This window comes from Amia ocellicauda, chromosome 19, assembly GCF_036373705.1.
Source record: "Amia ocellicauda isolate fAmiCal2 chromosome 19, fAmiCal2.hap1, whole genome shotgun sequence".
NCBI lineage: Eukaryota > Metazoa > Chordata > Actinopteri > Amiiformes > Amiidae > Amia > Amia ocellicauda.
This window is the reverse complement of record NC_089868.1, coordinates 11,590,869-11,708,938: the sequence shown is the minus strand read 5'-3', so window position 1 is coordinate 11,708,938 and position 118,070 is coordinate 11,590,869. Positions and strand designations below refer to the sequence as shown.

Here is a 118,070-nt window from a genome sequence, read left to right as displayed (position 1 = left end):
TGCACAGCGCATTACCTCAATTTAACTTCCCCAGCAGACGTGTGCCAGACCTGCGGGGGTTTAATTACCGTGGGTAATTACATTTCCCAACATGTGATTACCTACTCTAACAAATGCAAATCAAATGACTAACACTCATGACCGTGATGAAGAGTTTCCTTCATACATAACGCATGCACACACGTTCAATAATGCAATGTCCCACTGGCTAGAAGCAGTCTAGGAGAAACTGGACGCAGGTCTGACTCTCGCAACTCTCCAGTCCGCAGACACGCAGCACAACTGCGCAACCCTCTCATTTGCATTGCGGCTCCACAGCGCACAGTGCAGCGCCGCGCAAAGTGAGCGACACCCTAATCATCCGTCTGTGTGACTTGTGCGTAAACGGGGCGGCTTTCCCTTGGAAATAGAAACACTTCCAAACTTTGTTTTCTGATCCCGACGCGGATGTAGTCCAGGAGCACGCCGGAAAAAGGGTGCTAGGAAGCAGAGCGTGCGCAATACGGCTGTGACCTTTCACCCCCCCCCCCCTCGGAGGAAATATTCCAACTATGTGAACTGCAGAGAGAGAGAGAGAGAGAGAGAGAGAGAGAGAGAGAGAGAGACACACACACACAGCTCCAGAGAGCGCACACAGTGGAGAATGGAGAGCTGTGCGGAGCCGAGGGGACTTTTGACGGCGAGAAAGGTCATCCGAGTGGCGTTCAACCCGCCGGAGAGCAGCCGCTGACACCGGAGCAGCACCGGGCGAAGAGGAATGGCTGATCCTCTGCGGCGGACATTACTAGCAAAACTTCGGGGCAAGAGATCCAAGAAAGGGACGACCGTCGGCGTTGCGGCTAATGGGGGGAACCGTGAAGGTAAAGAGCAAGCCGTGCAGACGCGGCAGCCTGGGATGAGCGCTAGAGGGTTGAGTGTGCTGACAGACACCGTGCGGGGGGAGGAAAGTTGCCTGAACGGGGGGTTTGACCGGGGAGGGAGAAGTTCAGGACCGGGGGATGCAGGGGCTGGACGGGCATTGCCTCCGCGCCAGAGCTCGCACGGGAACAGACGGCTTAGGGCTCGAGTTCATGAGGAGCTCTTGGGGGTCTCGGTTCAAAGAGAAGCGCAGGCGAGGGGGGGCGACGGAGACGAGTCGAGCAGCTGTTATGAAGCCGATCTCCACGTCAGGAGACCCCGGGAACAGACGCGCCAGCCCGGCCCCGTCCCCCGACAGTACTCCGGAGACTCGATCGGGTTTGGGATGTGGGAGCACCGTGGTTTGGACCCAAGCAGGGCAGGTGCAGATGCAGGGGTGGTAGTGCGCTTGACAGATGGCCAGTATCTCGTTTCGGAGAATAACCGGGGAAGCGGCTGGTCCCCGCAGTGTGAGTATCTTCTTAAGGACAGGAGAGACGCCGCTCCGCCGCCGGATCCCAATCGAACCGCGGCGAACGGGAACGCGAACGGGACGCAGATGTATCGGTTTGCGGCCCCTGCGCAGTTCCCGCAGTTCCCGCAGTTCGATCACTTAGAGAGGAGCATTTTTTTAGCAGCTTCTGAAAACGACGGGACTTGTCTAGACTATACAGCAGGGTACAAAATGAGCAGTCTGCCCAACACTGCGTTTTTCCCCACGGATTTGGAGATCTGCAACGAGAGCTTAGAGTCCCGTAGCATTAGAGAAGGGCTGCAGCGCCACAATTCACTGGACAGCGAAGACGAGGATTACTATGATAACGACAACCTCCCGTTTTATGCATCCGACTCCCTGCGTTTTAAAACTAATGTCTCAACGGGGGTCGACAACCTTGCGCACCCTGAAACTGGAGATCATCTGAAGACGGGTTTAACTGATAGTGCACAGGAAACCGATAGGCTGCGGACCCAGTTGAAGGAAGCCTATTATCTGCTCATAAATGCAATGCATGACATCAGCTTTGACAGCCAGGTTGGGGTCAACGGGTTGGCCGACCAGGCGAGCACTTCCAGTTGCCACTCTGAGGACAGCGTCTGCTCCGCCAAGGTCGGGGACAGCGATGCCTGGTCCACTGAAGACCCCAGCCCTCAACAGGTGTCCGACACAGATTCATGGCTGGTGAATCAGCCGTGTCCCCAGAGCTTTCTAATTAGCAAGAGCTTTGAAAACCTGCCAGCCGTGAAAAGCAGGTCACCACTCCAGAGGTCTGCCAGTGATGGAGCCATCAAATACCCCCAAGTGCTTTGTGTTAAAAGCCATGCATCCCATACCTATACAGGGGGAAATGGCGGCCAAAGTGAGATGCACCATATGGTTGGACAGGACAGGTTCGCCCAGCGGCTGTCTTCTTATGATGGCTTGAGTAGTGATGATTTGCTGCAGGAATGCGGAGACATGGGGCTCCTGAATGAGAGCAGTGGCTCAGTCAATAGTCTCACAGGGTCATCTGATAGTGCTGAAGCTCGGAGCCACAAACAAGATCTCACCGGGGACCAGGGGGTCTGTGCCAAGCCGCATGGGGTCACGGTCAACAAGATGCAGGAATGGATGCAGAAAGGGCGGATGCTGTCTTCTGAAATGAAGCAGCGCATCACCTGGTCCTCTCTCCGGGTCCGTGATGCCTCTGGTCCGGTGGCTGGCCACGCAGTCCGGACAGGCACCCGACCAACGGCGCAGACGACCAGATCTCAAGGCAGTAAAAGCATTGGGAACATGCCTCCCTGCCAGGGAGCCCAACAGACAGGTAGGCACTTCGCCTTGGCACCTGGATCCGCTCTTGCTCGGACCCTCGGTGGTTGACATCTCCCATTAAAGAGCCAGCTGGCGACTCTCTTCTGGACGCAAAGCAAAGGGATGGAATGATGAAACTCTTTGCTCTCTTCGTGGGTTCTTCTAACACTGGTGGAGGGATCTGTCTTTACACTAATATAGCTAGGATCAATTAACGTGGTGTGGCTAGTGTCCTGGTGGAGGTGATACTGTAGCAAATTAGTTACTAACATCATTTTGATTTGATTGATTGACTGGTGGTTGTACTCACATTTTCTTTTGAACACATTTTATACAATCATGTAGAAATCGAAAGCTGCACAAGCATTTGTATCATGAAACAAAGCCTAGTAAAAGAATATGTATGGAAATGATCGATTATAATTCCATCAATTACTTATTTATTAACATGGTTTAATCTTGAACCATTTCAGCCTCTTATTCACTGGATCGATTATCAACCAATATTGTATTGAACTTTTAATCAATGTAGATTTAAAAAGAGTAGCATTTTTCATAAAGTTGTCTTGCATGTAGTCATTTCAGTTAGTTTACAATGTGAATTAGTTTTGTTTGTTTTGGTGTTTGGTGTTTCTCCAATGCAATGTGTTGTCAATTAAGTTGGTTATCTTTATAAACCCAACTACAAATTTGTATTTTAATGTTGTGTTGCTCTTCCAGATAAACCACTTTATTTTTTAATCTTAAGTGCATTCCCACTTAATAGCTTAAGCTCTTACGGATGTTCTTATCGGAGTAAATAAAAAGCTAAAATCATTAAGCTGGTTTGCTCCTGAAAAGCAAAATAAGTGGTCTGTGCACATGACTCCTTTGCACAAATGATCAGGTTTACATTCATATCTGTTGCTATTTTATACTCTGCAGAGTGAATTAGAACATATTGTTTATTTATGGTCGAGAAGGTGCTTATGACATTATTAAACATTCACACTCCAACCTGTTGTTTCCAAAATAGCGGAATATAAATTAATCCTTTTTGTGAAGCAGTTTCACAGTAGTTGATGGATGCTGAGTGTCAGTTGAAGAATCCGGGCAGCGTTGAGAATTGACTTTTGCATTCAATATTTCCTGTGTGCAGCACTTGTTTACTTTTTCTGTAGTGATACTGCAAACAGAGCTTGACCTGGGGAGCAATGCAGAGGCAGTATTTATTTGTTCAGGGGGACAACTGCTGACCTGACTCTAACTGCTGGAGATCTCCATTTCATTTAGTTGGCACCTCGGTCCCGTTTCCACACAGCCTATATAAATAGTTTCACTGACAATGTCTGTTGGGTGATAGGAGGCTACTGTCTGGTGGAAGCACCGTTTTAACTACAGAGTTAGTTTATTAAAGATTATCATAGCATGGGGTTGCTGGAGGACTTTGAAGTGAAAGGATTGGTATGTTCCCTGTAAGAAAAACAGATCATCAACAACCACTGCTAAGCTTGTCCTAGTTTTCTGGGAGTACTGGAGTACTGTGTCCCCAGTGAATGTTTTGAATACCGCACCTACTGCTTAACTTGTTTGTGCGCCGGTTCTGAATTCTTCGCCATGAATGGAGGAAGTAGAAAGTGCTCAAGTATGTATTCAGGTCACTTTACAGATTATCACACCCCAGCCACCATGCTCCTACTACAAAGGCCCATTTTCCCCAATTGCAAGACACGGGTATAATCAAATAACTCTAGTGTTGCATTTTTTAATAATATATAAATATTTTTACTTTAAAAGTACAGTCTATATGTAATATTAATTAACCAAAATGGTAGTACTTGGGTGGGAAATAAAAAAATCCCTAATATTGGTTTTATTGTCATGTTTTTTTCTTTTTTTAAAGAGTTTTCTATATGGTGCCAGTACTGGGATTTAATAGACTCTTAAATACCTGATGTTTCTGGGGAAAAATCTCTACCCCTAAAACTGATTTGCAACCTGTGCTTTATTTGCAGTTTATTTGATAGGATATTTTGAATGGTTGTGCATATATTATACATAATGTATATTTGTAGTGCTGTTTTTAACAGTTTAATTAAAATTGTCTCCGGTTTGCATTATTTTTTTGGTAATAATACAATGTTTGGAAGGTTTAAAACAGATTCAGATATTGTTTGAATTAAACGCCAGACTTCCTACAAATGGTTTGGATTAACAAGGAATTTGAAGAAAAGCTTGGCTTTAAGTAATTATTAAACTGTCTGTCTGTTGATTTGTGCCCATTGCATGTTGGAAATATAAAGCCACACTGTAGAAGGTCCATGACAACCCTCATTGATGTGTTTTTCAGGTAAGCGAGACTGTTGTAGCTTCTTGAAGCCGCTTAGAGATGAAGGTAAATAAAATGGTGCTCTGACAAGCTATCAAATTAACTTTGCTGTCAGGGGTGTATTAAGGGGGGTGGGGGTGGGGGATGATAGACAGCCCAAGGCACAAGAATTCCAGACGTACAAAAAAAAAAAAGTCTCTTAAGTGTTTGGCATGCAGGTCATTTTGGAGCCAAGCATTTTGTTTGCTGTACCTAGGGGTCACTAAACCTAACAGAGGAATGGGGCTTAAATTAAATATCCAGCAGTCAACAGTGGGGTTGCATCCCTGTGGGGGTTAAACCACGTTTGTTTGAAAACTTCTCTTTCTTTCTGCCTTTTTCCCCTTCTTTAATATCTTTTTAAACTTTGTTCCTGGCAGGTGGAAGTAAAACCCCCGGTAGAGATCTGTTTCTGACGTATTTTGTCTGAGTAATTAATTGAAAAATGTAGTATTTTATTAGTATAAATAATGTGTACTTCAATTTCTACATTTTGTGTTATGTCAATTAGTAATTACACTGAAGACAACTTGTGAGGCCTTAATATTTTTCATGCGAAATCAAGCTTAATTAAACAATGTCATAAGCTTACTTTGACGGTTTATCAAAACCAATTGATATAAGCGTGCTCCTTTATATGTTTAAGTGAAGTTGAATGTTTCAGAGTTGGCAATACTTTTTAAGGAGCCATAGGCGATATGTCGATTTATAGGTGGCCGGAAATTAATAATTGAGATGCCTGCCATTCATAGTATACTTCACTGCTTGAGTCGTGTAAAGGCAAGTATGGCTGGGTGTTTATGAAATGCCAAGTCTTGCAACTGAGCTGCATGATTTTTTCACGTAAACTGGCTGCATTTAAAAATGGTACAATGCCACCTCTTGTTTAGTTCCCCCCCTTCTCTGGGATGGGTTTATAGATGCTGGTATGGCTTTAGAAGTGTCAAATGATAAATGTGCTTACCAACAATGCAGTGCTTGAGACTGTCCAAGGGGTATGACTTATGGCACGGTTTATAGGGGTTATGTCCTAGGCTGAGAGAGACAGACTATTAGTATCGCATCATAAAATAGAACCTTTTTTTCTTGACCTTGTTGGTTTTGCTTACAGACAAGCCAAAAAAGAGACTCAAACAATTTTAATGTGTCGGTTATAGGGTTTTGGAAGTATAACAGTTTCTCCCCGTATACTTGCTCTAATGTACAGTGTGAGTGTTGTGGAAAGGAGCTTGGCATTGGCTTACACTTCAAAGTGTACGCTGGCGAGTTATTTACTCAGCCCGTATGTCACACGCCAGCTCTGCAGTTTGGGTATTAAAGACCCATTTTCTCTGTACTATGGAACATTTCCAAGGCTGTCACATAAAACAGTTCTGCATCTGTCTTTAACCAAGGCAGCTACTTTATTTAGTTTTAAAAGAAATACAGTATTTTGTTTGTGAGGGAAGTTTAGTTTCTCAGATTTCTGTATGTAGTGTAGTGGGTTCATGGTGGGGGTTAGTGGAAGTTCATGTCAAAGGAATGTTTTATGTATTTTTTCCCTTTAAGAAGAAGCTCTTGAGCCAGTGTTAACCTTACCTAACCTAACCTAAACTTTAGCAGCAGTTTTCGGCGTGTATTGTAAGGATGGTAGGCAAAGAAAGTGAACGAGGATTGTATGATGACCAATATCTTTTCTTTAAGGCTTTATAATCTTTCATATGAAGCAGCCTAAAGATTATTGTATACTTGTTTTTGGTAAAAGCTGTCATGTGATGAATAGTTTCTACAAGGGTCAGAGTGCAAAGAGAAAAAAACAACCTTGTAACAGAAAATAATCAAGCTGTTTAAAATGCCTGAATTTCTTTTCACATACGTTTGTTGTGGTAATGACAGTTAACAGACAGTATTGATTCATTATTTCAGAATGAGAATAAAAATACTTGGTACGTACATTTGCGTCAATCTGTGCCATCAGATTTGAAGCCTTTTGGTTTCTTCACAATGCAGTAAAATGACACCCTTGGGATATCCAATTGACAAGAGATGGATGCAGTATTCTTGACCTCTTCCAGTGCATTCAGGGAGAAAAGTTGAGTTGCACATTGTACAGTACCTTCATTATGTTTTGGGCTGCATTAGTATGATCTGAATTAATTGTATAGTGTTTTTACACAGCCTTTTCGCAGGTCACAGCTTTCAAACACTTTTTGAAATGTCATGCTTTAATCTTGTTAGGATACGTCCGCTTAATCTTCATCTACAGTAAATGTGTCGTAGGGTTATACATGTTTGCTGCTATTACTTGGCTAAATATTTCATTGTTCTGCATGGAAGTAAATCTATAGCGTAGTATTTCTGGCTTGTGAAAAGTTGTTAGACAATTGTGCAGTTGTGTTGAATTTAATCGTTCACATACTGAGCAGTATTTGGAAAAATTTTAAATGCTGTTTTCTGCTGGCGTGACTGTTTGGTTTTGCACAGTTTGTAGGTTTATGGAACATTGGTGCTTTTTTCATTGAGATAATGATTTCCAAGGTGGATTAGGCAAAAAAAAAAGAAAAAAGATTTTGATGAAAAGTTAGTTTTAGGTTTTATAACCTGCATCCCAATGCATCAAAACCCTTTTACATACCTGCTTAGCTTTCTGTTTTCAGGAGCCATTTTAAAGTGGCTAGTTCAGATGTGATGTGTTTGTTAATGTCAATCATGAACTATACATTCTGAAGAGTGATCGGTCCTGCTTACAGGGGCCTCGAACGCTTCGTGATGAGACGGCTTGGCAGCCTCACAATGTGAAAATGGAGAACAGTAGTATATCTTTTGCTACAGTCTGGAATGCAGTGCGTGTGAGAGCATGCTCCTACTTCATTATGAAAGACCCCCTTGAAGGTATGCACTTCCTGTTGAGAGATAGAAGTTAATGACAAACAGATTATCATGCAAAAGACCTCTTAAATGTAAAAGACGAGAAGCTGAAAATCTTTTCTTTTCTTTATCATGGTCAGAGTTGTTGTTATGGTCGTAGTTGTTGCCTGACTTATGATTTTTGAGCTTTAAGGAAAAGCCATAACCGATTCCTAATTATGCAGAATTGCACTGAAGTAAATGGTTAAAGGACTTCTGTCTTAATTCAAGCAACCATGTAAGTAGATTTGGAATCAAAAAATAACTTCTGCTCAGTTCGGTGAGCTCCAGAGAGAGAGGGAAGCAGTGAGGGTCAATAGTGAAGGCTGGTTAGAGGAAAAAAAGGAAAACTTGGGGAATTTGGGTGAAGGTGCAGGATGACCTCATTACGTTTTATTGCTTTTAAAATACAAAACAAATGGACACTTTGAAATTTGTATTTAATCTTAGCATTTGTCCAGAATGAATAATTATGTATTCTGGTATACTACATTAATTTTATTATCATTATTTATAAAAATCGTATATTTCTTTATAATTTGTTATGCCCTATTATTTATCTCAAAGGGTCTAACATCTTCTGTTTGATGTTGAAGCTTATAACCCCTTTTTTCAGATACGATGGGTCAGGCACTGTATATTTTGGTTGAAGACGTGTAAATGTGCTTTCCAGTCAGTAATTAGGGGATTGGAAATGTGATTGTCACAGCTGTATTGCCTGAAAACAGCCTTTTACTTTGACCACCATAAACATACACATTTTTCAAAGTTTAATACTTTCATGATATAGGCTAGATTCAATTTAAAGTCCTATTATATGTTTTCACATACTCCCTCACCTTAATTTATATTTAAGCGTGTTCATGCGTCATATAAAGGGATGCCTAAGATAGAATTAAAAATATCTGTATTAATATTTATTTGTATTTGCTCAGACCTGCTGCTGTTTCAATTGATAGCTGTTCAAATCAAAACATAACAGTTGCTTTCCTTTTATTATTTAAAACATGTAATTCATCCCTTAAAACAAATCTGTTTTACTAGTAGAAATGGAAAGATAGCAAGTGTAAACTAATACTTAACTTTAAAAGCTTTCTTATCTTTAGGTAAAATGAAGGTATCAAGTATCCACTCCCATTACTGCCTTGAAAACATTCCTGGCTTAATACATAGAACATTATATAAAAGGATGGAAGTTATTTTATACATTTGCATTGGAGACCCATATAGGTTTTCTAGTTCATAAGTTCATACATTTTCAACTTCACCGCTGTGAAACCCATGCCAATGTTTCTTTATGGTTAATTCTAAAAGTCCTGCTTAATCATTTGGAGATATTTATCTTTGGTGCACAGGAAAAAAAAAGATTGACATAGAGATGGTACATAAGCTGTGGCTCATCTGTTCTCTTTACTTATCATGTACTCAGTCTCCTGTTGCTTCATTTTAATAGAGATGCATTGCATGGGATGTAAATCAGTGATTTTGAAGTTTGTGTGTAGTGTTTTGGTCCTGAATTACAGCACTATCAAGATGCATGTTATGGGGTTATTTGGGAAGTGATCTGGGCTAGATTTGCCATTACTATCTATTGCGGATCTCGATCATTTTAAAAATGTGTGTTCTTCTTGACCTACAACAAGCATACTGGTTCAGATCCACAGTATTGTACTCTTTGTCTGCATCTGATCTCTTTTTTTTTCTGCTTTCACACATTCTCTTATAGCCTGAAGTCAGCCATGCATAATGTGCTCGAGAACAGTGCCAATGGATTACAGCTAGTAATTAAAAGATTGTGTTTGGTCAAGATGGGGGGGCGAGAAAAATAAAAGGCTGGAACATTTCAGACAGACATGAGTAAGTTGCATATTTGGTGAGGTCCTAATTGCATAGTAACTGATGGGCTGCATTGTCCAGCCATAGTGTTCGGTGCAAGCATGTGGCTCGTGGTAGGGAAATCCACGAAGTAATCAAAACAGAAATTACACTTTTCTCGACTCTACTCTGCTTTAATTTCAGGCACTGAAAAACCACTTCAGTATGTTTTCAGGCTATAGGAATGTGTGTGCGTGTGTGAAACAAACAGTGCACAGATATATTCTATGGGTTGGGGACTAACATACTGTATGTGTAATCAAACATATGCCTTTACATTGTTTCTTAGAAGTACCAGGTGGAAAGATTTGTTCTGTATGATCTATTTTATGTGGCTTAGTTTTACTTATACTAATCATTGTTGATGTCTCAGCAGGGTAAATTACAATACTTTTATTACTGTAGTTTGCTTTTGAAAATCTTACATGATTTCAAACTGTACAGATTGGAAAGACAGTTTGACAACAGTGGGCTTAAACCTTTACGTTCTTTTCAACGGCGTTTCATGATACAAGTGCAGTGTCTCAAGGCAACAAAAGCACAAAGCAATGTTTTTTGCTGCAGGGAATGTATGATTTGTTTGCTTTGGTTGATGTATCCATATTTAGAAGACGGGGGTGCTAACAAGGTTAACTCATTGAGGATTCTTGCAAATTGGTGGGTGGTTATGGGAAGTTCCATCATTTTGAAAAGGGGCCCTTGATATTTCTCCATTAGATTTGCTTTAGACGTACTGCTTGAACATTTCTTTGTGTGCTTGTGTGCCAAAATCAGGAAGGGGACTATTAGGCGAATCAATCAGTGTGGTGCACCAGAGTTTGCGAGAACTTGAGGTGTTCCTGTGATGTTTGGAAAACTCAGCCTCCTGTTTTCTTTTGCAGCCCTGATTGAGAATGTGCACAGCTCCAGTGTGGGCAGGAGGGAGGTGAGGGTGAGCAAGTTTAACGAGGCTAACGAGGCCAGAGGCCCAGTCAACAGCATCACCGTGTCCAAAAAACGCAACTGGCTCCAGCAGAGTTCCAGTAAAGGCCAGGTGGCTGAGGACATATTGGTTACTGTGACTGCAGAGGAGGACCCATGTAATGTCTCCAATCCCCCATGCCCTTCCTCTGAAGAGCACAGGCAGCCCCCAGTCGTGCCATCAGTGGGGCACCGGAAACCCCTAAGGCCCCAGCCGGCTCATGTCACTGTGACCCAGGCTGGGACTGCGAGCCACAGGCTAGCCCGTCCCTCCCTCCCCCAGCCTCGGGCCGTCGACCCCGCCGAGGAGAATGACGCTGATGACGAAGGAGAGATCTGGTACAACCCCATCCCGGAAGATGAGGAGCCCGAGCTGTCCCGGGGGACGATGGCAGAATGGAGGCCCTCTGCTCAAATGGAGCCCCAGGCCCCCGCGGCAGGGCAGAGGAAGCTGAGCGTTGGGGATGGCGTCAGGGGCTCGGGGTGCACTCCCAGCAGCTCTGACAGCCTGGTGGACTGTAAGGGTGCTCCAGCTGCTGAGGTGAACCACACAAGTAGCACACATTCCATGGAACGCACACAGCTGCACAGACAGAAGTTTGTGTGCAAAGCGGGAGATGAGAACACCGGGCCCCGGCCCCTGGTTGCAGGTAAGCTATTTCCAACCTGCGCCTTTTTTTATATATAAATATTATTGTCGTTATAAACGGCACTGTTTGTCTTCATGAATACAATTTGAAACTTGATTTTTCTTGGTTGGTTTTCTTTCTGCTTATATTCTTTGAGCATTAGCCTATAAAAGATATTAAGAATGGTGGCTAGTGTTAAGATTTTTCAATGATGTTATAGAAACAGATTGAAGTTTCTATCTATTGTGTCTAAACTTTACTGTCTGTGGTCCCCCGATGGGGAAAAACAAACTAACTTTGTGACGCATTCAGATGTTCTCTGTCCAACAACGGCCTTGCATTACTAGAAATCTCCAGGTTAGCTCTGATTTACTATTTTTAGTAGCGCTACATTTAGCACGAAGAGGACCTTGGTGTTGAGAAACCTTGAGGTATTTGCATCACATGAAGGACAGTCAGTTGACGGGGTGGATTGATGGGCTCAATATTGAATGCAGTGGTCTGGGTAGTTGGGAAAGTAAATCACTGAAGTTTAAATACAGAAAACTGGACGTTGAAAATAAAAGCCCATTTTCAGACCATCAACTTATCTGATTTTGTATTAGATCATGAATAGGCCCTATACAACAAACAAGATAATGGAAGAAGGGGTAAAATGGACATTAAAGAGACAATGAAAAGATCTGTGTAAAATGGGTGGTAGGGAAGAGACTTATCCACAGATAATCATCACTACATATTGAGACCCTTGCTTTTCAGGAATGCAATTTTGTGAAACATATAATTTTTAAAAAGCTCATCCTTGAATACTTGCTAAACATGCTGGTTAAACATCCTGTCTGTCTGTGTTTGATATGCTTCAACTGGTTGGGGGGGATTTTCCTCTTCTCTGTCGTGTAGGTACAAGCAAATGTATTCAATTTTATGGCTTTTTAGTAGCTCACGGCTGATGGAGGCCTTGCCTGAAGAATACGCTATATTTTTATCTGTGCAGGAAGAAGATTGTCCAGGTGAAAATGTAATTTCAAGTGACACAGTAAGCGCAGCCAGTATGTGGGGAATGAAGAATGCAGAAGTCAGAAAGCGATTGTTTTGTTTGCTGAATTGAGGCACATAACTCTTAAAGTGTAGGTGATTTTAAGTATACTTCTTAAAGTCAGGCAGCTGCAAAGAACTCATAGTGACCAGACTTATTTTAAAGTGTAGGAGAGAGATGTCTAATCCATTAATTCCTGTATATTATTCTTCTTTAGTGTTTATTTTGAACAAAGGTACATACACACATGTAGTTTATGTAAATTATTGTTTGGACTTTCCTATTTCCCCCTCGATCTGCTGGGATAGGAGTGTGGTGCCACTTATCTGTGACCGCCTGTGGTTGTTGTTGGCTTAGTGGTTATTCCCGGGCTTTCTCCCGTGTTATCAAGTACATCCGTGCTCCTCCGTGTCATCGCAGATAGTTGCCAGGAAGAGACTGAAGTGAGTTGTGCTCTTAAGTGATTATTTTTGGTCTCGCACTGATGAACCTTGATTGACATTTCCAAGCCCCTGTAAACTAGTTAAGATGTCCACAGTCCCTTTGGATGTAATTTGACCTGACATTTTATCTAAATGAGACCATAGCATATAAGGGTAATTAGTCAGTTTCGCTTTCACTTGATTGGAGGATAAGGGCTGGCTTCCGCTGGTATAACTTAAGCTACTGAATATCGCTCTCAATGTCTAAATTCAGGAGAGCCATCACACTTGATGATTGACAAAAGCCTCTGAAAGGATCACTATTGAAGTGTAATATAGGAGAAAATAAGTTTGTGACAGGATTTGGAATGGATTTTTTAAAATAATTTGTCAATCAAGTTGGCTACTTTTAGATTTTTACACTCAATTCAGATTCTTTCATGATACAGTTGGAGTTGTTTGAAATAATTTAAAAATCAAGCAAAATTATTATTTGCTATATTTTAGATAATGAAGTGTAAGAGAGCTATTCCATATAAAATCTGCAGCAGGCACATTGAGTAAAACCCCATGATCGGTGCTTCGTTCCAAGCGTATCCATGTGACGCCTGGCTTGGAAGCAGGATCCAAAGGGAATCCCATGTGTAGTATAGCGTCTGTATGTGTGCCCATTCTCGAATGAGTCGCAAGGTTCTCTGTTGTAAACCACGGCCCTGTGAATGAGAACACAGGTGGGTAACTTGAAACACGGCCTTTTGGGCACCATCCTAATTGAAAACTTCCCTGGGTATGCAAATATGTTTGTATTTTAAGACAGGATGCCAAAACGAAAGGAGCTCCTGATCTGTGCTTTAGTGTTGAGCAGACAGATTTGGAAAACCTGGGGGATGTTGGGTGTCACTCGAATCACTGGGAGCAATGGAAGACGTGTGTGGTTACCTGTACCTATTAAATAAATGTATTCGCTACGCCGGTATAATCCTCTAAAGCAGTGTTTTTCCACACAAAGTCCATAAGGATAAAAGCCCTTGATTTTGTGGTTCACAAAATTGAAAGTATGGATAATATTTATTTTCCAACTACAATGTCTATAGGAAATCTATAATGTAAAAGTGTGCACTAAACTAAAGGAATCAAAAGGTTATGCAGTGCCTTTTAGCTAATGTAGTTATTGACGTCCTGCAGCAATACCATTTGCTACAATATCGTTCACCACGATATTTTCAAGCATTTAAGCCTTGGTGAGATCAATGAGCATAACAAATGGCCAAACATGAGTGAATACTTTAGAAATGCTGTGAAATGTGCAGTGCAATACTCCTTTCCTTTGCTTGTGCATTTGAGATTCATACTGTAAGATGCATCAGAGTGCTTTGAAAATACAGCAGGAGCCTCCGTACGACTTCAGGCCATGACAGTTGGCTCCTTTTTTCTTTGAAGACCGTAAAACAATCAAGACTGCTCCTTAATCACGCGATTTACTTTGACAGCAAGCCGCATGTCATCAGCACCTGTCCGTGGGCTGCCTTATTAGGAGCAATCAGGAGCTGTAAATGGCAGCCGGTGTATTGTCAGTAGTGTCATGGGCCGGGTGCCGGGGGGAGGGTCGAGAGTGGCTAGTCTTCTCCAGTTCCAGTGTGTGGAATTTAGGAGCCAACCTTCTGACACAGGCAAGTTTCTCCCTGGGGATACGGTTTCAAGCTGCAGGTAAGGGCAGTCGTAAGTCCCCTCTTATTGCCTCAGTAGTAGACGGACACATTCAGCCCAGGAGGAATGTGGCAGCTTGTTATCAGTGCATAGACCTTTCCTAAAGTCAAATAAATAGCACCATAATACAGGTAACAGTTTGGATTAGTGATGCTATATATTTTACTTATAAATAAATACAGTTTTTGGTAAATATGAATTAGAACATAAGAAAGTTTACAAACAAAAGGAGGCCATTCGACCCATCGTGCTCGTATGGTGTCCATTAATAACTAAGTGATCCAAGGATCCTATCCAGTCTATTTTTAAATGTTCCCAAATTTTCAGGTTCAACCACATCGCTGGGGAGTTTGTTCCAGATTGTGACGACTCTCTGTGTGAAGAAGTGTCTCCTGTTTTCCACTTTGAATGCCTTGTAGCCCAATTGATCGAGTGAATGTCATATTCTTCTCTTGCTCTCATTAGAGACCGCTAACTAATAGCAGTTCATTATAATATTACACATTTCATGGAATGACCTCATTCCTCTTGCAAAGGAGCCAACTTTTTTCAGAGAATTTTGTCAGGTTTCCAAGTGGGATGTTATCTTTGGGCTTTGGAAATGTTCTTCCCCCATTATCATTTTAAACCCAAGGTCTGCTGACCTAAGCAAAACATGGGACTGTTATGGCCCGTATTGATTACTTCATCACTTTATCGCTGCCGTGTAAATGGAGCCCAATGGAGTTATTGGAGACTTGGGGATCTATAATGCAAAGAAATACAGTAAAACTCCACCAAGCTCTACTAAAAGAGTCTGTCTCTGGTGTTCGTTGTCCCTTTAACTTTACAGTTAACTACTTATTGGCCTGCGTTTATTCACACATAAAGGTCATTGAAAATAAACAATTTAAGCAACAATAGCTTATGAAAAGTTTTGAGGTCAAACGTATAAATAAAAATAGTAAATTGTCCAACTTTGGTCCCTGGCTAAGCCCACTCAAAGCATTGACATTGCTTTCAGCAAGTGACGTGTTGCTTACATTCTTTCAGTCTGAAAAACATCCGTCTAAGCTGGCGAGATTCCTGCTCCAGTCCCAAACTGTACCTCACACTGTGTGAAGCCCCTGGACTCCTGCATATATATTGGAAACCTCCAAGAGAGCTTCCTCAGTAGTATTTTGGTCATAGTTATTGGCAGGAATAAAGAAAGGGTTGAAAAAGGAAAGATTTAATGAAAGAGGGGTCTAAACATGGCTCTGATTATTATGGAATGTCGCAGGACGGCCCACTAGCAGGACTGTGTTGTGATTTGCCGCACAAGGGGAGTCTTTGTCCCTGTCTGTCAAGGCCCGCTTCTCCTGCTCCTTTCCTGCCAGAAGAGCACAGCAGGCTTTCTGAAAATAGTGCTGCCCCTGTTAAGAGTTTGTGCCGCTGCCTTGGCTGAACGTAGTAAATAGAATCGCTCTTTGTCTTAGTGGAGCCGAATAATCACGGTTAGAAAAAAAAGAGAGAGCGAGAGAGAAAACAAAAACTCCGTGCCGGTGAAAATGACGAAAAGGAATACGTAGAAATCCGTGATTGTATCATTTGTATGTATGGAATTACCCAAGGCCAATACCAGGAATTGCTTTTAGTTTCCCAGTCATACTTTTTATACATTTAGCTTTGAGCATTTTTTTCTTGAAGGGCGGTGGGACCCCCCCATTGCCCTTCAAGAAAAAAAAGGCTCAAAGCTAAACGTATAAAAAGTGTGACTGGGAAACTAAAAGGCTACACAAGATTCAGTTGGTTTATTTTTTAATTGAAAATAAAAGCTTTACGCTCGCTATTCAGGTGAGAGGTAAAAAAGAATCCATTAGAATACATACAATAATTAGACCAATGTGCTTGGTACGAACAGCTTCCTAAACCTTTTATTATAACAACATGCCAGAAGTTCAATGTGTCCGTTAGCGTATTTCCTACGTAAGATTTTCCATGCGTTTGGTTTAATCATGTTTTTAGAATACTGAAAATGTAAATGCTTAAAGTTCTATTATTAGCTTGTACATTCCCTCCTCTTTAATTTAATCAGTTTAAATACTTGGCAAATGTTTTCAAGCTTCACACAGATAAGCCTTAATACCTTGCCTTGGACATTGCATGCGATCAGTGTATTCAGTCTGCTGCACATTTAACACTGTGTACAACTCTTTTTAGCTAATTAGTGCCGAGAAGAATAAAAAAAAATGACCAAGAGCATCTTGTCTGACTTTCAAAGTTATGCCTTTTTCTTAAATGTGCAGCTCTCGATTTCTCTTCACCCAAAAGCATGCTTTCTATAGGTAGCCGCCCTTGGTTTTGTTGTAGGTTCCTGCTAATGTGCTAAAGAGGGAGAGTGAAATCAAGGAGGAAATCCTATTAAGACTGTTGCTGAAAAGCTCCCCTTTTACAGTAGTTTTAGATTGATAGAGACTTGCTGAGTAGCAGCAGGAGTCCCTGTCCTACAAATGTGCTTTAATTATCTTAACTGTTACTGTGCAGTGTCTGTGCCCAACTGGCAGTTCTGTGTACATGCATTATTTTAGTCTATTGAATATCAGTCGGAACAAAGGAATGATTTGTCTGGTTCAGAGGTGAGGCGGGGAAAAAACAAACAACTCTCCCCCCCCCCCCCCAAACACACACACACACACACACACACATACATCTACAATTATATTCATTTGTTTAATGTTTTGGGCTAAAATATGTTTTCTATTTCCTTACGTAAATCCAGTATACGTTTACTTAATTTATTTTAGTTTCCCCCAATTTCCCTGGAATATCAGTTCTGCATTTTAAAGCTGACAGTGTCCCTCAATGCACCAGTCGTACACGGATGCACATTTCGAGTCATAGTGAGTGGTTTTCTGAAATAATCCAAAGGGAGGCATGTTCGGTTTGAGGTCTCCTAATTTGCCTCCAGTACAGAACAGAGACTCTTGCATTCACATTGGTTCAATTAACAATGATTTGATTACTTTCCTCAGTTTATTACTTATTAAAGTAAACCATGAGATTGTAGTATCCGGATTGCAGGGCAGTCGACTCTCTGAATGCTCCGTTTTGTCACTGTTTGAGAGAAACAAATGTATTTCAATGTTTAGGTTAATAAATGGAATGTGGATGTGTGCAAATACTCAATAAACCCTTTGAACTGGTTTAGTCCTGTGCAGGGTCAAGACAGTTTTAACAGAAATGGAGTCTTGGTTATAATGAATTTAATCTGTAGATAATAGCAAAAGAAGAGTGGAAAGTGGCTTATATCAGTTCAAATTTAGCAATCTGGATCCTGGATTTTGCTTTGTGAGTGTACCCTGTATGGACAGTACTTCTTTCACTCTCTCGCATTCAGCCTTCACTTGGCCCAACAGTTGACATGAACATGTAGCCCTAATCTGTGATTGCTCTGATGCATTCGTATGCCTTTGTGTTTCCTCCAGATGCCACCTGCACATCTAACACGGGCTTCTCGCCCCCCCCCAGCCCCAACCCCTCCAAAAAGGGAAGCTCTATCAACTGGTCCTTTCCAGACAAGATCAAATCTCCCCGCACTGTGAGGAAACTGTCCATGAAAATGAAGAAGCTGCCGGAGCTCAGCCGCAAGTTGAGTGTGAAAGGGACCTCCAGCAGCAGCCAGCCGGAGCACAGGCCCTCCTCCCCAAAAAGCAACGGCAGCAGCAGTGGCACAGAATCCAGCCAAGGCCACAATCCTCTGCTCTCCCCCACGGGCGGCAGCACGACCACGGCAACGACCACGACGGCCGCCAGCCGTAATGTCATCTCCCGCTACCATCTGGACAGCAGCGTGTCCACCCAGCAGAGCTACAACAAGAAGAAGAGCAGCGGGGCCTCCAAATCGGCCAGTAAAGGGGGCTACCTCAGCGATGGCGACTCCCCCGAGCTGGTCGCTAAATCGGGCAAACACGGCTCCGACAGTAAGGCTGGGAAGTGCAAGGAGCCTCCAAACGGTGTCGCGCCCAAGCTCCACGGCACTGAAATCGACATTGACGCTTTCCGGCACTATAGCTTCTCAGAGCAGCCCAAGTGCTCGCAGTACATCTCGGGGCTGATGAGCGTGCACTTCTACGGGGCCGAGGACCTCAAGCCACCCCGCCTCGACTCCCGCGACGTCTACTGCGCCATCCAGGTGGACTCGGTCAACAAGGCCCGCACTGCCCTGCTCACCTGCAGGACCAGCTTCCTGGACATGGACCACACTTTCAACATCGAACTGGAGAATGCCCAGCACCTGAAGCTGGTGGTGTTCAGCTGGGAGCCCACGCCCCGTCGAAACCGGGTCTGCTGCCATGGCACGGTGGTGCTCCCCACGCTCTTCCGCGTCACCAGGACCCACCAGTTGGCCGTGAAGCTGGAGCCCCGAGGGATGATCTACGTGAAGCTGACGCTGATGGAGCAGTGGCAGAACTCGCTGGACAGCCCTGACGGGGAGCGCGAGCCTGCGGTGTTCGGGGTGGAGGCCTGGCGGGTGGTGGAGAGGGAGAATGCCGGGCTCGTGGTGCCACTCCTGATCGAGAAGTGCATCACCGAGATCGAAAAGCGAGGCTGCCAGGTAAGCAGTATGTTAAAAATATTACCATGGACCTCCCTACTTTGTTCCCTTATCTACTCGTACTGATATGACTTGACGGTACTCTGAGAAGCTTTAGTGTTGGGTTTTTGTCTTCCTCAAGGCCAATCAGCCCAGAGAGCTTGTTTCACCTTGATCTTTCATGGAAGGGTTGCTTGTGTCTCTCTGAGAACAAGGGCAGTTTGTCTACAACCACAGTTTGTCTGCTGCTTTCCTCTCGTCACCAACCAAACACCCTGAATCTGCAATATGTTTTCCCTTCATATGCCGATCACATTCCTTGCCAGCTGTGGAATCTATGGGCTCAAAATATACAGCATTTAAATTTGAACTGTGTTTAGACCTCCAAACAAAACAAGCCTCGTTTGTCTTTGGTTGACTTTTGATATTGTTTGTTTAATTAACAAACTGAATAATCCACAATAGATAGGTTATGAATAATATTGACCCTTTTTCTACTATGTCTCACTAGCTAACTTCCAGTTCCGACTAAATCCCCCATGCTTTTAGCTTTAGTCTTGTCTGTGTATTGTGTAATCTGGAGCTGGGTTGATGCTCTTAGGAAAATGTCGAGAGGATTACTCGGTTTAATTGAAATTTACGTAGAATTATTGAAGCTTGCTTTCCCTAGCCTTTAATAGCTTTTGGATGCTGAGATGGCAACAGGCAATAAAAGTGATTGCTCCTATAATTGATTTCTGAGAAACCCACATAATGTTAATGCGGTTGTAAAATGTCAGTTATATTTAGGCGCGCACCGCAAACTGATTAACTGTCAGCCTGTTCATGTATTGGGAGTACTTAATCTAATTGTTTCATGTAAATAGGGCCCCCTTAATTATGCTATTGTTAGAGTTTCAGCTTATGGAGGATCCTGAAGGGATAAACCGTTGGGCCATGTTATAAGACTTGGCTTCAGTCCCTCCTTTTGCATCATGAAATGCCTGCTGATATCGGCAGAAGCATGACTCTCCCCCTCCCCCAGTTTAGGATTGGAGTGCAGTGGTCAGTCCTAGACGGTGCCAAATCACCTTTTTTTCCTTTGAATACCACTGCCATTAGTGAGATGTGAGTTCTCGCTTATCCTAATTAGAGCCAGGATGCCAGCAATAAAACTGTCTGGCCAGTGTTCATGTGCTATCCTTCACTGCTTTGCCACGGGCTGCTTTTAGTCTATAAAGTAAATTTATCAGCTGTGAGGCGAGGGCCTATCCTTTAATCCTGAAAGCTCTTAGCATTTATTAGGAGTGCATGGAGCCCAAAGCCAAAGACAAAGTGGAGAAGGACAGACGCAGGATATTATTAAACCAGTGGGAGCCCCTAGATTCCTCATACCAGTGTCTGAGCTGGGAGGGAGTTTTTAGGACCGATTACGAGGAATTTATAGGATGTGTCACAAAGGCATGCAAGCTGTACGTGTGGTATATATTTAAAGCTAATGTGAATCAGGACTGTTAGCTTAACTTAAATCCCCCCAAAAAACAAAAACAAAAATTAAACACGCCTCCTCCATTTGCTGAAAACCCTGTCGCTGTCAAAACACTCGATATGCCTCGGGCCACTCTAACTTTAGTGGTTTTAAAGACTCCTCAGACAAATTTGTGTCTCTATGGTATGCAAGGTACCAGAGTGTATATATTTACAGATCATGCTGCATGAGTTCATTACTTATTTTAAGACTGCTTAAAATGAAATGCACATTTTCTATCTGAACTAGTCTCCATGGGCCAGCATTACTGTCAAAACATAAAGGACGCCTCTGGGCATTTTTGCTTCGTGGCGTTTTAAAAACTCCCTAGATAATTTTGTCATGCTATTTACCTTTAACTTGCTGAGGATTGCCAGTTACAGTTAATTTACTAGTACAATACTTTCCATTTTATTTACCAAGTGTGTTTTCCTCAAATTGTGCAATTATTATAAGCTTGAACAATAGTCACTAGTGGCTAATTAGTTGAACAAGCTGTAAATGCGTATTTCACTGTTCCGTGGAAATCTACAAAATATGAAGGAAATAAATCTATTGAAACTTTTTACAGCTATAACAGTCTAAACAAGTGGCCGTTCAGTCAGATGTTGGATTATACTTCTGACTGTTGTGTTACTGAGAGAGGTCAAGACTTGAAGGAGTCTGTCAGAGTTAACCGCGCAGGTTGGACTGTATTTCAGTGCTGCGTTGAGTCTCTCTATATCCACAGTGGGATCGCTGTTCATCAATCCTTGGATCCTGGAAGACTTGTTTAAATACAAAACAATATAAAGTCCCTCTTGAGTCCTGATATCCTGGCAGCCATGCTACTCCAGGATGTGGGATTTCAGCCTAGGAAATGTTTCTTTGTTTTTAAATAACACTGGGATTGATGATAATTTCCTATGGATGGTAGAGACCACCTTTCCATAATCTGTCGGCACTATGCAAGCAAATTCAACCCCAGCTGTGTGTAGACTAGTAACTGAAATGCCTTCTACAGCAAGAAAGCATAATTTATCCATTCTGTGTAGAGAACTGCTCTGTATAAATACATTGTACCTATTTTCCGTACTTATGCATTACGTGGCTCATTTCTCCTTACATGCGTGTTCATTTTGTTGTACAGGAGTATTGTTCTCCCCAAAAAAATCCAACTCCAGAAAATGAGAAATTAACTATCACATAGGACTAAAGCTTTAATTTAATAAACATAATAATTAAAAAAGATTCCTAGAACTTTACATCAGAAGGGACGATTATTGACATAAAGGCCACAACCAAAGCAATAATTGGACACCTGAAGAGAAAGCTTTTATTAAATTAAATTTAAATTACCTTTTATTATAATCCATATTGGCTTTTAGTGACATGGCCTGGCCGTGGCAACTCATGGTTTACAAATTTAAGTTAAACCCCTACTTATTCCCCCCTCAGGGGAAAATCACTAAATGAGGTAGTGTTAAAATACCACAAGATAACCATCTGCTGGCCCTAATAAATACAATAAATAGTCTTTTGGCCTCTAAACATGGCAAAACAAAGCTGCTTGTCATGAGATGCATCTCAGAATGAAAGCAGATAAGAATCCCAAGATAAACGCAGCTTCTGCTTGATTGCAGGGGTTGCCGTTGATAAACTAAGTGTTTTGCACCCGGAGAATTAGCGTGACTAGTACGATGCCCCGCTGTAAACAAAGTGCCATTGTTTTCCGTTAATGTGCTGTTAAATTGGGTGCCCTCCTAAAGTCAAGGACTAGCTAACATAGAATCAGCCTTGGAGTGGAAGATATTTCTAAAAGGAAAGCTGGCTTCGTTTTGTCATTGTCTTAAAGGAGTTGAAGGGTAGACCACACGGGTTGACTTGTTTCAAACCACAGTGCTCTATATATTTTTATCTAGGCAGGATGTGCCTATGGGTGATGCGGATGTGCCTATTTAAACACACACATACCAGTAATTTGAATACGTAATCTCTTCTTATGGCCTTGTACTCTGTTTGCACTTTATTTATTTCAGTGCAGTATGATAATGCTTAACACATCCCAGACTGCATTTGAATTGGGTGGCCTTCCATAGTAAAAAATAGTAATGAGTTTATCAAGTGTTTGTAGTTAGGACCGCACAGTAGTACAAGAGGTTATGCTTTAAGTTTTCACAGCAGCGATGAGGATGACAGAACTGTGGTAGCATGGACCTCTCTGAGATTTGGGCTCATAATCAGATATCGAGCTGATAATGGGCGTATTTAGCACAGCAAACTGAGAGAAGTGGGTCAGTCGCCTGGCGGCCTCCACACACTGACCCATTCAGAGCGGGAAAACCCTTTCATCGGCTGTGCCACCTCCGGGTGCCCTGACGTGACTTGAGCGGTGTGCCCATGCGTGTGCTTGGTTGTGTTGGCAGGTGGTGGGCCTGTATCGCCTGTGTGGCTCGGCGGCCGTGAAGAAGGAGCTGCGCGAGGCCTTCGAGAGGGACAGCAAGGCGGTGGAGATCTCGGAGAACCAGTACCCGGACATCAATGTCATCACAGGTACTACCCACAGCAGGTTTCTTTGAATGCGTAAATGTAACTACTGCTGAATAAAAACATGAGTGAAAGCAATCGAAATGCACCCTCTCCACAATACCTTTTTTGCACATTCAGGTCTGTCAGATATATCCCTCATTCCACATGTGGAATACCCAGCAATTTGATTGGGAATGTCTTACTCGCTCCGTTCTACTTTTAAATCCGTTAGACCATGGGGATTTATGTGTGTGTGTGTTTGTAAAACATGATTGAATAGACTTATCCAGAGATTTTGAAAGGTCAGGCATTTAACAGAGCAGAGCGCCTCATTTTATACGTTTTTTGGGTGTATTTATTTCTTTATTTTAGCGTTTGCCACAGGCTCTTCTTTTTCCCTCCAAGAGAGCAGGACTGTGGTGGCCCCCAGTTTGCTGGCACTTGTTGGTTTTGGGAAGAGGCCCACAGTGACGATCTTGCATCGTGTCCGCTTTGATCCACATGAATTCGCATGTTTTACGGTTTAAAGCACACCGTTAACAGTTGAGCGGGCCAGAAAAAAAGAGCGAGCACCGATGAGGATTGTTGATTTTTGCTTGCTGTCTAAATTTGTTCTGTGGGGAGTGGGAGTCGCGGATAGCTAGGGAAGGGGGTAGACGGTCTGGAGGGGGGTTGGGTTTTTGCATAGAGAGATAGCAGTTAACAAGCTGTTGAAGTTGAAGAGCCAAGTGGGGGGGTGGGGGATGGAATAACTGCAGTGTGTGATTTTAAAAAGCAGAGGGAGCAAAAGGGATTAATCAAAGTGTCAAAGTGCAATCCAGAGCTGGCAAAACATGTCCGCCGCTGTGCTTTTGAGATCATCCTTATCTCTTTGCAAACTGTAGAACTTGACTTATTAATCAAGGGATTTAAACCACTATTTCTGGGCATTTTCTACCAAGGCAAATCACAAATTTGCTCTTAGTATCTGCAGGTCGGGTTTTTCTTGTTTTGTTTTTTTAATTAGCGTCAACGTCAACTGTTATCTGTACTCGGCCCCTGTTAATCGAATCACTGCGATGAGGCGGGCTTGATTTAAACATCCCGATTGGGGGTGTTCTCTTTCCTGTAATTGGCTTTCAGACGTTCTAAAGACCATGGCCGCTGGGGTCATGCCCAGTCCTGGGCGACACTGACTTCTGAAGACCCCCGGCCCCTGCATACAGACTGCTGATCTCTGAGGTTCAAAGGTGCTGATTTGACATGGAGAGGTCTTCTGCTAGCAATGTCCTATTCACATGATCAGTTGGACCTTGTATTATATAGAGATTAAGATCTACAAATAGTATATCATGTTTTTTTATAGGTTAAGTCATGCTAATATTTCTGTGGCATTTCTTGTTTACAATTCCCTGGTAGTCACAATGCTGATAACGTTATGAGGAACTGATATTGAAGTGTATTCGCTTTAAATCTGTGTTTGTCTGTAGCTTGTGTAATATTATGTTAATTAGATGGTTGTAAAACAAATAATACTCTAATACAGATGCACTAGTGACCATAAAACATCAAACCACTGGGAGTTTCAGGAGGAACAATATATTAAGCTTAATAATCATTTGCAGTAAGCAATTCATTTTTTTCAGTCTAAGGATTAGAGCGCTCTACAGGTAAAGATCAGATGAATCTGTGTTTAACATGTCTTATCCCATAAGGTGCTATTTCATGCAGCATAAAACCAGCTGTTCTTTTCTTCACAGCTTTTTTTTGCTTGCCCAGTACCATAGATGCAAGCTTCAGGTCTCTGAACACTTTTTAGACAATGATGTCATTGATGTTCTGTAAGTCTGTACAGTGCAAACATATACTTTTGCTGTGTGAACAGATGTTGTTGCTACACCTGGTAGTAATTGCACTGGCGTTAGATACAGGGCCTTATCGGGGGGTTTTGGATATATGCCAACACTAAAAGAAACGCAAGTGATAACTTCTAAGAAGTACTGAGAAACTGCTGACGTGAATGCTGTGGAAGTTGTTTTTACTTTTTCTTTCAATTTTTTTAAATGTGGCAGAAGATGCAAGCAAAACACTTCCATCAGTGGTTTTATTACCAAATTTTGAGGGAGAAAAGTTAGTCTGGGATGGGGACTGATCGTGGCTGCTCTTTAGGGCCTACCCCCACCTCTCAGACATTAAAAGTCATTAACAACCACCCTCTTTGTTGCCGAACAAACAAAGATGGTATTTTGCTTATGCAGTGGGGATTAGCAAAACCTTCAGTAGGCACTCTGGGTACAAAGAGGTACAATTTGTTGTTGTTGTCACAATCGCATGCAAGGCGGCTTGCTAGGCTGCATTTTTCCACTCGGGGATTGTGCCTCTCTTGGTCACCGCGTTAAGCTAGTACAAGTCTCCGTTTGTTTTCCAGGCTAGAGCTGTAAGCATGTGACCGAGGGTCTGTGTGAACATGCGTTAAACAGCAGCTTAGATCGAGAGAGTACATAATGTAGGTCTTTACATATGCAAGAATCTTCCAGCCGGGACAGAGACTGCATGAGCCAGTGCGCTTGTGTTTCAAAGTTGTTTTTACTTTACGCTGTTCACGTATTCAGTGTTCAGTGATCCCAGTGTCTTTGTTAGTTTGAAAATCTTTTGAACCAAGGTCACTGATTTTAATTTGGCCTTATTTGAGTTGGTTATTTATTCTTAAGGCTTTACTGTATTTGTTATTGGACCATATCAAGGTATATCACATTATGGTAGGCTCTGACACGTCAACACAGTTTTACAGATCAATTTGTGTGTATCTGAATCTACATAAAAGTACCACATGGTTTTGCTTTTGTTTTTAAAAGGATTACACCCAACTGAGCTGTGTTACCCATCATTCCCCGAGTTGTCGGAGAGAATCCGTTGATCTTGCATACGTTGGCCTTGAGAGCTGCCTTGAATCTAATTATATCTTGCTCAAGTTCAGCTTCCTCGCTCTCTGATCTCATTTCTCACAGGAAAGTTTGAAGCCTGTATCTTGCTCTGCGTTTCTCTAGCAGCCTTATGAATTTTCAAGTCTCTTTTCTGCGTTTCGGACATGTTTGAACAGCTGTGCCGTCTTAAGTAATCAGGCCCAGTATTGTTCAAAAGCTGGGGCACAGTTTTGGATTCATAATAAGCAACTTCATTTTAGGCCCCTCATCCCTGTCAACACACTGCTGTTTTTTTTTTTTTTTTTTTTTTATGCTCTTATTTTCCCTCTGAAGAAATATAAATTGATATCTGCAACGGATCCCTTGAAATGTATTCACAAATGAGATCAAAGCATTTTATGCAGTGATAAGCCTGAAACGGAGGATTTTGTTTTTTCAAAGGACTGAATAATCTCTGGTAGTTAATGATCTTCCATTGTATTTGTTTAATTCTGTTCCTCTTATGGCGGGTAGGGATTGAGATGGGAGATAATGGCAAGGAGTTTAAAATGGATAAGGCACCGTGTTTTTTATATTTGAAGAGCTCTTGACTTCCGGTGCCCTTAACACGTTTAAAGCCATTTTTTGCAGCTTCCTTTACTCCTAGAACACATATTAGCAAAAGATCACTGTTTTCTAGCTAGAACTGAAGAAGATATACAGATCTGGAAGAAAATAAGAGACCACTCCAGGTTCAGAAATCAATGTTAAGTGGTCTCTTAATTTTTCCAGAGCTGTATATTGGCTCCTGCTGGATGTTTGAGAAGCCAGACAGAAGATTGATAAGTAGAAAAATGCTCTCCGATGTGTTTAAAAAGCAATGTATTTCCCAGCAGTCAGAACATGTTTAAAATCTTTTTTTTCTTCTCCATTTTATGGGCTGATAATTTAACACTATTAGGTCTCCATTGTGAGTTGCATCACTTGATTATTGCTTTCTTTCCAATTCTAGACCACAGAACTTGTCAGGTGGAAAAATCAATGGGCATGCCGAAATTTGAGATCTGTTTACACACAAAAAGAATTGGCTGCCAACAAAGACGACGACAAATCTTGGCAGTGGCTTAACTTTTTATTTTTTTGGGCTGACATGCCCATCATTTTTGCTTGGATTAAGGGAGGCCGTATTGGTTTCATGTCTTGCCTCCTTATTGTCTAGGGTTGGGAATGTGAGTCGCAGGTGTAAATGCCACCGCCACCGAACAGGCCTGGCATTCAGCGCCTGACAAGTTGCACGTTCTCCCGCTCGGATATCTGATGAGACCTTATGCATTCCCAGAATAATAATGAAAGACAAACCTCTTGGCTGCAAAATCAGAATATCAATCCATACAGTGCCTTTAACAATAGAATTGAGAATCCACTGTTAGTCTTGCAAACTTTCTGAGAGATATTATTACCTTGGTTTTATTTTATTTATTTATTTATTTATTATTTTTATTGTACCGAAGGTGTAAATTATGCAATTATTGACCTGAAATGCGGGCTACTTAAACTAAATCATGTTCCTGGAGTCCTTACCTCTGCTAGCATCATTGAATAGCTTAATGCTTGTACTCCTGCCTATTTGAATGACTTTTTTGACCAATGCTTACTTGTCTTCAGTGAAACTAGTTTCTAATGATAAAGGACTTATTTTTACTTTTCATGATGACTAGTAAAAGATACTCAAAAGATTGTTACAACCACCTATTTGGAGTTGCCAAGGTGTTGCCTAGCAGAACTTGAATGCAACATATTAGCATCCAAATGGCTCTAAAATTAGTAGTAGTAGTAGTAGGAAGAAATCCCGTTTCTGTAATTTTGCGTGTTCAGAACAGCTGATCCAGAATGTATATTGGAGGTTGTGGGGGAACAAGCTTTATTGGATTTCACTCTGCAAAAAAAAAAAAAAAAACCCAAAAAAAACCCTTAAATTAAGTACAAGAATCGACAATTCTGACTGATTGCCTGACCTTGATGTTCAATCAATTATGTGGATCTGTGAATTAAGCTCCAGAAAAATGGATACCGGGTTGGTAAAATAGGCTCCATTGGGGGGAAAAAGTCTACCCTGCTTCTGTGGATGATTTTATTGTGGTAGAGGGGATATGAAGTCTTTATTTATACATTTTTTTGAACTCCTTAACTTATTCATTTGTTAATTCATTGAAGTCTTTTGAAATGTTAATGGTCGGTTTCGGGTTTGTTTTCCAGGCGTTCTTAAGGACTACCTGAGGGAACTGCCATATCCTCTCATAACCAAGCAGTTGTATGAAGCCGTGCTGGAACACATGGCTAAGCGGCCGCTGAGGATCGGGGCCGGTGGCTGTGAGAACGATCCCAGCGACACCGAACACACGGTCAGCCTTCTGGACCACTTGCCAGAGGTGGAAAAGGTACAAAAAAAAAAAAAAAAAAAAAAAAAAAAAAATATATATATATGTCAAGCGCTGCTGCACTGGTCACCCTTCCTCTCGGCTGAGCTGTCTTGCTTGGAGTTTCGCTCCAGCAGCTTATCGTTGTTTTCTGCTCCTTGACATTCCCGACATACCAGCAGTTCTGCCAGATGACTTTGATTGAGGGGATGCAGCTGCTGACAGACATAAACACACATTCATCTCGGGCCTGCCTGCAGAACCCCTAGAGGACAACACGTATGAGCAAGTAGAGAGGCTGGGGTTTGTGCTCGACAAGCCTCTCCCACTTGCTTTAGGAGCTGGAATGAAAGCTTTTTGTTTTTTTATGCAAAAGCTCTCTTACCTGCTGAGCCCTTCTCATCCAGCAAGACACGCACGTCCGTTTTATAGGTCTGGTTACACAAAAGAATGCAGAGCTGCGTTTGTTTTGCTGCTCGTACAGAAAAGGGCTTTAAAAAGTAAATTGAAAAATCCAATGGCAATAAATCTACTTGGGTATGACACGGTTTCCTAAGGAATTTGTGTTGATTGTGTAGGAAATGCGTCTGACCTATATTCCACAACTGATTCCTCGCTCACGTGAACCAAACAAGAACCACTTTTTTAGTATAGAATGAGGCCTAAAGATCTCTGTAAACTTAACCTCAAAGTTCTTCCGTTGTAAATTGTAGACTGCATGTGAAATGCTTTATGAATTTCCCTCACTCACGTTACTACTAGAGTGGAATCCTAAGTAGTATCTGTGAAATTAACCTCCAGGTCTCTCCTGTCGTGACTTGTAGGCCACTCTGAAGATGCTGCTCGACCACCTGAAGCTGGTGGCATCCTACCACGAGGTGAACAAGATGACGTGTCAGAACCTGGCGGTGTGTTTCGGGCCGGTCCTTCTCAGCCAGCGACAGGACGCCTCCAACCACAGCAACCGCGTCTTCATCGATTCCGAGGAGCTGGCTAGCGCGCTCGACTTCAAAAAGCACATCGAGGTGCTGCACTACCTGCTCCAGCTCTGGCCAGGTACACACACACACACATGCTAACGTCACGCATGTACAACTCAAGAAACCCTGAATTATAATATTGCACAGCTGAGGGGGCGGGATGGTGACCATCCAAGCTTATTTCAGTGCACTTCCAAAACAGAGCCACAGTATTCCTGATTTGATTTGTCTTGATTTATGCTTTAGTCTTTTGCGGGTTGAGCGTGCATTACGGTCTGTGCAATAAAGAATAAAGCTATAAATCTAGAGAATTATGACTTGGCAGTATCAGTTCAGCCAACCTGAGCAGCAAGTTACTGTAAAGGTATGCATTTCTGGTATTTCCTGTATACTATACTATATTCGGCTCAACACGCTTCCACCCTCATATATAGTAGGACTATTGCCCTTCTAAACAAAGCTCAGTGTGCAATCCATGCCTGTCACTAAGTACGCTTACCTTCTAGTCTGAATAGTGTTTTACAGGAGGTTTTATATGCCACGTTTATTTATTCCAATTCAATAAACACTGGCATTATTTGATTGCGTTGTAAGTTCTATTTACTTGTTTTCTTGAACCATTCTGAAGCGGAAATATCTCTTGCTGCCCTTTAGAAAGAGCCCCACGTCTCTGGTAGCCCCCTTGTCACGGGGTTATTTGGTTGTGTGTGAAAATTGTAAGAACAACATTCCTGTGAATCCCATCGGGCTTGTGTTTGGGGAGCCAGTGAAGTTATTTTAGCATTCTTCGTGCAGAAATAAATGATGTTGCCAGTGTGAAAGCAGTTGTGTACTTCTCTCTCTCTGGTTTTGAAATGTGCTGCCAGGACATGGTTTTGTGTGCGGTATTTTAAACTTCGAGGATGAAAATGCGGAGAAGCCAAAGACTAAGCCAGATCCCCAGACTAGTTACAGGATATGTGCTTCAGGAATATAAAGATTATTAAAAAATAAACATTGAAATGATCTATTTTGTTTATCAAACCTACTTTAGTGACAAAGCCTAGAAACATTATATTGGCTGACACGCAGTCTGGAGGTCATTACAAACCCTCAACTGAAGTGGAAAAATATGAAATTTCCTTTTTTGAAATGCACCATTTCTAAACCTGTTGTCTTAGGGGTTGTGTAACTTTTCACCTGCAAGCACTCAACAGTAATGATTGTGCCATTACCCTTTCTAATTGCTCCCGAGCGAGGGCATTGATCTTGAACATCAAAGCAGGTCTCTTAAGGCCACGAAATCAAAATGTTTTGAAACCTGAAGATTGCTGGTTGGCATCGCACAAGGGGGTTTGTTGTCGTATGTCTTATGAAATTGGAGTTAATCTTCACAGATCAAAACAGTTCATCCTTATTAGGGTGTAAATGAGTGTAAAACAGCTGAACACTATGGAAATCAGTGTTTTGCAATGTGTCATCTGTTTACATTTTAGTTTTTGTGATCATAGGTATACATCCTACGATCTGACGTACCTTCCTGGTAAATACAGTGGAACTCATTAAGGGCAGTAAAGCTGTGTTTGCAATAAAAGTAATATTCCAGTGAATGCAGTTTACAAAAACATGTTCTGACTGCAGGTTATAAGAAGTCACGTTTTTTTTGTTACTTATTTGCATAAATAGTTTACAAAGGCATTAACGATTGGTCTCTCACATGAAGGAAGTGATAGTGTAAAGCAATTATTTACCTTTGGTGCTGAAGCCAGGACTGTGATTGCACGGGTCTGAAAGCCAACCAGAGCCCTGGTCTCAGTATCTCTGGACCGCAGAGCCCTCGTGCACCTCCGAGCTCAGTGGGGTGCTGACGTGAGCAGGGGAGTATTTTTAGCCTGCCAGGGACGCAGGCGCTTACCGCTAAAGTGTAAAGCTGCTGTGATCATTATCCTCGGGCCCAGGGTTAGCAACCACAGGGGAGAATATACTGCCGTTCATTACATGTGGCAAACACTGCGGCCAGTCAGTCATTATCCTGTACATGGGGACAACCTCGTCGGGCTTTGAAGATTTCTCTGCTCCGTGACGACTGGAAATAGAGCTGTTATTCTCAGTGGCTCGCCAAGCTCTCTCTCGGTATACTCTATTTTCTTCAGCGTTTGGTACTGTGATTTGATTTTTCTTTGTTTAAAGTCCTCTCTGCTTTGAACTCTATTCAAAACACTTATGCATTCTTCATCTTCAAATAAGTGAGTGTCTTCAGTGTAAAGCGGGGTGCATTTCAGAATAACTGATTTGATACGGCTTACAAGTGCAACAATACTGTTCAGTTTTTTTTTTTTTTTTTAAATGTTGCTTTTAGTGCTTTCGTTTTCTCTCTCTCTCTCTCTCTCTCTCTCTCTCTCTCTCTCTCTCTCTCTCTCTCAAGGTCAGGAACCATGAAAATACACTGGTGTGTTTTAAACCTTTTAAACCTATCCCTATACTTCAGGGGGTTTGAAAAAAGGCAAGCAGGATATACCAGGAAACTAGATTAAGTGTTCCTCGGTAAGGTTGGGCATTCTCTGTAGCTCAATCCTGTTTGATAATGCAATATAGCACAACACAACAGTAACAGAACTGCCTTTTGGTGTTTTTATTTCACATCAGGTTCTGCACAGTTTAAATCAATACACTTTTTGTACCATTCACCGTAGGTAGCTGCTAAAGATGGTGGGAAAATGTAGTTACTCCCGGGGTGTAAAGAGAAGTTCAGGTAACTGGGACATGGCTGTGTCTGAGTGCTTAAACCGAGTTCAAACTCGGTAATGTATTGCAGCACAGTAGCAAAGAAAGCACCGAGTGTTTTTTTGTGATGTTTTGGGTTTGACGCTTTACTTTCTTAGCAGTGCTGATTTATTTATTTTTAATTTTATTTTAATATGGTCTGCAGTGCAATCTCTTTCATATATAACAAAGATACAAGTCATCTAGTGCCCCTTTCTAAAAATAAATAAATTAAAATGGTTGGTCTTGAGAGGCATGATTTGGATGCATGGCATGTGCTTTTGTTTGTATTCACAGGCACTCTGAAACTGTTTAGTATCCTGTAGTGAACATCTTTTTCTCAATCCCTCTCTCTCTTTGTTCATCTTAGTGATTGATCCACATGCCAAGACAGCTGCTGGTCCCGGTGTGGGCTGCGATCGCTCCTCCAGAAGCCAGTATGTGCGCCGGAGGAGGGAGCGGCCGCAGGTGCTCAACCTGAGCGAGGTGGACATGGCTGGGGTGCTGAGGCCCAGGCCGGGGAGACTGGACAGCCCCAGTAACCGCTATGCCGGCGACTGGAGCCGCTGCGGGGAGAGCTACTTCCAGCCCCCGAGCGACAACACAGAGGGGGAGGCGGATTACGACGACGTACCTTCGGAAGACGCCGGGAGCACCGAGGAGGTGGTGGAGGACGACGAGAGGGAAGAGGAGGAAGAGGGACGGGGCGGTGAGCAGGGCGAGGAAGGCCCCAAGCCCGAGGAACCCATCAACCACATTCTGAGTCAGTCTCCGGACCCCCCAGCCAAAGAACACACTTACCAGGCCTACATGAAAATCCAGGAGATCAGTCCTGGGCTGAGCCACCGCGTGAACCTCAAAGACCTGCAGGAGAGCATCGACACTTTGATAGGCAACCTGGAGAGGGAGCTGAACAAGAACAAGCTCAATGTGGGCTACTGATGGACTGGCAAACGGGCATGAGAGAGGAAGGCGAAGGCTCGATCTGCGATGGCACAGGGCCTGCCTTTGTGACTCTGCATGGACGTGTGTGCGTGTGTGTGTGTGTGTGCGATTGATTGGGCGTGTGTGTGCGTGTGTATGCATTCATGTGTGCAGGTGTTTCAGATGTTCGTGAAACCGTTGGTCCTCATTTGTCCTCCTCTGTCGGGTTGTCTGACCTGTGGTAGGCATTCCGTGATGTTTTTGTGACTATTTTTCGTTTTTGTTTTTTTCTTCTTATTAGAAGAATCCATTGACCCTTAGGGGTGAAAAAGGTGCCTTAATTGTGTCAAGGTGGTAATTTAGACATTGTGGAGAGCTTTCTATTGAGGTACATTTTGAAATGTAAACCAATGCACTTATGAAGCAGACTTCGGGAGGGGAGGGGGCGTTCAGAGATGGTACAGCCATATTTCTCAGCTCTGATGACTGGCAAAGACCAGCCTCCTTGAGTTTGGGTTGAACCCTCCTCTTCAGAGATGCTTAAATTGCTGCTGGGCCACGGGGGGTACGTTGTGGGTGGCAGGAGGAGACTGGGGTAGGCCTGCTTCAGTTTGTATTTATATTTATGTTTTTAAACTAAAATAATAATAATTAATAATATTAATACTGAAAGAGAGGCTTGGTCACCAACAATAAGCATTCACAAGGTGCTGCAATGGTCGGCTCCGTCTGAAGCTTTTAATTGGAACGTGTTCTGTTATATGGAAAAAAAATATATAAAATATATAAATTGTTTGTTCCTCCATAACTGTATGTAAATGCAAAGATTCCAAATGTTCTATTTTTCTAACCCTGTATATTTTTGATAACGTGTGGCACAAGCAATCCTTAGTGACACACCTAGCGGCAAACGCCAAAAAACTAGAGCAGAAATGGCCTGTGACGGGGTGGGGGGGTTGTTTGATACAAATATCTGCTGTGAGGAAGACTTGAGTTATTGTGATTGATTGATTATTATTAAACACAGACCGGACGATTTCACTTTCCAGGGAAATAGCATTGTCAGTATTGAACAGATGTCTGGATGCGATTGGCAGTAATTCTGTAAGCTGGTCATTTCACGTGTGTGCGTCTAACATTGTATGACACGGTATGCTTAAAGTTCTCAATAATCTGTAGTTTATATATTAAACCTAATGTATCGCCGCCTTCAGTTTTCTCCAGACCTGTACACGTCTTTCTTGGGGGAAAAAAATGTATGTTATGCTTTGAAGTCGTCTGTGAGGTCTGTGTAAATATAAAATGTTTAATTGCAGAGATGCTTTGTTATGTTGGTTCTGTTTGTATACGTCCATGTATATTATCCTTGTCTCTATTTAGTCACTAGCAATGTTTGTGTTCGAATTCAGAAATGGACATGGTCAAAAGCTTTATTCCTAAATTAACCATTTTATTTCATGTTATTGAATTTTTCCACCTTTTTATTTAATTTTTTAAAGCATGAATAAGTGAACATTTGTCTCCCAGGTACTTTCTTTGGCAGCTGACCATGTACATTGTAAATGGTAAAATACAAAATAAATACCTAAAAATAAATAAATGTAGGGACATTTTATTATATATACTTTCATATTTTGAGAGGGGACAGAGAACTGTCTTTTGTTCTTCATTTTGCCACATTGGTTCAAAATGTATATAAAGCATTGTAACAGTATAGCCCTTGGGGGCATTATTAAAGGCATTGCAGCACTTGATTATCAGCATTAACATATATTTATTCCTGTGTATATACAAGAATATACTGTTGTATTGGGTTCTTATTTCATTTCTGAAACGGCTCCACGAGGCTCTCTCATCTCTTATTATGTTAAGAGGGAAATGGACACTCTGGCCCACTTCAAATTCGGTTTAATTTCCTTTTTCAGTGTTTACAGTGTGTACTGTGTGCCGGTTCTGTTATCCTAGTATTGATGTACGAGTATTCCTCACAGCTTTCATCAAAAATAAATAACACAAATTGTAATGTTATAGAGACGCATAGTCACAGGCAAAAGCACTGGGACCCTTTATTTCCGATGTGATTCGTTAATTGATTTACTCAATCATTCTTAAACTCCTCTTGTGTATTTGTGATGTTTATGAATGTTGATTGATTGGAGCAAGTACTTGTTGAACTAATTTTATCTGGAATCTTTCATTCAACTCACTAGGAAGTTTAGTGATCTTCAAACATGTATATTAAAGTACAGATTTAACTACATGCTTTCATGTATATCATGGTTTCGAAAGAAGGGTGCCAATACTTTTGCCTGCTTATATATATGTCTCAAGACGGTTTAATTCTGGTATAGTATAATTGTTTTGTTTTCTTTTTGCTGTATCTGTTACAAAAAAGTGATACGCTATCACTAAACATGAAACTATTACTTTGTACTGATCTGAATACATGAGTATTGTCACATTAAAGTATATATTTTACAAGTGAACCGTTTGGCTTCAGAGGAGTTTTTGATAAATTGAGTTTGAGTTTTTATAAATTGTGTGTATATATTTATATATATATATATATCTGTTTATGTATAGATCTATAATGTTATATAAAGAGATAATTACAAAGTTTTCAGGATAAAAATAAGACGTTCATTAGAATTTATTTTTGCTTACTCTTTTAGTTTTTTTTGTCGGTTTTATACTTCATCTTCACACCTGTGATATGGATGAGTCTGAGGTTACAAAGCTTGGCTAGCTTTCAAACGAGCACTTTTCAAAAACAAAACAAAAAAGGCGATGTGAAAGTATATCTTTTTATTGATGAATTACTTTTTTTCTTCTTAAGCTCTTAAGTGGAACAGTCTCATTCTTGTGGTGTTTTAGACCGCAGTGTTTGAGTTTTTCAATCTTTTTTTTTAGTTTGATCACAGAATAAGAATATCCTAAAAGGCAGGCATCTCTTTGAATATGCAGATGTTGGGTACTTTGGGGTGTTTTTTTTGTCCGAGAGACCTTTTGTAAGGTTAAATATTTCTTAAAGTATTGGTTTATGTGGTCTGGTCTTAAATGTCCTGTTCCCATTAATGCTGTTATCTATTATTGGGTTTATTTGTGGTCTATCAATCTGGTTACCTTCTGGGGAGACCTGATCCCAAGCAAACATGTAAGTGCTATAGGCCTACTGTTGGGTTTTACTTTATAGCAAAGACTGTATTCATACTTTACTAAATCAAAAAACAAACAAACGTGTGAACGCAAGTGATTGAATTTATTGAAGCTGTAGTTCAGTGGGATCAGACAACCCCCAGTGCAAACTACTTTAGAGTATTTAACCTTTCTGGGAATTCCCCCTGTAGGATGAACCACCTACCTGAAGGGGCATTCCCAGCATAATCACAGATTCATGTAACCCAGGTGATTTACCCAGTGCAATAAAACACCCTAATAAAATCTGCAGCTGGGCATGCATTAATCACATCTACCCCGGAGGTAATGCACCATCTTCACTTCAACATTCAGCCTAAAGAAAAAGTTATTTTTAACTCGTAACGGCTGAGTAAAGGTTTGCTGGAATTCGTTGTGGTTCTGCTGACTCGTCTGTGATGAAATTTAAGTAACAGGATGGATGTATGGGCTTTCAGCTTGTTTCTCCAGGATATAAAGCCAATTGAAGGAGTCTGAATTGGATTCAGAGATGCGGTGTTCTGAAGCATGCAATTCTCCACTTTTCTGTTAAAAAATAATAATTGTTGAGGTGTGGCTTGTTTTTGTTTTCCCACTAATTTATTTATTGCCAGATGTTGGGGTTGCTTAGTGATTTATAAAATACAAACACGGCAATGTAGGCATACCACTACACAAGTCGCTAATTTAAGAGTTTAACTTCCCCATATGTTGGAACATGTTTAAGCATCCTTGTAGTTATTTCTGTAGTTCCCAACCTGACTTTTTTTTTTTTTTTTTTTTTTTTTTCCTTTTCTTTTCTTTCTCCCAGTGTGAAGGGCATCGTTCCCAGTTCTTTGGTACTAATAATGAGTCAGATGTGTTTTCAAATCTTTAACTTGTCAAAGGACCAATCAGGGAGCCCTCCACACCTTGACAGATAACACGGTTTGAAAGCAGTAAGATGACCCTTAACAAATTAAGTAAAAATAAGGGTGTAAACATGGACAGGTAAGTTATAACTATATCAGGAACCCTGCTACTTTTTCTGTTTTTGTTTTTTTACTGCACATAAAAGACAGTTTGTTTCCTCGGGGCTATTGCTCTTCTCAGTCATGTTCAAGTTGACTAAGTGTTGCTTCTTCTGTTGCTGTGCCAAATACACTTAGATTTTGTGCCAACGTTGTTATGAAATTGTAATTATTTGCTTACTTTTATCTTTATTTTTTTAATCTAAATCTCTCAATGGTGATTGGGGTTTTAATCTGCTGGAGAAAGCCCAGTGAATGCTGTCAGGTGGTTTGTTTTCTGTGGGTGAAAAGGTCATGAAGCACGAAAAAATGCCGGGAAAAGTGCCCCAAATTGAGGCACACTTTTCTTTTTTCCCCTTTCTACACTGTAGCCATAGTACAAATCAGATGCTCGGCTAACCCGCTGTTTTGTTGAATTGTATTATTGTAAACCCAGTAAGTCACTGTGGATACAGACATCTGTCAAATGAATACATATGAAGAATTAATAATAAAGTATCATGCAAAAAGTTCCAGGATGTTGCCTGTGAATGTGCCCTTAAAAAAATTTAAGGAAAGGAATGAAGTGAGTTTAATAACAGTCGGGCAAATCCAAAAGTAGGGTTACATCGAATTCGAAACATGTCTCTTCAGTTCCCCATTACTGGGATAGTACAGAACTTCCATCCTTGTATTTTTAAGCTGAACAAAGAAAACCAAAAACGTCCAGAATATTAATGAGACCTTTCCACGTCTTGTCCATTTTGACTGATATTTTATCTCTCGCATTCTTCGCCAATGAAAGAAAACAAACTTTTGTTCCAGTTTAATTCCAGAAAGATTTTGGCGCTTTTCTAAACATCCTTGACAGACACCTGTGCGTGTGAAACTGGACTCCCTTCACCCAGCAAGCCCGGCTGAGGAGACCTTGCATTTGTGTCTGGCATAAGTAGATTTCTCCTACAGAAATTCGAACCACTTTCTGCTCCAGCTGAAAACACCTGGAAGACTTTCCACTCGGGGTGATAAGTAAGTAAAGATTTTTAGGCTTTAGGAGAGTTAAGAGGTATGCAGATTTAATAATAACCTTGAATCTCACTGAAGCAAGTTCAGGCTTTGCCATCTTGGTTGCACAGAGAAAACGAGTCAATAAGTTAGTTATGAACTGGACTGGAAAGGGGGGGCAAAGTTCTAAGCTATGGTATTATTAGAGAAAAACTACAAGCTATTCAGAGCTGGCATTCCAAGCGTACAAAGTTCTTAAGAAGGAATATTAAAAAAGGGGGAAGAAAGGCTATTAGCGTTTGAAGTCGTCCCCCCTCCCCTCCGATTCTCTCTCTTCTTGGACTTGGGCTGCACTTGGCAACTCATCTGAGAATTGGGCAGCCGAACTCTGACAAAACACTGACAGACACTCTTGGTGACATTTTCCAGGAGGCCTGGTGGAAAAGTAATGCTCAGATGCTTATCAAAACCCTTATGCACTGCAAGCTACCATCCCTCACGCCAGCCTCCCTGCGCCACCCTTTGAGGTAACGCTATTTCACTAGAACTGGTTTCGACTACTCCATGCTTGGTAAAGTTAATCTGATATGAAAATCCAAATCTCCAAGTGAAGGACTCATTCAAAATTTCTACATGGGTCCAAAAGATGTACAGTTTTGGATGATATCTGGTCTACAGTGCTGATTTATACAAATATATAGATTTAACTATAGGGCCTGGACATATGCTGGAGAAATGACACAAACTTGGTGACCAGTATATTAGGCTCTCTTTGATTTAAAATCACTGCTAGACCCAGAGTGCTTTTGTTTAGACCTTGAATACATCCATTGAGCCATAAGGACAATAACCATCATATATTGATGTGTTCAACTTAAAAAAATGGTACGTCTTTATTCTTTTAGCTCCGAAAACCACCACCGTTGTGCTGCGATTCATCTAGTCACTGTGTGTCAAGCTATAATAACCCGAAAGCAGGTGTAAGCAGGACTGCCCCTGTATGGCACCACTGGAAGAAACTGTGCTGTTTGCGGATGCTGATGTGTATAAAGTGCTGCTTGGAACTCGTGAAACTAGGCCAAGTGTGCTTTGAAGTGCATCTAAAAATAAAACGCTTGTTTGTGATCATTTCAAGTAATAAATCAACTCCTCTCCAGAGCCAGACATTTGCTAAAGCTGGCTATAGGAATCGAACTTCAAAAGACTTTCTTCCACAAGCCACCGAATCAGGCATTTGTTAGTTCCAATTCAAAGTGCATTGAGTGCAGGAAAAAAATACATGTTTTTTGTGGTGACATTAATAGGTTACTGACAAGATGCGTCCTTCCTTGTGGTCTCTTAAGTGTGTGATGGGTTTAACACCTTAAATCAGGAATAAAACCCTTCTAAGCAAATTCACTTCTGTTTGACTTCAACAATTGGTTTGAAATAGTGCCTGATTAACGTGTATTTAGAAATACTTTTGTTCCAGTAACAAGATTAGGGTTAATTAGTCAATGTAGCCAGGTCAAATTTATATTCGTCAACATGAAGAAGAAAAAAAAGTGATTGCAGTTCTTCACATGCCTAAGTAAGCTTTAATTGTGTTAATTACCTAACTAGTTGGTTCAATTGTTTATTTTTAGGCAGGGATTAAGGTTGGAAACTGAATGGCAAGTCCTTACACAATAGTTTAACACTCAAAGCAGTTAGAGAAGCTGTTGCTTTTAGTCCTGTGAATAAACTGGTCCATTTGGGTTGTATTCCGTGTTATATCCATATACAATGTCTTGCAAAAGTATTCACCACAAGTTTCTATAATTTGTATGATGTTTGTTTGTAATCATGAAACTGTCATAATCTACTCCAAAGTGATAAAGCGAAAAAATGCTGATATTATGTAAGTAAGTTCAATTTTCAGATAAAATTTGAAGATTCTCAATTCCATACGTATTCAACACCAAGATTTGCTTGAAAAGGTTTCAAAATTTGTGACATTGGCGCTGTCTCTGTTTAATGAAAGCGAATTAACTTGACTTCAGAGTAAATTTACTCAAGTTTCCTCAGTTACATAGTGAATTTCAAGCCACAGCTTACATAGTGGTATGTCAAACCAACCATGAAGACCGGGGTGTTTTTATAAGTCACCGAATGCAGTGAAGACCATCATTGAGAAGTGGAATGAGCTTCCTAAAACCTAATCTGTACCCAGATGAAGCAGGAAAGCAGTCAGAGATGCCACTGTGAAGCCAACGACAAAGCAAGTAACTGATACAGCAGACATGTGGAAGAAGGTTTTGGGGTGAGACGGTTGTCCAAATCTCTCAAGATTTGGACAATCACCTGTATTAAGCTACTTCCAGATTCTGGGGAAGAAGTGTATCATGGCATTATCAAGTACCAATACAACAAAGTATACAAAGTGCATACATATTTTGGCCAGCCTCACAAATACTCTTTTTGACAGGGTGTGATCTTGAGCTGTTCAACACCGTTAGAAACTACAAGTTGCCTGCTTGGTGCTGCTCATCTGGACGACCCCCTTCTTCAAAAACTTGGTAAGATCAACCCATTTCTTAACTCCACCAGCTCTTTGAAATGATTTGTTCGCACCGAATTTGGTTTCTGTTTCTAACTTTGAGCCACCGAATTTACCAGGTGGACCAGGCTTGTGTACAATAGTGTCATTGGCCAAATGAGGTTCATCTGTGTGTGTTAGATAATATATCTGAAGAACTGTCATAAACAACAGATTGGATATCCACAACACGATTACAAGAAGTAGTGCATAGTATTTGTCCACCTTTTGCGTTTCCCACTTTCACTTGAAGTCGGTTGTCCTGCGGCACACAACGCCAGCTGTGGTCTGTAAAGGCCGTCGTGTTTGGGAGAACTCGGCAGCAGCACATTTCTTTGCAGCTGAGCTGGAGAGAGAGAACATGTGCGAAGTGTAGAAATCTGCAGAGATTTACACATGTGCCGAAAGCCTATTGAATTTCTTTAGTCTCCCCTCTCCCACTGAGCACTGCGAGCCAGCACAATAGCCATGTAATAGATGAATTAGACAAGCTGATTTACACCCCCTCTGCACAGCACCTGCTTTCATTGTATACCCAAGACAGGGGAACCTCCAGGGAGTGTTATAAAATAAGAATGCTTTTTTTTTTTTTATTTGGACGAGGGGGAGGAGGTGTCCATTTTCTTTGGAAATAGATTGGGGCTTAAATTAAGCAATCAGCTGAAGTTAAGACGACAAAATAAATGTCTTCGCTTGAAAACGCAAGATCGCTCATTTGCCAGAATCTTGTTGTGATGCTTCCTTTGGTCGTGTAGTGGAATGGAATAAGATGTTTCCAGGATGTCCAGGATGGATTTTAACTAAATAGCATCTTTATTTCAGAGACCTGTCTAAGAAGTTAAATTTGAGTTTATTATGTAATTTGTAAAATGAGGGCGTTGTTGGGGTTCAACTGGGCATATTCATTCTAATAAGACAGAGAACCAAATAATTCCTCTATAAATTAAGATGGATACATTCTTTGATCTGAGGAGTGTGAGGAGACACCCGAACAGTGATAATAGATTTTCTGGGCGCATCTTTGCAGAAATCCCATGCGTGTCTTTTGTTTCTGTCGCCGGCGTTGCCTCAGCTATATGGACGTCTGCCTCAGCACAATCTACGACCCCTTGGACGGTTCTGTGAGTCATGGAAAGAGTGAAGTCACCCGTATAGTGTTTAATCTGCCCAGCTCTGGTGCATTTCATTTCCGCTCGACAGCCTGCGCTCAGTTACGTGGCATCTAACCCAGTCGGGGGAAACCTGGCAACAGGCAGCAGCACGCTGCATAATGCATGAGCTCACAGTGCAAAGGGGTACGCAGGCAGAACATGCAAGCCCACTGTAATATTAACCGCATGCTCGTTGGTGCTCATTAAAGACTATGACCGGAGCTCCTGCAAATACCGTGACTAAAGGGCGGTGTTGTTTACTGTTTAGCCTTAAACAGACCGGGCTAAACTGTTCCCAAACAGACGTTGTTTCTGGAGAAGAGATCATGCACAGACACAGGCCTGATTAAAAGTATGAAATGTCTGATTTCTTTCTAGAGGGAAAACATACTGATGTTGGTTAGGTGTTTAACAATACAAAATAAAGATATAGATATACATGGTCTCCATTATTGATGGGTGCAAACTGTTTTTCTATCTCTTCAGTGGATCTAATTTTGAATGCAGTAGAATATATTTGCAATATGCAGTAGAATATATTTTAAGAATATCTAGCCAAAAAAGCTCAATCTGCATATTTATACATGTTGAGTTTTGCTTCTTGTTTCTGAATGTATGTCGTAGTTTTAAACAAACGAAATAATAATAATAAGAAAAGTTTCAAAACACTTTTCGAAAAGCTCAGTAAGTTTGTGTTTTTGCCAGATCTTAAGTGGGGACGTTAAAGAGCATTATCTGATCAATTTAAGCTGTAGTCGGATCATATGATGGAGCATGTACTCCTTCCTGAGTTAGATACTTCCTGCATATTTAGAACTATAACTGCACAAAGTGTTCATTCATCCATTATTATTTGCTGTTGGGATTTTGGGTGCAGGCTTTAGCTGTCCCTGACGTGGAAAAGGACAACTCCAGGCAAGGATTGTTTCTGTGACAAGAGGAGTCCAGTTTAAGGATTCCCCTAAACCAGTACTGAAAACTCTTCAACTACTATGTTCAGCCACAGCTGTCTTCCCTTCTGCTCCACCCCCCCTGCTCTGCTTCCAGGATCTTGTGAGATGAGCATTGAAGACACGCCCAGTATTCCAGGTGGCCAGGACACCAATGCAATATCCATTAAAGTGGATTAATTGAGAAGCCAAGGTAAGCATCAGTTTAACTCAGACAATGCTGCTATTGAGTGTTAATGGGTAGCAGATGAAGGGAATCACAGTGGAATCTATTTAGGGAATCTTCAGGGCCAAACCCCCCTCGATCCTGTTTCTAAGCAGAGGTCTCAGTTCTAAAGCTGTAGCCTCCCTTAGCGACCAAATGTTGGAAATTATTCTCAAACAGAAGTGAGCACACAAAGTCACCTGGGAAATGTCACGAACCAATGCCTCCAGGTGAGCTCATAGCAAACAGAAAATTAAAAAAAAAAAACGCTCCAATTTGACTTGTTTAATAATGTCATCTACAAAGGGACAAAGTCCACTTATATTCTGTACAAGTGGAAAATAAAAAATATGAACAGTGGTATATCACATGAAAATAATCTATGCGCACTTAAAGTAACTGATCCTAAGGAAGTATTATAACTGTCATACCAATAAAGCAATTTCCAATTTAAAATTATGTAACTGGCCTTCAATGAGAGTTAATTTCAGGTAATTTCTCTTTCTCCTCCTCCTCAGGAAGAAGCCCCATCTCTTTAAGGATCCTTTTCTCCAGCTCCAGATACTGCTCATACTCTTTCAGCACTTCCTCTTCCAGTTGCTTGGCTGTTTTCTCAGGGATGATGGGTTCCTGTGTGAAAAACAGATCGAAACAAACAGATGAAGAGAAAAGAAGTTCAAGAAAAAATGCTCTCCTAGATTCTCAAGGCATAAATACAGAGAAGCCTTCAAGATTATTATTTATAGTCATGTTATCGCTGTGATGATGATGGTGATTATTATTTGTACTGTTAGTGTGATTATTAAGCAGTAAGTGCTGACAGCTGAATCTAACAACTTTATGAACTGACACTGTGTTTTCTCTAGGTTTTAATAACAACAACAAGCGTGCAATTCCAAGTACAAACCTAAACAATACCTTGTAGCACCTTCTGTTTGTTGGTCATGTCTTCTGAGTGATATAAACCTAAACCACACAGGACAGCTCTTTAATCTTTCATCTCAAAGGTAAAACGCTCGGATAGTTATGAGCGTCACTAGAGGAAGAGTTCGGCGTTGAGGGGAGGGGGCATAAGGGCACATTGTCTTTATCTGATCGGGTTTGTTTTTGAGTGGTACCAGCCAGCCTGTTGTAACACAAATACGCAGATCGGTTGACAGCAATAATAACCCGGGTCTGTTTTTGAAATGCTTGAGGTATCTTGTGCTATTTGATTAGGAATTCATTGTATGCGTGTGTGCAGGGTGGGGGGGTTCACAATAACGAGCATGACTATAAATTGTCTTGGTGCCTCAGTTGTTTTCTTTTCTGTTAAAATAATATCAAGATAGAATTGTTACATCTCTAAAGCCTAATTTCAGGAGCAGTGTGATAGCAGCTGTTCTTGCCTCTGAAAGCAAACAATACTGATGTTTACCAGCAGAAAGAAATGTGTTTTGCAAGAGTAGAGGGATCCGTCGTATACAGAAGCACGGCCCCCCCTTTAAGTGCGATGCTGTGTTGACCGATAAGGAAGCACAATTGAAAGGCTTTTCGTTGAGCCCCAGTGGATGTATATTTACCGTTTTTCTCCTCTGTTCCTCAGCCTCCATGTCGTTCTTCTCTTTCGCTCTGAACGCATGCCGTTCCTCAAAGTACTCCAGGTGGCTGACTTCTCTCTCAAAGTACTTGCTCGTGCTGAAGCACTGCTCGGTGAACAGAGTTTTTATAAGAGATCCATAATACCCGAATCCATCACAATTGCACCTGGCAGTTAATGTAGACACTTCTGTTCAATTGGTTCCTTATTCTATATGGGGGAACTTAAAAGTAGGGTGAACTACAAGTGTCCTCTTTCTGAAACAGGTATGCATACATGTATTACAGACCCCTGACTTAGAAGATTGACGTGAAAAATATTTTGCCGGACACGGCCTTTCTGCACTCACACATCATCTGTGTATTAAATTGCAATCTGATCCCTCTGCAATCTCTTCTTGTCATGGTCACTTGGCAAAAATACAGAGAGTCTATGTTAAAAGACACAGGGCTTTTGCTAACTTGGAATCGAGGTATGTGCGTTTTAAGATTTTAGTTTTTTTCTTGCAAGACCCGTAAATTGAGTACAGGAATAGGTCTGCTGAAACTCCCAGCTTTTTACCTCATTGACGGAGGGGCTGTGCAGAGTCCATGGGATCTCCAGAATGTGCAGGGTCCCGAGCTCATCAGACACAGCCAGGAGGTGCTGCTTCGCTAATAAAAATAAAAACCACATATCGAAAAGAAGGGCATGACAAGATCCGAGAAGATCTGTAAGGTTACGTGTAACGCCAAGGCCTTTTCACCCCTCCTCTTGAAAGCCTGGCATATAAAATGAAATTACTTGCAGCTTTAAGATGGTGATGATTGGAAATTCAATCATATTTATCCAGTTTTAAGGCAGAAAAAATGGGAAGGGAAGAGAGAATGAATTGGTTTTGCACACATCCTGTCCTGGTCTGATTGGACGAATTATTGGCATGGCTGAGAGGCCTCACCACACTTCCTGCTGTAGTCTACAGTATGAGAAGGCAACCTCGGCTGGACCTGTTCCACAAAACCACACTGCCCCTCACAGAAAAGAAGAGATCCCACTGCTGTCCTATGCTGGGTACTCACAAGAGACAATCCAGGGTTTGATGCAGGTGATAGAGGCAGTGGTTATGTTCTGGATTTGGGAAGGCTCGTGGCTTTTCTCCATTAGATCCCACACTTCAATACTTCCATCCTCCTTCCCGATGAAGAACACCCCGGGTCGGGAGAGGGACCAGTTTCCCACGGTGCACTTCTTCTGAGAACATGCCGAGTGCATGAGCGGCCCAATCTGCAACACAAGCGTCAGGCCCAGGCAAGAGGTATCATCAGTGCACTTCACATGAAGAGGACTTGACATTGAATACTGGGAAGACTGTATCAAGCTGTATATTTGTTTTCCTAAGTGCACTAATTGAAAAAAAAAACCACAAGACTGGTGCTCGCAGTAAGTCTCAATAGCAGTAGCGTAAACCACAAGTATAAACTAACTAATACACGGAAAAGCTCATGCTGAAAACTAATGTGTTTTTTATTATTTCATAATTTAAAATTCATATACCAATGCATCTGTAATATGAGGAAGGCATTAAAAAACACAAATTTCTGCTCAGTTTCAGTGCTACTGCACACTAATTTAATGCATAAAAATAAGGAAGCAGACCTAAACAAAATATTGCTTATACAGAAAGGAGAGTATAATGAAAACTCAATGGTTCAGTATAAAGGCCTGTTTATGACAAGGCTTCTCAACCGAATTTGAATTTTAGAAGTTCACTTGGGTGAACCTGGTCTCTCGTTGTGACATGAGATAGCATGCTATAGAAAGTGCAGATTTTTTGCTTAATGTAAACAAAACTGTCCTAAATGAGCAGATGTTTGAAAAACCTAGCTCTCAGACCGCTTGTTTAGTGAACACAAACGATTTATCTTGTAGCAATTTGATACTCTTTCTGTTTAATATAAACAATGATTAAAAATCGCTGGACCATTTCCAGTGCAATTTCTTAAACAAGAGCTTCACATAACTCCGGATCAGTGGGAGTTTAGATTTTTTTCTTTCTTTTTTGTTTTGTTTAAAATCTTCACAGTCATCTGCCACTCATGTTACACATACAGTCTTTAATTTGTGTGAAGCGATTGTCAATTTTCAATTTATTTAATGCCTACAGACATTTTGTTTCAATGCACCTAGGATTAAGTATATGTTGTTATGGAAGACAGAGGTGATTTCTTTTTTCCAAGATAATAACTTGGGAGATAATGGCCCTTGGGGGTAGGTGGTGACCATAAGGCTGACAGATTTGAAACAAAACAAGCCGTGCTTTTCTGTTGTTTGAGAAGGGACAGTAACCATAAGAATAGTGTTCGCTGTTGTTAAACTCTTGCTGAATGATGCAAATCCCTGTACTGCTTTATGTTGGTTACTAAGGCCTTGATTTGATCAACCCAAACCGTTTCTAACAACCATTGCGAACACACTGGACTGTGTAAAAATAAGTTTAATAATTTTGACATATGGTTATCTTATTTAAAGTATGTTCATTGCGGTAAAATTATAACTACATGAGGTAGATTTTTGTGAGGAATCCATATAGATTTTTTTTACACTTTCTACCTCCTAGTATTGTCAGTGAAGACCTTCAAGGAATGCCTCAATAAAGTAAACTTGGCCTACTTGTACACGGTTGGCCATTTCGGACTACATTTACCATGACTCCTTCCTTCCAGATGGCGAAGGTCCAGCCTCCCACCGTCAGAATGATGTCTTTGAAAAATGGAGACCTCTGCACTGTGTTGACTGGGCCGTCGTGAATGTTAAAGCGATGGGAAGGCTTTGAACCTGAGAGAGGTACAAACAATGTTGTAATTTCCTCAGGGAAACTTTGGAACAAGGTACCACTTGGAAAGTACTGCAAAGAGAGGATTTTCACTTTCATTCACTTTGTGGAAAGTGCCAAGATGTCAAATGCAACAACTGATTCAAACTGATGCAAATTTTATGCCTTAAGTAAAATATGTCATTCCAAACAACGACCGGCCTTAAACTGTACCTTACATTAACCAGCCACTCCATAACACATGACCTCTGAAACAATCCCCTTACACTTAAGGGAGGCTTGTCCTATTAGTTTTGGTAACACACTGCATAGGTTAAACCATGGAATATAATGTCTAAAACAGAACTATATTTTCTAGTTCTCAGTGTACTATCTGTATAAGCATGGGATTCACTACTAAAATTGCTCATTCCTTTGTTCCTTTTTAACTGTGCCAAACCACGATTCACCAAATTTTAATTGCACAAAATTGCATCTAAAACAAAATAGCAAAAGAGATTTTGTATATATATATATATATAGCTTGGTTAATGTGCTTTATTTCCCATACATTTGCAGATCAGTTACTGAAATAATGTAATTGTGTGGGTAACCTCAAGCTTTATTGCTTGAGAAAGGCACCATTGTTAAATGGGAAAAAGCAGGTATTGTTTCAGGGATTAAATGAGACTATGCTCTTAGGTTATTTAAATATTGTATATGTAGGCTTTATGAAAATATATTTCTTTGGCACCATTTCATTTAAGCCATCTCACACAGTATGTGCACAATATGTGGAACACTTTATATACACTTTATTTACAGAAATTATGACACAAAGTTTAATTTATTTACTTTTTGTGATTGGCTGGAAAAATTAATCCACTAAGAAATGTTCTGCATGCAAACAACTTTTTATATCACTATACAATTAAATTGATTGATATAATTTAAAAAACAATGTTAGCTTTACTTTTCTAAGATAGGCAATCAAAAGAAAATACAGCAGATGAAAGCATCTATAGGGAGTCTAGGGATGAGCAAGAGGACGACTTACTAATCATTTTTCCAGAGTCATTGTCCTTTTCCATCTTCCAGTCCAAGTACACAAGTTCTCCATCCTAAAACAAAAAGATCAATAAGAAACCTTCATCTGTACTATTTGTAGATTGAGGTCCTTAACTAGAATATTTGTACACTAGAATAACTTACTTCTGTTCCCACAAAGAACTTGGTGCTGATATCTTCCAGAGTTTTGAGGTGCTTAGCTGAGGGGACTCTTAACACCCTGTATTCAATTCCTCCATCTGTGTTTTCCAGATTCTGAGCTTTATCTTTATAAGACAATTAAAAGAAGCATTTTAATATGTATGCCATTCTATTATGTGTCTTCATGGAATTAGGTCAAAATGTTCTCATGTATTGACTTAAATATTTATGAATTGGTAAGCTTACATATTGCTCTTTCCACAGATTTCAAAGCCTTTGTACAAATATATGTGTGTGTGAAAACCCAGCTACTCATTATTTAATTTATCTCATTGTATATATAAAGTATTTATCATTGCCTTCCAGGATTGCGTTGTTATCTGGGCCATGGGCAAAAACTGTGAATGCTGCTGAACTTTCATATGACCTCAGGGCCACAAGAGATGCTTTTTTTTTTTTTTTTCTTCAATAAATAATTCCCCACTTTGAGTAAGTAGCACTCTCCGCAAATTGTATTAACCTTGTATGTGTTGCATTCTGGGACCTGGGAAAACAATTCAAAACCATACACTTAGGAATGTTTCTGTGCTTTTGGCACCTGCGGACATTTAACACCATCAATTTGGAGTCTGGGGCTGAGTTTGCACAGGCAATCACACTAATAGAAGAGGGATTTCAGGGGTTTCCAGTTCACTCATGAGAAATGGAGGAGAATTGATTACAGAACTGGAATTATGCAGGACAAGGATTGTGATTTCGCAGCTGGCTTGAATACAAAGGCCTAAACCAATACCTCAAATTTCAATACATGCAGTTAGATTTTGTTTATATATATATATATATATATATATATATATATATATATATATATATATATATATAATTGTACTATGGTTCTTGTGAACCCTGTTAGTCCGCCTGGACAAAGGCATTAGACATACAAATAAATAGTACATACCAAATAACATTCTCATCCTGTTTAGTTAAGTATAGGATCTGATTTTGTTTAAATATATATATTTAAACTAATTTGGCTATTGGAAAGAAACCCGTTTCTGGGTCTACAAGCTCTTGTAAGCCTATGCAATACAGTAATTCCTTATCTACAACTACCCTGTTGTTGAACATTAGCCGAATACAAGAGACGACATTTGAGCAGCTCGTGCACTGCCGATCAAGGTGTTCGTTGATCCAAGGCGAACGGACAGTCGGCTATAGGCAGACGAAGAGACCCCAGCTGCTGGCGCCCTCGTGTCTTTGGTCTCTGAAGGCAGAGGTGTTGAGCCTGCACAGCCAGAGGTCAGGGCACTCAGGAGATCACACACATGTAGGGCTAAGTGCCCCCAACTCCAAATTCACTGTGTCTTCTTGTGTGGCTTCCAGATTGCACGTTACTGCATATGCTTTCACTTAGGCCTTCGGAGACAAAGTCTTACCAGCGTTTGTGAGCATTGGGTTTTCAGCAACACTGTCCCTCAGACTGAATTTCAGCGGGCTGTACTCTCCACTGGTATTGATCTTTGGAAGAGACACCTGATAATGGGATTGTTATTAATATCTTTGAGTGAACCTGGTGATATTGTATCTGCTGAAGAGAATGGCGACATGACATTGTGATCTCATTAAATATCAGTTACAGTTAACTGACATCAACAAGTAACATTTACTTAATCAAATTTAGCATCCAAAAATAAGAATCATGGCTGATCTGAAAGTTTACTGGATGCCTAAACTGTGAACTTTTAAAGGACGTCTGTGGGTGTAAATGAGATACCCTAATGATAGGTTTCCAGGTGAGGTCGAGGTGTTTGAAGGTGCTAGGAACTCCATGGGGATTTTCCAGCGGTTTCTCCTCTGGTTTCTTTCTGTCTGCCATTGATTGGGTGGCAACTCTAGGGGCTCGGATATCCCAAAACAACACACAGCTGAAAAAATCAAGTTGTCATGGAAATAATTTGTCAATAATAATAATAATCACCATCATCATTTAAAAATAAAAATTAAAAATTTTGGAGCTACACAAGTTAAGGGCTAGACCAAATTAGGACTTTGGTAGACCTACCCTAAGTAATGTAACTACAGCTTCGAATCATACATACATACAGAAATCAGGTGATATTTCAGTGTGGGTCAACTTTTGTGTCTCCTGGATTTTTTTCCAGCTCAGCACAGTAATATATGCTTTCAGTAAGAATATGCATAACCTTTTCAATGACAGTACATTCAGCTAATTTGTTGGGACAAAACCTTGCATTTGAATGCAGCCAAAAAACAGGGGCTGCATCATACATTTCTGTCTTGGAAAGCCTTTGCTATGATCAGCAAGTCCAGCAGAAGAACATCTGTCCGAATGAGTTCATAATGCAGCAGAGCATCAGGATTCATTACAGCTGTAACCATGATCAAAGTGTGGGCAGTGTTTTACTCAGAGTGCTTGTGTACCTCTTGTTAGGCCAGGGAGGAGATGGGTAATATTAGGAAACAGCCTTACCAGTCTGGAGCACATGTGGCAAGCTGGACACAAATCCCATTTTTGTTTTCCAGTGGTACCCCAGTCCTGGAGACCTAATGAGGAAGGAAAATATGTAAAATGGGATTTACATATTATGTGTAACAGTTTCTCTTTGTCAATTTCAAACCATGTCAATTTTAAAAGTAACGTTTGTCATATATATATATATATATATATATATATATATATATATATATATTATCATGATCAGTATTAAGATTAATATTAGTATCAATATTAGTATTAGTATTATTGTTGTTGTGCTTTTGTATTATAATTGAAGTGATATCAAATATAAGATATAAACCCGGCTATTCTTTTCAGAGCTCCACTGTAGGGGGTCTGTAATTCAATTACTCTGCCACCTGAAAGCCTTTGCCAAATTCCCAGATGTCGTCACAATATCTTAAAGGGCTGTTATAGATTTCACCTTTGCTCCCCACAACACCTCATTGCACTGCTTTCCTGTGACCCACTGCCGGCCTGATGGTTATCTTGCCATCTGAAACAAGGTGACTCACCCTTCTTTCAGCATCCCAAGTGATTTTAAACTAATTAGATCATAAAATGAAACCATACTTGAGTTCAGCTGCAGAGAAAAACATTGCAATTTATTCAAAAGAAATGAAAACAATTCCTTAGAAACAAGGCTGGCAAGTGTGGTATTTTTGATTGTTCCGTTTTGTTGTGCTCTCCTTGTGTTTTTTTTTTTTTTTAACTCAAACATGACACGAAGATCCAGCGCTCTCACAAGGCAGTGGGGAATTCTGTATAATACTTAAAGTTTCAGAGCACATGGCTTGCCAAGCACGGATCTATTCAAATAGGACTTTTAATATTTCTGATGCATAACAGACACCCAGCATGTGGTTTCAGTCTGGTGTCGGAGGCATTTTCTGTGCTCAGTCCAATGATTTGATTACTGGGACAGAGGAACTTGAACACTGTTAATTGAGAGCAGCTGCCGAACTCTGTGGCAGGTTTCTTTCTGGACAATTAAATATACCAGTCCTTAATTTTTACATATGAAATGTCAAAAGTTACGATTTAACTTTTGTGGGGGTGGGGTTAAACTCTTTCTTAAATCTGAGGACTGGAGTTTAGAAACCCATTATACAGTATACAGCCAATAATGAATTAAATATCTGAAAATGCCGGTAAATACTACTTTTCATTTCCTGAAACCATTTGTTTTGTACAAACTGCTCAAGTTAAATGCAGTAGCTTAATAAAATCTTTTAATAAAATAATATTTATTGTATTGTGCTGACAATTAAAAAACAAAACCAACATCATACAGATATAATTAGTTATTAGAATTATTGAAAAACTGATGGAAACAGCATCTGACTGGTCATTAATGCAGTAGAGCAAACTTTAGAGATACCAGCTCTCCAGAAAACATACTGGAAAGTTACCAGAGTTGTGTGCGGGCTATGGCCCATTTAAGTTGGGCTGATTGTATGTAACTATCAGTGTGATGTGCATTTATGGATCTTTAGTTACAGTAGCACACAAACAATCGTAAGCATTTCAGTATGTTCTTGCAACTGAAACCCATTAACTGAGCATGACATTTCTGCGAATCTTGATGTGAAAAGGGAAAAGGAAAGTTCTACGTCCTCACTTACCTCATAGTAGTCTGGCAACCATTGCACATCTGTAACGGGTGCTTGGTGTCCAGTTTCTATAGCTGCAATGGCACAGTAGCGCACAATGGGAGCTTCACTCTCAGGCCTATGTTCAAAGCCAGACTGGGAAGAGATAACAGGGAATGTTAGCGGGGGTTGGCAATGATTTGACAAGCCATGCTTTGATTTCCTTTATTCCACAAACGAAATAGCAGAATAACAGAATCCACCTGCTGCCAAACGGGGCCCATGTGTAAAAGCCTTGATCGCGATGCATTTCCAAAGCCAGCAATATCAAGAATACCAGGTGCACTCGCATGCCTGTGGTATTGCATCAGCCAACCCTCTCACCAACACAACAAGGAAAGCGCATGGAGTTGAGAGGCTGGTTGCCAGTTTCCATGGTTATAAACTCAGGGAAAACAGTTTGGAGTGGGCAGTAACAGCTGCAAGTGATCAGATGAACTTTCACTGCTCTGAACCACTGGGAACAAAGAGAATATTCTGGAACAGTCAAGAGATGTAAAATAATGGTCAAGCAAATATGCAGGATGCATTGCCAAAGGTGGAAACAAGTTTCAGGGTTTCCTTCACAATTTATACTGGTTCCCACCTTGCATTTTTGTAACTCTTAGATTTTTTTTGTTTCAAGAACCTGTATCTCAGATATTGATCTTGATATTTTCACACTAATGCACTTTTACCAAATATTCTGTGAGACAAGCTTGTAGGTGGAGTCCTTTGGGATTCCTCAGACATAATATTTCAAACAGTGTTGTGTTTTCCAGTATCAGCAAACTTTGGACCAGTTATTTTTGCATGGTGTGCTTTCTTCTTTTATTTAAATTTCTTCAGACAGGATCAATAAGGATCAAAGTTTTGAACAACCTCAAAAGATTGGAATATGCCAGTTCAGTTGGGAGCCATCTCATTCAAATCACAAAGTATGCAAACACTCTAGGAAAACACTGGGGAAGAAAAATAAAAAAAATTGGCAATGTCCTTCAAATATAAACGATCCCATTCTTCACGCCTTTATTCCAGACGGTGCACATGGCTTCGGTTTTCAGGAATATTTTTCTGTCTTTAAGGGCATTCGTGTCATTTGTCTGTTTCTAATTAGCATCCAGATCTTTGGATTATGTCACCATTTGCACATTCATAACTTATTAATATTTCAATGCTGTGCTACTAGATATCTCTGGGTTTCGTATTACTACCTAGTTAACACTTCCTTCCCATCGGGACTTCAAAGAGCATGTTGAAAATAGGGAACAGAGAGGGAGCAATGGATACCCCTTCTGATACCCCAGTCATGAGATCGTAATGAAAGTCTAGAGGCTAATTTTAGTAAGACTTGCCGTTTAAAAAAAAGCAAGCTGGGTGGGCCTGTACATTTTAAAACCAGGGCCATGCAACCATGCATGACATTGAAGACTTAAATACGGCTTTATTAGCATGACATTAATTTGATCATATGACCATCTAACGAAGTGTGTTTGTTTTTTGTCTATGTTTCCCAACACCTTCTCGTTAGTAATTATTTTAGTTTTATTACAATTAGGACTAAATATTGATATGGTTTCTTTTCATGCTTAAGGAATTATGTTTTTTGAACTAAAGCACCCTGGGTACATTAAAACAAATAAAAAATAAGTACTATTTTGATATAGAATTCAACTTTAGAGTGGGACACTGAATATTTCGGAGGAATGGCTCTGGTTGTATTAATGCCTAACTGTGTTCTGTAGTATTCTCTGCAAGGTTTAGCAAGTCAATACTAAAAGGAGGCTCTCTCAAAGCAGCTGTCAGGCTTTGAATTTGTCTGACTAAAAGGATAAACAGTCTTCTTTAAATACTGACAACCAGAGAATGACAAATAACCCACAGGGTAGCAGGGTAGTGATTCTCCTATATAAATAAGCCTGTGAATTGCCACAATTTGTCTGAGGTAAATTAGTGTTTGCTATACACACATCATTTTCTGGCAGAACAAATGTATAAAATATGGTAGTGCTCAGAAAAGCAAATACAACACATAAGTATTCATTGACAATCCTCCCTGAGCCTACCTGAGATTTTCTGCTGAAAAATAAGGACACCAAGTCTAATTCCATAAGGATTCTACATTTGTGTTTTGTAATTGTGTATTTTTAACTGGCTTTGTTTGATAGACTTCTGAAACATGCTGAATAAATGGTTAACTAAAAAATTATGGTATAGCCAAGCTCCTTAGAAATGTAGTCTTAGTGTTTCACTGTTCATTATTTATCAAGGTTATATTTTGTTAAAGAAATACACAGCATCCTAAAAATACACATCTGAGCTGCTATTTTTGTGTTAATTCCTTATCTTATATATGATTTTTAAATTGAATCAGTCTGGACAGCACATGCAAGGAATTGTCAGGTTGAAAATATAGGTTAAGCAAGTAAATCCCCAGAATTCAAGCTCTTCTCTCTGTCTTGTTACAAGTCCTTTACAGAAGCAACATGCGGTTTTCTCAAAGAAAAAGATGGCCTTGGGCTAATGCTTTCCAGTGTCTGAGAATAGATACTGTGTGGCTTTGAAACATATACCTTTTATGAAATAGAGTTATGCTCAGTTCTTTATTTCACTAAATATATTTTTTTCCCAAAAGAAGTCAACCTTTAAAAAACTGCATGTATGTGTATATGTATGTATTTATTTATTTTTGCTCTATTGCTCTGTGCCTTATTGTTTTGCTGAGCATCACTTTGGCTTAAACACAAATCACAGTCAATACCTCAGCCCAGCATGGGGAATTAGAACAGTGGAGAGTCGTGTTGGACAATCTGCAGTGTTTATCCAAGGCCAGGTGATTGGTGTAAACACTGTACATAAAACGCATCCCCCTCTCATTGTATGTTCAGTTGTCATCCCGTATGCTACAGATGTTGCCCATGTGTGCTTAGCTGCAGATAAAGCTTGGCTCCTATTGCTGGGCCCTTGCAAACGTTTACACTGTTAAATTGAGCGGCCTTATCGGGTACTCACTAATGACTTTGTGTTGGTGGGGGCGTGCTTCCCTCCTCCGGTGCGCGAGTTCTGTAACCGCTCAGTATACATCGAGATATCCCATAACACCACCTGAGATCCACAATGGACAGGAAAGAGGACACGTTATTAACACATTTTGCATTTGAATGCATCTGGATGGCCTACTTAATATCTCTCAGAGTTGCAGCTGTTGAGAGGAGAATCCAAACATAGCCTGCGGAATCACTGGACTAAGTATTTGAACGCAGACTTTAAAAGCTCTTTACCATTCTTGGTAATAAACACAAATAAAAAGTTTCCACCTCACATTATGGTCTGTGATCAGTTTCCTTTGTTTTGGCAGTATTGGGGAGTATAAAAGCAGTCTTGGTGGATTCTTTAAAATTAAAATTGCACATCACAAAATCAGGATTGTTTGATAGACAACTTGCAGAAATGCACCTTCATTTATCCTGTCCTAAGAGCATCTACAGACAAACTCTAGGTATAGAAGTTTGGACGCAGGCATTAATTTAGCAGCTTCTAGGAACACTGATCAGATACCATTTTTATTAAGGATGCATGTAGTATTCCATAGCACTAAGTGTAGCAAAGAAAAGCTGAGAGGCACGGTACAGCATGATAACAACCATAGAAAACCAATGGCAAGTCCATGAATGGTATAACCATGGGAAAACTATGGGAAAAGTTGTCAAGATACTGCACTAAACATGGGGACATAATCCTGCACCTATGAGTTGAAGCGGGTGTTTATTAGTATAATAAATTGTCAGGATATGAACAATGAAGACAAAGACAAGAGGCATGTCATGTAAGCAGGTGGTGCATCGTGTGTGATGTTCAAAGCTGTATTTTTCTGAACCTAGCCATTTTCTCTCTTAATACCAAAAATGCCAATTGTGTGTATATCAACCTTGGCACTATTAAATTGATGTTTTTTTTTACATGGTTGGGGTCATTTCCTTTGATCAAATTCAGAATTTATCAGAAGATGCAAGCAGTGAAGTGAAGGATTTATGAAACCAAGTGTCATTATGCTATTAATTTCAGTAGGAGAAGGAGCTCCAGCTGGCCAACTCTCTATATATTTAAGTATAATATGTTTGAAAAAAGCGACAAAGGACAATAATTTATTGCAGGCGTGGAATGATATCTATTGCCCCTGCTTGAACATGATTCATTCACTTCAGCCCATTACTGTTTAGATGTCTTGTTTTGGAATTCAACTTTAGATTTTACAATACGCGTATTTACATATAATGGAGTGTGTGTGGAGGTGGGGGGGTTATAATGGTTTAATGTTTGACAGCTGAAGAGGTTAACACCGCTTAACAAAAAACAAAAAGGTTGTCTTGTGTTGTCAGCCGGAGTCAATGGAGAAGGAGAATCAGCACCTGGCCATTAAAGCAGCCACCAACAATGATAGTCGGATCCGAGGGGCAGAACTCAAAGCAGTAGATGTCATCTGGGCACTCCAACCGCAACTGCAGAGAATAATGCAATGGGATAAAAAGCGTCTATCAAAAGGAGGAGTCTATATATCATCTGCTACACCCCATTTCATTCAATACCGCTGCCAAACACTGCTGTGTGTGCTGTTAATGACTTTCTTTCCACTACCACAGTCAAGCTCACTCAACCCCGATGCTAGCCTCGGTACAGAACATTCAAGTAGGGAAATAAAAAAGCAGATATAGCACTGACATCACCCTACCCCACTTTGTCTCTGAAAACTGCTTTCAAAAGTAAGTCTGTACATTCAGTAATATCTGTTTGCAGTGTCGTGCGTGAGTTCCAAATCTCAAGTAAGACCAATGCGTTTCCACATCGTGATTCTACCCCAAGCCAAGTCTACCAGATGAACTGTTTGTTTCATGATTTGGGGGTTCCAGGCAGGAACCATTTGATTTTAGCAACCATCCAAATGCTGAAAATGGTACTGAAAACAAAACATATAAGCAGGGAGTCAGACATACCTGAGGATTAATAGGATCAGAGAAACTCCAGAAGAGAATGAGTGAAGGGCTCAGGAGCAGCTTAGTTGAAAGGTTGATCCGGTCTTCAAAGGACAACCTCTCTGTAACAGCTACTGCAATTACTCCTGAAACAACCACATCACAACAGCCAAACCTTGAGCAGGCGTGTAGTAGGGAGTGCCAGCTGTATCACAAATGAGCGTGATTGTGTGGCTGCTGATATTTGTGTAAGGTTACATGTTGTGCGTGTATTATTGTTATTACTTGTCTTATGAATTATAACTACAAAGGCAGAATGTGACATCTTTTAGAAGAAAAGGTTAAAAGTATGCTTCTCTGCTGTCCTGGAGTTGTGCATCCCTGACACAATCTCTTGGCCCCTTTCCGTTTCTCTCTCCTATCTCCCTTCAACGAACACACCATGCTTAGCCTTGGTGGTCTAACACTTTGCGTGTGGAAGCTGGCAAGTCTACACATTTACGGTACTTGTAATCAACAAAAGATGTAGACATATCAACACTGATTTCAAGCCTCTCGATCCAGGCTTTGGTACTTATGAAAACCTTTTCTTTTTGAGTGAAGTGACAATGGAGAAGAGATGTCTCACCGCTGATGGTGGGGTGCCATTTGACACAGCTGACACTTTTCTCTTTGCTGAAGTGCAGGTCAGTGAAGGACTGGTACTCTTTGAGGTGCATGTCCGCCTTCCCCCCAAATGCATCTTCATCCTCGCCCAACGCCCCCCAGTCATCGAAGAACACGTCCATTATTTCGTTCTGCTGTAAAGCTACTTCAAACCTGCGTGGAGAGACCAGAGACAAAGTGGAAGAAGCTCAGGTTTCCCCCTGCATACATTTCTGGCATTCATGAAGCGAGAGAAGATAAATGTTTTGCCGGTTATACTGCCAGCCCTTGACAACACCACAATAAAACAACCTACATAAATATTTGCCAGATGTTTTTTTTTTCCTTTTTCTTTATATATTTGTGTCTCAGACTGCCTTACGAGTATGTTCTCAGTTTGATTTGAGTTAAGCGGTGCATACCTAGCCCTGAAAAGTCAGCTAGGGTTCAGCTACTTTTGAATGAAAGTACAGTACAATACAAAACATCTGCTTCCCAAGACTATATTTCATTTTTATTTAGGTTCTCTGGGTATGTATGCGTCATATGAAACCTTTTACGAATCAATTTAGCAGAACTTTATTTTTTTTTACTTGAACTTGGTTTACATGAATTCCTATGATTTACACAATTAAGAGTTTCATTTTCACTACACACATACACAGTGCAAATGTTTGTCTGCAACCCTACAAATGTGGTAGCATGGGGGACATTAACCCTTTAATTACCTGAGTGCCACTGAGTTGATTACATTTTTAAGGTTTTCAGAGTTCATGCAGTCCTCCTTCTCTTGCTCTGTGAACTCTCTGGGGACATACTGGGTGCAGGCATTCTTCGGGTACATCCTGAAAGGTAGAATATCCATAATCCATACAGACTATTACTGTATATATATATACACTGATCAGCCATAACATTATGACCACTGACAGGTGAAGTGAATAACACTGATAATCTCGTTATCATGGCACCTGTCAGTGGGTGGGATATATTAGGCAGCAAGTGAACATTTTGTCCTCAAAGTTGATGTGTTAGAAGCAGGAAAAATGGGCAAGCGTAAGGATCTGAGCGACTTTGACAAGGGCCAAATTATGATGGCTGGAATGACTGGGTCAGAGCATCTCCAAAACTGCAGCTCTTGTGGGGTGTTCCCAGTCTGCAGTGGTCAGTACCTATCAAAAGTGGTCCAAGGAAGGAAAAGCGGTGAACCGGCGACAGGGTCATGGGCGGCCAAGGCACATTGATGCACGTGGGGAGCGAATGCTGGCCCGTGTGGTCCGATCCAACAGATGAGCTACTGTAGCTCAAATTGCTGAAAAAGTGAATGCTGGTTCTGATAGAAAGGTGTCAGAACACACAATGCATCGCAGTTTGTTGTGTATGGGGCTGCGTAGCCGCAGACCAATCAGGGTGCCCATGCTGACCCCTGTCCACTGCCGAAAGCGCCTACAATGGGCACGTGAGCATCAGAACTGAAACACAGAGCAATGGAAGAAGGTGGCCTGGTCTGATGAATCATGAGTTCAAGGTGTTGACTTAGCCTCTAAATTCCCCAGATCTCAATCCAATGGAGCATCTGTGGGATGTGCTGGACAAACAAGTCCGATCCATGGAGGCCCCACCTCGCAACTTACAGGATTTAAAGGATCTGCTGCTAACGTCTTGGTGCCAGATACCACAGCACACCTTCAGAGGTCTAGTGGAGTCCATGCCTCGACGGGTCAGGGCTGTTTTGGGACCTAAACAATATTAGGCAGGTGGTCATAATGTTATGGCTGATCGGTGTATATATATATTTTAAACAGGCAGCTATATTCCTATATGGCATATTCCTGTTTGTATTTAAATAAAGAATTCCTTGCTTAATTTCAATGACTTCAAAGCGGGGGGCGGGGGAGGGTGGCAACATTTGATTTTAACACCTGGAGAGAGATAGGGAATTAATCCTACAAACTGCCCAAAGCCAGCTAAAAAAGGAGCTGTGGGTTGTGTGAATTTATCTGAAGGGGTAAAGTAAGAAACTCAACCACCAGAAGGAAAAGGGAATGTTAATAGCACTGATTTACTATTCAGATTAAAACGGCAAGGAACATAACAATCTCTGTAAGCCTGAAGTATGCAGGGATGGTGAGGACTAAAGCTCTGTGTAAATGTGGCTTTTCCAACCTATTTTATTCTAGTCTTATGTCATTGCTCTAACCCATTTTATGAAAGCTGATAATGCCTGATAAGTAAACAGGTGCTCAGTTTGAATTAAATGCTTCAATAGGGTGATTAGTTACGACTGGCCACCCCTGAGTCAAGTTTGTAGTTTTCCTTGAACTACCATGGTATTGCTGTGGAAATACTATAGGGACTTATGCCGGATATATAAAAATATACAAAAAAAATGGGCCAAGGGGATTTTTGAAAAAGTACAAGCAAGAGGTTTCTACATCTACCATTGAGTCTGAGTGCTGGAGTCCTGCAGTGGGGGGGCAGCCTGTGTCCCAGTGTCCCTCTCCAGCTGTTTAATACTGAAGCTCTTGTCCTGGTAGGGGGTGCATTCCACGTAGCCATCCTTCGCCACTGAAGCATTGCGATCACTGAACTGTACTGGAGCTCCAAACTCGCGGCGGACCCTGGAGATCCTGTAACTCAACTGGAGAGAGACACTGCTGGTTTCAAGGCACCAAACAGGCAAATCAAGAGAATAACAAAAAAAAAAAAAAAAATGCAAACTTTTTTTTGTTTGTTTTTAAGGTTTATTATGCAGCTGTAGATGTGCTTGACCTTTCAAACAGTGAAATCAGTGAACTGGTTCGACCTTTGAACTTGGAGCAGTCATATGGTCTCTTGTTATTGAATCGGATTGAATTGTTTTACCTTGCTTCTAGAATCCTTCACCGATTCCTCTTCGATTTCTAGCTCACTGCCCAGGGACACCCATGTCTGAGGTTCCGGCGTCTTGTAGACCAGGAACATGTCGTCCTCCTCAGCCTCTTCCTCCATGCGTTCTGGAGGCTGTGGTACAAAACACATTCAGGCCGTCTCTAGTTGGGAATGACTAGATATTGCCCTTGAGACGAGCAGACCGATTTGTTACCTTGCTCTCCACTGCTTGGATTTTTTTACAGAAAAAATAAATCAATAAGTGTCTCTCACCTCTCCATTTGTGCATTTGATTTCACCTCTGGGAGTGATTATATCATATTTTGTTGAAACATAAAGGATCTTTAATAGTCTTATGCTTGCTGGCCATTAATATGTACGTTCAATATACGCAATAAAGCATTTGCTGGGTTATCAAATGCAATGCAATTCTTCATATTTTCAGATTGCAATTCAAGACATTCCCATGAATTATTTATCATTACTGCAGCGTCAGGCTTTTTTCTTTGCTTTTTTACCCCATGCTGCCCAACAGATACAATTTTTCCATCAGTCTTGATCCATGATATAACAGAATGGAATGCTACTCTTCAACAGATGGAGAAGCTCAATAGAGACCTGTAATTTATCTACCGTGTAATTTATGCTGTGATGAGCTCCACCTAAAAAAGCAAGATATACTGAAATGATCGCTTCATTACAGATATTTGCTGGCAAAGGTATTTGGGCTACTTAAGTGTATTTTATTTTATTTCATTTTAAAATACAGCATACAATCTTAGGGTTTCCTTTTTTTAAAAGAGCCTACAGAAATACTTATGTATGCCTGCTCTTGCTGTTATTTCTGTGCCCATCTGATAGAATGAAAATTGATAAACAAAAATCACAATTACCTAATAAATGGATCCCTTCCAAAATGTACATTCCCTCAGGAAAATATTTTTTTGTCTTTGCTTGTATCACAGTGCAAATATAGCGGGTTCAGTAAAACAACTATATCCATGGAGACAAAATATGTACGTGATCCAAGTTAAAAATTGAAAAAGGAAAAAAAGATAAAGAAAATAAACAAATCCTAATTATGTGAAATGTTTCTTTGCTTTGTGCTTTTATATGATATGACATTATTGTATTTAAAAACATTTTACATTGAGTTCCAAATGTGCAACTAACATTGTTTAACATTCGATTCCAGATATGCCCTCCTGTTTTCATTAGTTGGATACATGTACGTTTAAAGGTGGTGTGTGTGAAATTCAGATTGCACAATCTCCCAGTGAGCCAGTGTTATGACAACCATTTTTGTAACTGAGAGTGACTTTTCATTAACTATTAATCTGGTGTCATTTTTGATTTTGGGGCTTCATAAACACATTCCGTTGACCTTGGATGAGCACAACCCTTTTTGTGCATACAGTACAAATTAAATTGTTTATTATTATTTATTTCTTGGCAGACGCCCTTATCCAGGGCGACTTACAAAACATAAGTGCAGTAAATCTGAAAGCATCTTAAAATTGATTTGACTGTAAAACATTATCTTGAATGTGTAACATATGAAGACATCTTTCACTAAAGAGTAAGATAATAAAATGGCTGTGGTAAACCAGGCATTCTTTACTTTCTAAATATATGAGACCACTAACAGTCTTGTTCTTTAAACACCATTCAGATTGCCTTACATTCAAAATCCTTTCTTTGGTTTCTTCTGTTCCAACGAGATAGAAGCTCTGGCCATATTTGAAGTCTCTATCATACACTAGCAAGAGCTCCTCCCCAGGATAGGCCTAAGAAGATTAAATTCAGAAAGTAAAAGCAGGACATTATTCCAACATCAAAGGAAACCAAGCTGTAAAAATAGCTCACATAACTCTCGAAACCTCCATTGAGCGAAAAATTCAAGGACAGTTTTGCATTTGAAAGAGCAAAACAAAGAAAAACAGAAATGTGTGAATTACATTAAAGCATAAAATCAATGCAATATTTTCTCTGATTTAGTATAGAGTGCATAAAATATTTTTGAACAAAAAGAAAGATCAGTAAAATGTCTTATTTGCAACCGACCGGCCAAGGCTTTTTTTGCAAATACTTTACAACAAAGTCAAGGAATATATTTTACATTTTACTTCTTTGAAGCTAATAATATTTGAAGCATATTTCTGAGGTACTGATAATGTTTAGTCCTATTGCTGACATACAAATTCAATTTGCAGTTGATTATAATATGATTTTTGTAATTATTATTTTATTCAATTAAAACATGAAAGCAATGCTCACACGTAAGTGTATATATAGAGACATATATACATATAGCATGTATTTAAATACACACACAAACACACATATATATATATATATATATATATATATATATATATATATATATATATACATACATACATATTATATATATACATACATACATATATATATATATATATATATATATGTATAATATATATATATATATATATACATATATATATATATACACATATACACACACACACACACACGTGTAACCAATACATGAAAGAAGAACAAAACCTCACTGCTGGGGTTATTTAACATTGAAATCTTATACCTCCGACTGTGGAAAATATCAAAGGTGGGAAGTGAAAAAAAAAAAAAAAAGCACTTGAGGACTAAAGTAAACCTGAAAAGCACCAGCCCGTTGGGTCCCTAAATCTGACACTACAGACTGTCATAATATGTTATCACTGTAACAATTCGAAGGTGCAGCCCTAACAGTAGCTCTATGTGACATCTGTGAGGTTCAGTAGGTGATAAAAGCTAAACCACCATCTGTCTACTTCAGATCACCATTACATGCAGATGAAAGCTTGCTGATGAAGTGTTGGGTAGTTTAGAAGGTGGTGGGGGCAGGAGAGAGGTAGGGCAGGTGGGGGGCAGGGTGGTGTATCTAATTTTACCAAGTATGACAACCAAACAGGAAACAAACTACCCCCAGGATTTGTTCAGCAGGGGCCTCCATGCTTGTGGACCCTTGTTTTGCATGATTGTGCCCTGGCTCTATAAAATAAGAAAGACCCACCAGGACCAGCTTCTTAAAGGGGTGGAAATCAGACACAGCTGCTCGTGTCTTCATGTCCTGGAGGACTTCTTCCTTTCTGAGCATCTTGAAGGGCTTCTCCTGAGTGACATCCTCATCTGCACGACACTCAAACAGCTCTTGGGTTGCGGAGGTCAGAACCAGAGGGAAAATGTCCTGAGGTGGGCCTTGAAAATAAAGACACAGAAGAGCAGTGTTATCCTTGTCCAGCTCTGGGTTCCGACGGGGCAAAATGTGAAAACTTCAAAAGCATTTTAGACCTTAAACCATGTTGGCATGCATTACGGATTACTGATTTCCAATGCTTATATTATGCAATTGAGCCATTGATGGTAAACTGGTTTCTGCAGGATACTGGATTTACATTCTTCCACAGCAGAGGAAGGCATTTATGTCATACATAAATATTATTTAGTGGTTCCTTTCCTATAGATTAAAAAATAACTCTCAGACCACCTTATTTTAACTCCAGATGTTTGCTTTGATCCACTAAACCAAACCTTGGAACACCATGGTGGAAAAATGTGCTTCTATCAGTCACAGATGTGCTTCCTATTGACTAAGAAAAAACATACTTCACTGGTGTAGAATTGGCTATTGTAAACAGAGCATGGTGTAATTACAGTTCACACTGTACCAGTGGCCACTTAGAAGCATTGTAGAAAGGTCACTGAAGGGACTTCGAAAAAATGAAAAGTTATAATCAGAAACCACTTCCCAAGAGGGCGTTTCAGTAACTTCCAAGATATATATACACAAACACACATATAAACATGTATAATTAGTATTTTTATAGTTTTATGTGTAAAATATAATTTAGAAACAATACCCCCCAACATACACACACTGACACATATCCTTCGAGCAAATTGATTTATATTTAGTATAGCACCCTATATATTATGTATAGGCCTATATACATCTCATCATCACCAGCCTTTATTGATCCACTGCTGGCCTCCTCAAGATATTTCCACTTGTTCTGATGTACAGTGTCCATTTTATTGAATGTTCCTGTATTGTTTGTGGTTGTCTTTTAGGTGTTATTTAATCTCTTGGGATCCATTCGATAGCTTCTTTTGTCCATCTTTGGTCTGTTCTATCAATGATGTCACATACTTCTGTTTATTCTTAGATACAGCGATTTGTTATTCCTGGCATACATTCTTCCATGTTTCTTCATTTTTTAATTTAGTGACCAGGTTTCACAGTCATAAATGAACACTGGTAGTATGCATTGATCAAATACTTTTCTCTTCAAGCAAATGGCTAGATTTCCTACAGCCTGCTGTTTCTTCCAAATGCACTCCAACCCATTTTTACTCTTGATTTCTTGCACCATATCTCCATCTGTGCTGATTGGTTGTCCAAAGAAGACATAACTTTTGACTTCTCCATTCATCTTTGATCTACTTACATTTTCTTTGTTTTAACAAAGTTGTTGAACATGACCTGATGAGTCTTTCTCACAGTTAATAAATCCCAGGCTGAATGAAAGCTCATATTCTCTACTACTTTCTAATACTTCTCCGACAACTTGAATATGATCCATCATGTTTTATACACTTCTGAATCCTGCTTTTTCATTTGGGTGGGACTAGGTTGTCTCGAAGAGGATGTGTTACCTTTGTAAATATATTGTAAATTCTGTAGACTAATAGGCCTATAGCTCTTTAGTGTCTTACACGGGAGCCACTTTGGTGAACTGCAATAAAATCCCTTTAGTCAAAGGGAAAGGGAAAGTAATGCAATTCCTAAAATAATGGTATCAAGCACCTTTACATGTTGCTACACTGTATAAGTAAGATGTATAAATTCAAACTGTACATGTCGACTTTTGACATCCACCATTATTTTGTATGTCTTTAATTGAAATTTCTTATCTGTATAGAATCGAACTGAAAGATGTAAAGCAAAATGTAAAGTTGCACAAAACCAGAACTGTAGGACTTGTGCTAGTTCCTCTTAAAAATAACTGCTAATATTTCAATGAGTGGGTATGAGGGATATAACCATTTATATTTTGGTAGGCCTCGTGCCACACAATGAAATTCAGAGGTTGGGAATGGAGCATTTTAAGTAATTAAGGTGGGCAGTTGTACGTCTTAAGCTTTACCATCTGACTTCCTGCACAAATTCTTTCCCAGGTACAGTGTCCTTATTCTTGCTGGTGCAGCTGGGAAGGGAGTGCCCTAGTTTGTAACCCTGGGAACTACAGAAATGCATTGCTTGCATAATAAGGAGGTAAATGGCAATGCATGATGCTCCTGGTTTACAACACATTGTGGATGGAAGGTTTGGGCATGGAGATTAATAATAAGGAAAGAAGGCTCTAGAGATACTTGAATGCAACATTAACTATTACATGATAGGGGGGGGGTGCTCAGTCTTTTTCTATGCAGAATTCTATTTTCTATGCAGAATTCTACCGCAGGGCTGCAACTGTACACTTCCCATCAAAGCACCCGATTTTTTTTTTTTTTTTAATGTAATCAACATGAACATTGAGTTATTTGTCCCACTCTTTAGATCAGGAAAGGATTTAGCTCCGGGGCCTCTTGAACATCCATAGCTTCATGACAGCGCTTTGAATGTCATGGAGCAGCCTACACTGTAAAGCAGAGGCTACTGGCAATTTGATACGTGCATGTCGTTCAATGAGGAGAAAATATGCTCCACACCGTCTACTTTGCGGATTGTGTTCTGCACATATCCAGTAAATGTATTTATTTGTACCATCGCGTCTATCAGGCACACAAAATGCGGTTGAACAGGTATTTGTGCTATGCCTTCAATGGCAAGAAAAGCCACCGTGATGCAGGCAGAACAATCATGAGATTCTTTCAGCGTAAACCAGTAATTAAGGCATACAAGCCATTGTGTTATTACCAATTACAGCCTGTGTAAAAATGCAGTTCAGGTTGCTAATGGTTTATTGGATTTCATGGGGATAAGCAGAAATACAGTATCAGAAGACACAATCTTGCTCTGGACCAGTTGAAACTCTCAGTGCGGTAGGCATGCCAGCTCCTGCATATTTTTCACATGTGTTAGCAATTCCCATATCAACAGATTAATCTCTGGTAAATGAGCCAAATTGAAACCGAATAATGACCAATAAGACGCCAGTAACCCAAAATGTCGCAGAAAACAGGAATAAATATCATTGGTGTCTCTTTTCCAACCCCACTGCAGGTCAGTTAGGTTGATGAAATTTGCAGCAAGGTGAAGTTTTGCTCTTATTACAAAAGCGCTATATTCCTTAGTCACTTTTTCACCACAACCAAATTATTACTTTATTCCACCAACATATTAAACTGCTTTAGCATATCTCCCTAGTTACTGAACGTGCGTATGTATTACCACTGCGATATGAATGGTGTCTGGCCTAAGAAAATATATTTAATTGCACACATCACTAATATAAGAGCCAATTTGGTTACTACTGATGTCATATATAAGTAAGATGTATACGACAATATAAACGTTAATTACATTGAGCTCTGCAAAACCATTACTGAAGATGTAAGAAAGTTTAACAAACAATTTAGTTAAAGAGACCATCAAATCCATTGCCCTAAAAAATGACGATGGCGCAACACTCAAAAACTGAAATGCAATTATCAGAAAGTTGGAAGAATTTTACAAAAAACTATAGAAGACGAGGTCTCAAAGAACACAAGTGAAATCCCAGATGTGATTCCAGAAGAAGTGGGCTATGTCTTGAGATGGTGGAATCACAGTGAAGATCCTAAAAGACATTTTCACAATGTTTCTCAGAAATAGAAAAAATCCAGATAAATTGACCAATGTAAACATGCAAACAGCAGGTTGGTTAAAGGAAATGTACCATTTGCCTGAAGAGAAGTATGTGATCAATGCATACTATCAGTGCTCACTTATGGCTGTGAAACCTGGCCCAGAAGCGACATTCACAAACGATAGGCACTCTACCAAGGCATGAAGCGATTTTAACATGATCTGTGGAAAGAGCATTTCTATTCCAGGGCATACTAAATCTCACAAATCTAATCTCAGGTCAACATGTCTTCCATCACCTGCAGAGATAGGATATTATTTTTTTCACATAAGTAAACACTCGGACTCATCTATCTAATCTAATTTAATCTGACACATGTAAACTTGTAGCTGACTAAATGTGATGGATTCTCATAATATGTCAACCAACTAAATACAAGAAAAAAAATAGAAAGGAACACAAAAACACAAACATTTACATCAAACAAAAATGTCTTACCCAACTCCCCAACACTTCCAGTGGCTGAAGCGATCTCCTCTCTCTTAACTAAAATTAATCAAAACGAAAGACAAATGTTTGTTACAATGCAGATTTGCTAAATATGTAATTTTCCTTTTTTCCCAACCTGTTTGTGAGAGTGATTAAAGGGGTACAGTCATGCTACTTTGTGAGTTTTTTGGGGATAACACCAGCATATACATTTGACTTGTTTCAGGTTTCTGTATACGTTATTGAGTAAAAAGAAAAGTCTGTGCCTCCTGTCAGTTATGTACTAGTGACAACATTTTATCACACCCTTGTCCTTGTCCAGAGGGCTGTATTCTTTAACTCCAGCAACTAGTTAGAAATAGTCTGCGCAATGACACCAATCCTATGATTTTCTTTTAAGTGTGTGTCTTTTCAGTGTGGTTGAAAGCCACTCCATGCCTTAGGTTCCAGTAAAATGATATTGCGCACCAAGGAACGCAGAGTCCAGGACACTGGGTAAACCATCCCTTCCCAAAATAGGCCAGAATATAGATATTTGTAGCAATAATAAGGGAAAGGAAGTCAACAGACGTGACAATCCTGTCCTGTGACAATCAGAATCTCAGTTGCTCTGGCCAGTGAGTATGGACATCAGGCCGTCCAACACGTCTGAAAAAAACTACAGGTAAGTTTGGAGGGATTCAAATATAACACGAATCAGTGTATTAAATAACTATTAAGGCTTTTTCTTTATGCTTATTGTAGCCTATAACTAGTCCCCACTTTGGTATAATATTGTACAAGATATATCCCAGCCTTACTATTAAGTTAATAAGTACTCTCGCAACAGACAGCTTTCAGTTCCAAAGTCTAACTAAGATGTACTTTATTTTCAAACAATATATCCACAAGCCTAAACCTACCTGAACCAGGTTTTGGTTTTCCTCCTGTTTTACTGCTTGCAGTGCTTGCAGTGCTTTTAGGTCTCTTTGCACTGCCTTTGGGACTGGCTACTGGAGCCTTTGCTTTTTTCAGACTCCCCTTGTCAGCCATTTTGTTTCAGTATCAGAAATTGTCCTGGCCTGTAAAAAATACATATACAATTGACAGTTACAGGGGAATACATGAGCAGGGAAAGAAAAACAAATAATCATTTGTATATGTATGTAGCCTAGATGTATTAACAGAGTGAAAAAATAAATAATACAAGTCCTGTCAAGGAGTGCATTATGTACAAATAGATCAAAAATAAGGTAAAACTGCCCATTTGGATATTTTCAAGAATGTTAGCAAGATACCTCTTCCTCACACTACAGAGCTAGGAAAGTAAACTGCCATTCCATATGGATTACAGTTAGGAGAATTTAGGTTCTTTCCTGATTTTAGGATTATTTCACTAGACCTAACTTGTATAGTGATTCTTTTTGGAACAGAGTCTTTTTATAGACCATAATATATAATTTACTGGATTGGCGCATTGCAGTGCAAATCTTGAAGAACAGCTCCTGGTGTGTGCACAAAAACGTGTATCTTAATATACAGCTCTGGAACAAATTAAGCGACCACTGCAAAATTATCAGTTTCTCTGGTTTTACTATTTATAGGTATGTTTTGGGTAAAATGAACATTTGTTTTATTCTATAAACTACTGACAACATTTCTCACAAATTCCTAATAAAAATATGAATGGAATGGAATGGCTGCCATACATGTACAGATGCTGATTTAAGAAAAATTTCCAGTGGTCTCTTAATTTTTTCCAGAGCTGTATATTAAGAGGATTGTGATTAATTAGATTGTTGTTCTCCAGATTACTTGCATTTGGATCAGTGTTAGCTTATTTTAAAAACTATTGTGCTCTATTAAAAATATTTAAAACTTGCTTTTCTTGAGAGTTAGCCTTGTAGCAGACTATTTGGACAGAAGCACTAAAACGCCACCTTGTGGAATTTGAAAGCATCAGTATTGAATTAAGTGACACTGATGAACCAGGGTTAAGTAGTACCATTTTTCTATGGACACTTTGGTAATGTAAACAAAATTGTACTTGTTAACATTCAGCGTAATTAAGGAGATGTCTTAGTTTGAAATGTACATTCTGGGTGAAATAAATGGTGCCCCTAACATGACAAACTGTAAAACTCAACACAGTTATGGTAAGTTATCCTATTATGAAGACTATAATTTCTAAAATAATAATAGTAAAAGTGAATGACATAAACATTACCTATTAGACTGGATTAACCTGTATAAAATGTATTTTTCCTATAGAGTTTTGGCAAGGGACAGTCCATTTATAACTTGCTTGATAATTCTTTGAAGAAGCTAGTGGTTGTTGTTTTTGACCTTATAATGTAATTTCATTAAATATTTCAATATTTATTGGTATAATTTTGTTGTGGAAAGGGGATTCCAGTGAACACTTCACCTGTAAATGAATAAGACTACTTAGCATAACATAAATACAAGAGACTTACTTTTAGAGAATGTCCTTTACCAATCTTAGACTTAAGTGTAGTAATATGGGCAAGATTGCTATTCTGTTAGATGGACTGTTATAAAACCAGCAAAGATGTTCAGCATAAAGCTCTTTCTAGTCAGTGAGTGAGGGAAAGGCAATGCACAAGTATTGATTCAGATTTTGCCTTATTGTGTATTTTGGGAGGTTTGTTACAATGGTTGCTATAAAAGAAGGACTACAGTAAACCAGGTGCACAAATGCTTACAGGAATCACTGTAAAGATTATGCATACAATAAAATGGAAAGTCAGTAAAACAACAAAAAGAATATATTTTGTGACTTAAAAATATGGTATAGATGCTTAAGTTGCAGTAAATATAGTTACTCCTGGAGCCATATAAAAAGCACATTCCAAAGCCTATACAGCTCGTCTCTGGAGTACTGACTGTTCCATACATATTATTGAGTATTGCTGGGAATATGGTGACATCTTGTGGAGAGAAATAAAGCTCTTGGTACCTCCATGAAGAAGTATCAGATTGAAAGTTGAAGCAACGTTTTTCCAACAACTGTAGCCTTGCACATTGGTGTGCCACAGAATGAAGTAATATTAAAATATTATTATTATTATTATTATTATTATTATTATTATTATTATTATTAAGGAAACAATTCTCATTTATTTACATTACACATGTAACTGTCAGGAAGGCAGGTAACGAGCAATGCAAGGCATGACTTTTCAATAAACACTGTCTATTGCAGACTCCTATCCTACACCACACACTTCAACTACTGGATGACAAGAAATAAATGGACTGAGAAACAACCCTTCTCAGGCGAGAAGCACCGCTCAGCACCCTCATTTCAAGACGGTTTGACAGCTAGCTTGCTCTGCGACTGGTTAAACAGTACAAGATGACCAACCTCTTCAGCGTCGTTTTTAAAAACCCGGCGGACGCGAGTGATAACTCCGTGTCTGTGTCCGTTCACGGCTCTCGCCTCTCAGAACTGCTTTCCGGCGTCGCTGCGGTTGTTAGGGGTTACGGAAGCTTGCTCTTGACAGACAGCTGGCGGGACCAATCCCTGCGGCGGAGGGGCGTGGCCTGCCCCGCCTTCATTATGGACTAGAGAGGCACTTGTTATAAATTCATTATAATAAAACAGACTTTGACCTGATGATGTTCCCATACAGTTGTCCAACGCATTTCAAATTAAGCAATTATGAGCATGAGCAAATGAAACAAACACATGGGAGTGTTTTGCCAATACAATAGGAATACGAAATACGGAAATCAACTATCTGTCTTTCTTTGAGTCACAGAGAAGCAGTGTTTTACAAAAGCCCGGCCAGTCGCTGAATAAATGCATGTGATGTGCGTCCCTGAAAAGCGGCGCTGTCCCTTTAAGAGCTGCACACGCACACACACACACACACACACACGTGGGGCTGACAGGCGGCATGCTGCGGTATATTGTGATGATATTGCCTTTGCAGCTCCTGTACTCCGGCACAATGACTAAGGCAGGGCGAAGTCTGGGCGTCCTGAGACTCACATGATGCTGTGCCATACAATCAAACGGGAATCTCGACATGTTACCATCCCCATCGCATCCTGCAACAGTGCCACTGACCGCCTTCTTCCGGGAGCGTGTTAATAGGTGAGGGTTAATTGCAATTATCCCATTGGCACGTTAGCCGGGGCGCCTCAGCGGGAATGACAAACAGTGGCCCTGAAGCCCGGCATACGCTCTACCTGTCGTGGTGGCCTTGGTTGGTAATATGGGGGGGCTTTTAAGTGCATGTTTGTGAGTCTATATATGTTAAATCACTGAATAACACTATAGTTTGTTGCCTTTCTGGAAAATGGAAGAAGGAGGGAGAGGCCCAGACTGCGAAATGCAGTTCGTGTTTCATTACTGCTCGGGTCAAAGCTCAAAAGCTGGTAAGTAAGCGGCATTGAGTTGCCTGCGTGCGCAAAGTGCGTCCCTGCAGGGATGTGGTGCGGTTTGCGTGGCGCAGATTCCCGCTGTTCTGCGCGGCTCCACCAATGGGAGCGGCGGGATTGTGCAGCGCTGCGCAGAGCTGCGGGGGGCTGCGCTGCAACGACGCGGCCCCTATTCTAAAGAAAGAAAGAAAGAAAGAAAGAAAGAAAGAAAGAAAGAAAGAAACAAAGAAAGAACAATGTAGCCGTTCTGGGCGTGTTGACCCTGCGAATTGTGATCACTGTTGTCCATTCCTTTGATTTTCCTTTGTGTGCCTACAGAAGAAAAACACTTCATTGTATGTTTACAATTGTTTTAGGTGTCCATTAGTCGAGACCACATTTTATGAATGGGCTGGCCTGGAGGGTTGTGATCCAATACAAAGAACTGGACTTCTTATTAATATTATTAGAAAATGATGTTTGTAATCGAGAACCCAAGTGACTCTGCAGCCACGCAGAAATGTTTGTGGAAAATGTCATGTTATTTGATGAGACCAGACTGTGCCTCCTTTCTGGTTTAGACTCCTCTGTGTTTCACTACAGCTAATCTGCAGGACCAGGGACATTTTTTTCTTTTTTTAACGGGGTTATTAAAATACAGTAAGTTTTACAGACATTGTTCTACATCATATGATCATATCTATACATTCCATGGACTGAAGTTTTTTCTTAAAGTACTTTTTATCTCAACTCTTATACGGAAGGTATTAAAAGTAGTCTATACAGTATAAGTGTTCCTGCAGTAGAGTAATGCTATTAAAACACCTTATTTTTTGTTTTACTTTAAAACCACAACCAGCATTAGGGGGATAGAAGTATGCACACCAGATTAAAATCAAAACTGAACATGCACATAGTATCTTGTGTGCTTGGTGTCCTGATGTCGAATGTTACACTTCTGTTTTCCACGTTGATGTCTATGGGCTGCTGTTGCCTTCAACACCCTGTGTTTTAATGTGTTTTGTGGTGGGCTGCGCTAGACATTGCCTCTTTGAATTCGTCTGGTGGTTTTCTCATGCGTTGTTCTGTGTAAGGCAAACCACAACAACTTGCATATCTGACCAAATTTACGTCTGCGAAACAAGCTGATGTTTTCTGGATTTGTTTGTGCGTGTGCATAAAATTGAATCTCCTTTTACTATGCTGACAAGGGGCTATTTTCTTCCCATCCACCGCCTACCTAATCCCTTCTTTTCCTTTGTTTACTTACTGTTTGTACTAACACCCTGTCATCATATATTCTTAGCTTGTGTTTTTCTGTTTCTGCATGAATAAGTGCCTCCACACATATCCAACTGACTTGAAATACAATAGTGTTTTTGGTAATAGTCATGGTTGTAATGAGGCTGACATTAATTAAAACTACTTTATCACAGGTTTTGTATACAAGGACAAAAGTAGATCTATCTTAATGTAATTGTGAAAAGGGTCATATGATGTCGGGGCTAAATTCATATTCACAAATAATAAGCTTTGTTTAGGGTAAAAAATGTCAAGGAATGATTCCAAGTGGTAAATATTAGTTAATTTAAAAAATGTGTGTTCTTGTGCTTTTTCTAAGAACTAGTTTCTTGTTGACCATGTTTATGGGAGAAGTTGCAATAAAACAGTAGAGGTGCTAACAATAAATAAGTACGCAGGTGCAAGAGGAAGTATAGTTTAATTAAGTGTAAAGCAGGAAGAGCCCAGGAGATTAGGCTACGGGTACAGTCTGAACAGATGCGTCTTCGCTAACCACTGGAAGGTGGTCAGGGACTGTGCTGTCCTCATCTCGAAAGTCATTCCACCTCTTAGGGGCGAGGGTGGAAAAGGAGAGACTCTGAAGGAAGAGGAGGGGAGGAATGGAGGAAGTCTAGGGAGAAATTAGAGTCTTGGTAGCTAGGTGCATTGTTGTCACCACGGTAGGCAAGAGGAAATGGATGGCATAAAAGATTAAGGCCCTCTGGTTGTAAAGTGAATGTTTACCATTCTTTTAATATTTACAGACAATGTGTTTATAGCAAATAATATGTATTTTTTTTTAATCTTCACTGTTACAGTCAGTCTTGTACTTGTTGTCACTAACAGAAATTGGCACAGAAATGTGGATACATTTTACAGTGCTTCATACTTTGCAATAGAAGTACAGGGAGGTTACACAATTAACTTATTAGATGATGTCTTTTGCACTAGGCTCAATCATCCAGTAACCTAATTTAGTCTAACTTGTCCTGTTCTACAACAGTGAAAATATAATTGGAATGGTAAACATTATTTAATCTTGTATGCCATCTGTTTCCGTGTCTGACAAATGTTCAAGAATCAAAAGGGGCATGTTTTTCAACATCAAGTCACAGATATTGTTTCCTCAGAGGATCCACTTGGTTAGATATTTTGGAGGAATAGGGTAAGGGATTCATCTTTTTATGATGATGGTCTAAGGTAAATTAGGTTCTTAACCAGATGCAAATAATCTGGTGGGCAGCATCCTTTAAGAAAATGCTTTATCCAATATGTACAGATTCTGAAGTGCATTTTCACCATTTGATAAAGAGTACTGGGAAATTCTTAAAGAATGTGAAATGCCATCAGTTTTGGGAAGTCTTACTTTTGTTTATAGGTTGATGGTTTTGATCAGGTCTGTCTACAATATGTTGTACTTTGAACATTTACCAATAAACCAGCTTAATAAAACTTAATTCTTATTTTGTTTCTGGTGAAAGCTGATGAGATGGTAAATTTAACATTGTTTTTGATTATGAATTGACACCAAGAACCTTGTGCTTTTCAGAAATGGAAGTCGTGGAGCCTTCTGTCACCTATAGCTCCATTAATGACAGAAGTGGCCATGCTTTCTGGTGCCAGAGTGGAGAAGATGTAGACCCAGATGATGTAGATAATTTCAGGAGAAAGCTCAAATACTTTTTCATGAACCCTTGTGAAAAGTTTAGAGCACGTGGGAGAAAGCCTTGGAAACTTCTGTTGCAGATCCTTAAAATTGCTATAATTACAATTCAGGTAAGGGAATTCCAAAACTCATGATTGTTCTGTTCTGTTCCTGCACAAATGAAGGTTTTTATGCTGCATTCTTACTAAATTCTAAACTTTTCTGGATTGGATTTTTCTTTGGGGAGTTAAAACCAAACAAAACCTAAAACTCTTCTCACTTCAGTTAAACGGGTGCTTCAAAGTGAATCCATTTTGCTGTTGTCTTATCACTATATTGCACTTCTGTATTGAGTTTGAAATTATATTAAACACCGCATAGTTTGCTTTAATATATCACAAAATCCCCCCCATTCTAAATGCATACAGAAGTTTTGTTGGAGTCATGGAGATTTTTTGGTTATCCTTTAACTTTATCATTTGCATAGTGGGTTTAATTTGAACTGTTTTTTTTTTTTAATTATAATTTTTAAAATAATTCTAGCAACTCTAGCTAAAAACTGGAGAATCAAAAAGCTTATTAAAGTAATGGAAAATACATAAACAGCTGAGGCAGTCTTTACAGAAAACACTTTGAAGAGAAGTCTAAAATTACTGTCCTCTCTAATGTTGTAGTTTTGCTATTGGATCCAACTTTATTTTGTATTTTGTCTTTATTTTTTAGTTGGTATCTTTTGGGCTCAGCAACCAAATGGTTGTTACATTTAAAGAAGAGAATCTGATTGCGTTTAAGCACCTCTTTTTAAAAGGATATACAGACAGAACAGATGCGACTTACGCTGTATACACAAGAAGCGAAGTGCATGATCGCATCTATTTTGCAGTTTATCAGGTGAGTAGATGGACTTTTTTTTAAAATATATATTTTCTTATGTATATATATATGTGTGTGTGTATATATTATTGCAATACCTTGCACACATCACTACAAGACTTCTACAGTACAGGGTGTGTGTTGTGTCTGGAGTGTTAAACCGTTTAAATGATTCATGAAGTTGTCATCAGTTAGTGCAGCGTGGGTCCTAAGTCATGTGGTTGGAAATAGTTCCACTCGAGTGTTTTTTAGAAACATTGATGGGTGGACTTGGTTACTGCAAATCTGACTTCCTTTCTAAAATCATTATGGAAGCAATTGGAAGGATGGTTATAGAAATGTGGGACATCAGAGAAGTATGGTGAAACCCTGCAGTTTCTTTTTTAAACCTCATCTGATGTGTTCAATTACCCCATCTTTTGGTAGTTCATAATAACCTCTTTCCAGAAGGAAGGTCTTAGTGGGCCTTTTGGTATACATAACGTTTTCTGAATCTTAGTGGGTGTGCGGCTTTCTATTGAATTGGAAAAATCACAGCCCTTCTAGAGGTCAAACTACTTTTGAACACTTAATTGGTTGGGTTGAAAATGGCAAACTGATGCTGCTGTTGATCTACAACAAATGTTTTCTACCATATTTGTTAGGTTTGAAGGATAATTCCAGTTATAGTAATAAATTACGTGATACAGCCCTAATGGTATGATCCTGGCTATTCTGGGAATTCTGCTTTAGCATAGCAATTCCCAACTTTTAATATAACAAAATAGTTATAATGCATTGGCATCTAATAATTCTTCTGTAACGCATGTTCACTTTCTGCAGAGATGAATGGCAATTGGACTGTACAATCAATCTGTCCATGAAATAATGATTGACAGTTAGTTTCTATGGAGGCACAATCACGACCAAGTGTACCGAAGTTCTCCATGTGGGTTACAAAATCAGTCCCTTCCAATACTGCCTATGCTGTATGCTACAGAAGATAGTTTAATTGATTTGTCCAATGGTCGATTAGTATAAGTGCCTGCTGTTATGTTCGTGAACTGGACAAAGTTCACTAATGACAGAACATTGCTACTTTTAAGTCCTGCAGGTCTTGCCCAGCATAAAGACAAACCAATAAAATGTTAATTTTCATTGCAGGGTGAAATACCTTTGTGTACAAATGTAGATAAACCTGTCTTTTGTTCCATTTTTAAAAATGATGAAATACTTTATGCAGTTTTCAAGAATGCTATTCAGTGGCATTCTGGGTATTAACATGTTCATGGTTTCTAGGTTTTCTAAGCCAGCACAGTTCAGAGACACTCCCATAACAGCCTTATACTTTACGGGTCTGCTCTAACGCTCATGTTAAATATTATTTTATTTTTAAATCTGTCTAGAATTTTTTTTTTTTTTTACATATACAAATTTAATGTAGAAACCCTTGACCTTTCTTATATTTCTTTCTCTAGTACTTGAATCTCCAGAATCTTACTGTTGGGAACCATGCTTATGATAAAACAGGAGACAACTACACCCCCCTGTCTCTCTGCCAGGATTTCTACAAGAATGGCAGCATTTATCCTGGCAATGAGACTTTTGAAATTGACCCCCAAATTGAGACAGGTAATTGAAAATCCCCCCCCACCCCCCCAATAATCTATCCATTGCAGCATACAAGCTTGAGTGTTGACTAAAATATAAATATATATTTTTTAATTAAATGTGATCTCTCTGGTCAACCAGCAATAGTCAATGGAAAATATTGCTTAGATATCCTTATGACCATGCCGTTATGAAATGCAGGAAATGGTAAAACGCCTGATGGAATGTGCTATTTTTCTTTTTTAAACCAGGGGCTTGTTTCTCCTTTTTGGAAACCACATGATGCGATGGCCGTAACTCGCCACAATTCTCAAACTGTGTTGTTTCACTTGCACATGGAAGTGACTTTGTCTTTTCTCCTCCTAGAATGCATAGAGATCAGCCCACTGCAGCCTTTCGAGAACGGGACAGTGTTTCCTTCAAATTTCACTCTGGACTTCAAAAGGTGACTCCTTACATTTTAATAGTTATTGTTTTTTAATGTGGCATACATAGGACCCAAGAGAAATAACTGTTTCAGTCCATGCCTAAAATAAAGGAGACTAAAAACAAAATGATTGTTATCCATAATCCAGAACCAGAAGAAAATGTTTCTCTGCAGTGCTGCCCTGAGCAGGATTGCCCTCCTCTCTGTAGTTGTGATTTGTAGATGATTAATTCATCCCCACCCTCCCTTTCCCACATCTCTGTACATTGCTTTGGATAAAAACATTTGTAAAGTGACTCATTGTATAAATATAGTGTACACAATTTTAAGAGATATTGAGCAAATGTTTGTTCTAATTCATGTGTAATCCTGTATGACAGGTGAACATTGTTTGTATGTTTTTCAGGCTGTTGTCCGTTAATATTTACTTCACACTGAAAGCAATTAACCTCCAGACGGTTCGGCATCATGAATTACCAGACTGCTATGACTTCACTGTCACTGTAAGTCACCTAGACGTGTTACTTCCCAGCTGCGTCCTACATGGTATGACTAGTAACCCACTGGCATTCAAGTGTTGCATGAATTGGCAGAAACTACTAAATCTGTAATATACTGTGTGTGACCTTAAAATTGATATTATTGGTTAAAAGTATGTGCATTTTGTTGGGTTAGAAAAAGACAATCTGGTTGTTTCAATGTTTCACGATGAATTCACAAATTTTGTTTTTGTCGAAGAACATAAATGACAAGAAGTTAAAAGAGGAAGTAAGACTGTAATCACTCATGCTAATCACTTAAAGCTGTGTTTTTTTTAAAGATGGTTTCAGTGTTCGTAGAGCTGTAGTAAAAACATTTTGCTGCAGACCTTTCATGACTTCTTATTGTTTTGTTCTGTGACTTCACAGATCACATTCAACAACAAAGCTCACAGCGGAAAAATTAAGATTACCCTGCAGAACGATGTTGACATTAATGAGTGTCGAGATTGGAATGTAGCGGGGGCTTGTACGTATTTAATTTCTCTACATACTCAATTCATAATGAACTTGATCTGTGTTTTATTCCTTATTTTTAAGTGACAGGATTTGTGTTACTCTGAGAAACTTGCTGTGCAGTTTTTATTAACGCATGAGTGAAGATCTGTGTTTTCCATCTATGGTATTACTGTGCAATTCTTATTTTGCTTATGCTGCAGACAAGGCCAACAGGGCAGGCATTCATTCATGTGCCATTAAATTATTAAAAGGTCCAGCAGGTGGCGCACAACGCTTCTGATGTATTAAGATCCTGATTGACTCCTTTGGTCCTTTGCAGCTCCCAGGAATATCCATTACCTCCTGCTTTTCGATTCCTTTATCATCCTGGCCTGCCTGACCTCCCTTATTCTCTGTTCGCGTTCAGTCATCAATGGAATAAAGCTGCAATTTGTAAGTAAAGATAACGTAAATAGATGCAGCACCTGCATTTCCAAAAGATGAAGAGGGACAGAGTTTCTCATGGATATTCACTTCCCTTTCATGTGAAATGTGCAAATGTTTATACGTAGGTGGTTTATTTATTAATCACTCATTTCTGGATTTTCAATCTCCAATGCACAACTGTTTAGAAAACAAATATTTCTCTCTTTCTGGCTTGGTTTTTGCCCAGATGGATTTCCATTCATCTGTGTACCATGTTTAAATAGTAATTAAAACTGAAATTATTCTTGGATTTCATTATTTTATTTAATGCTTCCTGAGTTCAAACTGTATATGTGAGTCTTTTAGTTTTCTAATTAAAGTCAGATAATCAGCAGTGTGACTTCACAGGTCTAAATTTCATTCAAAATTCCAGCAAAAAGCAGAGTACGTATTTTATTGATTTATTTTCAGGAATACACAGCCTTTTTCTTGACCCGTTACAATAAGGAAGTGCCCTGGTCGGATCGCATGGAGTTTGTGAACGGATGGTACATCCTGATCATAGTCAGTGATACGCTGACGATCATCGGCTCCATCCTGAAAATCGAAATCCAGACGAAGGTCAGTTCGAGCTTGAAAAACAGAGAATATTTCTGAGTCGGAGAATGTGTTTCAGACTCGAGAATAGCGTACCTATCTTTGGTCTGTGCTGTGGGCTTGCAGTGTGAAGAAACAAGCATATCTTATGTTCTTTCCTGTTTTTTGTTTTGTGGCAACTGTAGCAGTGAGCCGAGCTGATGATAATATGACAGAAACATATTTCGAAAAAGTAAATGATTGGTAATCCTGAATTTGATCAAATAAAATACACATTATCCCAAGGCAACCGCATCCTCAATGCATCCTCATCGGTTTCTGATGTTCTTAAGAGAGAATTGCCAAATCTAGTTTTGGGGGAGGGGACCCCAAACAGTTTTAACATGTGCATCTTCATACAATGGACACTAAGATGTATAGGACAAGCATGCATTATCCATGATGGTGAATTATGAAGTAGAGGCCACAGTGTATTGAGCTGGGTTTTAACCTCTTTTCTTTCAGAATTTAACAAGTTATGATATCTGCAGCATTTTACTGGGGACCTCTACCATGCTCGTCTGGGTTGGAGTGATTCGTTACCTGGGCTTCTTTCAAAAGTACAATGTAAGGCGCTTTCAGATTCATATCCTTTGAAGGTCAATATATACACGTGTACATGCACAGGAAATAATGTTTTATGTGAGAAAATAACTGAATAGAACATGCAAACTTGTGGCAGTTGTCCTCCTGGGATGCATGAACATGAGTTTCTCAGAGCTTGGCTTAGGGGTTCATGGGGTTATAAGTTATAGGTTGAAGAACACTGATGTAGAGAAATAAGATGCCTGGGGACTGTAGTCACCCATCGTTGTTGTGGGGATATGAAGAGCTGGATGTGTGAATGCGCTTCTGTGCTGCTCTTCTCCCTCCTAGATCCTGATTCTCACCCTGAGGGCAGCCTTCCCCAACGTGATCCGATTCTGCTGCTGCGCGGCCATGATCTACCTGGGGTACTGCTTCTGTGGGTGGATCGTGCTGGGACCTTACCATGACAAAGTAAGAACTCCACTGGAATGAAAAGAAGAACCAGATACACCGATCAGCCATAACATTAGACCACTGACAGGTGAAGTGAATAACGCTGATAATCTCATTATCATGACACCTGTCAGTGGGTGGGATATATTAGGCAGCAAGTGAACATTTTGTCCTCAAAGTTGATGTGTTAGAAGCAGGAAAAATGGGCAAGCGTAAGGATCTGAGTGACTTTGACAAGGGCCAAATTGTGATGGCTAGACGACTGGGTCAGAGCATCTCCAAAACTGCACTCTTGTGGGGTGTTCCCGGTCTGCAGTGGTCAGTACCTATCAAAAGTGGTCCAAGGAAGGAAAAGCGGTGAACCGGCGACGGGGTCATGGGCGGCCAAGGCTCATTGATGCATGTGGGGAGCGAAGGCTGGCACGTGTGGTCCGATCCAACAGACGAGTTACTGTAGCTCAAATTGCTGAAAAAGTCTCGGAACACACAGTGCATCGCAGTTTGTTGCGTATGGGGCTGCATTGCCGCAGACCAGTCAGGGTGCCCATGCTGACCCCTGTCCACTGCTGAAAGCGCCTACAATGGGCACGTGAGCATCAGAACTGGACCACGGAGCAATGGAAGAAGGTGGCCTGGTCTGATGAATCACGAGTTCAAGGTGTTGACTTGGCCTCCAAATTCCCCAGATCTCAATCCAATGGAGCATCTGTGGGATGTGCTGGACAAACAAGTCCGGTCCATGGAGGCCCCTCCTCGCAACTTACAGGACTTAAAGGATCTGCTGCTAACGTCTTTGGTGCCAGATACCACAGCACACCTTCAGAGGTCTAGTGGAGTCCATGCCTCGACGGGTCAGGGCTGTTTTGGCGGCAAAAGGGGGACCTACACAATATTTGGCAGGTGGTCATAATGTTATGGCTGATCGGTGTAGAGCTTCCTCCCTACCACTTGAGTTAAGTCTTGTAAGGGCAGACATTTACGGGCCTAATTTTCTAAAGGTGGTAAAAGATCAAACTCCGCTTAAATGCAGTTTCTAACATTTTGCAACATTTCTACATTGAAATTAGAATTGGCAACCATGCTATTATTGCCCATGCTCCTTAGTAAACCCCTTAGTTTACTTCAGGCTCTAAGTGCCTCTTTGTCTGTTGCAGTTCAGAACCTTAAACACGGTGACGGAGTGCCTGTTCTCCCTCATCAATGGCGACGATATGTTCCCCACGTTTAAAGGCATGCAGCAGAAGAGCTATCTGGTGTGGCTGTTCAGCAGACTCTACCTCTACTCCTTCATCTCCCTGTTCATCTACATGGTGCTCAGCTTGTTCATTGCCCTTATCACCGATACTTACGAAACCATCAAGGTAGAGTATTCTGGGGTTTTATGATCTATTTGTTCTGCAGTTTATTGTCCTTCTATAATCTTTCATGACGGAGAGACTTCATACCAGGAGTGGTTTGCTCTGTAACCAAGCTGTGCCAAGAAGACATTTGCAATAATTGGTGGAAAACTGCATGTCTGTCTGAAGATTTAATGTTACAAATTAAGATTCAATCTTACAATGTTAAATCTTGATGGAAATAATGAGATGTACCACTGTAATGTAACTAAGACCTACTTTTGAAGGTCTGTTTCAATAAAGAATTAATTCAGATTGGAAGTTGATGGCCTTTCTTTTTTCCTATTTAAAAGCAACACCAGCGAGAAGGCTTCCCAGCAACAGAGCTGCACACTTTCATGGCGGAGTGCAAAGACCTGCCAAACTCGGGGAGGTACAGGCTGGAGAAGGATGCTTCTTCATGCTTCTCCTGCTGCTCTAGGTGAGTCTTGCAAGCCCGTTCTCTCTGCACTAAACCCATCTGTCCCTAATGGGTTTTACACTGGATTCTCAATGGATTGATTTATTCAGGAATGTGTTTGTCAGTGCATAAGTGAAAGTTCATTTACCTGCAAGCTGCCTTTTAATAACTAATCCAGATTCTTGTGACGTAGTACTGTGACAGAGCTAAACTTTGTTTACAATGTGTTCTGGGGTTTGCACTATGGCTGGTCTGTGAGTCTGTTACCCTGTGGAAGCATAATTCCCTATGACAATGCAGCATTTCAAAAAAGTATTTTCAAAGCTATCTTCCAGGAGTTGCATATGACTTTTTACCCCTGTTGTAAAGCAGAGTGTGCCTAAGATGCAAGTATCCTCAAAGTTGTTAAAAATAATTGATTTGTGATTTCATTGTAACTTGCATTGGAATATAAAGTTCATTTTAAATGTGAATGTGCTTGGATTTTTACACTGACTTCTGTTCAACATTTCAGGTTTGATGAATTGGAAGAGAGACTGGAAGGCTAGCTGGGAAGTTTTGTTTTGTTTTTGTTTGTGGAAATCACTGCACTTTTATTTAAGACACTACAGGGAAAATACGTTTTTCAGACTTCGTAAATGTTAATGCATGAAACAATGCAGACTAGAACAGGCAAATAAAGAAATGTGCTAGGCAGAGCAACACAGCAAGAACAGTGTTTGCCTGTTTTGTAAATGCTGTTGAACAAGGAGCCAAGAAAATCCTGATAAAGGTGAAAATGCTTACCAAGAACAGAATCTACTTGGCAAATACGGCATTGTGTAAAATAGCCATTTGTAAACCATAAGAATAGCAGATTGTTCAAATTAAAGTAGAAAAATAAGACTTTGGGGGGGGGGATATTTCCATCTGTGACACAAATACTTGAACTGCTCTATATCAAATGTGTATTGTATACTAGACATTTTTGAGGATTTAAAAAAAGCAATAAATGTATCCTGGCAATGTCATGTCTGAAGTGTTTTGAAATGCTATTTGTGTAATATTCGCTTCTAGACTGTGAGGTTGGTTGGAAAGCCAATAATGCAGGAAGTGTTATTCTTGCATCATTTTGAAAGTCGGTACAATAACGGCAGACTGACACTGTAGTATGATATCATGTTTAAATTGGTGGAAGACAAAATTTAAGAAACTCTTATGCATCTAATTTAGTTTGGTAAAGAGCTAGTTGGTTTTACAAGATGTTGCGACATTGACTACTTCCATTACACACAAGTTTTCAGCATTGTTTCCAGCGAAAATGAACCCTTTTGTAACTAAATGAATGAATGTCTAACCGCGGTTTTCAAGCTACCGCCTGTACAGTCTGAATCTACCTCTGGCCCTTCTTTCTTCAAGATGAACATGGACAGTTCACCTTGTAAGTGTTATTGTTGTAACATAACTGCAAATCCATTTTACATGTGACTGCATGTAAGTACACTATCACTTTGAAGTCTCAAGTGTTAACAGCCTGACACACGCAACCCTTTTAATCAAACTGTCAGTCCTTATCGGCTGACAGCACAACCACTTCCAACAGAAGAATCTTCATGTCTTTATACTGATTAACTGTAGGATGGTCCCTGTACTTGCCCTCCAAGACATTGTTTGGCAGAGTTACACATTTATCTCCTCTCCCATATTCATCTTAAAGTTACACACAACATACTATTCAAATAATGATTTCCCTCTTTAGCTATGTGGCTTTTACAAGGCCCTTCAAAGTATCAGCATAGAAATCGTTTGGGAGAGTCAAACGTCAGTTCTGCTATAATTTATTGGCAGTATTTGGATATTTTTCTGATTTCTCAACCCACCTTAAGCATGAGAAACAGTCAAACTATGATGGTCAAGGCTTACTGGACATGCATTTTTTATGTCAGCACTGATCTGAAAGCGCAACCACATGTAGCGAGATGATTCTAACTAACATACTGTTTGCGGTTGATGGATAAGCATCTCTATACAGTTCCTATGAAAAGATCAACTTCTCCAATGTTTTGACGTGTTAATAAAAGTACATATTGAAGTGTGAGCATATTGCCCATTTTCCTCATACATGTCATAATTTTCTTCAGCCTTTGTCCATCTACTGCTGGATAAAGACCTCTTAAGTCTAGTGTAAACTGATCTTTGACTGATGCTCCTCTGGTAAAGGGTACATCTACCTATATACATGTATGTAGCTGTCTCCATTGTGAGGTATATATAAAGCATATATATTTGTTCCCTAAGGGGTTCTGCTTCTGTGCGCAGTGCTTTCAGTACATATTGCCAGACTGAGATCCACAGATTGTGCTAGTCACTCAAAAATATAGATTAACCATTTGGTCAATCGACAAATAAAACGACCAATTATTTCAACCAAAATCCAAGCAAGTGTCGTAAATCTCATTTAGTAAATCGATGCCGGATGGCAGCGGCTCCTGCAGTCTTCTCCCATGACTTTTGTTGTCGGGGTTGGGTTCTAATTGTGGAAATGCATGAGGATAAACGTGTGGAGAACCCAAGAGCTGCGCATCTTCTGGAGAGTTAGGTGGACGAATCGAAAATGACAAAAATAGTGATCCTGATAGGTCGGCCTGGAAATGACAAATGATTCACCAGGTGTATGCAAGGATTAAATTAACATATATTTATTGAATGTTTAACATGGTGCTTACATGTCATTACAAAATATCCAAAATGGACAACTGGCATATCGGTAAGAGTTCCTAAAACCGCTGGTCTGACTTTCAATGGGAAAATCTGATGGATTGTTTCAAGGTTGTGAAACAAGATACACAGCCTCCATCCAATATTGAAATATGAAAGGGAAGTGAAATTGCAAGACGTAAACAATACTTTCTCTTATGGGGTTTGCACTCGATCAATTCAGGAGACGCATATCCCAGCGAAGAAATCCTCTTCATGCAATGGGCATGAGGGAGTCTCACCCCAACTCAACAGTGGCCAGAAACAACTCAAAGATGATTGGTCCAAACAATATACACAATAGTCTTGCTGCAATGAACGTTGGAAGCGATGTAATGATGTTATGAAACCCCTGTAGAACCTCCTCAGATGGGTCCAGATCCAGACCCCCTCATTTTACCAGTATCTTTTGTTTTCACACTTTTTCTGCTCACACACATACTTTCTCATGGTTTCTCAGTTTCTCCCTTATCTTGTGCCTTACACAGCTGCATGTATTACACTTGGCACGCAAAGCTTTCTAAACAAAAATGCAGTTTTACAGCAAAGCTAACTTACTTTCTACACAAGTTTTTTTTTTCTTTCAGTAGCTTATATAAAGCATTTAGAAAAACCTATGATTTATCCCCCCCCCCCCCCCATCACCTTTCAATCTAATTGGAGGCCCCCAGTGATGCTTGGAGACTGGTTGCAGGTCGTGCAGATACTTTCTTTCTCTGTAACCCCTGTGTTTCCTGCTTTACACGTGACAGCTGCCTGCCTGTATCTCAAGTTCAATCCCGTCCATACAGACACGAACAAGTTCACTTGCTGTCATCTGGTCAATGCCTGTCCCGGCAGAGACGAGTCGCAGGCGCGGCAGGACCGGCTCCATGGACCGCTTTAAATGCAGTGAGAGCGGTGATACAGTGAGGTGAGTCCGAGCGACTTGGCTACGTGCTCTCTATGTAGCATTGAAAACGAAACTCGGCAGTCACTACAGTGTTTTTGGAAGATTTGTATATATATATATATATATATATATATATAAAATTAAACTGACGAGTCATTCGTGGCACGTATTAAAATGCTTATAAATACATTCTGTGGGAGTGATATTAATATAATTTGGTAATGACAGTAAATCTGCCTTGTGTGTCATGTTGGGTCCAAAGTAACAACGGAAGAATTGTGTTTAACCCACTTGAATAGGAGTCCAGAGAGGAGGGTACGTTACTGAGTGTAACATACATATTCACTTGAATCAGAACTGGTTAATATCTTTTATTCAAAACTTACGTGGTCCTAACAGATTGGTCGTTTCCTGTACGAGACACTAATCGTCAAATTAGTGCGTTTTTCTCATTGTCGTATTTCACTAATCTGTATGCCGCTGAAATATATTTCAATATACCCAAAATATAACTTTTGTATCCATTCGTGGGCATTTGTTTAGTATCCACCATGGTTACATTGTTTCCTCATTTCTTTTTTCCCAAATGATTTACATTTGACTTTTTGTCCCCATGCCGGTTTAAACATACACTTGATGGAAGAGCCTAATTTGCATAACATTTATTTCAAATGTTTGAATTATATATAATCCGACTAACTGCCGGTTTGGGGGAATGAAAGCCACATGGATTTCTAAACAACATGATAGTTTTCCAGTTTTATAGTGTAAGGTGTCACTCCTCTCTAAACATCCCAGACATCATCAGAAGTGTGTGTATGTGAGTGTGTGTTCTGCTGGTATAGAAATTGACACCAATACATTATAACATTTACTACAGCCATTCTGAATTCAGATTTTGTTTCACTCTCAAGTATTGCATTTACTGTGAACTGACAGCACGTAGGTGTCAGAGTTAATTTAGTATCATACTTGCAGTAACTAGTTTTCAGTTATGTAAATGTAGTACCTCACAGTGTGTGTGTGTATATATATATATATATATATATATATATATATATATATATATATTACTGTATAAAATCATTAGCAAATGAACAGGATGTTTCCCGTGTAAAGGAAGGTTGCAGGTTTGTGAAATGGAGGAGTAAAATTCAGAAGTAACCCCCTCAACTTCAGATAAACTGTTATTTTGGACTATTATAGTGAGTTGCAATGACAAGAAAAACCTAAAGCTAAGCTGCAGGCTCTGCCTTTGTACTTTACAATGCAAATGAAAGTCTGTTAACATTTTGTGGTTCACTGTTAAAGTTCACTAGAGTCAGAGTTTAGTGCTAATTGAATGGTTTTCTGTGGGTTCGGTTTTCATTCTTTGGTTATCCCCCCCCTTGTGTATATCTACTCCTTCAGTGGTTGATTTGAAATAAATAGCAGTAGCTGCTCGTCATCGAAGGGGTTCTGCTGATTGTCTGTATTCTTCTGTAGGACCACAATGACAAGTCAGGAGACGGTCAGTGAAGAAGAAGACCTCAGAGGGGACTTGAGATACTACTTCATGAGCCCCTGTGAGAAATACAGGTCACGACACCAGCTACCATGGAAACTAGGGGTCCAGATTCTCAAAATAATCATGATTACTACACAGGTAATGTCACTCACACACAAGCATACAACAAGTTCTCACAACATTTTATAGGAAGCTTTTAGTCAATGACTTTGTCTAGTTTCTCTGAGAATGCCCTCTGGAATACCTATCTAGTCCTCAATCTCACACTCTTTGTTACACCCATTAACTAGGAAAATGCTTTTCGACCAATCAGTGTCATAACTGAGGTTAATTTAAAGCTGGTGGTGGCTCATGACTATGGTCAAGCAATTTATTTTATTTGTCTGGATTATAGGAGTGACTCATGCTGACAATACAGTTACTTCCCCGGATATGTCTTTCACAGAACTCAGCTGTGTTGTTGACGCGCTGTGATACTGTCATGAGATAGTGTTGAAGTGTGCAAGTGACTAAAAATAGCGAACACAGAGAAGCAGTCCACTAATAATTGCAACTGGTCAGGAGTTCCTCACTTGGACCCTCAAGGGCCACAGAGTGTTTTTGTTTTAATTCCACCTGTGCTCCTAATTATGGACGGAAACTAATTATTTCAGGCATGGCTACTCCAGCCCTCAAGGGCTGGGTGGCTGTAGGTTTGGGAAGTACCTTGCAATTAACAAATTATTAATACCTGAAAATGATAGGCAATGTGAGTTATTATCCAAATAAATAGTTAAATGAAGTAATTTGAATCTGAGGTGGAACAATAACCAGAGAATCCTGTGGCCTGCCTGTCCCTGAATTATCCACACTGAAACAATTGAATAATTTCCCCCACAGACACCAAAGCAGGTATCCATTTATAGAGACATACAGTAATGTGGAAGAGTTTTAGGCAGGTGTGAAAAAATGCTGTAAAGTAAGAATGCTTTCAAAAATAGACATGTTAATAGATTATATTTATGAATTAACTAAATGCAAAGTGAGTGAACAGAAGAAAAATCTACATCAAATCCATATTTGGTGTGACCACCTTTTGCCTTCAAAACAGCATCAATTCTTCTATGTACACTTGCACACAGTTGTTGAAGGAACTCAGCAGGTAGGTTGGCCCAAACATCTTGGAGAACTAACCACAGTTCTTCTGTAGATTTAGGCAGCCTCAGCTGCTTCTCTCTCTTCATGTAATCCCAGACAGACTCGATGATGTTGAGATCAGGGCTCTGTGGGGGCCATACCATCACTTCCAACACTCCTTGTTCTTCTTTACGCTGAAGATAATTCTTAATGAATTGAACTGTATGTTTGGGGTCGTTGTCATGCTGCAGAATACATTTGGGGCCAATCAGATGCCTCCCTGATGGTATTGCATGATGGAAAAGTATCTGCCTGTACTTTTCAGCATTAAGGAGACCATTCATTCTGACCAAATTCCCAACTACACTCCACTCATTCATGTACTGCTCTTCAGCCCTTCGGTGAACAAACTGCCATACAGCCAAATATTTCAGATTTTGACTCATCAGTCCAGAGCACCTGCTGCCATTTTTCTGCACCCCAGTTACTTTGCTTTTGTGCATAGATGAGTCACTTGGCCTTGTTGTTCACGTTGGAGGTATGGCTTTTTGGCCACAAGTCTTCCATGAAGGCCACTGCTGAACAGACTTTTCCAGACACTAGATGGGTATACCATGGTCCCACTGTTTTCTGCCAATTCTGAGCTGATAGCACTGCTGGACATCTTCCGATTGTGAAGGGAAGTAAGCATGATGTGTCTTTCATCTGCTGCAGTAAGTTTCCTTGGCCAACCACTGCGTCTACGGTCCTCAACGTTGCCCGTTTCTTTGTGCTTCTTCAAAAGAACTTGGACAGCACATCTGGAAACTCCTGCCTGCCTTGAAATGTCTGCCTGGGAGAGACCTTGCTGATGCAGTATTACTACCTTGTGTCTTGTTGCTGCACTCAGTCTTGCCATGGTGTATGACTTTTGACAGTAAACTGTCTTCAGCAAATTCACCTTGTTAGCTGAGTTTGGTTGTTCCTCACCCAGTTTTATTCCTCCTACACAGCTGTTTCTGTTTCAGTGTTTCAACCTACATATCGAATTGATGATCATTAGCAATCATATAATTGTTTAATCATACACCTGACTATATGCCTACAAAATCCCTGACTTTGTGCAAGTGTACCTAGAAGAATTTATGCTGTTTTGAAGGCAAAGGGTGGCCACACCAAATATTGATTTGATGTAGATTTTTCTTCTGTTCACTCACTTTGCCTTTAGTTAATTGATAAATATAATCTATTAACATATCTATTTTTGAAAGCATTCATACTTTACAGCATTTTTTCACAGCTGCCTAAAACTTTTGCACAGTACTGTAGCTATGGCTCTGTTGAGGAGCAGAGTTAATGGTCAAGGTCAAGTTTCCATTAAATAAACAATAAAGATTATAGTCTGATACCTCTTATTTATATGTAAATACAGGGGTCATTATTTTCTTGTCTTTAGACATCCATCTATTTATTTAAAGGTAGAATCGTCCAAAATCTTGGCAGAACAGCACAAGAAAAATGTTTGTAACCCATTTCATTGTCTTGTGGATAGATGCAGATGCAGAGGGTTTTGAGTATGTGGCCAGTAGGTGTCATTTTTTGTACATTTTTTGATCACCAACCAAATAAATTATTGTTACCTGTTCTGTTTTTTTAAAGCTTATTCTTTTTGGGCTGAACAACCAGCTTGTTGTTTCCTACAAGGAGGAAAACAGCATGGCCTTCAAGCACTTGTTTGTGAAGGACTACACAGGGACTGATGCGGATGACTATAGTGTGGCCGTTTACTCTCAGCCGGACGTTTACGACAGTTTGTTTTTTGTGATCGATCAGGTAAGCTTCTCTGTCTCCTTCTCTGTGGACAGGCAACATGGTGGCAGAAGTGTTGTTCTTGTTGTTTGCCACTTGTCAATGTACAGGAGCCCCAAAAAGCCCCATGCTGGAAAAACATGTGATTGTATTATTTTATTTCTTAGCAGACACCCTTGTCCAGGGCACTGTGGTTTAACTATCTAACTCTGCATTTCATTCTGTTCACTTCAAGCCTTTTCTCAGGGTCGTTCCTCTTGAGGTCATTTATCAAGATGGGTGATGTTTCTAACAGTACTTTCAATGGACAAGCAAAGTGAAGGGTAAAACAACTGGCAACAAACCATTTAGAATGATTTGTCATTTTCCTTATGAAAGTTTAACATACTAGATCTGCATGATATTTTTCAGTTTTCACAAACTTTTACCTAACCTTTACTTTTATTCCACATTTTTGGCATGGTTTGTATCATGGTTTACAATAGCTCACCAAGCTTTATGATTATTTCACTTCACATTCACCTTTCTTTGGCTTTACCTCGGTAAACTTGTATGAAGGCTGCTTCATCCTTTTCAGGACACCTGTTTTGTATGTTGTTGTTTTTATGAAATGCAGTTCTTGTAAATTTCTGATGTCCACAGCATTCAGAGATGTAATCATGGTCTGAACAAGCCAAGTTTTGTGTGTGCATTTGGGTAGGTGGGGAAGTGGGAAATGGCACAGCCAGGCCTAACTTATGTTGTGTGCTGCAAATTTACTTCAAGCAATAAAAACACAGATGAAATTCAGTTTTTAGATGCAGGCCAGCACAGATAATTTGTTGTTTGTTTTTGCTTTATGCTTCTTTGCGCATCCTCATAATTTCTTTATCACTAAATACACACAGAAAGATTGTACTTGGCATAAGGGGAAAGCAAAACCCAGTTGGACCATGACTTGAAAGTTTATTTATGCTGAGTAAATGCATTAAAACAACATGGTGAGATATAAAAGGAAAGAAGCCAACAAAAAGCAAACACAATGACATTACTCTGTTTCCTCGCAGTACGCACAGTTAAAGAACCTCTCGGTTGGGCCCTTGAGCTATGCCCAGGACAACAGTGAGGTGTCCCCTTTACTAATCTGCAAACAGCACTACAGGCGAAGCAGTGTTCAGCCCTCGAACGAGTCTTACGATATTGACCCGGAAACCGAAACGGGTAGGAACACTTTTACACACGCACAGATTCTCCATAAAGGTTTCATTAATAACTGAGGCATTTTGATCTACCGTGCAGTCTTGTGTGCTTCACAACGTGTGGTTTTTTCTAGTTTGTTTGACCGTGGACTCTGAAACAGCCGAAAATCGGGAATGGAAAACGGCCAATACCTCATTTTTCAAGCTGGACTTCTACAGGTGAGTAAAGGCCTAGACTGTTCTAGAACAGTTTTATCCAGTGAAATTAAGTTGTGTGTTTCATTTCTCTCTCTTTCCTTTTAATGCAGACTTGTCAACGTGAAAATCAGCTTTCAGCTTAAAGGAATCAACCTGCAAACAATTCGATCCCATGAATTGCCAGATTGTTATGAATTCTTTATAACGGTAAGTCGGCTGGGTTTACAGATTAAATTAGATAGGTAACTTCTGATATATTTTATATAGAAATTCACGTATTGGTTGTAAATTTCAACCTACACCACATCCTTATTTTTAATGCACAATTTTAATGTAAATCCTTTTGCAGCTGAGATTTTCTTTTTTAACCTACAGTGAGGGAAAAAAGTATTTGATCCCCTGCTGATTTTGTACGTTTGCCCACTGACAAAGAAATGATCAGTCTATAATTTTAATGGTAGGTGTATTTTAACAGTGAGAGACAGAATAACAACAAAAAAATCCAGAAAAACGCATTTCAAAAAAGTTATACATTGATTTGCATGTTAATGAGGGAAATAAGTATTTGACCCCTTCGACTTAGTACTTGGTGGCAAAACCCTTGTTGGCAATCACAGAGGTCAGACGTTTCTTGTAGTTGGCCACCAGGTTTGCACACATCTCAGGAGGGATTTTGTCCCACTCCTCTTTGCAGATCCTCTCCAAGTCATTAAGGTTTCGAGGCTGACGTTTGGCAACTCGAACCTTCAGCTCCCTCCACAGATTTTCTATGGGATTAAGGTCTGGAGACTGGCTAGGCCACTCCAGGACCTTAATGTGCTTCTTCTTGAGCCACTCCTTTGTTGCCTTGGCTGTGTGTTTTGGGTCATTGTCATGCTGGAATACCCATCCACGACACATTTTCAATGCCTGGCTGAGGGAAGGAGGTTCTCACCCAAGATTTGACGGTACATGACCCCGTCCATCGTCCCTTTGATGCGGTGCAGTTGTCCTGTCCCCTTAGCAGAAAAACACCCCCAAAGCATAATGTTTCCACCTCCATGTTTGACGGTGGGGATGGTGTTCTTGGGGTCATTCCTCCTCCTCCAAACATGGCGAGTTGAGTCGATGCCAAAGAGCTCGATTTTGGTCTTATCTGACCACAACACTTTCACCCAGTTCTCCTCTGAATCATTCAGATGTTCATTGGCAAACTTTAGACGGGCCTGTACATGTGCTTTCTTGAGCAGGGGGACCTTGCGGGCGCTGCAGGATTTCAGTCCTTCACGGTGTAGTGTGTTACCAATTGTTTTCTTGGTGACTATGGTCCCAGCTGCCTTGAGATCATTAACAAGATCCTCCTGTGTAGTTCTGGGCTGATTCCTCACCGTTCTCATGATCATTGAAACTCCACGAGGTGAGATCTTGCATGGAGCCCCAGAATGAGGGAGACTGACAGTTATTTTGTGTTTCTTCCATTTGCGAATAATCGCACCAACTGTTGTCACCTTCTCACCAAGCTGCTTGGCGATGGTCTTGTAGCCCATTCCAGCCTTGTGTAGGTCTACAATCTTGTCCCTGACATCCTTGGACAGCTCTTTGGTCTTGGCCATGGTGGAGAGTTTGGAATCTGATTGATTGATTGTTTCTGTGGACAGGTGTCTTTTATACAGGTAACAAGCTGAGATTAGGAGCACTCCCTTTAAGAGAGTGCTCCTAATCTCAGCTCGTTACCTGTATAAAAGACACCTGGGAGCTAGAAATCTTGCTGATCGATAGGGGATCAAGTACTTATTTCCCTCATTAACATGCAAATCAATTTATAACTTTTTTGAAATGTGTTTTTCTGGATTTTTTTGTTGTTATTCTGTCTCTCACTGTTAAAATACACCTACCATTAAAATTATATATTGATCATGTCTTTGTCAGTGGGCAAACGTACAAAATCAGCAGGGGATCAAATACTTTTTTCCCCTCACTGTATAAACTCTGCTTGAATAATTGCAAACTTAACATACACATTCCCCTCTGTTTCCAGATCACTTTCGATAACCAAGGTCACAGTGGAGTTATAAAAATATTTTTTGAAAGTGAGGCTGTTAGTAGTGCATGCAGAAACTGGAATATATCTGGGACAGGTGAGCTTGTCTTTATTATAAAGTGGTGACATAGTCATATAAAGGGGCTAATCACACTTTTATTTGAGCTTTTATGAAAATCTTTCCCCATTTTGGCTGCAAATTAATTTAGATGGTAATGTTACATTCCATGGAGCATAGCCAGTAATTGGTGCTGCAGGAAAGAGTCCCCCCAACTAGGTTCCCGAGAAAGGCCTAGTCTAAATCAAATCTGTCATTTACAACTCGGGGGTAGGTAAAGATTTTGATTTGGTTTTGGCCAAAGTTTGATAGTTCCTAATCAAGAATGATACAGTATGTATTGTTGGAGACAGTTATAATCAAAATTAAATTGGAATAACGATAGGGGAGAGATTGCTGTTTTTTTTTTGTGTAGAAACCTGTTTCCTTTTTTTACCCCACAGTACAATTAACATTTATTTCATTATATTTTTCACTTTCACATATGTATGTAAGGTAGAAGAGGTAATTTTGGGGTCACAATTGCAATATTTAAAACACTTATTCTGCATCCAACTATTTTAATAAACAAATGCTTTAGTTAACATTTTGCTGTGCATGCAACAGTGTAGAAATTTTGGCATTACTTAATGTCTTTATGTGAAAGTTTGAAAGAAAAACAACCTCTGTACTATTCTTGTACAGACAATGCTTTTTAGTTTTGTAATGCTTCTGATCGGGTTGTCATGTTTCTAATGAACATACAAAGAATATGTTGAACTGCAAAGAGATCTTAAGAAAGGGATCAGGAAAGCAAAGAGGGAAATAGAAAGAAACATAGCTCTTGGAGCTAAAACTAATGCAAAGCTGTTTTCAACACTACAACAGCAAGAGGTCAATAAAAGAGGAAGTGAAACAGATAAAGGGCAAAAATTTAAGTTTCTTGGAAAATGAACAAGATGTGGCAAATGTTCTAAATTAGTATTTCAGAGAGGTTTTTACTAAAGATAGAACAGATAACATGCCACAGGTTAACAATCAGTCCAGTCAAACCCTTATAGAGATCAGGATAAATGAGGATGAGGTACTGAAGGAACTAGAAGAATTAAAAACAAACAAATCACATGGGCCAGATGGGATGTTTACAACAGTTCTTAAAGAAATGGGGGGAATTATTTATAGGCTACTAACTCAAATATTGTAAATGACACTTACAAAAATAGGTGGCTCAGCTAATATGCCAAGCCAAATTGTCATTTAGAGATATCAAATACAAAATAGACAGGAAGTTCATACAAAACATACAGCATTTTCACAGGAAGTAAATTCGAGATCTCTCAAATTCAATTTGCAATGCAATTCCAGATATCTTGAAATTGCATTTGAGATATCTCATTTAAAGCTCCAATTTGAGATATCTTGAAATGGAGCATTAAACGAGATATCTCAAATTGACTACCTGTCCTATTTAAGATATCTCAAATTGAATTTAAGATATCTGGAATTGAATTGGAGATATCTCAAATTCAATTCCAGATATATTGAAATGGAGTTAGTTTGAGATATTTGCAATTAAATGCCAGATATCTTGAATTGTATTTTGAGATATCTCTAAATGACAATTTGGTTTGCCATAGAGCTAATACAATCTCGGCTGAACAGGTTATTCAAAGGGACTTAGATAATATTCAGTTGTGGGCCGACACCTGAAATTGGGCTTCAAGGCATTCAAAACGGAAAACAGGAGACACTTCTTCACACAGAGAGTCATCACAATCTGGAACAAACTCCCAAGCGATGTGGTTGAAGACGAAAATTTGTGAAAATTAAAAAATAGACTGGATAGGATCCTTGGATCACTTAGGTATTAATGGACACCAAACAAACACAATGGGTCGAATGTCCTCCTCTCATTTGTAAACTTTCTTATGTTCTTATGTTCTTATCTCTTACAGCCCAGAAGAACACACATTACCTGCTGATATTTGATGCCTTTGTGATCCTGGTCTCTCTGATCTCAGTAGTGCTTTGTACCCGTTCAATTGTTCTGGCAGTTAAATTGCTTCAGGTATTGTTTTCCCTTTCTTTCTGTGTCATTGAAAGCTTAAATCAAAACATGTTCGAATAGCAATGAGTTAAGAACATGTAAAGAAAATAGCTGTGAAACACTGTTGAAATATTTTAATCAATTATACAACCTCCCGATGGTAAAATAATAGTATTTAACACACTTGGTATTCACAATCCTTAAACAATGCTGAGTGTTTCACATGGTTTATGGTGACGGCACAATATAAAAAGTATCTTCCTGTGTGTATCAGAGGTTTTCCAGGTTTTTCCAAGTGGCCTACAAACGCAAAGTGAGTGAGACAGACCAAAGGGAGTTCCTGAACCACTGGCACATCCTCGTCATCATCAGCGACATCATGGCAATAGTTGGGTCAATACTGAAGATGGAAATTCAAGCCAAGGCAAGAACCGTACATCTGATATAAACACTTTTTAAGGTGTAATTCAGCTCATGGGCAAAACTTAAGTAGCTCAAAATATTTGTATGTTCCTCTTATTTAAAATATATTTTCTTCTTCTTCTACAGAGTCTTACCAGCTATGACATCTGCAGCATCTTTCTGGGAACCTCGACATTGCTGGTCTGGGTGGGAGTAATCAGATATCTGGGTTACTTTCAGAAGTACAATGTAAGCGAGCGAAAAGGAACTGATGCGTGCTGCTTAATCTGACTCCAGTCCTGCGTGCCATTGTTAGAGTAATTAATCATCTGTTTGGCAGGTTCTCATTCTCACCATGAGGGCAGCCTTCCCCAAAGTCCTGCGTTTCTGCTGCTGTGCGGGAATGATATACCTTGGCTATACTTTCTGTGGCTGGATTGTGCTTGGACCTTACCATGAGAAGGTATGAGCTAATGCCTAGGTATTGAGATACATGTGTGCCCAAAAAGGCAGCTCATCTGCAGTCCTTCAAGGTTCAGTGAGAGTAGAGGTTACAAGCCTAGTTTAACTTTGTGGTGGGCATTTAAATATTCTCCACAAGGTGACAGTGTTGTCATAAACCAAGGTTCCTGGGCCTAACTTTTGCTCAGTCAATCTACCAAATTAATATTGTCATTGTGTTAGTGCCCTTAACATGGTTTTGTTTACAATGGACACTGTCTGTCCTGTAATGAGATCACTGTTAGATGCATTAACAACTGAATGTCTGCCAGACTGGATAATCATCATTTTAAATATTGTGCAATAATTAACATAATTTGATTCCTGTGGCATTGCTGCAGTCTAAAGAGATGATTCAGTCTACCATTACAAAATAAATAATCTATAGAGACATGTTTCCATTCCCATACAAATAAGCAATGTTTAAAATCATGTTATATATATATATATATATATATATATATATATATATATATATATACTGTGCAATACTTAAATTATTGTAACATTTAGTGTTTTATTTTTGTTTTTATTGTTTTTTTCCTCCTGGTCTGCCTACAAGATTTAGAGACTTACAGATGTCATTTTTATATAGCTTTGGTGAAACTGGCAGCAGTAAGGAAAAAAGCATGGAAGGCAGATTTAAAAAATGTTGAGTCCTGACCTCAGTTCCAGAACAGAACAGCTCTGGGATTAACTTTACCTGTGAATGAGATCAGAGACCACAGTTTCTCACTGCACTACAAACTATGTGAGGAATAGCACAGTAGTTGTCTATCTTTAGAGCCACTGGCTGTGAAATACATTACAAAACAACTGTATTTTGTATTTTGTCTGTTGTTCAAATACTTCAGTAATATAGCATGTGTTAATCCCATTGCCTGCATTATTTATTCCACTGCTGTGGTGCAGTGTGCAGCATAGAATTGGTGTCATCACAAAAATACATTCTGAATGGCATGTGGATTGTTTTTAAATGTGTGTGTGTGTATATATATATATATATATATATATATATATATATAGTTTGCAGAGGTTTAAACAAGTCACTCAATTGAAATATACAGAGGGACACATTTTGAGTATAATCCAGCAGGTGATTCTTTATTTTTTCATGGTTTGTTTGGAAATGTCAGCAGTTAAAATGAATAGAAGTAAATCAATAAAATAAAATAATGTCCATTTAACCTGCGATGCACTGACATTTTAGTGTGGTACTATGGCATGGGCTGAACAGGTCAAGTGTCATGGGACTGGTAAAACAGGATTTCCTGAAACACTCTAGTCATTCTTTAAATTCATCTCTGTAGATGACTGGATAATTACAGCACGTCTTTGTTAGGCACTCATTTCTTAGCGGTTACACGCCATTCTTGTCTGAGATCCTAAGAAACTTTTTTTCAGTTCCGCAATGTATACGTTTTTAACTAAGTGTGCAACTTAGAAATGCAGGGAGGATGTTACAGGATGAACAAGTGTTTATAACCTCACTTCCTTCCACATGCTGCTCATTATAGCTGTACTTTTGTCTGGAAAAATAAACTGACATACTTCAAAAATTGTTCAGATAGAGAAAATATCTTACTCTTTGGGACTCGCATATGTGATTAATGTGACTTGTGAGCTTCTTGGTGCTAAGGAAATGCATTTATTTATTTTGTAAAGCTTTTCTAGGGAAAACAGATGATAGACGATGATGGACACATTTAATGATAGGAAGAAAACAGTGTATTTGAATCACACGAGTAAAATAAAGTACCCAGAGTTTAGCACAACTTCCTAAAGCAACCGTTTTGTGACACCTTAGCCTTTTTTGCTTTTAGTAAAAAAGCAAAACCAAATCAGTGCATGTCTACAGCTCTTAACCGCCTGTCTGTGTCTCCTGTCTCTTCTCCCTGTGCGTGTTGTGCAGTTCGAGGGCCTGAGCCGAGTGGCTGAGTGCCTGTTCTCGCTGGTCAACGGCGATGACATGTTCACCACGTTCTCCGAGTTCCAGGAGACCAGCACTCTGGTGTGGCTGTTCAGCAGAGTCTACCTCTACTCCTTCATCTCCCTGTTCATCTACATGGTGCTCAGCCTGTTCATTGCCCTCATTACCGACTCCTACGAAACCATTAAGGTACGGCAGCAGTAATGTCTCCCTGAGCGATGCTGATGAGCAGTAGGGGGTTTTAGTGCTGAAGACAAGACAATAATAGCACAATCTATCTCTGCATGTGTGTTACATCAGTGTAAAGACAGCCACAGTCAAAAACAATCCTAATCATGGTATCTCTTTCATTCCAAGAATTACCAGAAGCACGGTTTCCCAATGACAGATCTCCAGGCATTTTTAAGGGGATACAATGACTTCTCTTACTCCGAGGGCGATAAAGAGGAAGAAGCAAAGGGCTCCTTCATATGCTGCTGCAGAAGGTAGATAATCCCTGTCATCAGCGACAAATGATAACTTCCTCTTGACGAGGTCAGCCTGCTGTGGCACAAGAAATGAAATTAGTGGTCAGAAAAATGTGGACACTCCCTGCAATCTGCTGATTACAGGGAAAAGCAGTGTGTAACTCTGGGAAAAGGCTTCCCTTAAAGTATCATAGCATGACGATAAACAACTAAACAACCCGCCTGCATAGAATGTGGTCTTTTAACCCTTGCTCATGGAGAGTCTGTAAATATTTTTCTTCAGTCTGTTTTTTTTCCCCTCTCTGCACTTGCACCTTTATTGTGTATTGTTCTTTATTAGTCTAATGTTCAATGGTGAGATGTATCAAAGTAGCAGTTCCCTTTTCCTTACAGATACCATTGCAATCCCCAGTTACATACAGTATTTTAGGTCCTCGAAAGATTCTGGAGCATGCAGCTTGTAAACATATTAGTTGATTTTGCAAATACACTTAATGTCAGTTGTTATATGGCTAATGCAAGAAAGTATATGCTTATGTAAAACTGTAGGATGAATTTAGAAAATATAGATGTTCAGTTTTCCAGCAATGCTAGTACAGAAATGTATGTCAGTCAGTCACGGAAGGTGATGTGTTACAATTGAGTTATTTGAGTATTCCCAGTGTTGTATTTTTTCCTGTTTTATGGATTTTAAAGATAAAACAATATCACGTACCTTCTGGTGCTATTCACAATAGATAAGGGGTGTCAGACTCCTGATTTGTGTTCCAAAAAGAGCTCTCAATTCATCAATAAATGTCATTATTGTCTCAGGTAGGCTTATCCAAGATGTTCACATTTTAGTTTTACAGCTGATACCTTAAAATATGTTGACGACTCAAAATATTGTACCCCACAGAAATTGTCTGGAGTCTGGAGAGAAGTGCCAGCCAGTTATTCATTTAATTAGACCAATTAAGTAGCCAAAAGCTGGGCAGGAACAAAAACCAGAAGACACCAAGGCATGCAGTTTGACACCCTGCTACAGAGATTAAATTAACACCGTGACAGGAAATCAGTGTTAACAGCTATGTTTAAATACGGGAGAAAAAACATTGTTTATATTTATTCATTTGACAGATATCTTGATCCAAGCAGACATACAATATAGTCAGTGTAATACTATATTTACCACAGTACACAAGTGCCTTTGTATGGATATTTAGTGCTGGTTTTTAGTTTGTGGTTTCTTCAAAGCTCTTTCAAGCCAAGGAGAGGCAGATCAGCACTAACAATGACAAAATGTCAGATGGAACTGATGCTAAGGGTAAAAGTCACCCACAGGGTCCTCAAGCTGAAATGCGCTAGGTTTGACCAGACTCCCAACGGATAAACAAACATGTGGCAGACCTCCATACATTTAGGGAAAAATGCCTCATTGTTTGTTTAGCTTCCTTTGGCTTTGGGAGGGTTTGTTTTCTTGTGGGAGTTTATGAATCAAGGATATCCCCAAAATATTTGGATGCTCTTTAGTAATACAAAAAAGCCAAGATAAGTGGTTCTGTTTACAGGCTGACTGGATCTGGAGATGCAAACAACAGACAAGTCACGTAGGAAGGCACCATTAGTAAAGATGGGTTCACTGAGTGCACCGCAATCAAGTTTCAGTTCCTGATAAATTGTGCGATCAGATTTTTTTTAATGCTGCCCATTAACCTCTTATAAACCCACAGCCAGACCATCCTTTGTGTGTGTGTGTGTGTGTTGGGATGGGGGGGTTAAAATGTTACTGATTTTACTATCAGACACATTAAAGTAAATACAAATTCATCACTTTGGCAGTAACTTTCCACCCTTTTTTCTATCTTAATAAATACCTTAATAAAGGCTGATTTTAGATTGGCAGGGTAGGTTTTTTGTAATGCTTTTTGATTAACCTAGGTCACGCCTGAGCCTGAGCCCATTGCAATATCGAGCTGCTAAGCTGGGGGGGAAATTATTTGAGTTGTTAAATTGGCTTGACTGTGAAAAGCTTCTCACAATAGGGTTCACTTAAGGACCAAGCAGTTTTTTTAAATTGTTATATTAAAGTAAAATAAGTGTGCATTGTTGCCATCCCTAAAATATTAAATGATAACCAACAATCAGGGGTATGGAGTTTCAGAGAATTAAGAAGTAAACTGAGATCTAACAAATGTTCTCTTCCCTGCAACTCTTCCATCCATCTATCCATTTTCAAAACCACTTATCCTGGTGAGAGTCGCGGGGAAGCCAGAGCCAATCCCGGCAGGCATAGGGCGCAAGGCATGAATATACCCAGAACAGGTATCGCTGGGCAACACACACAGACACATGCAGCAATTTAGAGAGACCAATCAACCTAACCCACATGTCTTTGGATGGTGGGAGGAAACCAGAGTGCCAGGAGAAAGCCCACGTGGACACTGGGAGAACATGCAAACTCTACACAGACAGGCCCCGCCGACCCGGGACTCAAACCCGGGACCCTGGAGCTGTGAGGCAGCAGCGCTAACCACAATACAGTCTCTGGTTATGTTAATAATATAATGTACCCCCACCCCCCTTGTCCATTAGCCCATTTCCATAGCATCTTAACATGCTGAATATTTAATACTAGGTTGCATTGGGGTGATTGAGTGGAGGAGAAGGGGCTTGATGAGTCAGCACAGCTGAACTATGACCTCTTTCCACCCCGCCCCTGTATAGGAAAAAAAAAAAGAACAAATGTAAAATCAGAGTGCAACATTTTTAATATGGGGTCTATGAAGAATGTATAGTCTCACAGTCAGAAATAACAATTCGCTGATCAGTCAGTTCTAATCAACATTTTGCTTTGTTGGTTTAACCCCCACAGGCTGGATGGAGATGATGAAATTATACTAATTAGCTGAGAGGAGCGGTGTCATGACCTCTGAAACCCCCATGGAGCCGAAGTCTATTGGAAGAGCCAATAACTGTTGGTGGAAACAACAGGAGTCTCACAGTGGAAAATGGTTTCCTTATTTTTCTATGGAGAAAACAAACTCAGGAGTGATGTAGGATGCTGGCTGTCGTATAGTCGCTCTGGCTGATTTAATTAGTGGGTTCTAATTGGGAAGGAGAAATGTCTGTTAAAGAGTGGCATTTGTGCCAAACGATGACTTCATTCCCATTTTAATGTGAAACGAATACCCAGGAAAGTGGCACTTCTGCTGTCTACTTAATCCAGTGCAAACTTTCCAAATGTTGCCCTTTTCCTCCTAATGTAAATCTGTGTCAATGGAAATGGATGCATTATGGACAGATGACTTTGCAAAACATATCCTTTTCCTGTCTCATGCTAAAAGCTTGATATTTATGAAGTCCCTCCATAAAGCACTTCTTAATGTCTTTACGAAGAGATGGTTAAACCACTGATGCCCCCATGTCACTATCCATTAGGAGCATTGATCTATATGCCATATTAGGGAATCTGGTCTTAAAATCTTATTTGTTTGTGGGATACGGTCAAGGTAAAGCTGGAAAACCTTCAGAAATGTAGCATATGTTTTGCAGAGATCTGCATCGAGGCATCACAATCATAAAGTGCAATAATGACGGGTCTTAAAGGATCAACTAAACTGTGAAACGGTGAAGTGGTTGATTTAATCTCTGTGAATTCCAGTATTTGCCCCACCATCTGTTTTTCTAATGCCATTATGATTTTCTAACTCCATCTCCCTGCCCTGTTGTCTGCCTCCATCTGCATCACTTCTCTGTAGTTTACACAGATTGCAACGGAATACAAACTCTCTCGTGTGGCTACAGTTTGGGTGGCTTCAGCTTGGCGCAGCCACCATTTGATACATCTAAAAACCAACAGAAGAATTGACTGTTTTTGTGCCAGAACCACTACACTACATAATATTTAGACTAGATGAGTGGTATACAATTTGGCCCATTGTATGCTAAAACTTCACTGATGTTAATTATAAACCCCATAGGCCTAGTAACTGCAACTTAGTACTGTAATTAAACAGCTGATCTGTCCCCCACCCCCACCCGGAATGGGCTGTTTGAGTTTTCACATAAGGAAAATCTTCATTACAACATTGCTTTAGAAACTTGTTTTGTCGGGGGGAGTGCAGTCATTCTTTTTTAGATCTCTAGAATGGATCTCCTTAAGAAAGTTTGACCTCTTCAGATGACGGTAACACTCATCCTTTCCACACCTCACCAGGAACCAAAGATACCGTAAACATAAAAAACAAAGAAAACCACAACACAAAAAATGGGTTCACAACAGTTGTTATTCTAGAAACAGGACATGACATCAGTGGCATAGGTTTTGTTTCAGAAGTTGGGGGGGGATACAGGAGGGGTGCTGCAGAGTTGTTGAGCTGGGGTGGGGTGGGGGATATGTCAAAATGTGTCATAAATAACGACTTTTAATTAATGTGTTTGAAGGGGGGGGGAAGTACCACACTTAAATTATGCTTAGGGGCAATTTATTGATGCTGAATATTGGTAGAAAGTGCCCCTACTAGGGGGGACAATTTAATGTTCTCTCAACACTGGGGAGGGACCCTAAACCTATGCCTATGCATGCCATAAGCACATCAGTTACTAAATGTCTGACTCATTTCCTAATGTGTTAATCCCCAGTTAGAATGAATATGATTTGGTTGGTCTTGAGTGATCTAAATTAATGTGTAATGATTGGCTGTGATTCCTGCATTTACAGGCAGCCATTTACAGAAAGTCAGGGCAGGTCTTCACATCATTATCAAGTGTAATGCAGCTTAATGGCAAACCTGTATGTGAATCATTGGTGTGATTGTATGACCAACCCCCCACCAGCAGGATTACTCTCTGGAGGAGTTTCATACACTGCAATAATCATTACTGGATTACACCTGACTTCCAGTGTATCCTCCTTGATAAGGAGACTTGAAAATAAAGTACATGGGAATTGGTCTATTTTTCACACTAACCACATGAAGTGAAAATACTGAGATTATTAGCTCTGAGGTTTTGGGTGTGTCTATGAGTTTATTAATTACATGGTTTCAGAATTCAGACCAGTTTATTTGAACTATACAGAAACACTCTATTAAACTATTGTGTACTCAAACCCCCAAACCTCAGAGCTTGAACTACCCAACAGATTTACATCAACAGGAGACCATTCCCGTACTAACTGTATATGTATGACCTGTCATAAATTAAAATGTATTTATATGTTTGTGAAATGGCAATATTTCTTTAGTTTATTGTATTTTGAAATATAAAAGTGTTTTGCACTCTTGGGTTTTACTTCCACTAACCCATGCGTAATGGATCCGACTTGATCTCATTTGGGGCGAGGGGGCAGGGGTGAATTGCCTTGAACGAATGCAACACATATTTCTAGAGGTTGAAGTGTGTTTATCAAAAATAGTTTATCATTTTATTGTAGCTAATACAATAACTGAACTACACTGAACATCCCCCCCATTACAATCTGAATCACCCCAAGCTAAAAAAAATGAAAGATCTCCCCAAAATGTCCCACTGAGCACTTAAAAACCCCCAATTTGGCGGTACATCCCCCCAGTCTGCCAACACAACTCCACAGCACTTTGCACACACCAAGAAGGAGGAGGTGGCAATTGTAAGTAAAGAAGAAACCAAGAAAAAAAGAAACGTGTGGCAGCGGCGTCAGAGGCTGAATACTGGACTCGCCTGGCGCTGCTCTCCGCAATAGCGACCTCCTCGAGCCTCACTGTGACAGGACCGCTGATGACGTCGCCTTAATGTCAAAATATACCATTCACTAATGAAAAGTCGACAGAAGACACATCACATCTAAGTAAGTACACATCTAAACTACACTTTATCTGTGTTTCTATTGTCTTTTGCCTTAGTTGCTGCCGGGTGTTTTCAGAGCTGCATCGTTTCAACGTATAAAGTTAGACTGCTGTGCGCGGTTTGGATTGGCTTTCTTAATTACGCTGAAACCAAATGGAAAGCCATTAAATCGTTGTATTGCCACTACTGTGCATCTCATTTTAGTTTTAGTTTTAGTTAGTTGTTCCCTTAAACTGTGTGAAGGCAGTTCACAACAAGAAACCAAAGCAATACTAGTTTAATAATAAACAATATAATGTACTTGTAAATGAGTGTGTGTTCTCCAGTGTACACCGACTGTTACGTCAGTGTCACATTTCTAATACTTTTCTGTTCAAGATAAGGAAATCCACACGTTTCCTTGCGAATTACACGGTAATTCCTGTGGTTATTTAGTTAGTCTTACTTGGTGTTTTTACACAGTAGTTTCTGAGGTCAATTACAAAGTATGCATCTATAAAAGAGAATGTGCTGATGTCCAGTTCTGCCTTCCTATTAATGCTGTGTGATTTTACATATGCAATACATATATGTTTCTCTTGAATGCAGTCCTCCATCCTATCACATATCATGTTGGTGATATGTGCTGTACAAAGTTCAATTTCAGATTATGTGGAATAATGTATAGCTAGACTACAGGGAAACTCAAACCCAGTTGTTGGTTTAACATCTAATTTAATTATTTTAGCAAGCAAGTACAACACAGTAAGGATGTTCTGCCCCAGTAAACAAGACTTAACAATCCTGTTTTTGCTACCATGACAGCCCTGGCTGATTTAGCATAGTTCTTCTTTGCATTTATTTTAGTTTTACTTCAAATACCTGTGCTGTGAGGGGAAAAGCTCCTTTGTGGCTCATATTTGTGTGCATTTTGTACTTCTAATATGTCTAATATGTCTATAACCACAGAGAAAGGGGTGAGGTCAGAATCCTTTCTTCCTGTATTCAGTCTCATTGAAACCCTGCTTTCGTAAAGATTAACCAGTTCTTGGAAGATCTATGAACCAGTTCTTGGCAGATAGATTAATCAGTTTGCAGGTTCATTAGTAAATCTCAACACTTTCCAAGAAGAGAGAAACATGCAGGGTACGATCCAGACTGACTTTGGAGTCTGTATTTATTTGATTTTGTTTACTTTTTGTTTATAAAGTTAAATGAAATATAATTAGGGTTTATGTTACACTTAATTGAATGTGACAGATGCAGGTGTCAGTAATGTTGTATTTCACTTTACTGTGGCATACGTTCTTAATTTAGTGCTGAGATCAATCAAGGCACAGTGCTTGCAAAACTCCTATGAGTTTTACACTAAAAGAAACATATAAATCAGTTAATGACGTTCACCAGCAATAAAAACCAAAAAACTGCTTGGTGGTATATTTGGAACCACTACCCTTATCTGCAATATCTGTGTGCTACCAGAATGTGCACACATAAAAACAATACTCAGATTATATAAAATTGTTATTTGAGTACTTCTGTGCTTTAAGCATACATTACCATGATCTGTATTCTGACTGTAACCTTCCTTTTTCCACTCTGTTTCCAGGAACTTGCCAAGATGGACAGTAATAAGAACAACTGCTATCATGATATGCCCATGAGTTTCTTTTACAACAACAGCAACCAGACCAAAGATGAGTGGGACTCCACACACCTCATTATTGTACAGGTCTTCGGCTCACTCTTCTGTCTCTTCATCTTCGTCTCCAACGCAATGGTCATTGCCGCCGTGATCACAAACCGCCGGTTCCATTACCCCTTCTACTACCTTCTTGCTAACTTGGCCGCTTCGGACTTCCTGGCCGGGATAGCTTATGTGTACCTCATGTTTAACACAGGGGAAGTATCCAGGAAGTTGACTGTGGAGCTGTATTTTTTCCGCCAGGGTCTTCTGGATACCAGCCTCTCTGCCTCTCTGACGAACCTGTTTGTGATTGCCTTAGAACGCTACATCTCCGTCATGAGGCTGAAAGTGCACAGCAACCTGACCAAACGCCGGGTGACGGTCTTAATTTTCTTTGTCTGGGCTATTTCCATCTTCTTGGGTGCCGTTCCTAGCCTGGGCTGGAATTGTATCTGCAGCTTGGAGCACTGCTCCAAACTGGCCCCCATCTTCAGCAGGAGCTACCTGATCTTCTGGTCTGTGACCAACCTCTTGTTGTTCCTGATCATGGTGGCAATCTATATGAGGATATACATGTACGTGAAGAAGAAAACCACAATGCTGTCCCCTCACACTAGTGGATCTATAAATCGGAAGCGGACGCCCATCAAGCTCATAAAGACCGTAATGACGGTGCTCGGTGAGTTCAGATCTCTGCAGCAATACAGCATCCTTGGGGGGAAATGCTTACTTCCAGTGAAACCTTTCTTATTATAAAGGTTTAATTTAGTAAGCAAGGCACAATGTCTGGCGTGAATACTTGACTATCTCGTGATGTTGTCATACGCCTCTCAGCTGTTTTAGACTCTAACCCATGTCAAAGAGGGGTAGTTGAGACAATCCAGTTTGTGTTAAGCGGACCCAAATTCCTCTGTGAATCTTGGGCTACAGAGATGGGCTACAGGAGGGCATTTGGTTAATGATAAAACAAAATTGGTTTGATTAAAATCTCTATAAAAAGCCGATGGAGGCAGTACATCCCACACATGACAGTGTGATAACAGGACCATTAAGACATTGGGCGTAGGAGTACAGTTGAGTGATAATCATATTCCAAAGTCCGGTTCCATAATTAGACACCAAAGTACAAGAAGTGTTCATAATACCTATTCATAATGTCTATTCTTTCAGATTTTACAGATTTTATTTTGAGCCAAGTCTTACTGTACTTTTAGGCACATTTTCTACTACTGTGTCTAGATATCTTAGCCCCAGAATAAGAGGTTGTTGTGACAATTGGTGTGAGACATTTGTCTTGGTTTTGCCGGTGGTTCATGGTTCTTGAAGAGATAATTGAAGATACGTTGTGCCAGAATGCTACTTTGGTTTAGTTACAATACAGAAAAAGTCACACAGTGCTAAAAGTGCCTTTTAAAAAAGAGTTATGTCACTACAGAATAATTAAATAGTCTAATTCTGTGCTGAGTTGGATCCAATGAGTAAGACTGACAGATGTATGATGATGGAGCAGTTAAAGACAAACTGAACAACTTGGAAGACACTGACCGAGCCTCCATATGTGATTTATTTTCACTTTCACATCTAGATCAGGCTAAATAAGACTTTGTAAATATACGTCTTTCTTAATTCTTGATGCCAGGCTAATTATACGTTGAAGGTTGTTTCTATTGGCATATGTGAAGAGGAAATATTGCATATGAATATAGAACAAGATCCTATTGACTTTAAACCAATGCCTTATGCAGTCTTTATTTTCTTCCAGATGCACTTTAGCCTCTAACATTCTGGGATTACACCAAAGTATGATTACAAGTTGCATGTTTGATTCTTCAGGTGAAAACTTCTGGCACCTTTCCGACAAAATACGATTTTCAGTTCTGCTTACACAGGATCTTTGGTAACCAATTTAAATGTACAGCAACTAGAGAGGATAAAATGCCCAGATCAGGTACAACTTCATAATTTGCAATTCGTGGGTGGGTCAAAATTTTGATTTTGTCAATGTAAAAAGGCAACAGCACAATTCTATGAATCCATTATAATGTAGATAAATGCTTGAGGTGCCAGCAGGTATGAATTTGAATTTCCTATTAAGTGACTTGGAAAACTTCAAGTTCTGATCTGTATTTGTTGATAGTTTATTGATTTGTTTAATTTGTGCTTTGGGGAAACCAGAAAGTGAACAAAGCTGCGTAGAATAATAATGTTGCCACTTCCTCTTGCAGTTAACACAGTTATGACTGGGTGTACTGTCATGATGCATGATATTTATTTAATGATATCTGCACAGTTGAAATCTAAAAAGCTCTATAAATATAAATTAATTGAATCACCACAATTCCAGAAAAAATAGAATAGAGAAAAAAATATAAAACATGGCCAAAATCAACAGAGCCAGATGTGATTTCATAGTAAATGTTTTATTTTGGGGGGGAACTGAGATATGTTTTGCATAGTGAAAAACCATAACCTAAATTAATAGGTACACTCCATACTAACATTTCATTATAGCAGTATTCAATCTTAGGCTTTGAAATGTGCTTTGACTCGTATATATATGTATACATTTTAATTTACTATATGCTTGTCAATGTGGACTGCTGAGGCAAAAAACAATTCTAAATTAAGATAAATTGAGGGCATTGCCAAAATGGACAATTTCTTGTTATATTATGGAAGTGTATTCACCACTGTTCAAGTTATTTCTTACTATGGTTTTAGCAGCTGTATTTGTGAACTGATGTTATGCTACTATTTGATAGAACAGACACAATCCACTTGTTTAGTCAGGATGTCAAACATCTGATATTAGGTCAATGTTGACATTTGTTTCAGAAACAGACAAGATGCTGTCACCCTTTAATTGATGATGGCCTGTGGCACCACACCCACAGGTTGTAATTTCATGGTAGATTGCAAAGTTGCTCTCAGTGTGGGAGAAAAAATAACACATATACTCTAAAGTTACATATTTTGTTCTGTGAGACTCCGTTTTTTTAAGTGGGCAAAAATAAGAGCCCGAAATGAATTTAGTTTTTTTAAAGGATTAATATAGGTTTTAACTAATTAAGCAAACACAGGCTAATTGTCAAGTGTTGGTAATTGCCATTTCTTCCATGTTTTCTCTGAAACAATTTTCCTGATCTTCAGTGACAGATAAGAAGAAAAATGTGTGCTTACTGCTTATGCAATCACATTATGGGCCACAAAGTTACTGATCTGTATCTTGTACTGAAAACCTGCAGAATATAACCTTGCTTCTCAAACCTGTTTAGCTATTTGATCAAGACTGGATTAGCCTGTGTGGTGAAGAGTCTTTAATCATCATGCATTTTAAATTTTTAAGGGTGTAGTGTTTTAATTTGCTTTGACAGTAGCATGCAAACACTGTGCATGTCTTATTTCATTATTTTGCTCACTTATTGGTGAGGAAAGTGACATACAAATCTGAATAAAAGGGCACAAGTTATTGATGGCAATGGGCTGGATTTTGTAGTAGTGGATAAATACAAATACATGACTGTTTGGTATAGTATTCTTGAATATGGCTACTGTTTTGATACTGGTCTCAGTTGTTTTTTTAAATTACTGGAACATTACAACTATTGCAACTACGTTTTCTCATAAGATGTGTAATATAGTGTGATACATTGATAGAGCGTGAGAATTAGTATAAGATAAAGAGATACAGTCAGCATAATTTATAGATAAAGGGGAAGAGAGTGGTTAACAAGTTAAAGTTGCGGATTCCGATGAAAATGAAACACTCTTATATATAATTTGTGTAAAAGGCTCACTGTAAGGTAAAACATGCAAAACGGGTGTGATTTAAGTTAGGAAATCTGTTTTATTTCTAGACCATTTTTATGTTGGATAAGTTTCATTCTACTATTCAGTGATGAGAAGAATGGTATTTCCCTTCATTCACGTGTGATACAATATTACTCTGCAGGCATTCATTGTGAAAGGCAGATAAAAACAGAAGATTCAATTATTTTATTGTCAGGATAGTAAGGAGGGGTGATTGTTCTAGCAGGAGCCCTGACTCAGCACAATCCTGTGTACTTAAGACAACATTGTGTAATGTTTATAGTGTTCATGGGTACATATCACAAACAGATATTTTAACGACTAGCAGTCTTTCATTCCAACAAGTCTGAATTTAAGCCACATGCCTGTTTGATTCCTGAGTCTGAAGAACTTCCAGAGGTGTAAAGGGGGTGGAGTGGGTGGTATGTACCCATACTCAAGAAATGACTCACATTTTACATGACAGAAACCGAAAGAGTAACACTTGGATAAAGGCTTATAATGCCATATAATAATATAATATAATACAATACACATATAATGCCCTACTATACAAATGATAACCACTAAGGCAATACATTTAATCTCCGGATAAGAATTGTGTCAATGAAAAGCAAAGAGGCAGCGTGGGGGTGTTTGGGGGGTAAAGTGAGGCAAGCAAAAATGTCTGTGCCAAACAGTAGGATAGGATAGTATCACCATGATCTAGTAATTCATTCAGACATATATGTTTTGTTGTTACTTTAAAACATGATATTTTCCAGTTATAAAACTGTGTATGCATGGCTTATTGTTACATGATTTAATCTCATGCCATCCTGTGTTGATTTGCACCGATTCAGTAACATTCAAAACCTACTTAGCCTGCTTTTTATCTGTACTAAGAAGGTTTTATAGGCATAAAGCCTCCAATCATTTGCCATTTATAATCTTGGTGTGTTAGGCCTCATCAAGAGCCGAATCATGAGGTGGTTCTCAAATATTGAAAGTTGAGAGAAGGTCTAATTAATACTACTCATAAAGTGTTTCATATCAGTGATGTGCAGTCTAAAACTGCTGTGGGAACTATTTATGTATTTATGTATTTCAAGTGTCTAGCTGGTTAAATGGCAGGCATTGTTAGATTAGGAATGTCTTTTTTGTCTGTGGTTTTAATGTGCCTGACAGATAAGAGTGCTGTGGGGGAGTTTCTAGTTTCTGGTACATTGCGTTTTTTAAGTTGTACAATTATCTTTCAAATGCTTTGCTCAAGGACGCTGTTTACAAAGGCTGGCGTCAGATGTTAAATAGTATCGAAATGGCTTTCTGTGAGGGACACCAAAAACTGTGCACTGATGCACTTCAGTTAATGAGTGTTTGTGCACCATTAGAAAGCATTTCCCGTTAGCTTTCTAATTCAGCTCCTGTAACTTTTAAAGGTGAATGTAATTAGCCATCTAGTGAATACATATGTCTTTGAATTCACAGCTAAAACGTAAGGATTCTTCCTATAATGTTTTAAGTGAGCTGGTTAAAAAAAAAAAGTATTCTGTATATTTGAACTTAATGTTTTATTAAAGAATTCTTGCAGCCCAAATAGCTTTTCTAAGCTAACAGCTAAAATGTTTTAAAACAGTTCCTTTGTGGGATTATAACACAAAGTTGATTTACCTCCCAAGTTATTTTGACCTTGTCTGTCCTATAGGCCGAATTGATTTCAGCTAAACATGAAATCTACAGGTGTGAATATAAACTACTCTCAAATGTGCAAATGGGTGTGACACTATATTTTCACTAACGCTTTGCTTGTTTAAGATCACGCACAAATGCAGTGGACCTTGCTGACACAACAGGACCTGTAATACTAGCCAGACTTATTTATTGTTTTGTTAAGCCTTTTAATATATTTATAAATACAAATGTATTTTCCTTACGAGAAGTATGAGAAGGGAATCTGGGCAGAGCTTGCTTGCCAATTTGACAAATAGCTGGAAGGGATTCCTCCCTAGGAAGACACAGAAATAAATGTGAGAGACAAGAACTCGGTGATGCCCGAAAGTTGACATCTCTTGAGATTTGTGCTCCTTCAAGCTTTGTTTTTACAGAAATTGCTACTCCCATCACACTCTCCAGCTGGAGGGTTTGGTTTATAAGCCACTTTAGTTGAAGGGGAACATGTTTGTTAGTAGCTGACAAACGCTTATCAAATGTTGTGTTTTTTTTAGTGTGTTGGTTTGGTTTGTTTTCCTTTAAGCTTAGATTTGCATGTCACAAACATTTTTAATATGACCACTGTCCCAAATAAAATATTTTTTTTTATTGATTATCAACATTACTATCAAGATTAATTTACAGAAATGGTACATTTTTATGTGTTAAGTTATTGGGGCTGTATGCCTTGTCTATGAACTGGAGAGGGTTCAGGGTCTCTGTGCAGTCTGTGTTGTTTGGGAGGTTATGTGTTATGCCTGTTAACATCCCACAGTAAGATTATACCCCTAAAGACCTCATTGAATCTATCTATGGCTCATCATAGGTCTTGGAAAAACAAACTTTAAATGCCCTGAGACACCAAGCAGAGAAAAGGGCTTGTATTGCAATGACTCCAGATTGTAGACATATAATTGTTCCCAGGCAAATATATATTTTACCAAGACAAAAAAGGGATGAATATGCACATGGGTATAATAGCCCAGTGGGGGGACATTGTCTAATGCCTTCCAAATAAAAGCCCTGGGTTGCTTTCATCCAGTTTTGCAATAACAGTAAATAGTTCTTCATGAAATGTGCACATTGCTTGTGTCTGTATCGTCATTGTTGTGTTATTGTAAGTCATAGAGGGTGTGTGCCTCTAACTCTTGTACGGTCTGTACAGCCCTGGCTTTGTTTCCTGAGGTACCCGGGGCATGCTGTTACAGGCATGGTCCTCAGTGCCACTAGGAATTCTGGTTTTTGTCTCAACATGCTCGTCTTTGGATTCAGTGCGGTCATATAGGTCTGAATACTAGTGGAACTGTAAACAAATGATGTGTAGAGAACAATGGTATATTTTTAAAGTAGAAAATTCCCACTGTGCTATACTGAAAACTTTTTTCCCCCACTGGTTAGAAATGGAGAAGGGGGATGTCTCTGAGGTTTCAGTTACTATTTTATAAACACTAAAAGGTGTTAGATATTCTAAATACTGGTTGTTGTTTATGAATATCATCACAGTCTCAAAGTCTGTACTGCATGCCTCTATAGTCTGATGATGTAGTAATGTTTTTATTCTCGGTTTTCCTTCCTTAGCAAAAAGAGAACAAAAGAATATTTGTGCAGTAGTAGTAGAAAAATATATGATTTGGTAAATGGAGATTATCTTGTATAAAACAAGTCTTGTAAAGAAAATAAAAATAAAGTAAATGGCTTCGTGAGAAACAGACTGTTATAAAAGAATTGAACTTATGAAAGTAATTGAAAGTATGATTACTAGCTTTTTCTTAATGCTGAAGATGAAGCCACACTGGCTCAATTTCGATGAATTCTGACCAGTAAACTATTTAATATCTAGAAAAAGTAGTCAAGCCTTCAGTATTATTAAAATTATTATTTTTATTTTAACTGCATTGCACCCTGTTGTGAGCTTATTCTGCATTGTCGGCACTAATACCATCTTTAATGCTTTGGGGGGTTGTGTTACCCAGGTGCCTTTGTAATCTGTTGGACTCCTGGGCTGGTGGTTCTGCTGTTGGACGGCCTGAACTGCAAGCAGTGTCAGGTGCTGCAATTCAAGCGCTGGCTCCTGCTTCTGGCTGTGCTGAACTCCGTCATGAACCCCATCATTTACTCCTGGAAGGACGAGGAGATGTGGATGACCTTAAGGAACATGATACGCTGTGTCTGCACTGGGACCAGGAGGCAGAGGTCTTCGCGCGCCAATGCCCGAGCCCTGAGCTCCACCCAGGACAACAGCACGAACATCACAGAGGAGGGCAAGATGTCCCTTCAGCAGGCAGGCAAGGAATGAGCTCATCTGCAGGGCAGAAAAGGAGAGGAGACCGCAGAGGACACTGCTTTACACTGACATGTCTGTAGGGCCAAGGGAGCCCGTTGTGCCACAGCTAGGAGACAATGGATTCACCAGCTCCTATCAGGTGATACCTTAGTCCAAGAAGACGTAGGAAAGGTGTTAGGCACCCATACTTGTTCATGGAGGTCTAATCTGTACAGAAGTTGCCCGCCAGGAGCCTGATTGACTTCGGAAAAATTATTTAGCTTTACACAGATTGTGGATTTCTGAGGACTGGTACAACATTGAGAAACCTTACAAAAGAGCCTTATAAACAGTTAGTAGAGATTGTGTGTTACTACACAACGCACTTGTGTACTGTGATGCCCATAGCACATTATGATGCAGTTTCTCTCTCCATGATCTCTCCAAATCTCAGGATCAGACTTATTTAACAGTGTTTTTTTTTTTTCAAGGATTACGAAATGAAAATCCTTATACTCACGCCTGGAGCTCCTTGACTATGACCAGGGTTGACTGATAGTAATGATTTCTTTATAAGGAACTGTGTGTAAATTTGTATAGAGAGTATACATATTATTGTGTGAATATTTATAGTTTCTTCTTATTTAGAGATTACCTTTGAGACTATACCCTAAAGCGTTCATTTTCAGTACAGTACATTAATTTAATAAGAGGAAGCATTTCTTTCACCATGTATTACTATTTGTTTTTTGTACTTTCAATTGCGTCCAATAAATATTGTGTTTTGCTCTTATCAAGCTTCTTTATGCTCCAAAAGTGACTTAAACTATTTTCTTAAATGCTGGATGGTGCATTTTATTTCAGCAAAGTATACCAAACCAACAAAAATCCATTGGTTCCACTACACTACTTCATTCCACCTTTTCAGCGATTTAATTTTCCCTATGATCTCATGAAATTGCTCGACACTGTCTATGAGAAGATCACGGAGTAGACTTGATCTTTGACCATGTCCATTTTAGATGTGTGAAATGAAGCCCACAAGAATGTCCCCTGAGAGAGGCTGAGAATGAGAGATACTGATTTGACACATCAGGTCCAACTGCTCTGTTACCCAAAGTTTCATACTTTGAATTGCTTCCTTCAGGGCTGTGTGTGAAAGTTGGGAACGCAACCCTTGCCAGAGTAAGGGAGCTCTGTAACAACACGTTCTTCACCCTGATGGTTATTATCTTACATCAACACGCAGCTTGAGAGCAGGCTCAGAAAATACTTTCGAGGTACAATGAAACGCAAGCCTCCATTTTTAAAACATGACCTGAGATGTTACTGTGGGGGCGTATTAAGTAATTTCAGATGTAAACACTGAGAAGCTGAAAGGCTGGGCCATTGCTCACCAAGATCCAAGTGCACCTGACAAAGCATAAGATCTGCAGGTACATCTGTGGAGACACCTAAGGTTACAACTGCAAAACAGCACCTGGACAAGAAGAAACTTTGAGAAACTACGGAAATGATCCTACTCCCTAATGAAACATCATGAAGCATAAATTAGTAGATTGCTGAATTCTTGAGGAGGGATTTCAAATCCTGCATGGCAAACGCTGAAGTTACTGAACACACAACCTACACTGGAAACTCCCCGCACGAGACCAGTTTGGTGGTAAACTGGCCCAAAATGGCAAATGCACGTGAATGCATGACATGAAATTGTGTGGACAACAAGACTTGTGTAGCTGACAGTTAATTTTCACAGTGATACACATTTCTGAAGAAAAACAAAACTTTGATGTAAAAAAGTATAACTTAAAGCATGCCTCCATCAATGCAACAGTGTGATGCTACATTGAGAAATGTTTATTTAGACCTGTATGATTCTATAAGGTTGGGGGGTTCATTTATGTGTCATTGTTGTTGTTGTTGTTGTTGTTGTTGTTGTTGTTGTTGTTGTTGTTGTTGTTTTATGGAATAGTTAATGATTATCAGCCTTCAGGTCCAAGCTATAATGTCAAATTGGTTTCAGTCTACATGTTGTAAATGTTTCTGAAAGTTCAAAGCCATTCTGATATAGAGATAACAACACATAACGACTTGTGTTAGTTTGCAAATACCAAGAGTTTAAGATTAAATATTAAAAAGACCTTTGGACAGTCCAATGGAAGACTCTAGGTTTAGATGGAGAGGCTTTCCTGAACTAGGAAAACCTAGAAAAAATCTATGAAACCACTATCTACTTGGTATGGTAATTAGTACCTTCAAGCCAAACAATTTGGAGAAGCTTACTCTGGCTTTAAAACTTAACACAGGAGTGAGAAGATCACAAACCTCCTCCAGAGCATTATAAAGCTCCATTATAAACCATTGGAAACCAAATTAAGCCA

The 118,070-nt window shown here is 39.8% G+C and overlaps 5 protein-coding genes and 1 long non-coding RNA gene across 9 annotated transcripts; 5 read left to right on the top strand and 1 right to left on the bottom strand.

The window, feature by feature from the left end:
• Positions 1-389: 389 nt before the first annotated feature.
• On the top strand, positions 390-35,552 carry syde2 (synapse defective 1, Rho GTPase, homolog 2 (C. elegans)). 2 transcript variants are annotated; one of them, XM_066691690.1, is made up of 7 exons: positions 390-2,702; positions 10,679-11,407; positions 17,998-19,127; positions 23,019-23,145; positions 28,260-28,441; positions 29,245-29,476; positions 32,513-35,552. In XM_066691690.1, the coding sequence occupies exons 1-7, from the start codon at positions 758-760 to the stop codon at positions 33,082-33,084; spliced, it is 4,917 nt and encodes a 1,638-aa protein (XP_066547787.1). In that variant the 5' UTR covers positions 390-757; the 3' UTR covers positions 33,085-35,552. The 2 variants fall into 2 exon arrangements, with proteins under 2 accessions (XP_066547787.1, XP_066547788.1); XM_066691691.1 differs by having other exon boundaries at positions 397-860.
• Positions 35,553-40,179: 4,627 nt separating this feature from the next.
• On the top strand, positions 40,180-43,079 carry LOC136714913 (uncharacterized). Its single transcript, XR_010805069.1, has 3 exons — positions 40,180-40,515; positions 40,681-40,771; positions 42,820-43,079. It is a non-coding gene; the product is annotated as an uncharacterized LOC136714913 (long non-coding RNA).
• Positions 43,080-43,361: 282 nt separating this feature from the next.
• dnai3 (dynein axonemal intermediate chain 3) lies at positions 43,362-72,100 on the bottom strand. Its single transcript, XM_066691966.1, has 23 exons — positions 72,001-72,100; positions 69,536-69,694; positions 68,643-68,690; positions 64,367-64,551; positions 62,994-63,098; positions 61,306-61,443; positions 60,882-61,081; positions 59,169-59,285; positions 58,424-58,614; positions 57,817-57,941; positions 57,235-57,324; positions 55,838-55,930; positions 52,820-52,942; positions 51,168-51,241; positions 50,451-50,601; positions 50,113-50,209; positions 48,680-48,801; positions 48,525-48,588; positions 47,360-47,490; positions 45,735-45,939; positions 45,238-45,329; positions 44,660-44,782; positions 43,362-43,727 (listed from the first exon to the last, which is right to left on the bottom strand). The coding sequence occupies exons 2-23, from the start codon at positions 69,663-69,665 to the stop codon at positions 43,569-43,571; spliced, it is 2,763 nt and encodes a 920-aa protein (XP_066548063.1). The 5' UTR covers positions 69,666-69,694; positions 72,001-72,100; the 3' UTR covers positions 43,362-43,568.
• Positions 72,101-72,541: 441 nt separating this feature from the next.
• mcoln3b (mucolipin TRP cation channel 3b) lies at positions 72,542-84,639 on the top strand. 3 transcript variants are annotated; one of them, XM_066691968.1, is made up of 14 exons: positions 72,542-72,735; positions 75,832-76,058; positions 76,651-76,818; positions 78,258-78,411; positions 78,757-78,835; positions 79,224-79,320; positions 79,726-79,825; positions 80,135-80,247; positions 80,692-80,841; positions 81,322-81,423; positions 81,733-81,855; positions 82,992-83,198; positions 83,528-83,655; positions 84,149-84,639. In XM_066691968.1, the coding sequence occupies exons 2-14, from the start codon at positions 75,834-75,836 to the stop codon at positions 84,180-84,182; spliced, it is 1,680 nt and encodes a 559-aa protein (XP_066548065.1). In that variant the 5' UTR covers positions 72,542-72,735; positions 75,832-75,833; the 3' UTR covers positions 84,183-84,639. The 3 variants fall into 3 exon arrangements, with proteins under 3 accessions (XP_066548065.1, XP_066548064.1, XP_066548066.1); XM_066691967.1 differs by lacking the exon at positions 72,542-72,735 and adding an exon at positions 72,797-73,019; XM_066691969.1 differs by lacking the exon at positions 72,542-72,735 and adding an exon at positions 75,386-75,447.
• Positions 84,640-87,123: 2,484 nt separating this feature from the next.
• Positions 87,124-104,770, top strand: LOC136714681 (mucolipin-2). The gene is made up of 14 exons (XM_066692284.1): positions 87,124-87,283; positions 88,748-88,907; positions 91,524-91,697; positions 92,720-92,873; positions 92,986-93,070; positions 93,160-93,256; positions 95,067-95,166; positions 97,062-97,174; positions 97,428-97,577; positions 97,703-97,804; positions 97,896-98,018; positions 99,969-100,175; positions 100,344-100,471; positions 103,308-104,770. Exons 1-14 carry the CDS (start codon positions 87,195-87,197, stop codon positions 103,342-103,344), a joined length of 1,719 nt encoding a protein of 572 aa, XP_066548381.1. The 5' UTR covers positions 87,124-87,194; the 3' UTR covers positions 103,345-104,770.
• A 1,288-nt stretch (positions 104,771-106,058) lies between these two features.
• lpar3 (lysophosphatidic acid receptor 3) lies at positions 106,059-116,482 on the top strand. The gene is made up of 3 exons (XM_066691789.1): positions 106,059-106,262; positions 107,850-108,606; positions 115,400-116,482. The coding sequence occupies exons 2-3, from the start codon at positions 107,862-107,864 to the stop codon at positions 115,720-115,722; spliced, it is 1,068 nt and encodes a 355-aa protein (XP_066547886.1). The 5' UTR covers positions 106,059-106,262; positions 107,850-107,861; the 3' UTR covers positions 115,723-116,482.
• The last annotated feature ends 1,588 nt before the right edge of the window (positions 116,483-118,070 follow it).

What these genes read in the sequence shown, in the direction of transcription:
- syde2 (XM_066691690.1), top strand. Translation starts at nt 758, where the DNA reads ATGGCTGATCCTCTGCGGCGGACATTACTAGCAAAACTTCGGGGCAAG. An exon ending in GGACATCAATGTCATCACAG is followed by an intron (nt 23,146 to 28,259) that starts GTACTACCCACA and finishes TTTGTTTTCCAG; the next exon opens with GCGTTCTTAAGGACTACCTG. An exon ending in ACTTGCCAGAGGTGGAAAAG is followed by an intron (nt 28,442 to 29,244) that starts GTACAAAAAAAA and finishes CGTGACTTGTAG; the next exon opens with GCCACTCTGAAGATGCTGCT.
- dnai3 (XM_066691966.1), bottom strand. Translation starts at nt 69,665, where the DNA reads ATGGCTGACAAGGGGAGTCTGAAAAAAGCAAAGGCTCCAGTAGCCAGT. An exon ending in AGTTCTTTGTGGGAACAGAA is followed by an intron (nt 48,589 to 48,679) that starts GTAAGTTATTCT and finishes TTTTTGTTTTAG; the next exon opens with GATGGAGAACTTGTGTACTT. An exon ending in TGACTCTGGAAAAATGATTA is followed by an intron (nt 47,491 to 48,524) that starts GTAAGTCGTCCT and finishes TACCTCTCTCAG; the next exon opens with GTTCAAAGCCTTCCCATCGC.
- mcoln3b (XM_066691967.1), top strand. Translation starts at nt 72,941, where the DNA reads ATGGAAGAAGGAGGGAGAGGCCCAGACTGCGAAATGCAGTTCGTGTTT. An exon ending in TGACCCCCAAATTGAGACAG is followed by an intron (nt 78,412 to 78,756) that starts GTAATTGAAAAT and finishes TTCTCCTCCTAG; the next exon opens with AATGCATAGAGATCAGCCCA. An exon ending in AAATCGAAATCCAGACGAAG is followed by an intron (nt 80,842 to 81,321) that starts GTCAGTTCGAGC and finishes CTTTTCTTTCAG; the next exon opens with AATTTAACAAGTTATGATAT.
- LOC136714681 (XM_066692284.1), top strand. Translation starts at nt 87,195, where the DNA reads ATGCCTGTCCCGGCAGAGACGAGTCGCAGGCGCGGCAGGACCGGCTCC. An exon ending in TTCAAGCTGGACTTCTACAG is followed by an intron (nt 93,071 to 93,159) that starts GTGAGTAAAGGC and finishes CTTTTAATGCAG; the next exon opens with ACTTGTCAACGTGAAAATCA. An exon ending in ACTCCTACGAAACCATTAAG is followed by an intron (nt 100,176 to 100,343) that starts GTACGGCAGCAG and finishes TTTCATTCCAAG; the next exon opens with AATTACCAGAAGCACGGTTT.
- lpar3 (XM_066691789.1), top strand. Translation starts at nt 107,862, where the DNA reads ATGGACAGTAATAAGAACAACTGCTATCATGATATGCCCATGAGTTTC. An exon ending in GACCGTAATGACGGTGCTCG is followed by an intron (nt 108,607 to 115,399) that starts GTGAGTTCAGAT and finishes TGTGTTACCCAG; the next exon opens with GTGCCTTTGTAATCTGTTGG.